The 121896-nt window shown below is 37.4% G+C and overlaps 1 protein-coding gene and 2 pseudogenes across 3 annotated transcripts; 2 read left to right on the forward strand and 1 right to left on the reverse strand.

Moving 5' to 3' along the window:
* Positions 1-23905: 23905 nt before the first annotated feature.
* Positions 23906-108188, forward strand: KLHL8 (kelch like family member 8). 3 transcript variants are annotated; one of them, XM_058295820.2, is made up of 10 exons: positions 23906-24300; positions 53034-53386; positions 72506-73054; positions 75912-76098; positions 79430-79573; positions 80505-80616; positions 85636-85804; positions 86026-86185; positions 105471-105672; positions 105910-108188. In XM_058295820.2, exons 2-10 carry the CDS (start codon positions 53180-53182, stop codon positions 106031-106033), a joined length of 1854 nt encoding a protein of 617 aa, XP_058151803.1. In that variant the 5' UTR covers positions 23906-24300; positions 53034-53179; the 3' UTR covers positions 106034-108188. The 3 variants fall into 3 exon arrangements, with proteins under 3 accessions (XP_058151803.1, XP_058151812.1, XP_071071723.1); XM_071215622.1 differs by having other exon boundaries at positions 24091-24300; positions 72506-72652; XM_058295829.2 differs by lacking the exon at positions 53034-53386 and having other exon boundaries at positions 24070-24300.
* LOC139437173 (eIF5-mimic protein 2 pseudogene) lies at positions 90368-102604 on the forward strand (annotated as a pseudogene).
* On the reverse strand, positions 103399-104390 carry LOC139437261 (SIN3-HDAC complex-associated factor pseudogene; annotated as a pseudogene).
* Positions 108189-121896: the final 13708 nt, after the last annotated feature.

The raw sequence follows: 121896 nt of genomic DNA on the forward strand, positions 1-121896 counted from the left end.
TTAAAACATATTTTTCAAAGAACCAACATTAGGTGTTGTCAATTTCCTCTATTATTTTTCTATTCCCTATTTCATTTATTTCAGCATACTTATTATTTTCTACTTTCTGCTTGTTTTGGGGGGGATTAGTTTGTTTTTCTTTTTCTAGTTTCTTAAGGTGGAAGTTTAGTTATTGATTTGAGATAGTTCTTATTTTTAAATATAGGCATTTAAAGCTATAAATGGTCCTCTTAACATTACTTTAGCTGCATCCCATAATTTTAGTATGTTGTGTCTCAAAGTAATTTCTAATTTACCTTGTGATTTTTCCTTGTGATTTTTTCCTTTGCCCCATTGGTTACTTAAACGTGTGTAGTTTAGTTTCCACATATTTTGTAAATTTCCTAAATTTTCTTATGTTATTTATTTCAAATTTATTTTCACTGTGGTTAGATTTTGATCCTTTTAAATTTATTGAGACTTATTTTATGTCTTCTTTTATGTACCTCTTTTTCCATTCTTTTACTTTCAAGCTATTACTGTTTTTGAATTTAAAGTGTGTCCCTTGTATACAGTATATAATTGGATCATGTTTTGTATTCATTCACCCAATATCTGCTCTTTGATTGGCATGATTAATCCATTTACATTTAGTGTAATTACAGTAAGATAAGATTTATGCCTGTCATTTTGCTATTTCTTTTCTATATGTCTAATATCTTTTTTCCCTCTAGTTCATCATTACTCCCTTCTTTTATGTCAAATTGATATTTTCTAGTGCACCATTTTAATTCTATTTTTGTTTCTTCAACCTTGTGTTATTTTCTTAGTGGTAACCCTGAGGATAACAATTGACATATTAATTCACAATCGGAAAGCGGACTTGGCCTAATGGATAGGGCATCTGTCTACCACATGGGGGGTCCGTGGTTCAAACCCTGGGCCTCCTTGACCCGTGTGGAGCTGGCCCACATGCAGTGCTGATGTGCACAAGGAGTGCTGTGCCACGCAGGGGTGTCCCCCACATAGGGGAGCCCCACACACAAGGAGTGCGCCCTGTAAGGAGAGCCGCCCAGAGCAAAAAAAAGTTCAGCCTGCCCAGGAATGGTGCTGCACACATGGAGAGCTGACACAGCAAGATGATGCAACAAAAAGAGACACAGATTCTCGTGCTGCTGACAACAACAGAAGCGGACAAAAGAACACACAGTGAATGAACACAGAGAACAGACAACTGGGGCGGGGGTGGAGGGAGGGAAAGGGAGAGAAATAAATAAAAATAAATTTAAAAAAAAATTTTCATAACAACCTAGTTCAGACCAATAATTCAATTTCAGTAATATACAAAACTTTGCTCCTAAATAGCTTTGTTCTCTCCCTCTTCCTTGTGCTATTATTGTCATACATATTAATTACATCTTTATACATTACTAGTCTATAGCACAGTTTCATAATTATTGCTTTAACAGTTGTCTTTTAAATAAGATAGAAAAAAGAGTTACCAAAAAAAATATTTATATTTTCTTTTATGTTTATCTATGCTATTATTCTATCTGTGTTCTTTATTTCTTCATGTGGATTCAAATTACTGCCTAGTTCCCTTTTATTTCAGCCTGAAGAACTCCCTTTAGTATTTCTTGTAAGGCAGGTCTGATAGCAATGGCTTCTCTGAGTTTTTGTTTATCCGAGAATGTCTTAATTCTCCTTTGTTTCTGAAGGATAGCTTTGCTGGATATAGAATTCTTGACTGACAGTCTTTTTTCTTTCAGTCCTTTGAATGTGTTATCCCTTTTCCTTCTGGACTCCACAGTTTCTGATAAGAAATCCACTCTTAGTTTTTATTGATGAGCCACTTCTCTTTGGTTGTTTTCAAGATTCTCTCTTTGTCCTTGTCTCTCAATAGATTCATTATCCAGGTGTGTATCTCTTTGAGTTTATCCTACTTTGAATTCACTGAGCTTGAATATGCATGTTAATGTTTTTCATCACATTTGAGGGTCTTTCTGTCATTATTTATTCATATGTTCTCTCAACCCCTTTATTTCTATTCTGTGACCTCCATTATGTGTATGGTTGTGCATCTGATAATGTCACATAGGTCCTTGAGGCTTTCTTCATTTTCCTTCATTCGCTTTTTTTTTTGTCCTCAGATGGTACCATTTCAATTGACCTATCCTCAAGACCACTATTCTTTCTTCTTCCAGATTGAATCTACTGTTGAGCCTCTCCATGATTTTTTCATTTCAGTTATTGTACTTTTCAATTCTGGAATTTTGGTATGATTCTTTTTTTCTCTTTATTTATATTCTTTATTTGGTGAAATATTGTTCTCATATTTTCCTTTAGTTCTTCAGACATGGTTTCCTTTAGTTCTTTGAACATATTTATAATAGCTGATTCAGGGCCTTTATCTAGTAAGTTCAATATCTGGGTTTCCTCAGGTACAATTTCCTGCCTTTTTCCCATGTAAGAGCCATATTTTCCTGTTTCTTGGCATGTCTTGCAATTTTTTTGAAAGCGATATATTTCAAATAATGTAATGTGGCAACTCAGGAAATTGGAACCTCGCCTCCAAGTTTTGTTTGTTGTTGCTCTTTGCTTTTGTCGTTGCTGCTGTTACTGCTTGTTTAGTGACTTTCCTGTAATAATTCTTTATGTTTGTCATTTGTCATGTGGGCCTCTGAAGACTTTGCTCAGTGTACATATTGCACAGCTCATTTCTGGAAGGAGATTTTGTTAATTACTTGGTTAGAATAAGTCTCCCAGTCTTCGCCAAGAGGTTCTGTGAATATATATGGACCATGCTTTCAGTGCTTGACAGGTAGCTTATAATTCTGCCTTAAGTCTTTTTTTTCTTAAGATTTATTTATTTATTTATCCCCTCCCTCCATTGTTTTTGCACTTGCTCTCTGCTCTCTGTGTCCATTCGCTGTGTGTTTTTCTGTGGCTGCTTGCCTTCTCTTTTTTTTATTTTTTTATTTTTTTTTATTTTTTATTGACTTTGTAATAATATTACATTAAAAATATATATGTGAGGTCCCATTCAACCCCACCCCCCCACCCCCCCTCTCCCCCCCCCCCAACAACACTCGTTCCCATCATCATGACACATCCATTGGATTTGGTAAGTACATCTTTGGGCACCTCTGCACCTCATATACATTGGTTCACATCATGGCCCATACTCTCCTCTATTCCATCATGTAGGCCCTGTGAGGATTTACAATGTCCGGTGATTACCTCTGAAGCACCATCCAGGGCAGCTCCATGTCCCGAAGATGCCTCCACCTCTCATCTCTTCCTGCCTTTCCCCATACCCTTTGTCCATTATGTCCACTTTTCCCAATCCAATGCCACCTCTTCTATGTGGACACTGGATTGGTTGTGTCCATTGCACCTTTATGTCAAGAGGAGGCTCAGATTCCACCTGGATGCTGGATGCAATCCTCCCATTTTCAGTTGTAATCACTCTAGGCTCCATGGTGTGGTGGTTGTCCTTCTTCACCTCCATCTTAGCTGAGTGTGGTAAGTCCAATAAATCAGATTGTAGGTGCTGGAGTCTGTTGAGGCTCAGGATCTGGCTATCACATTGTCAGTCCTGTGAACAACTTATTTGCCAGATTTTCCTTTTAAGTTTTTGGTCAGCTTCCTGTTTGTTCCACCTTTTATCATCACCCCAGGCAGCCATGACATTAAACAATTGCTGATGGTTGTTTTACCAATTGTCTCAGGGAAAAGGATGTTCACACAAACCTTTGTGTGAACTGAGTGACCTCTTAATCAGGTCATTTAAAGACAAGCCTTGCAAGTGGAGTATCCAAAGAACTGTCAAACAGGTTATATCGTTTTAATTCTCTGGGGATGGGGCTCTTGGGAGCTTCAAATATATTCTGCCCCCTCCAGTGGCTGTTAGACTGCTGATTTCCGTGGTGACTGCAATTGAAATGCTGTTAGTTTTCAAGGTTACCAGGATGATGATAAGAGGGGATTGGGGAATATGGCAAGCTAAAAAGCATTCAAACTTGCTGTTCTTAAATAGAGTCAGTTTCTTTTTTTTCTTTGAACAAACATTCCTTAGATTATTATAAGCCTTTGGTTAATTTCCAGAATTCAGAATAAGTTGATTTTGACAATTTTGCCATGTTTTCACTGCTTTTATGGAGGAGATTTTGGGGGGTCCTTACTCCACCATGCTGGAAGTCTCTAACATGATTCATTTATTGATCAGTAATTATTGAGTGTCTCAGAAGTATAAGGCCTATATCTTGGGAAAGAGTCACACAAATTCACCTCAAAATTTATTGCTACTATATATGTTGGCTGCTGGTAGGGATAGGGGGAAAATGTGCAGCTGTAATGAAGAAGTTGATATCCTATTACTAATTTAATTAACGATTCAAAGACATTTCTGGAAAACATTTTTAAAAGAGTGGCTAATTTAAAACAAGAAAGAGTTTTTGTATTCTGGACAATGATGATTCATATTTATGTATCTTAAATAAGACTTCTGGCTATGGGCTATTTCAAGCAATAAACTGAATTCAGAATATGAAAAGAATAATATAAGAAAATAATGGGTATAAATTTTTACTGTTAAATAACTTTTTATTTGATTTCTCAGAGAGCCTTATAAACCTTTAAATAATGTAGTTTTAAAGCACCCTTAAGAAGCAGAAGATATTTTTGTCAGGGACACATAATCCAGGGTATGGATTTCCTGGGTGATTTGGTTTCAGCTCATTTATCCCCAGCAGAGAAGAAAGGAAAGTAAACAGAAAGAGAACGCATCCTGTAATCAAGACCTTGTGAATTGAAAGAGCCAAGATTACTAAAGAGTTTAGCAGTTTGGCAATAAATAAAAAAATATAAGAACTGAAAGAGTGACAGATGGAAAAGGTACTTTATAAGAACAAAGGGGTGTTTTGGGAGACAGTGCTGTCACTATTTTCCTGGTGATTCCCCTGTGGATGCTCTTTTTTTTTTTTTTTTAAGATTTACTTTTATTTATTTAATTCCCCTCCCCTCCCCCGGTTGTCTGTTTTCTGTGTCTTTTTGCTGCGTCTTGTTTCTCTGTCCGCTTCTGTTGTCGTCAGCGGCACGGGAAGGGTGGGCGGCGCCATTCCTGGGCAGGCTGCTCCCTCCTTCGCGCTGGGCGGCTCTCCTTACGGGGTGCACTCCTTGCTCGTGGGGCTCCCCTATGCGGGGGACACCCCTGTGTAGCAGGGCACCCCTTGCGCGCATCAGCTCTGCGCATGGGCCAGCTCCACACGGGTCAAGGAGGCCCGGGGCTTGAACCGCGGACCTCCCATGTGGTAGACGGTCGCCCTAACCACTGGGCCAATGTCCGTTTCCCACCGCTGTGGATGCTCTTGCTTTGATGAGAACTAAGTGGATAAGTCTATAACCTAAAATGCACATCAGCTATACTGTCTTGGTTAGGTTATCTAAGAATTCCTTAATCTGGCATTGAAATAAGGCTATCTTCGGAGTAGAAGATGGAATCTTTGCTTGTTTGTTTATGGAATAAGAAGATAGAACAGAGTTCCTAGGTACTCTCCTTCTTTTACAGAAAAAAAAAAAAGAATCTTTTCCTCTCCAAGCTGGCTGGAGGTTTTCTCAAAGTGATATTAGGTAAAATAAGTAATTGCAATTACTTATATGAAAGATAAGATAGTAAATTATTAAGACTTAAAATAATGTTAAAAATTCCATCTGAACGCCTCTGAGAGGAGAATGTTTAAATCATATAAACCCTAAGATTTGCTCTAGTATAAAATACTATGAAAAACACGAATATAAAGGAGAGGAGAAAATCTGAAGGCTAATGATTAAGACCTAGCACTAGGGAAGCGGATTTTCTCAACTGATCGAGCGTCCGACTACCACGTGGAAGGTCCAGGGTTCAAACTCTGGGCCTCCTTACCCGTATGGTGAGCTGGCCCATGCACAGTGCTGATGCACACAAGTAGTGCCATGCCATGCAGGGGTGTCCCCCACGTAGGGGAGCCCCACATGCAAGGAGTGCATCCCGTAAGGAGAGCCACCCTGCATGAAAAAAGCACAGCCTGCCCAGGAGTGGCACTGCACCCACAGAGAGCTGACACAGCAAGATCACAACAAAAAGAGGCTCACAAAAATGCAAGCGAACACAGAAGAACATACAGTGAAGCAACTCAAAGAGCAGACTGGGTGGGGGGAGAAAGAAACAAAAAAATAAATCTTAAAAAAAAAAGACCTAGCGCTAAATCTGGTGAGATTGTTTTTCTTTTTCTTTAATTACTGAGAAAATGATCAAATAATCTGTGCAAGGAGGTTTTATGAATAGTGTGCTTGAATCAATCTTGTCAAGATGGTAGAAGCCATATGGATAATTTTAGCCTGTATTCTGCTGGGAGAACAAAAAAAAGAAACTCCTTATCATTATCTTTGTAAAATTTGTATTATTCTCTTCAACATACCAACTAAAAGTATCAAGCCTAACATTTTCAGAAGTAGGATATAAATTATAAAATATACTTTATAATCTATCACTCCATTAATTTCTCCCTGCAGATCAGTCAATTTTTTCCTTATGCCCACTGATATTTCTAATTCAGTCTAATGGTTTGTGTATTTAATCAGTGGCTGTGTCAGTATATTGTTTGTTTAGCCTTCTAATGAAATTAAGTAGAACTAGGCTAACTTTCTGTTCTCCTAATAACTAAATTAAAAAAAAAAAAAATTTTTGGAGGAAGAGAGTTCCTACTGACAACAGCTAAATAAAGAGTTTTAGGAAAACAGTATGTTCTATCAAGCAGCTCATCCTTCAAGACCCAGCCTAAATGCAGCTTTTCTTTGAAACCTGTCCTGATGATGCAGAAAATGCTGTGGGTCCCCTTAGCCTTCTGGTAATTCTTCTCTTACAGGACTTGTCATGTTCTATGTTATGAACTGTGTTGTTGTGAGGCTGTGCATTCTGGAGGCAGCACGTCTTATCCCTCCTGCCGTTAGCAGGACCTTCCAGCACCGCTGGGCTTGCTCAGGAACAGAGACGCCTACGGCCAGGCCCTGCGCTGTTGCCGACAGAGGGATACGGCGCTTTGGAAGTTTGTTTCACGTCTGTTTTCTTCCCATTTACATTCTCAATGTCAAAGAATTTGGGGTTATCATCATTCTCACTTTAAAGTTGGAGGAACACAGAACAGAGAAGTTAAGTAATTTTCCACATGTTCCGCACGGAATAAAAGTCATAGCTGTGAATAAACCTTCAGCCATCAAGGGTCCTAAAGAGTTTCTACCTTTTACCCGAGTCTACCTTAAAAGGCCTCTTAGGCCAAATTCATGCTTTTTCCTCGTATAAGGCAGAAATTATTAAAGCAGAAGGATAAATGACAACTTTCACACAAAAATCCTAGAAGAAAGACAAATGTTTTTTTTTTATATAAAATTTTATTAAAGTATGTCATGAATACATGAACATATATAAACAATAAGTGTATAGTAAAAGTTGTGAACTTACAAAACACACATGCACTCATCATGCAGGGTTCCCACCGTGAACACCTTGCTTTGCTGTAAAGAATTTGTTACAAACTATGGAAGAACATCGTCAAAATATTACTACTGACTTTAGCCCATATCTTACATTTGATTTATTTCCCCCAATATTTCCAGTTAGTAACACCCCTTATTAGTATTACGCATTTGTTTTAACTCATGAGAGAACGTTCTCACATTTGTCCTGTTAACCACAGTCCATCTTTCACCACTGGATTCCCTGTGTTACACAACCCCGTGTTTTGTACTATCCATTTAAAGTGTTCACCCAGGGGCTCTCATCTTCAGCACAGCTGTGCGGTCATCACTGCAGTAAACTTTAAGTTTTCATTACTCCCAAAGGAAAAGTCCCACACCCCCTAATACCGCCCTATCGTTATGAAAGACAAATGTTTTTAAACTTTCTCTTAAAACAAATGTTTTAAACTAAACTTTAGTGCTAAAGCTAAATTTTAGAGAGAGTTTTTTGTTTCCTTTTGTTTCTGTTCCTTTCAACTTGGAATTAGAGTAGGCAGTGACCTTCACGATTGCGCCTTTAATAATACATCCAGCAGAGGGCGCGCCAAGCGTTTTACATCTATTACTATGACGCCTTCACTCTTGGTCTCTCCTATCCCAAAGGTAAAGATTTGGCCTAATTCTTCTAGCGCCAAGAAAGAGTGGCTTTCTTCAGGTGCACATTAGGAGATGGGAGGGTTTTTGCTAACCTGAAGAGAGACTGCACATTGTTTCACACATCTCCATACTCAATTAAGTATAGGTAATAATTAAATGTACACTATGAAACGTTGAAGTATAATGTTCAAAGCCTGATTTGCTATAGAGATCATGATATGTTATGAATAAATTATAGCTACCATGCTTTTTACCCCCCAAAGGGGTTTATCCAATTCATCTCAAATAACGACACAGGGATATTTTTATACTTCCTTTATTCTGTGTTCAAAATCCTTAGAAATATATTTACATTTGCAGTATGGACCTGGACCTCATCCCACTCTAAATCTAGCGAGTCACTCAAGAATTGAGTGCTGATTGTAGCAGATTGTTGGCTTACCTGTGTTTTTGGTAGTTTATACAGGGTCTAAACAATGACAAAGAATGCATTGTGGAGTGCTTCTAAAAGATACATTTAGCTTGAAATAAGCATTTTTAAAAATATTTATTTAAAATAATGAGTGAAAAAAAGGAGGCAGAAGGAATATTTAAATCTTCTATGGGCTAGCTATCATAAAGGCATTAAAGTCAATATGATAAAAAATTCATTTACAAAAATCAATTCCAGGCAGATTGAAGTCTTAAATATAAAGTGTAAAACTCAAAAATTTTAGAAGAAAAATCTTTATGTTCCAAGGATAGAAGAATGCTTCTTAAACAAGATATAAATAGCTCAGCCAATTAAGTAAAGATTGATAAACTTGACTATATCTTAAGATTTCTAATTATTAAAAGATACGATTACAAAATAAGAAGACAAGGTACAAACTGGAAGAGGATATTTACTATTCACATAATCTGCAAAGGATTACTATCCAGAATACAAAAATAACTCCTAAAAAACTAGAGGGAACAGATGTGGCTCAAGCAGTTGGGCACCTGCCTTCCACATGGGTTCAGCTCCTGGTGCCTTTTAAAAGACGAGCAGACACAGTGAGCAGACAACGAGCACAAAGAGGGCAGACAACAAGTGGAAACAATGAGCAGACAGGTGAGGGAGCCATCTTAAGGGGAAGGGTGAGCAGAACTAATCAGAAAAAAACAAAAACCCAATAGAAAAATGGTCAAAAATATTAAAAAGGGATTTTGCAGCAAAGGAAATCTGAGTGGGCAATAAACATATTAGGTATATTAAAAACTCATTCATAATTAGATAAATACAAATTAGAACCCCAAGATACAATTTTACATGTACCAGGCTGGCAAATATAAGTAGCCCTGCAAAACCAAATGTTGACTAGAATGTGGTACAACTGGAATCCTCAGACACTTTTCTTAGATATATAAATTAATATAATTATCTTGGAAAACAATTTGGCACTTGGTATTATCTAATGGCATCAAAGACTTGCATACTGTGAAACCAGCAATTCAACTACTAGAAAAAAGCTCTTGCAGTTGCACCAGGAGGCATTTACACAAATGTTCATAGCAGCATTGTTTGTAATAGTAAAAACTAGAAACAACTCAAATATCCATCAACAGGATAGATGAGTAAATTATGGTATATTCATCCAAAACTATCCTATACAACAGTAAAAAAGTAATAGACCTCAGTTGCGTACATCAAACAATGCCAAATCTCACAAATAAAATTCTGAGCAAAAAAACCAAGTTGCAGAAAAATACCTATATTTTTGAAGTTCAAACACTTGCAAACTAAATGCAAATGGGGTAAAAGTATGAAGAAATATATGGCACAATGATAATGATTATATTCAGATGCCTATATACACATGTGAGAGCAAAAGAGGCATGTGTTTAGAGAGGAGCCCATAGAAGTAAGAACGTAAGTTTTATTTTATTATTATTTCTACCTATAAATACATAATATATACTGTTGAATGCAGGATAAATTTAATTATTTTGAAATATTAAACATTGTATACTTAAAGCTCTATTTGCTTTGTATAGGGAGAAGTTACCCTGATAGAATATGTTAGACTAAGTAAAGTTGAGAAATAAATTGGTTAAGAATAAACATGGTTGAGAAGTAAAGTGTTAGGAGAAAATACATGACTACTGTGAACGAAGACTGCATACTTATTTTTTATCAATTTTATTGAAATGTATTCATAAACCATACACTCCATCTAAAGAATACAATCAATGGCAATTGATATAATCACAGAGTTGTACATTCATCAATCAATATTGGAATTTTTTCATTACTTAAAAAAAAAAAGAAAAAAAGCAACAACAATAAAAAGAAATGAAAACCAAAACCCTACCCCTTAGTAGTCACTGCTCAATCTCACTATCCTTCTTTTGCCATACAAAACTGCTAATCTATTTCCATCTCTATAGTTTATTTGCATTTACATTTTGTATAAATGGGGTTAAATGATATATAGTAATTTTTGTCTAGTTTCTTTCACTTAGCATACTTCTTTTTTTCAGCCACTGATGGAAGGTTATTAATATATTAATATATTAAATTTTAGAGACGAAAAGAATTCTGGTAGCACTGAAGAAGTTAGGAAGAGTGGCCATTTGGAAGTCAGGAATAAGTTCAGTTCTCAACATTCATAATTTCAATATTGCTAGGATAGTTAATGGAGAGACACAGTAGGTAACTGGAAAAACTGACTTGAGCTGTCACTGGTACAGGGGTCAAGGTTAACTTAAGTGTAAATTTTTTTAGATACCTTAGACATTCCTGGAGGAAGAAAACCCAGCAAAGTAACAAAAATGATAGCAGAGTGACCCTCAGCTAGTAATACAGCAGTATAATCTTTGTCCCTATGTACTGGGAAAAAAGTTCACAAAAGAAAAACAATCAGTCGGAATATTTTAAAAGTTCATCCTTGTTGTTAATCAAAGAAATAAAATTAAATACTGGCAGAGTCTTAAAAATGAAAATAGAGTTGAGAAGATTGTAGGGAGTATCAATTTCATCCATATCTGGTAAGAGCATAAGCATTCTAAAAACTTGATTAAAGGAATAGTAGTGAAATACTCCTCAATCATTTTTTTAGATATCTTAGTTTTTTATTGTCTTTTTTTTTTAAAGATACACAAAATGTTACATTGAAAAATATAAGAAGAGGACTTGGCTCAATGGATAGAGCGCCCGCCTACCACATGGGAGGTCCAGGGTTCAAACCCAGGACCTCCCTGATCCGTGTGGAGCTGACCCATGCACAGCGCTGATGCGCGCAAGGAGTGCTGTGCCATGCAGGGGTATCCCTGGCATAGGGGAGCCCCACACGCAAGGAGTGCACCCCATAAGAAGAGCTGCCCAGCATGAAAGAAAATCCAGCATGCCCAGGAGTGGTGCCACACACACACAGAGCTGATGCAGCAAGATGACGCAACAAAAAAGAGACACAGATTCCAGGTCTGCTGACAAGAATAGAAGTGGACACAGAAGAACACAGAGCAGACAACTGTGGGGGGGTGGGGAGGAAGGGGAGATAAATAAATAAATAAAATAAATAAATAAATAAATCTTTTTAAAAAATGATTAGAATTCTTTTAAATATATATATATGAGAGGGTAATCATTTTTAAATGTTGTGAAATGGAAATTTTTTTTTTGACTTGTCATCTTACAGCATATAATGTTGGGTGAAATAAAAAAAGAAATTTTTAAAAAGTTTTTAAAGAAACATTAATATAAATGTAAATATGTTCGAGAAGTTTGTACACCAAGGTATTAACAGTTGCTATTTGAGAGTAGTGGCCTTATTTTTTTCTTCTTCTTTTGTTCTTATGGTTTTTTTCTGATTTTTCAACAGTAAGCACATGTTGCTTTTATAATGAGAAAGAACAAAATTAACATTTATTCTGAGTTTTTGCAAATGTCTTTGTACCATCCCCCAGGGGAATAAAAAACGTATATATATCATGGGATCAAAGAAAGAGGATTATATTGTCACGGAGAAGTTAGATCAAGCAAAGCACAACTTTACCTTCCTTCCACACACAAGTTGAATATTACTATCACACTTCTGTAATAGGCACTTCGAGAAAAAATCCTGGCTCACAGCAACTGTCTTAGATTGGGGTCTCAAGCCAACATAAACCCAAATATAAGGATTTAAGTCAGAGAACTGCATTTAGGATATGATCTCCAGAAGCACTGGTTGGGGGTAAGGGGAGTGAGAAAGAAAGGGAAGGAAGCCCATAAAGCATATGTAATCATGCAAAATAGCTCTGGCTCAAACTCCTGAGGAACTCTGGGAAACAGTGTAGAATGCAGAATGCATCTCAGAGTTGTCCGAGGGGTTGCTATGATCTTTAGTCATCAAGTCCCTTCAGTTGAGAGCTGCTTGGGGAGCAGTGGGGGAGCAGAACGGGTCTAGAGGGAGCGGGAGGCCATTGAACTTCCCATGGCTTGTGCCCTCCCCTGCTCCTGAGCTAGGCGGGCAGATAGAGAAAACCCGCAGGGAAAGTGTTACAGGCTCCTGCAGAGGGAAAGCTAGGGTCTGCATTCAGGTCTGCCGTTCCAGCTTCAGGAACACCCCTGCTGATAAAACTGTGTAAACATCCTGACAAATGGCCTTCTTGTTCTTTCTAATACTGATTTTAATGATCTTCCCCTCTTGAATGATGTGACCGTTTGAATTTGGTGAATCCCAAGAAAAGGTTATGTTCTTGAATTAATCCTTCCTGTAGGTGTGGGGACCTTTACATTGGACTACGTCAGTGAGGCATGACTCGGGTTAGGTCTCTGCCCTTTACCGGAGCTTCGTATAAATGGAGACACAGAGAGAAGGACACGCCAAGTGAGAGAGGAATCAAGGGTTGTTAGCAACCAGAGTTTAAGCCTGAGGCTGTCAAGGCGCTAGGCCTCAGGACTGAAGAGATGATCCATATGCCCGTTAATCCACAGCTGAATTTGGGAAGAAAGCAGAGCAGCCGGTACTGAGAGAGGAGGTCTGGAAAGAGGTGAGCCCAATGCCAGGTTGTCCACAGCTGAGTTCCGGGAGCAGTAGATTCTGGAGGGAAAGGCAGGCACCTCTGCAGAGATTGATTGGCCACCATCTTTGCCACATGGCAGGACATCAGGATCACCAGTAGCTGACTTTAGTGGGAAAGCACCTCTGATGGTGCTTTGATTTGGACATGTCACGGCCTTGGAACTATAACCTTTTATTCTAAAAAAAATCCCCATTATAAAAGCCAACCCATTTCTGGTACTTTGCATTATTAGCGCTGTAGCAAACTAAGAGACATGCCTGTATAATAATATGAGCCTATAAGCCTCCCTTGGTGCAGATGGGACTTGGGGATAAAAAGAGGGAGGATCGTATGGAGCTGGCCCATGCGCAGTGTTGCAGTGAGCAAGGAGTGCCCTGCCATGCAGGGGTGCCCCCGCATAGGGGAGCCCCACGCTCAAGGAGTGTGCCCTGTAAGGAGAGCCGCCCAGTGGGAAAGAAAGTGCAGCCTGCCCAGGAATGGCACCACACACACGGAGAGCTGACACAGCAAGATGACGTAACAAAAAGAGACACAGATTCCCATGCAGCTGATAATGACAGAAGCGGACAAAGAAGAAGACACAGCAAATAAACACAAGAGAACAGACAACTGGGGTGGGGGGTGGGGGGTAATAAATAAATAAATCTTTAAAAAAAAAAAAAGAGGGAGGAAATTAAGATTACAACTCAGTTTAGTTGGTCTGTCTTAACACTGTTTAAGTGCTATGGAAATAGAAGTGTAATTCATAATTTGTGGTCCCAGAGGTTAGAGTAATATGGAATACTTACATATACACAAAACAAATAGCGATAATGGATTAACATCGATACTGAGGATAGAGGTGTTTTTGTGTTTAAAAGTAGGTCATAACTGAATTCTAGACCAGAGCAAAGAATTATGTGATAGAAGGAAATGAGGCCTTCTAGGTGACAAACCCAATATGAGCAAAAATTAACAGTGGTTAGGTATGCTGAATATCTTCTGCTTGTCTCTCCAGATCCACTCTCTGTGCTTCCCAATCCTGCTCTGCAGCAGAAAAGCTGTTCTATGTGGAGGAAATCAACAGACTTCCTTCTTCTGTGGCTTCCATTTGGTCATAGGGGAAAAAAAGAGGAGTACTGGGGTATTTTTAACCTAGCTTCCTTCTTTCAGGTCAACTCAGGTTGGTTGTTTTCCTTTACCAAGGCCATAGCTCCAGTCAGGAGCTCCTCCACCCAGCCCTCCCTCCTTTCCAAGTTTCAGTAACTTCTCTCTTAACAACTCAGGGCTACTGTACCATCCTTGTGGTTTTCATAGAACCTGGCCACACCTTTACTGAACTCTCCTCAAATTGCTTTTGTACATCACGAGTTTTCTGTCATCACCATGATTGAGAGTGTGAGAAAGGGCTCCATGAAAGGAAAGCAGAGCTGAAGGAAAAGGCTTTTGTTGAGAAGAACTGGGAATAAAAAATGGAAATTTCTGTTTAATTTTTCTAAAGGAAAAAAAAGGTATTCAAAGGTATTCCAGATTTGAGGACAATAATCTGAGTGAAGTTTAAAATTCCTGACTGACATACATGTATGTCCTGAGCTCTCTTTGGCTCTGTTTTCCACTCAGCAATTATGAGCATAAAGGAAGAGTCATGTGTGGTACCTCCACAAGGCAGGCACATATCCAAGTACCCTCTGGTCAGCTGATGATAAAAGTAGCAACCGAAAGCTCTAGAATAGGCTGAACAATAGCCTATTCTGTTCTATTAATACAGTTTTGCTTTTGAGGAAGTAAGCTGAGAGCCTTTCTTCTGGTTCCGCTTCTTTGAGAAAGAAATGTAATTTCTCTTTTTCAAGGTTAGCTTATAAACTCCCAAAGAGAATCCCTTAGAGGAACTGATAATTCGAGCCTCTTTCTGCCCCATCTGTGCACAAATTTTGGGTGCATAAATTCTAGATTGTGGCTATATGGCAGCTAGCAACAGTTTAGGGGAAGGAATTACATCATTTTAAAAAGGTTGCAAGGGGTTAACTTTAAAACATTGTCCTGAAGTTTCTTTGCAATATGGTCAAGACCTAGTGAAGTAAATCTACACACCTTGTCTGATTATTCAACCTGGATTTATCTCTTTCAATAACTGATTTTTATCTTTTGATCTTTTCAGGGTTCCTGACCATTGTACCTTCTATCTCAACCCAATAAAGTCTTGAAAGAGCAATCATAAATTGCTAATTAATAAGGAAAGATCCAAAAGAATTAAAAACAGGGACTCAAACAAATATTTGTATGCAAATGTTCATAGCAACATTATTCACAGTAGCCAAAAGCAGGTACTCAAACAGATATTTGCACACCAATGTTCATTATCCAATGAATGGATGAATAAAATGTGGTGTATACATACAATGGAATATTATTCAGCCATGAAAAGGAATGAAGTCCTGATACATGCAACAACATGGATGAACCTTGAAGATACCATGTTGAGTGAAATAAGCCAGACACAAAAGGAAAATATTGTATGATCTCATTTTGAAATAATTTGAAACAATTAGAAAAAGCAAATTCACAGAGTCAGAATGTAGAATTAGTTTATTGGGGAATAGGGCAGGGATGAGGAAGGGGAAGTTGAGACTTAACATATATAGGGATCCTATTTGGAATGATGGAAGTGTTTTGGTAATGGATGGTAGTGATTGTAGTACAACATTGTGAACACAATTAAACAACACTGAAATATACATCTGAATATGATTAAAAGGGATAAGTCAAATTGTATATATGGTTACAGAATAAAAATTTGAAAAAAATCCATGGGAATACACTACACAAACAGTGATCCCTGAACTAAACTATGGACTTTAATAATACAACTATAATAATGTACTATCATCAGCTGTAACAAGTGTTCCACACCCATGCAAGTTGTTGTTTGTGGGGTGGTATACAGGAATTTTATGCATAATTATTCTGTATACCCACAACTTCTCTAATAAAGGGGGAAAAAAGGAATGAAGTGCAAAAAATACGTGCTGCATAACATGGATTAACCTTGAAAACGTTATACTAAGTGAAATAAGCCAAACAATAGATGACAAATATTGTATGTGAAATACTTAGAACAGGGAAATTCATAGAGACAGAAAGTAGATTAGAGGTTACCAGGGGGTGGGGAGAAGAGGGCATGGAGAAATATTACCTAAGGGTACAGAGTTTCTGATTGGAGTGATAAAAAAATTTTGGGTATAGATAGTGGTTATAGTTGTCCAGCATTGTGAATGAAATTAATGTCACTGAATTATACACTTAAAGACAGTTAAAATGGGAAATTTTATGTCATATATATTTTACCACAATTTTTAAAAAAAGCAAAGAAAGCCTGCAAGCCTGGGCAGGCTCACTGGCAATCTAGAAGCAGCCCTATTTTGTGTATCCAATGCAAATATTATCCTCTTAGCAACCCAAACTCCCAGCCCCTCAAGGACTTTAGTGAGACTGTTTTGGCTGAAGCCACCACTGAGGTTATCCCCTTCAGGGAGATTGAGTGATGGTGGAAAATTGAATCCTGAAGAGCAAGGGAGAAGTTAGAATCTGCATCTTTATAGACTTCAGACAAGAAGCTGTTCTGCTGGGAGGCATTCCTGAGAAGTATGAATGGTTTGCTACATCCATTTTAATTCGTGGTCTCTTAAGTTTTGAATCTTCTTTTTTTTTTTTTTTAATTTATTTCTCTCCCCATCCCCGCCGCCCCAGTTGTCTGCTCTCTGTCCATTCGCTGTGTTCTTCTGTGACCACTTCTATCCTTATCAGCGGCACCAGGAATCTGTGTTTCTTTTTGTTGCGTCATCTTGTGTCAGCTCTCCGTGTGTGTGGCGTCATTCCTAGGCAGGCTGCACTTTCTTTCGCACTGGGCGGCTCTCCGCAGGGGTCGCACTCCTATGCGGGGGAACCCCTATGCGGGGGAACCCCTGCATGGCAGGGCACTCCTTGCGCGCATCAGCACTGCGCATGGGCCAGCTGCACACGGGTCAAGGAGACCCGGGGTTTGAACCGCGGACCTCCCATGTGGTAGGCGGACACCCTATCCATTGGGCCAAGTCTGCTTCCCTGATTTCTTATTAAAAATGCCATGATAAGCAAAGAACCAGAAGGGAAACAATGGAAACCTCCACATCAAAAATACAACTTGGAAACACTTGTTTTATGTATGCAAATCTTCCCCACAATAGCTATTTAGCAATAGCTTTCTTTTTTTATATACAATTAGTCTGAATGATCTTGGGGAATCATTCTGGTCTTGTGCCTATCGATATGACCAAGACTTTCTCTTGCCCAAGCTGCTAGGCTTACTCCTCTACAATTCCCTGTCAAAGTGATCCTAATTACAACTGCAATAAATCCCTCACCCCTCCCAGTGATTAACCCCCTTTACCATAGTTTAATACTTTCTTCCAACCCGCACCCTGCCCTGAAAAAGCTTGTTGCCCTTTGTTTTGAAGGTGTTGAGTCCTACTGTCTCTGAATAAAGTCATTCTTGCCTGTTTAACATTGTCGGGTACCATTACTTCTTTGACAAACATGTGCATCAAAAAGGGCAGAGAATATAAGGGATTGCATAATTAGCCATAACTTTAATAGTCAATGGATGTTCCCCATTCATCCCCATACAAACCTCTGTATGCTCTTAAATCTGAGTTAGGTTTGACTGCTTAGAACAAAAAAAAACCTGAACCACAGTGACTTAAACAAGACAAAAGTTTATATTTGTCACCCACAGGTGGGCAATCTGGGCTGAAAGGATGGTTCAGTGGTCATCAGGGACTTCCGCTCCTATCTTCCTTCCACTGCCAACTACATGACTTCCACCTTCAAGTAACTTCATATTTTAACATGGCTGGACAACTCAAGCCAGGGCTTCTAGGAAGAAAGAATGAGAAAAATAAGAGGGGTACCTCCCACCTGAATCAGTTTCTTTTAAGCAGCCACCCCCAATTTCCATGTAACGCATGGAACACATTACAGTCTAACTGTAAGGGCTACTGAAAAATATCTTTTATCTAGGCACAGACATTACTCAGAAACAAAACAAAACAAAACAGGTTCTCTTACTAAGGAAGATACTGTTTAAGCAGTTAACACTATGTTGCATTTATTTGTTTTTTTAAAAGATTTATTTATTTATTTATCCCCCCTTCCCGCCCCCCCCCCCCCCGGCCCCAGTTGTCTGTTCTCTGTGCCTATTTGCTGTGTCTTCTTTGTCCGCTTCTGTTGTTGTCAGCGGCACAGGAATCTGTGTTTCTTTTTGTTGCGTCATCTTGCTGTGTCAGCTCTCCGTGTGTGCGGCGCCATTCCTGGGCAGGCTGCACTTTCTTTCGCGCTGGGCGGCTCTCCTTACGGGGCGCACTCCTTGAGCATGAGGCTCCCCTACACGGGGGACACCCCTGCGTGGCACGGCACTCCTTGCACGCATCAGGATTGCGCCTAGGCTAGCTCCACACGGGTCAAGGAGGCCCGGGGTTTGAACCGCGGACCTCCCATGTGGTAGACAGATGCCCTAACCACTAGGCCAAGTCTATTTACCCATTTATTTTTATTTTTAAAAATAATACAGAAAATAAATTTTTCAGAGATACAAGAATGAGATGATACCAGACAGCTAATGTAACATAGATGGTTATTAAAGCTGAGATTTATATCTTAATGAAAGAATATCTGAAGTACTTTTCATAAAGATAATACATTTAAATACATACTAGAGTTGAAACACAATTACATGTTTCACTATACCAAGTTCCTATCAAACATATGGCTACCATTTTGCTCAGGTGTATATTGAACATATTTCAAACATAGATATTAGAAAACATAGTTCTCTAAATGTGTTTTTCTAGACACAACAATTCTGGAGCATGGTAGGAGGAGGCAAATTGTTCTCATCCTGTCATTTCTGTAGACAGAATTCCATAGTTCTACACATATAGCAGCCTGAGGACTCAACAAAGTCAAAGCAGGTTTGTGGGAAATGGAAAATGATTTGACCTGGTCAGGTAGAGTAGAAAAAGTGAAATGTTAAAAGTGAAAAAGAAAAAGAGAGAGAAAGAGAGAGATGTGATTAGTAAGTTTTAAAAACTCACCAACACAAGTAATTTTCAAAAGAAATAATCAGTGCACTTTGGCAGTGGTCTTATCAGGGATGCTTTCTGTTTCAGTTCCATACACAGATCCGCCCCCAAATTACCCAAAATAAATGTTCATTCTAAATAAGAGCAGAGTGCCTGCTATGTAGATGAAGTTTCAAGTAATGCCCCTAGGACAGAATTACATCCCACCCCTTCCATTCAAGTTTTTAACCCAAACCCTGTCTTCTATAGATGCTCTGGAGCCACGGGTTAGAGCTAGCTATTTCCATGAAGTAGGAGAGTCGAGTAGTTGCAACAGAGAGTGACCAAATGGCCCACAAACCTAAAAATTTGCTATTTTTGGTGCTTTTCAGAAATGTGTGCTGAACACAGCTTTATTGCACAAAGTTTATATATAGTCATTTATTGCCCAAGAATTTACTAAGAACATAGTATATATGAAATACTATCTACCTACTGGGGACACAGGCTCCAATAAGACATGATCCTATTGATTAAGAAGCTCTCAGACAAATGATAGAGACAGACAATTCATTAAAACACACACTGATAAGGGCTACCTTAGGGGCAAAACTAGGTTGCAACGTGAGTGTATACAGAAAGCATTGACCATGAATTAGGTAGGGGCTTGTGACCAGGAAAGTCTTCCCTGACAATGATGTCTAAGTTGACACTGGATGGTGAGTAGGAGCTGGCCAAGCAAAAACCAGAGGAAGGAACAGCAGTTAACAGAGGCCCAGAGATAAAGAGGGAACCGAAAATATTTCAGAGTGAAAAAAAGGTCAGCCAACGTTTAGAGATACCTATGTCAGTTTGACTTTGTGGGTGGGATGCAAGAAGCTTAACCACTAAATAAAATAGCCTAAAATGGGCCACTGGCCCAAAGCCAGAAAATGTAGCCACGAAGTGTGTCCTGGGGGCATGGGCAGGAAGTGATAGCTATTAAGGGAAGATGAAAGGCCACAGTAAAGGTTGGCTGTGGTGGAGGGTGAAAAGACAGGCATTAAAGGGCATGGGTAAAATTTAACTGCAAACCAGTGACCCTGACCTGGACAGGGAGGCAATTGTCTGGTGAGGGATGTTCAGGCTTTTTAAAGGATGTTTCATAGACCAAGACTTTTCCTCTCCTGGGGAAGCTCTTCTTTTTTTTTTTTTAGATTTATTTTTATTTATTTCTCTCCCCTTCCCCCACCCCCCGCCCCAGTTGTCTGTTCTACATTTGCTGTGTGTTCTTCTTTTTGTCTGCTTCTGTTGTAGTCAGCAGCACAGGAATCTGTGTTTCTTTTTGTTGTGTCATCTTGCTGTGTCAGCTCTCCGTGTGTGTGGTGCCATTCCTGGGCAGGCTGCACTTTCTTTCGCGCTGGGCGGCTCTCCTTACGGGGCACATTCCTTGCACATGGGGCTCCCCTACAGGGGGGACACCCTTGCGTGGCATGGCACTCCTTGCATGCATCAGCACTGCGCATGGGCCAGCTGCACATGGGTCAAGGAGGCCCGGGGTTTGAACCGTGGACCTCCCATGTGGTAGATGGACACCCTATCCACTGGGCCAAGTCTGCTTCCCTGAGGAAGCTCTTTTGGGTGAACAATTTGCCTCCATTAATATAACCTGTGCATGAATTCAAAATTATCTAATTCTGTATCCAAGTGTGCCTAGTTTCTAGAAAGCCAATTAAGTGATATAGGCTCTATAGGCTTTGGATAATCAGGGAGGATGCAGACTGAATATGTATTCAAACTTAAATCAAGACGGAATGTGGGGGGATATGTTAATTCAAGCTTACCTGGAACATGGAGGATATGTTAATTCAAAACCTATCTGGTACTCAGACAAACACTTGAAACTGTAAGAAACTAACAAAGAACGTCCTTTTTGCATAAAAGCACTGTTTGACTCCCCACTCCTCCAACCTCTGTATAAAAGGGACCCAAAATTCCTATTTCAGGCTCAGCTTTTTGGACAGGAGTCCCCGAGCCCAGCCGGCCATAATAAATTTTTCCTTCTCAACAATATTCCTGAGTCCTGGCCTTCAATACATGATCATTGAATCTCTCTGCTACCGCAACACCATCACAAATGCAGGTAAGATAGCCCTCTCCATTAATCTTTCCAAATCTCTTTGCTGGCCACATCTGAAATTCTTCTGGAGTTATAAAGCCTTTTATCCCAGGATTAGAGATAAAGATTTAAAATGCTAATGTTGATTGAGATGAAAACATTGCCATTTATTCTAGCCAAAGTACAATCAGACATTGAGTCAACAGATATCATCAGACCCGTTCCCATTTTAATTTATGAGACATTGGGGAAAGGAAGGAGTCTCTAGAGAAAGAGCCTTACTTTATTAAAGGTCGATCCAGCTATTCTCAAATGTGACTAGAAAAGAATGAATAAAAGCTAAGAAGATAATTTTTGTCAGATTTAGGTTATGTGTGCTCTTTTGTTTTGAGGTATATTTACCCTTTTATAAAATACATATTTTTAAAAATAATTATTTTAAGAGGTAGTTATGGATATATTCCTTTTTGGAGAAGGATTTTTTGCTTGTTTGTTTATTGTCATTTGGTTCAAGCATTTCATTTATTTTCCAGACCTTTCTCCTCCCTACAAAAAGCTCTTGGTTGGCTGTACCTTATATGCTCCTCATTCCTCTTGTCATAACTTTTCTTTACTTACATGGTATTTTAATTGTCTGTTTAGTTCTGTGACTCCTTCACTAGATATTAAGTCTACATGAGGGTAGGAATCATTCAGTTTTGCTCACTTTGTTTTTCCAGTTCCTAGCCCTACCCCTGGCTGCCCTCTGTGCACCGCTCTTGCTGTTTTTCCCCTGCCATGGTCGCCTTGCAAGTAAAACCTGGGGATTTATAATCTATAATGGGAAAATTATAGTCTGTAAATCAGCCCGCTTCATCACTTTTCAGCCCCTTCTTCTCTACCTGAGACCCCTGATCTGTTATTTTCCCCTATTTCTCCCTACCTGAATAAATTATTGGCCTAACTCACCAGACATGCTCTTGAAATTCACTTCTGCATCATAGCCAAGAACCTAGACAAAATCTGATAACACTTCTTATACATATCTACTAGCAGAGGAAAAAGAGCAGCTCCTGACAGCCAGAAAATGTGCTTATTTTTTTCTTAAACAGCTCTGAAAAATTCAAATACCTTACCCAGATCTAGTTGAATTGGTTTTCAATTACTAACCTAATCTTAGCAGTTTACTAGATTCTTAGTTCCTAGAAGGACAACAACCAGACTTTCCCAGTTGTACTCCCAGGAAAGTCAGGAATAAGATAACATCTCAGCAAAACCACAGAATGGATCAGGAGCACCTCATAGCGCAGGAAAATCTGTATCTTCTCTGGGATAAAAGTCTATGAACCCGAACATCAGACAGTAGTTTTGCATACAAGAGATAACACAGGATTAAAAAATTTGCCCACATCCCTCTCAAGAGACCCTCTAAAAAATTCCAGAGTCATCAACCCACATGGCAGGCATCACTTGATCCTCAACCCCATTTATCCCTATAAAAACCCTACCTACCCTTCTCACTTTGAACTGCTTTGGAGAAGATTTACCCAGTTCCTTGCTTGTGCACTTGCAATAAATCACCTTCTCCCTGAGAGACTTGATCTCCTTTGTAGTGCCAGATCGGGTGTGCCTTTCAATTGGAAATATGGTGCCTCCAGTAACACTCCTAAGCACTGTTAGATAATGAACACTTGATTAAAAAGAAAAATAAGACTGTAAAAAACAAAATTTCTATTAGAACATGGTCATATTAAATATATACTGTATTAAATCATACTTTCAAATTTTACAACGACTTTTCTTTAGTGCACACTTCAAAACTTATCTTGCTTTATTTTTCTAAGGTCATTGGAATTAAATTTGTAAATTACTAATGCTGTGAAGAGTAATATTTTGAAATATCAAGAATTATTTCTATTTCTGCTATATAAAATAAAGAAACTTGATTTTTTTTCCTAGAAATTTCAAATTCAAATAATCAATCAATCTGGGGTTTTTATATGTTAATTTTTAAAAAGCTTTCTAGGAAAATCATTACAAACCTATGTGTTAGTATTCATAAATGTCCTAGAGTTAAATTTGTTCTGAAATATTCTGAAATATATTACCCGGATTAAGAAAGTTTAAAGTTTTGTCCTCAAAAGACACAGGGAAATATCTTTCTTTAAAAAATGTTTCTTTGCTCTCTCCTGACCATCTCCCAGTCACATTCCACTTACTTTATTGAAAAACAGGTTTATTTCAACATCATTTTTAGTTGCTTCGGTTTTTAGCTGCAAGTGCTTGGGTCAATCAATTGCTTCCTTAGGTTTATAAAGTGTGAGTATGTATTTATAAACACAGGCTGTTTTGTATATCCTTTGTATAGCATGGCGTGAAAGTGCCATACGAAAAAAACCAAAAGGCCTTTTTTATTTTTAGTTTTTCCTTTTCTTAAAATACGAGGAGTGGTCTTGCTGGATATACAAAAAAAGAAACTAAATTTTGTACTGCCGCGGGAGTGAAGCAGTGGATAACTTCAGAGGTATTGATGGGGCGTCCTATCCAAAATTCTGCTTGGAAACGTGCACTAGGCCCGGGTCTGCCATCACCGAGCAGTACTGCTGAGTTCCCTGAGGACTCCGGCCGCCGAAGAGTGAGCGGGGTCACTAAGAGTGAAATCAGGGGTGGAGAGTGTGTGGGGGGCGGTGAACCCAGGGAAGAAGGACGCAAAACTACATTTCCCAGAATGCTCTGCGCGGGCCTCGGCGCGCGCCCCTCGTCCCGCCCCCGGAGACCGTCGCTTTGAAGCTGAGGCAGGAGGACGCCTAGGGCTAGCCCGGGCGCGGCGGGGCTCCGCTGGCGGCGCGCGTCAGTCCCCGCTTCACTAGGCGCTGGTACGCTGCGGCTCTTAAGCGGCCGGAGGCGCTGGGGCTCCCGGAGCTGGGGAGCGCGGCTGGAGCCTTGGAGAGGCCGGGAGGAACCGAGCGGAGGGACGAGCCGTGGATTGAGGTAACTGGATCCTCGTCCGCCCCCATTGTCCCTTTTCCCTTTGTGCGTTGAATCCCAGACGCCGTGCGCTCCTGCAGAGCCCTCCTTTCTCTCCAGCTGCAAATCGTAACTCCGCTCGGGTTTGCCTCCGGCGCGAGGAAACTCGAGCCACCCGAGCAGCAGCCCTAACTAGCAGCAGCCACAGCTAAGAGGGTTTGGGGCCCGGACAGCGAGAGACCCCGCCCCTGGGGCACTTCTGCCGGGTCTCTGTCGCTTCCGTTGGCTGGAGGAACGGGGTCACGTTCCCCGAGGGGAACCCCAGCCTCTGGCTCTGTCCACCTTCGCTGGCGGCCCCCTGGCTCACTCCTCTCCGTCTTTCAAAGAAGAGAGGCAGGCTGGTGCTTGGTGAGGTCGGGGGAGAGAGCGGGCACCGTGTGGCGAGCGCAGGTGCGGGCGCGGGGGCGGGACAGGTGGGGGCGCACTGTCTGCGCCGGGGCCGGGGACTTGATGCCCCCGTGCGAGTCCGGGACTTCCCACCGGGGAAACTCGCTGCCGGCGCCGGGGATACCTTCTTTCGTGCCGCAGTGAACACCGTATCGAAGAATGCTTCTTACGTGACGACAGTTACTGTAGTCTCTGAAAATGCAGCTGCTCCACGGAGTAGTTTTACTGCCGAGGCTGACAGCCCTTATCATCTCCTGCTGGTTTCCGGGCGTGTCTAGCCTGCTGGGCTTCTCAAAGCGAGGAAGATTTTGTTTACAGTTTGAGTTTTCTACCCCGGGGCTCGTCCCGAACAGAATTCACTCAGTCCTAGCCTTTGGATGCTCTGGTTTGAAAAGCCTTTTATTTTTTTCCTCTCTGGGCAGTGTTTAATCAGATCTCTATTAATAGAAAATTTAACTTCTTTTCTCAGTATTCCTGTTCATCTGTTTTAATTGCACAATTTTATTTTTGGCCATTTCCCCTGCGGTAGTGTTACTATTTTGGGAAGATACTTTGGTAAATGTCATAGAAAGAACCTATGTTGATAAAAATATTTTATCTAGTGGTTGCAGGTTTTTTTTTTTTTCTTTTTTTTTTCCCTCTCCAATATAAGTTGATAATTCTTCCACTCTTGGAGTTCTTTATTTCCTCTCTACGCGGAAATCTTTCTCCATCTTCCTCGCTTGCTGGCCCGGTTAGAGGCTACGCTTGGTTAAGCAGAGGACAGCTGCTAATATTACTGGCTCCTGGAAAGCTGCTTAGCTGCAGCTTTGGCCTTGGCTTCTTTCTCCCTTTTCCTCTTACTCCTTCCTGACATCCCCCTTTAGTTTGTCAGTCAATTCATGACCCACTACATTGCACATTTAAGATACCATTAAAATACCAACTAGTATAAGAATAAATATAAAAAGAAATGTTCGGGATACTGTACTCAATTATATGCACTTAACTTCATGATCATTAAATATAAAACTTAATTCTTTTAGCATTTGATAAGGTGACTTTTTTTTTTTTTTTTTTGAGGTACAGGGGCAGGGAATTGAACCCCAGATCTTGGATGTGAGAAGCTGATGCTCCACCACTGAGCCACATCTTTGCCCTGAGTTGGTTTTTTCGTTTGTTTGCTTGTTTGTTTTTTTGTTTTTATGAGGCACTGGGAACTGAACCTGGGACCTCCCATGTGGAAAGCAGGCACTGAACTGCCTAAGCCACATCTGCTCCCCTACTATTGTTTTTTAAGCTAATATGTTCTGTATCCTGACAATAAGATTAAGTCAGAGTAAATGTAATTTTTTAACAAATATGTTTTCATTTATTGAAACTAAATACATTTTGACCCTTTTGTTATATAAAGAACTTATAGACTTGTACAGAACTGAAATGGGATTTGTCTTTTTAAAAAGATTAAAGAGTATATTTTGAACATCTTAAAAGTCAAATTTCAAACAGCTTTTGTGTTAAAAAATTGGTTGTTTAAATTTTTGGTTTCTTACATTAACAGAGAGTCATTAATTTTTGTATTTTGAGAACTGGAGATGAGTGGGAGGAATATGTTTTATAGAATAACAAAGTGTCATGTTTTTCTACCCTAAAGCTCATTAGCTTGAACATGTATTCTCTTTTAACTCTTTTAAGTTTTTAAAAAACCTGTTTGTTTTCTTTGTTGAGAGAGAGCTTTGTGAAAGCATCAGGGTGTAAAAATCTACTGAGTTTAGTTCTGGAACTAGACAATCCAGGATAAGTATCCTAGCTCCCCACTCATTATCTTTCTGACCATGGGCGCATTATTTTCTGAATCTGTTTACTTAGCCATAAAAAGGAGGTTAAAATGCATGCTTCTGTCCTCCCAGCGTTGTTGTGGGGTTTGTTATTATATGTGAAAGCATTTGATAAACTGGAATGCGCATATCACTAGTAACATGATGTATTTTTAAATGCTGCGTGTTCAGTTTATTCTCTGGTGAATACTGCCTATGTAAACAGTATCACTTTTTTTTTTTAAAGGGCTGGTTGTACTGGAGAGTACATTGTGTGGTTATGAATGATGTATTTGTTTTTTTCTGATTCTTAAGTTGGATCTCTGGGAGTGCCCATATATAGTCTTCAAGGAGGCTGTAAACACTGTAAATCTGTACTTTTCTGAGGGGAAGGTTTCAACACATGTTCAAAGAAATTTATGCCTCCTCACCCCTTCCTACCACCAAAGGTACTAAGAACCACTAGATTCCATTGTCTCAGCAGATTTCTTTACTAGAAATTTTTATTTGTCTTTTTTTTTAAAAGATATATAGATCATAAAAAATGTTAAATTAAAAAATATAAGAGGCTACCTTATACCCCACACCCCATACCCCCACCCCCACTCCTCCCACATCAACCTCTTTCATCATCGTGGCACATTCATTGCATTTGGTGAATACATTTTGAAGCACTGCTGTACCGCGTGGATTATAGTTTACATTGTAGTTTACACTCTCGCCCAGTCCATTCAGTGGGTTATGGCAGGATATATAATGTCTTGCATCTGTCCCTGCAGTATCATTCAGGACAACTCCCAGTCCTGAAAATGCCTCTACATCACACCTCTTCTTCCCTCTCCCTGCCCTCAGCAGCTCCCGTGGCCACTGTCTCTACATCAGTGATACAATTTCTTACATTGCTAGAGTCACAATAGTTCTATAGTAGAATACCAGTAAGTCCACTCTAATCAATATTTTATTCCACCGTTCTGTGGACTCTGGGATGGTGATGTCCACTTCACCTCTAAATCGAGAGGGGCTTAGATCCCACATGGTTGATGGATGCGATTCTGCTGCTTGCAGTTGTAGACACTTTCAGTTCCCTGATATGGTGGTTGACCATCTTCACCTCCATGTCAGCTAACCTGGGTAAGTCCAATGAACCGGAGAGTAGGTGTTGTGACTCTGCTGAGGCTCAGGGCCCAGCTGTCACATGACCAGTCCAGAGATTCAAGTCTCCTGAGTATATACCAACCCCAACCAAAGGTTCCATAAAAGTGACAGAAGAAGCATGTGTAGAAAGGTCACATCTGAATCCAACTCCATCATACTCAGGAGCCCAAATTCCAAAGTAGAGCCCACTGACAAGGCTCTGAACCTCAGAGCCATCTGCCATGACCACAGAACCTGTGTGTCTCTGTAGCACTCAGGAGCACCAGTATCTGGGGTTGTACATACTTCGAGTGTCTCTGGGATCCTGCTGAGATGTGTGTAAGCACAACCCCTCTGATGACCTCCCAACTCATTTTGAAGTCTCTCAGCCATATAAACTCATTTGTCTTTACCATTTCCTCCTTTTATTCAAGGTCTTTTTCTAGTTGCATCACCAGCTGATGATTGGTAATAATCCCTTGGCACCAGGGTGGCTTATCTCTGGAAGTCATGTCCCACGCTGGGGGACGGTAATGCATTTATAAGCTGAGTTTGGCTTAGAGAGTGGCCACATTTGAGCAACATGGAGGCTCTTGGGAGGTAACTCTTAGGTACCCTGCAGCTCTAGGTCTAGCACACAGGCTCATAAGCATAGTCATCAGTATCAAGGGCCCATCATTGGACCATCCTTCTTCACAGGTCTTTCCCCTTGCACTTGGGGGATTGTTGCTGTTTCACTGGGGAATGTGTCAGAGCTCCCCTGGCTTTAGTTACATTATGGTTTACATTTTAGACTATACACTTTAATAAATTTTTGGTGAAATTTAACATGACCTGTATCTATCATTGCATGATCTTGTGGAACATTTCCATTGCCCCCTAGTTACTCCCTCTTTCATCTATTCTATTCCTCTCTCCTCCTCATCCTCTTTGGGCCCACAGTGACAACCAAGCTTCACTGCTTGAAGGACCAGCTTCCTAGATACTTGCAACTATGCTGAGGGCTTGACACACTAGACTGTCCTCCACAATTGGGAGCCACCAATGCTTTCAAGAGACACCCTTCCCTCTGTTTGAGGACATCAGGCCTCCACAAGATGGGGGATATAACACTTCCTACTCATTGTATGGGTCTCCACCCAGTGATGTAACACACCATGACAAGATGAGCACTCATACACTTCCTAGAAAACCTGCCCCAGGTGCACCCTGTGCCAGATGCCCCCCATCAAATACTTTAAACAAGTAACCCTTCATTTTTATATTTTCTAAAGAGTTTTCTCAACATTACAGTGTCAACCACATACCAGATAATCTCCCATGTTCACCTTTTTGCCCCAAAACCTCCCCCCAATTCCGTGGACCATCTTACCCATCCTCCCAACTCTAGCCCCCCTCAAACCTGCAAAGCCCCACCCAGTAGTACCCCTATGCCCCTGTCTTATCCCTTCCCTGCACAACTTACCTACACTTTGTCATAAATTTCGCCCAGGCATCAGTTCACAACTTTCCTTTCTCCTCCAATTTCCTATAAGCCTATCATCCAGTCTCTAGCTCTCTGAGACAGCTTGATTTGCTTAATTCATATCAGAGAGGTCATATAGTATTTGTCCTTCAATGCCTGGCTTGCTTCAATATAAGGTCTTCAAGATTCATCCATGTTATCCCATGTGTTAGCACTGTATTCCCTCTTACAGCTGAGTAGTATTCCATTGTATGTATGTACCACATTTTGTTTATCCATTCATCTGTTGATGGACATTTGGGTTGATTCCAACTTTTGGCAATAGTGAATAATACCGCTGTGAACACTGGTGTGCATATATTGGTTTGTGTCCTTGTTTTCAGTTCTTTTTAGTATATAACCAGCAGTGGAATTGCTGGGTCATATAGCAAATCTATAGGTAGTTTTTTGAGGAACCGCTAAACTGTCCTCTAGAATGGGTGGATCCTTCTGCATTCCCACCAGCAGTGGATGAGGGTTCCTATTCCTCCACATCCTCCCCAACATTTGTAGTCGTCTGGTTTTTTAATAGCCCCCAGGCTAATGGGTGTAAGATGATATCTCATTGTAGTTTTGATTTGCATTTCCCTAATAGCTAGTGATGTTGAACATTTTTTCATGTGCTTTTTAGCATTTTTTCATGTGCTTCTTTGGAGAAGCTTCTGTTCAAATCTCTTGCCCATTTTTAAAATGAATTGTCTTTTTATTTCTGAGATATAGGATTTCTTTATATATGCTGGATATTATTTTCCTATCTGATATATAGTTACCAAATATTTTCTCCCATTAGGTATGCTGTCTTTTTCACTTTCTTGATAAACTCCTTTGAGGTGCAAAAGGGTTTAGTTTTGAGAAGGTCCCATTTATCTACTTTTTCTTGCTGCTACTAGAAATTTTTCAGATAATTTTTAAAATCAGTCTTCTGGAAAAGGAAAAAGAACCGGTAATTTTTGAAGAGTACCTACATTTCTTCCAGAACTACAAGTTGATATTTATGAAATAATACCTTCATGCTAGTAATAGATCAGCTGCTTCTACTTGGAGTTGATACCACTGATTGATCCGTTATCATTAAGCAGATACTTTCCACTCCTTTCCACCACCAACCTTAATGACCAAGAGAATGTGTGGTAAACAATGGTACCCTAATACAATCCAGAATATTAGAATATTATGTTGAAAAGCTAAAAGATCATTTGTTTTTCTTATTTTAAAAATTAGACATTCTTTTTTTTTTCCTCAGCACAACACCAAATGTTAAAGAAAATATCTTCCAAACTAGATGGTCATATTTATGTAGTAAGTCAGTTATTATGTAATATTTCTGCTTGTGTACAACAGGGTATAAAGTTAAATACTAATTGATGATCACTTTGTCAGTATTGTTGGTTTGGAAAGAATTTGGAATGTATGTTTCTAATAGATATACAGTTTGCTTATGTAGATTAGATTATAATTTGTGATTTTAATTTATAACATTTAAAATTAATCTTAGTTGCATTTTGGGAATTTTCAGAATTAGGTTAGAATTCTAAGTTTGGGTTCATTCTTGTAATAGAGTTTGGAAGCAAGCTTTGTCAGACTGCCCTATTTTCCTTGTGTGGTGACAGGTGACTGGGCTTTAAGGCTTTACAGTATGAAACCAGCTTCTTTTTCTGGAACTGTTACCAGCAGCATTCACAAGGCCTGGAGAGTTTGAGGTGGATCAAGTGAGGCCATACAAACTTATGAATGACTTTGACCAGCGAATAATATTGTTTTTTTCCTTGCAATCTTGTTTCCTTTGACTTTTGTCAGTATATTCACTTGAAATATGAGTGCTTTCGAAGTATTCTAAATCAGAACTGTTTGGCTCTTTAGACTTTGTTTTTATAAAATTACTCAGAGATCTGTATAGAGCTCAAAGATCAATTATAGATGAATGCCAAAGGTCAATTAGAGATTAATTGCTTAGCACTTTATATATAAAGATAAATCCCTGTGCTGCATCTTTAATTATTTTAATTTGAGTATTTCTTAAATAATATTAATGAGTTAAATTAATTGGGTATAGAAAGCATAAAGGGGAATCATTTCAGCAAAAATCTTACCTACAGGAAGATTATTTTAAGAGGATTGGTGATTTTATGTGTATTCTCTTACTCATGAACTTTTAAAAATTCAAAAACATTCCCTACATAGGAAGGATATTATTAGTACCCCTATTTCAGTTCTTATTAAGTCACTTAAGCATAGTTAACCCCCATACAGAGATACAGTAGTTATTGCCATCTTTGTTTCCTTCAATAGCTGTGTGGCTTTGGGTAGATGTATTAGTCAGAAATCATTTGGCTTTTATAAAGGGTATTTGTTTGGGGTAGAAGCTTACAGTTACCAGCCATAAAGCATAGGTTACTTCCCTCACCAAAGTCTCTTGCCACGTCACGTGTTGGAGCAAGGTGCCTGCCAACAGCCAGCCTTCTCTTCCTCTTAAGGCTCTGTGGTCCCAGCTTCTTCCAGTATCAGCTGTAGGCTGGGATAAGTCTCATCTCTCTCCTGGGGGCTTGTTTCTTTCTGGGCTCAGCTGTTCTGCTCTTTCCTGAAGATTTACTTCCTGGGCTCCAGCTTAAAAACTCTAAACTCTGTTCTCTGCTATGTCTTTTCTCTGTGAGTTCCTGCCCACCAAGGGGTCGGGGACTAACATCCTGCTGATGTGGCCCAGTCAAAGCCTAAATCATAATTTTAACTAAGTAAAAGTGAAACCTCTGAATCCAATACAATCTAATATATCCAGAGGAACAGACCAATTTACAAACATAATCCAGTATCTATTTTTGGAATTCATAAATACCAAATTGCTGCAGTAGGCTTCATAACTTTTCTAACCTATTTGGGTTGTCCTGAGGATTGAAATTAATAAATGTAAAGTATTTAACTGAAATAATAGCAGTTGCTTATATAGGATTCACTGTGTGCCAGACAGTTGATTAATTCATTTAATCCTTGTAATAATCTTATGAAGTTGGTGCTGTTATTTTTCTGATTTTTTTTAGTTGAAGAAACAGGCACAAGAAAGATTAATCAAGGTTATATAGCCAGTAAGTAGATAATAAGCACCCAATTAATGTTGCTATTATCATTTAAAGAAAAAAGAAACAATAGGAAGACAAGGTAAATAGGCAGTCCTTATTGTTTGCTATAGTGGGTACCTGAAATATGTATACTAATGCAGATCACGGTAATGCATTATTTTATTACTTTGTTTGAAAAATCCTTGATTGGAGGATTGTGTTCTGACCAAAGACTCAGGATCACATCATTTATAAAGATAATGATGTCTATTTATTGAATGTTTACCGTGTACTAGTTATAGTGCTAAGTACTTTATGTATGTTAACTACATTTTATCTTAACACCAACCTTAAAAGAAAGCTGAGGTTCATAGTGATTTTAGTGCTTTGGCCAAGGTTTCACAGCTTTTTCTAGACTAGAGAATCTCAAAACTGTCTCACTCTCTAATCTCTGCTATTACATACTACTTTAAGTCCCTTGTGTTAGATATGGCCACAAAGTCTAAAATATCTGACTGTATTCAGGAAAAGTTTGATGACCTCTGACCTTGGCCAGCACTGTTCTTTTATAAATGAAGAAACTGAGACTCAGAGAGATTAGGTAACTTCCCAGTTAAAATCTGATTTTCCTGGATTTTCACTGTCAATTGTGGTATAATGTCATTGCTGTTATTTCTGCTATACCATGTTACTCTCACTTTTATCAGAGTTCTGTAGTAATCACTCAGTAAATTTTTAAATGTTTTCCTTCGTCCAAAACAAAAAATTTCATACTCCTGTATTATTGATCCTTAGCATTGATATAGTGCCTTCTTTGACACTGATGTAAGAATATTACAATATTGTTGTTAACGATAGTCCATAAATTATGTTAATTGTATTTTTCCCATGCATCAGAATATTTTTACCACCTGGTATTAGTGATACACATTTGTTCTGGTTCATAGAAGAACATTCTTTTACTTGTCCTGCTAACCACAATCCTCATCCACCACCAGGTTTGCTATGTTATTCAGTCCCTAGATTATTCTCTAGCTTTCTTTCAATTGACATTTACATCCCTAGACTACCCCTCTCAGCCACAATCCCATTTATAAATCAGCCATGTTAGTTATATTCACTGTAATGTGTTACCATAAACTCTATCTACTTCCACGCTTTTACAGTCAAGTTGGTTGAAAATTCTACATACATAAGCACCAGTACTCCTTCTCATCACTCACCCTATCTACTAGTAATGTGTACTCTAGGTTTTAACTGTGTGTGTATGCTTCTTATTTAGTTCATATTAGTGAGACCATATAGTATTTGTCCTTTTATGTCTGTCTTATTTCACTTAGCATGTCTTCAAGGTTCATCAATCTTATCATATATGTCACAATGTCATTCTTGCAGCAGCATAGTATTCCATTGGGTGTATGTATCACATTTTGTTTACTCATTACTTGATGGACACTTGGGGTGTTTCCACCTTTTGGCAACAATAAATGTGAATAATGCTGCTATGAACATTGGTGTGCAAATGTCTGTTCACATCCCTGTTTTCAGTTCTTCTGGATATATTCCTAGTAGAGGGATTGCTGGATCATACAGCAGTTTTTTATTTAGCTTCCTAAGGAGCTGCCGAACTGTTTTCCACAGAGGCTGCACCATTCTATATTCCCAGTAACAGTGAAGAAGTGTTCATATTTCTTACATCCTCTCCAGCACTTACAGTTTTTGTTCTTTTAATGATGACATTCTGTGAGTTATGAGATGGTATTTCATTGTATCTTTGATTTGCATTTCCCTAATAACTATATTGGACATTTTTTCATGTACTTTTTTGCCATTTGTGTTTCTTCCTTGGAGAAATGTCTAAGTCTTTTGACCATTTTAAATTGGATTGCTTGCTCTTCTATTGTTGAGTTGTATGATCTCTTTTTATAGCATGGAGATCAAACCCTTATCAGATATGTGGTTTCTAAATATTTTCTTCCATTGAGTGGGCTGCCTTTATACCTTCGTGACAAAATCCTTTGAATCACAAAAGTGTTTAAGTTTGAAGAAGTCCCTTTAATCCATTTTTTCTTTTGTTGCCCGTGCTTTCAGTGTAAGGTTAAGAATCTACCATCTACACCAGTTCTTTTTTTTTTTTTTTTTTTACCACCAGGTCTTGAAAATGTTTCCCTACATTTTCTTCTAGGATCTTTATGGTTCTAGCTTTTATATTTAGGTCTTTGATCCATTTTGATTTAATTTTTGTGTAGATGTGAGATAGGGGTCCTCTTTCTTTTGGATATGGATATCCAGTTCTCCCTGCACCATTTGTTGAATAGATTCTTCTGACTCAACTGGGTGGGCTTGACAGCCTTGTCAAAAACCAAATGACCATAGATGTGAGGGTCTGTTACTGAACCTTCAATTCAGTTCCATTGATTTATATGTCTGTCTTTATGCCGGTACCATGCTGTTCTTACCTCTGTAGCTATAATTTAAAGTCTGGATGTGAGAGTCCTCCAATTTTGTTCTTTCTTTTTAAATGTTTCTGGCCATTTGGGGCCCTTTACCCTTCCAAGTAAATTTGATAATTGTGTTTTCAATTTCTTTTAAAAAGGTTGGTGGAATTTTTATTGGGATTGCATTGAATCTGTATACCAATTTGGGGTAGAATTGACATTATAACTGTATTTAGCCTTCCAATCCATGAACACAGAATGTTCTTCCATTTATTTCAGTCTTCTTTGATTCTTTTAGCAATGCATTATAGTTTTCTGAATATAAATGCACTACATCCTTGGTTTATTTTATTCCTAAATATTTGATTCTTTTAGTTGCTATTGTAAATGGAATTTTTTTCCTGACTTCCTCCTTTAGATTGCTCATTACTAGTGTATAGAAACTCTGTAGATTTTTGTATATTAATTTTGTATCCTGCCACTCTTCTGAATTCCCTTATTAACTCTAGTAGCTTTGTTGTAGATTTTTCAGGGCGTTATAGGTATAGGATCATATCATCTGCAAATAGTGAAATTTTACTTCTCCCTTTCCAATTAGGACATCTTTTATTTCTTTTTCTTACCTTGTTTCTCTGCCTAGAACCTCTAGCACTACATTGAACAACAGTGGTGACAGTCAGCATCCTTGTCTTGTTCCCAATCTCAGTGGAAAAGCTTTCAGTCTTTAACCACTGAGTGCAATATATAGCTGTGGGTTTTTCATATATGCCCTTTATGATATTGAGGAAGTTTCCTTCTATTCCTATCTTTTGGAGCATTTTTATTAAGAAGGGATGCTGTATTTTGTCAAATGCATTTTCTGCATCAATCAAGATGATCTATGATTTTTCTTCTTTGATTTATTAGTGTGATGTATTACACTGATTGATTTTCTAGTGTTGAACCACCCTTGCACGCCTGTTGTAAAACTCACTTGATAATGATGAATAATTCTTTTAATATGTTGTGGGATTCGATTAACAAGTAGCTTGGTGAGGATTTTTGCATCTGTAAAATGGGCCTGTAATTTTCTTTTTTTGTAATATCTTTACTTGGCTTTGATATTAGGGTGATATTGACTTCATAGACTGTGGTTGGTAGCATTCCTTCTTGTTCAATTTTTTTGGAAGAGTTTGAGTTAGATTTGTATTCAATCTTCTTTTCCTGCTTGGTAGAATTTATCTGTGAAGTCATCTGATCCTGGGCTTTTCATTTTGAGAAGTTGTTTGATGCCTATTTCAATCTCCTTACTTGTGATTGGTTTGTTGAGGTGTTCTATCTCTTCTAGGGTCAGTGTAGGTTGTTCATATGTTCCTAGGAATTTTTCCATGTCATCTACCCTGTCTAGTTTGTTGACGTATAGTTTTTCATAATATCCTCTTATGATCTCTTTATTTCTGTGGGGTCTATAGTAATGTCCTAGTTTTCATTTCTTTTTGTTTGTTTATTTGCGTCTTTTCTCTTTTTTACTTTGTCAGTCTAGCTAAGAGTTTGTCAATTTTGTAATCTTCTCAAAGAACCAACTTTTGATTTTGTTAATTCTATTTTTTTGTTCTTAATTTCATTTATTTCTGCTCTGATCTTTGTTATTTTATTCATTCTGCTTGCTTAGGGAATAGTTTGCTGAGTTTTTTTTCCCTAGTTCCTCCACTTGTATAGTTAGGTTATTGAATTTAGCTCTTTATTCTTTTTTAATGTGAAAACTAAGACTCAGTGTTGCCTTCGCTGCGTCCCATATGTTGTGTTTTCATTTTCATTCATCTGAAGACATTTACTGATTTCTCTGCAGTTTCTTCCTTGACCCATTGATTATTTAAGAATGTGTGGTTTAATCTCCATATATTTGTGAATTTATCTTTTCTGTCTGTTGCTGATTTCTAGCTTCGTTAATTATATTCAGAGAAAGTGACTTTTATAATTCTATCTTGTTAAATTTCTTGAGATCTGTTTTGTGACCCAACATACGGTCTATCCTGGAGAAAAATCCACGAGCGCTTGAGAAAAATGTATATCCTGCTGTTTTGGGGTGCAGTGTTCAGTGTATGTCTGTTAGGTCTAGTTCATTTATCATTTTATTCAAGCTTTCTGTTTTTTTAATGATCCTCTGCCCAAATGGTCTGTCCAATGATGAGAGTGGTGTATTGAAGTCTCCAACTGTTATCATAGAGACCTCTATTTCTCCCTTCAGTTTTGCCAGTGTTCACCTCATGTAATTTGGAGCATCCTGGTTAGGTGCATTTACATTTATGGTTGTTATTTCTTCCTGGTGAAGTCCCCATTTTATTAATATATAATGTTCTTCCTTGTCTCTAATAACAGCTTTGGTTTTAAAGTCTATTTCATCTGATATAAGTATAGCAACTCCAGCTTTTTTTTTTTTTTGGTTATTGCATGCATGGAATACCTGTTTCCAGCCTTTCACTTTTAGTCTGTTAGCTTCCTTGGTCTAAGGTAAGTCTCTTGTAGACAGCATATAGATGACTCACATTTTCTTATTGATTCTGACAGTAATGTGTCTTTTATTATTAATTGGGCAGTTTAATCTGTTTAACATTCAATGTCATTACTGTAAAGGCAGTTCTTACCTAACCTTTTTTTTTTTTTTTTTTTTTTTGGTACTGGGGCTGGGAATCGAACCCCAGCCCTCATGTGGGGAAAGCTAACACTCAACCACATCAGCTCCCCTGAGTTGTTTTTCCATTTGTTTGCTTGTTGTTTATATTTTTGCTTTTAGGAGGCACTGGGGACTGAACCCAGGACCTCCCATATGGAGGTGCTCAACTGCTTGAGCCACATCTGCTTCCACTTCACCCATTTTGAGCTTTGGGTTTTATCTGTCATATCTTATTTTCACCACTTTTTTTTTAATATACTTTTACTTATTTTTACTTGTGTAATTTTCATTTCTAGATACTCTTTCAAGCCTCTCTCTCCTTTCTTTTCTTTTCAGACTGTAGCACTCCATTTAGTATATCCTGCAAAGCTAGTCTCTCAGACTATACTTATCTGTGAATATTCTAAATCATCCTCATATTTGAAAGATAATCTTGCAGATATGAGATTCTTGGCTGGCAGTTTTTCTCTTTTAGTATCTTAAATATATCATACCACTGCCTTCTTGCCTCTATGATTTCTGATGTGAAATCAGCACTTAATTTTATTGGGTATCACTTGTATGTGATGCATCGCTTTTCTCAATTTCTTTTTTTTTTTTTTTTTTTTTAAGATTTATTTATTTAATTTCCCCCCCCTCCCCTGGTTGTCTGTTCTTGGTGTCTATTTGCTGCGTCTTGTTTCTTTGTCCGCTTCTGTTGTCGTCAGCGGCATGGGAAGTGTGGGTGGCGCCATTCCTGGGCAGGCTGCTCTTTCTTTTTCACGCTGGGCAGCTTTTCCTCACGGGCGCACTCCTTGCGCGTGGGGCTCCCCCACGCGGGGGACACCCTTGCGTGGCACGGCACTCCTTGCGCGCATCAGCACTGCGCATGGCCAGCTCCACACGGGTCAAGGAGGCCCGGGGTTTGAACCGCGGACCTCCCATATGGTAGACGGACGCCCTAACCACTGGGCCAAAGTCCGTTTCCCTCAATTTCTTTATGTCATCTGCAGGCTTAGTTTAATCCTTTGACTGGGCCATATCTTCCTGTTTCTTCTTATGGCATATACTTTTTTGTTGGTGTCTTGGCATCTGATTTACTTGATGTATTTATTCTGGGCTTAGTTTCTCCCTTTTGTCTAGGGCTTTCTTTTTTTTCTTTTTTTTTTTTTAAAGATTTATTTTTTATTTATTTCTCTCCCATTTCCCCTCCCCCCCAGTTGTCTGCTTTCTGTGTCCATTCACTGCATGTTCTTCTGTGACCACTTCTATCCTTATCAGCGGCACCGGGAATCTGTATTTCTTTTTGTTGCGTCATCTTGTTGTGTCAGCTCTCCGTGTGTGTGGTGCCATTCTTGGGCAGGCTGAATTTCTTTCGCGCTGGGCAGCTCTCCCTACGGAGTGCACTCCTTGCGCGTGGGGCTCCCCTACTTGGGGGACACCCCTGCATGGCACAGCACTCCTTGCGCGCATCAGCACTGTGCCTGGGCCAGCTAGTCTAGGGCTTTCTTGATTGGCTTTGTGCTACAGCCCCTCTTTGATACTTGGTTCAACTTATTTTGAAACTTTATAATGGCTTGTGTTTAACCATTCTGAGTTTTTTGAGCTCTTTTTCTTTTCTTTTTTTGTCTTTATTTTTTAATGTTACATTAAAAAAATATGAGGTCCCCATACACCCCCCAACCCTCTCACCCCACTCCTCCCCGCATAACAACAACCTCCTCCCTCATCATGAGACATTCATTGCATTTGGTGAATACATCTCTGAGCACTGCTGCACCTCATGGTCAATGGTCCTGTTACTTGTCCTTTGTCCCTTGCTGGGTGTAGATTAGGATCTGAAGATGCGGTTGGTACTGTTAGCTATGGAGGCTGAAGCTGCCCCCATTACTCCAGGAACCAGTGAAGCCTCTACTTTTCTCCCCTGCCAGGGGTAGGAACAGAGCTGCAGTAATCCAGGCCATGCCAGCCAAGACCATCTGTGGTTGCCTGGAGAGACTGATGAAGCTTCATGCCCCCTTCCTCCCCTACCTGGGGCAGGAATGGAGCTGCAGGTATGGGCAGCAGACTATGCCATGTGAATCAAAACTGACATTTGCTCCTTCTTTTTCAAGTCATACAAAATCAATAAGTATACCATATAATCATTATATAATCATCATCAAACTACTAAAAATGTCTTCAATATATAAGAATATTTAACCTGGCTAAACATGCATGCTAGCTAGAATTTGAAGTTTCAAGAATAAAATTTGTATGGCCCATGCCTTCAAATTCCTGTGGCCCATTTTGAACTTAAGTTTTCTTATTTTCCTTCACAAATCTCCCCATAATCTTGGCTTTCGGAATCATTCCATTAACTGATTCCAAAACAGTAATTGTACCATCTTATACTTGAAAACCTATGACATACACATATTTACAAAGTAGGGATCATACAGTTTGTGTCTAATTTTTTCTGTTTATCATTACATTATCATTGGAGGTTTTTAAACAGTGAAGTCATGTAATCAGATTTGAGTTTGGTGAAAATAGCAGACAGCAGTAAGAAGAACATATTGGTGAGAGACAAGGATGTTAGGAAGTCTAAAAATAGTTGTGAGATAAATGAGAGCTGTGACTAAAGTGGTATGGCCTAGAGAGTCAAGGCCAGACTAAATGAGAGAAATTTAGGAAGAATATGTAAGACTTGATTATTATACTTGTATAGAGTGGAATGGGAAATTTGAGTATCTGTGAGCTGAGATTTCACATTCCATGGGGAGCCTTCTTAAGCATCCAGGCTAGTGTAGATTCTCACATATTACCCTGTGTGTTTGTGTTTATGTATGTATATATATATATATATATATATATCTTATTGCCTTTACCATATTATTATCTGTTTGTGTTTCCTGTTAGATGATTCAGTTTCCTTAATGACAGAGAATATTATGTCATGTCTTATTAATCTTATTATTCTTTTGGACTTGTTTTACACATAGATTTTTAAAAATAAGATTACTCTTGTATATACACAAAAAAGGAAAATTCAAGTACCAGAAAAGCTCAAGTATTCATAAAACTTCTTCACATTCAGAAGACTTCAACACAGTCATGTTGTTGTTTTTCCATACAGTATAATCTTTCAGTACATTAAGAGCACTGATGATGCAGCCTTTCTTAAGAGTGCCCTATCATCTTCTGAGGAATTTTCTTTTTTGTTTTTATATATATATTTTTAATTAATTTATTGAAGTATATCACTCATACATAATCATGCATAAATAATAAGTGTATAATAATAGCTGTGAACTTACAAAACAAACATATAGAACATCATACAGGACTCTCATAACTCACCCTACCACCAATAACTTGCATTGTTATTAAATATTTCTAACTAAAGAGCATTGTCAAAATATTACTTCTAACCAAAGTATTTTCCCCCAACCTATCCTATTATTATTATCTTTATATCATTTATATATGAACATATATAAACAAGTATATAGTAAAAGTTATGAACTTAAAAAGCAAACATGCATAACATCATACAGGGGTCCCATCCATCCATCAACCCTCCACCAACACCTTGCATTGTCGTATAATATTTGTTACAAATTATGAAAGAATGTTGTCAAAATCTTACTACTTATCATAATCCTTATCTTACATTTGGTGTGTTTTTCCCCCAACCCACCCTATTATTATTTTTTAAAATATATTTTTTTATGACAGAAGTTGTAAACTTATAAAACAATCACGCACATGTGGAGAATTCCCAAACAACACCCCTCCATCAACATACCACACTGTGGTGGAATATTTGCTACAGATAGATAATATCGTCTTATTGTATGTCCATAGTGTACATTTGGCTCACATTTTCTATGCTGCCTCATTATCAACACAGTACATCTTTCATATAGATGCAAGAATATTATATTATGGCTGCTAACTACGGTCTATAGGTCACTCCAGCTGTATTTTTCCCATGCTTCTCCACATTCCCAACACCCTGCAGTAGTGATGTACATTTGCTCTTGCTCAAAAAGGACACTCTTGCATCTGTACCATCAACCACAGTTTTCATCCACCTCTTGGTTTACTGTGCTGTTCAGTTCTTATATTATTCTCTAGCATTCCATCAGTTGGCATTTACATACCTAGACTACCATTTTCAGCCACATCCCCATTTATAAACTAGCTGCTGTTACTCACTGTATGTTACCATCCACTCTATACATTTCCACAATTTTACAGTAAAGCTAATTAAAACTTCTACATACATTAAACATCAGTAATCCATCTCAGTCTTCCTCTTAGCTCCTTTAAGAATCCATACCTACCACCACGTCTTGAAGCTATTTTCCTACATTTTCTTCTAGAAGTTTTATGGTTCTTGCTCTTATTTTAGGTTTTTGATCCATTTTGAGTTAATTTTTGGTTAAGGTGTGAAATTGGGGTCCTCTTTCCTTCTTTCGGCTATGGATATCCAATTCTTTCTGCACCATTTGTTGAATGAACTGTTCTGCCTGAGCTGTGTGGGTTTGACAGGCTAGTCAAAAATCACTTGACTGTACATGTGAGGGTCTGTTTCTGAACCATCAATGTAGTTCCATTGGTCTATGTGTTTGTCTTTATGGCAGTACCATGCTGTTTTTACTACTATAGCTTGGTATAATGATTTAAAGTCTGGAGATGAGGGTTTGCTTTTCCTTTTTATGATGTTTCTGGCTATTCAAGACCCTTTACCCTTCCAAGTAAATTTGATGATAGTGCTTTCAAATTTTTTTTAATGCCGGTGGACTTTTTATCAGGATTGCATTGAATCTGTGTATCAATTTGAATAGAATTGACATCTTAATGATATTTAGTCTTCCAATCCATGAGCAGGGAATGTTCTTCCAGTTATTTAGGCTTTTTAAAATTTCTTTTAACATTGAGTTGCAGTTTTTGAATACAGGTGCTTTACATCGTTGGTTAAGTTTATTCCTGACTATTTGAGTTTTATCTGTCATGTTTTACTTTTACCTCTCTTTTGACACTTTTAGTTACTTTTATTGATATAATCTTCATTTCTAGACTTTGTTCCAGGCCTCTCTCTCCTGTCTTTTCTTTTCAGGCTCCAGCACCCCCTTTAGTATTTCCTGGAAATCTGGTCTCTGGCTTAGAAATTCTCTCAGTTTCTGTTTATCTATGAATATTCTAATCTCACCCTCATTTTTGAAAGACAGTCTTCCTGGATATAAGATTCTTGGCTGGAAGTTTTTCTCTTGTAATATCTTAAATATATCAGACCACTGTCTTCTTGCCTCCATGGTTTCTCGTGAGAAAACAGCACTTAATTTATTGGGTATCCCTTGTATGTTATGCATTGCTTTTCTCTTGCTGCTCTCAGACATTCTGACGAGTATGTGTCTTGGAGTTGGTCCGTTTGGATTTTTTCGGATGGGAGTATGTTGTGCTTCTTGGACTTGGATATCTATGTCCTTCAATAGGGTTGGAAAATTTTCTACTATTATTTCTTCAAATATTCCTTCTGCCTCTTTTACCTTCTCTTCTCCTTCTGGGACACCCATGGCACACATGTTTGCATGTCTTTTGCTGTCATTTAGTTCCCTGAGACCTTGTTCAATTTTTTCATTCTTTTTTTCATCTCTTCTTTCGTATGTTCATTTTCAGAGGCCATTTCTTCAAGTTCACCAATCTTTCTGCCTCCTCAAATATGCTACTATATGATTCCAGTGTTTTTAAATTTCATTTGTTGCACCTTTCAGTCCCATAAGATCTGCTATTTTTCTATGTATGCTTTCAAAGTGTCTTCTTTGAGGGATTTTCTTCTAAGCCACCAGCATCACCACCTTTCAAGTTTTGATGCTGGTGCTTACTTGCTTGTTGTGTTATGTGCAGTCCTTGCGTGTATCTTAGTAGTAAAATACAGATATATAAAGTCTCTTTTATGGGTATCTGCCTTTCTCATAAAGTTGTGCTTCTGAAACTGGTGAAAAACCAGTTTGTCGACCATTACTTTTGTAAAAGACAACAAAAATGAATTACTAGAAAGATGAAATGAAAAAAAATACAAACTTCCGTTTTTTTATTAGACTCCATATGTAAAATTACTCTGTCAAATATAACTTTGCTGTAAAAGTTTCTGAACACTTCATTTATGTTTTATCTTGCTTATTTTGTGAAAATAAGAAGTTCCTGGGGAGCAGATGTAGCTCAAGTGATTGCGTGCCTGCTTCCTGTGTACAAGGTCCTAGGTTCAATCCCCAATACCTCCTAAAAAAAACAAACAAAAAAAGGAGTTCCCAAACTCTTAGCACGATTGATCCTTGTGTAGCTATGGTAACAACAAGTCACCAGAACTGGTTTTAAGCCTAATTAATCAATAAATGACAATTCTTTGAAGTTGGTTTAAACTAGTTTAATCAGTCAAGGACAGTTTGCCTCAGTAAACACGATTTTGACAGCCCTTCGAGTAATCATGCTTCTAAGCCTCTGAAAGTTCATCAATTCCTGAACTCCACACTTCCCCTCAAACTAGATACAAGATCAGCAGTGTGCCCTGCTTATAGAGACTATGCCTGACTGGCAAGCGCTCCCTTAAGTACGTCATAAATTCAGCTTTGTGTTTTTCGTTTTGTTTTATATGTTGAATGGGAAATACCTGATCCTTTGGAACTTGGAAGCATTAGCAAATTTATTAACTGGTATGCTTTATATTTTTATTCAGAGAATTATCGTTTATTATCTTAAGTGTAACCCTGTACCCTGTACCTTCTGTGACATTCTCAAATGAAAATATTGAGTAATGCAGAACCCCTTCTAAAAGGGGGTTTACACAAGTAGTCCACATATATAGATAAAACTCAGGTGCTTTTATTACTATTTTATAGTAGACTTTCAGACCATTATGACTATAATAAACTAAGTGGTCCAGTTCAAACAAAGAAATAATTACTGTGACATGTCAATGGAATGCCTCCCCTCCTGCCCAGGTGCAAACAGCGCCCTCTTCTGTCTGTTTGCTTGTGGTTTTTGCTTGTTGCTTATGCTTATTATCTGCTCATTGTTTTTTGCTCTTTGTCTGCCTGTTGTTTTTTACTCTTTGTCTGCTCATTGTTTGTCTTCTTTAAGAGGTACCAAGAACCAAACCTGGGACCTCCCATGTGGAAGGTGGGCACTCAACTGCTTGAACCACATCTGCTCCCCAATGGAATGCCTTTTTCATGAAACAGGCTCACAAATAGAAACATCTTACAAAGTATTCAGTGTAGTGAAAATGTTTGTAGACCCTAGAAATGATATTAGCCCTTAACAATAGCAGACTTTGATAGCAGTGATATCTAATACATGCTAATAATAAGAGAAACATTTAAGTCATGGTAAATAAATGGAAGTCATGGTGTATTTTGACTTAGTAGAAACTATTGACATTATCATCCAGTTAAGGCAGCAGATTCTCTGCATAATATATTTTCTTTCAGACTATTTGATGTAATATTTAAAATCGCTTACATTTTGCTTTTGTAAATGAGAGGAAATAATCAGAATAACCTAGTTTTTTTCTGACTTAAAAGTAAAAGAAGAAATTTTAAGAAAAAATTCACATTTGAAATAAAATGATTGAAAAATTTTGATGTGTCTGTTAAAATATGTATCTGATTATGATTAAAAGACTATATCCTGAATGTAATCTTAGTTTAGCTAAAATAATTTAAGTATACATTGATTTGCATAGTAGAAAAATAACCTCTAGTGCCTGTAATTAATCTATACATTCATTGCAAAAATATCTGTGTGTATTATGGATTGATGTGTATTGTGCTCAACATTGGATCTGTATGTAGCGGTTTATATAGTGTTACAATGAAGACCAACCGTGAGTAGACAGTTATTACAAGTATTATAAATTTGACCAGAAGTTATGTATGGTGTACTTTATGATAAGTTCAATGAAAAAGATATTATCAGATCGTTGTGGGAGAACAGAGGAAGTATACCCAACTTCAGTGAGGGATAAAGGAGATTTTCAGGGATGGCTTTCTTAAGTAGTTGAATCTTAAATTATAAGTGAGTCAACTGAAAAGAAGGAGGCGGTAGTGAAAGGCATTTTGAAAAGATAGGTTGTCCTGAGCAGAGGCAGAGAAGTAAAATAGCAGAATTACAGTCAGGTTTTGCTTTTTATAGCATGAGGTAGGATTTACCATACTTTTTCACAAAAATACTTGTGTTAATTTTGATAAGTGCACATACATGATCAACCAGCTTTCTAATATAGCTCTAAACGTAATCAGATACTGCTATAAAATGTAGTATTTTGTATTATCTAAACTCTTCATCTAACTGAAGTTCGTTTTAAGAAGAATGCACATAATAACACTTGCTGCCTGTAATTGGTCTGTGCAGCTACTGTATTATAGCATTGAGTTTTTCAGAGGTTCTTTCAAAATGCCATTGGGAGTCTCTATTTCGTCTTAGTACTCTTCTGGTTAATGTGTTGTATAAATGAGTCACTCTCTGCCTGCAAAAGTGCTTAGCTATGAGTATAATCCAATACATATAATATAATATGGTATAGTACAATATTCTGCATACTATTATTATGCATTGATATTATACCCTAAAATGTGATATAGTCAATAAGTGCAAGAAAGTTAGAGAAAAAGAGACATTATTAAAGTAGACTGGCTTAGCATAGTAGTATCTTTCTATTTTTGCTGTCAGTCCTGTTTTCTGTAATTCACTGTAAATTGTGTTTACATGTAAAAACACATCACTTTTGTTATATATTTTCTCCAGTGAAGAAGTAAAATCTGTCTGCCTCTGTTTGAAGTACTTTTGCTTCAGTACTTCCTCTTTTGTTAATATGACTTCACTGGCACTTAAGGGAGTTAAAAAATTGCTTCAACTTCTTATATGCTTCAGAGTCATGACATGCCAGGGTATAAAAGAAATAAACTTCTATGGACCATCTCTCTTTTTTCTGGTGTTTTTAGTCTCTTAATATATTTGGAGGAGAGAGAATACCATATTTTTTTTTCTCCCTGAAAGTCTGAAACTTAGTTATATCTTTAAAGAATTCTAAATTGGAATTTAGACTGAGCTATACTTTCCATTGATACTAATATACAGTCTTTATAAGTACCAAAGTTTGCTAAACTCCATAGCAGAGTAAACTGTCTGAAAGTAGATATTCTTTACGTACTCCTGTCTTTCTGTTCTATTACATATAATAGAATTTTTAAATTCTGAGAAGATTGCATTCTTTGAATACACCATTTTAAGAGCATTTGGTATAGAAAGTTTTTGAATTGTTATCTTTTGAAAATTACAAAAATGACTACTTATTATGCCCTTTTTATAGAAGCAGTCCTCTGACAAAGGAAATAATTTTGTTGCAACTATAATAAGTAAAACTTCTCACTGGACAGAAACTAGAATAGTTTGTTATAGGAAATATGTATGTATTTAAACTGAGTAAAGATTAAAAATAAAGTACTAGTGATGCCTGTCATAATACTCTTGATACTTATGGCACAAAATATGGTATGAAAATTCTAGGTGAAAGAAGGTGCACAAGACTAATTAGTAATGAATACTTGATCCAGTTTTTTTTTAATTAAAAATGAAACAAAACCCAATGCAGCCCACAAAAATCACGGTAATTCATTCGTTCACAAACCACGTTCTCTGCTAATTATGGGCAAGATACATAGATGTTTTTAAAATAGTTTTCTCAAAGAGCTTACACTATATTAAGCAGATAACTCTAAAACACGAATAGAATGAAGAAAATGAGTCAGAAGTACAGAGTACTATGGGAGTTCAAAGGATGGAGAGATCACATCCCATTGGGAGAATTAGAAAATGGTTCTTGAAACAAACATCACTTTTTTTTTAAACAAATCAATTTTATTGATACATTTTAATAAAGCCCACAATTATCCAAAGTACAATCAATGATATTTGGTATAATCACATAGTTGTGTGTTCATCACTTTTAATCATTAAACAAACAGCTGGGCCTTGACAGCATTCCCTCACAGAATAGCTTGAATAATTGTGTATATATATATATATATGAGGAAAACTGAATAGTCATGTCTGTGATGTTCTAGAGAAAGAATGAACTTAATTAGACCCGGATTGAAACCCTAGCTATGTAACTTTGGGCAAGTCAGTGATGGTTAGGCCCTCTGAATGTAAGTTATAATTAAAGGAGAGTGTATGTAAAATTTCTAGCACAGTATGTGGCCCATACTTGTTTAATAAACAAGCTTGTTTCCCTCCCTCTACCCTGCCTTATGTCAAAACTTAAGGAGAGACTGGTAGGTAGCCTGGAATGAGAGCATGGATGACCTTCAGTGGCACCATACACTAAACAAACAGTAAGCAATTTGGAAGTGGCAATTAAAACTAGAGACATCTGGCAGTATTGCCCTTGATGTTTAAGGATGGGGTGAAGGGAGTGTGGTGAATGGTTAACAGGGACTATTATAATCCAGATAAGATATGATGTGGGTCTGAACTAGAGTAGTCTTGATAAGAACAGAAAGAAAAGTATGAATTAGAGAGAAATATTCTCAAGTAGAATCCGGGGAAATTAAAACTGATAGTTGTGACAGTTGAGAGGATTCAAAGTGGCCATGGTTTTGAACTAGGGTAATGGAAAAAATGGTATTGCTACTTGGAGGAGTAGGAGAATCAGAAAGCATAACTGATTCTAGAGGGGAGAATTTAGGAAACTTGTTTTTTCACGTATTTTTTTCTGTAATTCAATTTCATTTGCAAAATACTCTTAACAGCATAGACCACGTACCATTTTGCGTTCTGATCAGCAGTGTATGAGTGTTTCAGTTGCTCCATATCTGATATCCCTTTATTTTGTTGCTCAAGGCATGTACCACTCTATCTTGACTACTGTAGCTTTATTCAGTTTTAGAATCATGTATAGTGATTTCTAAAACCTTACTGTTTCAAAATTGTTCTATGTATTTTATTTCCTTGGCCTTTCATTATACATTTTAGATTTAGCTTGACTTGATCTTCAAATAATCTTGTTGCAATTTTTATTGGAATTGCTTTAAACCTCGAGGTCATTTTGTAGAGAATCAACATGTTTACCATGTTGGCTTTTTGGGTCTATGGACCTGTTATATATCTTCATTTATTTAGTTTTTAAATTTCTTTCATCAGTGTTTTGTGACTTTTACCATATAGCTCCTGTGCATATTTTGTTAGATTTATACCTACTAAGCACATTATTTTTCTTGAGCCATTGTTGTAATTGGTATTGCTTTTTAAATTTCCATTTCCAATTGTACATTGCTAATATATAGAAATTTGATTCTTATTTGTTAACTTCTAGGTATTGATTTTTTAATATATAGACAACAGTGTCTGTGAATAGAGGAAGTTTTCTTCAAAAATGTGTGTGTCTTTTATTTCTTTTTCTTGCCTCACTATACTACAGAGTCTTTCAGTATGATGTGGAATAAGAATGATGAGAGTGGATATCCTTGCCATGTTTCTGATATTGGTGAGAGAGCACTCAATCTTGTACCATTGAGTATGATGCTAGCTGTAGGTTTTTTGTTGATGCTCTTTATAAGGTTGAAGAAGTTCCCTTTATTCCAAGTGAGAATTTTTCTCTTAAATGGAATTTGAGTTTTGTTAAATGCCTTTTCTGCATCAATAAATAGATATTTCATTTAAGTGGTATCCTACAATATTTGTCTTCTTGTACCTGGCTTATTTCACTTGGCACAGTGTTTTCAAGTTTAATCCATGCTATAGCATGTATCAGAGCTTCATTCCATTTTATGGTTTAATATTATTCTATTGTATGGATATACCACATTTTGTTTATCCATTCATCTGTTAATGAACTCGGGTTGTTTCCACCTTTTGGCTATTGTGAATAGTGCTTCAGTGACCATTGGTGTATAAATATTTGAGTACCTACTTACAGTTATTTTGAGTGTGCATCTAGATGTGGGATTTCTGGGTCATATGGTAATTCTATGTTTAACTTTTTGAGAAAACACCAAACTGTTTTCCATAGTGACTGCATCATTTTACATTTCTGCCAGTAATATGCAAGGGTTCCAAAATCTCTGCATCCTTGCCAACACATGTTATTTTCTGGGGTTTTTTGTTTGTTTGTTTGTTTTTAATAATAGTCATCTAGTTGATGTGAAGTGGTGTCTGATGGTGGTTTTGATTTCCATTTACTTAATGGCTAATGATGTTGAGCCTCTTTTCATGTGCTTGTTGACTATTTGTTTTTATCTTCTTTGGAGAAATTTCTGTTCAAGTCCTTTGCGCTTTTTTTAAAAAATTGAGTTGTCTTTTTCTTGGTGAGTTGTAGGAGTTCTTTATATATTCTGGTGTATCCCCTGCATTTTGATATGTTGCATTTTCATTTTGTTCAGTTCAAAATGTTTTCTAATTTCTCTTGATACATCCCATTTGCTCCATAGATTATCTAAAAGTATTTTACATTGTTTAATTTCCAAGTGTTTGGAGATTTTCCTGTTTGTTACTTATTTCGAGTTTAATTGCATTATGGTCAGAAGCAATATTTTATACAAAGTAATTTATTTTAAAATTTAAGGGTTGTTTATTGACCCATATATGGTCTCTCTTGGGGAATGTGCACTTGAAAAGAGTATGTGTTTGCTGTTGTTGGAAGGAGTGTTCTATAAATGTCAATTAGATACAGTTGGTTGATAGTCTACTGTACTTTTACATCATTGATGATTCTGTCAACTAGTTCTATTACTGAGAGAGGAATGTTGAAGTCTCTTAACTATAATTATGAGTTTATCTATTTCTCCTTTTTGTTCTATCAGTTTTTGCTTCCTGTAATTTAAAGCTCTTTTGTTAAATGCATATACATATAGGACTATTATCTTCTTGGTGAATTGACCTATTTGTTATTATATAATGTCCTTTTATCTTTGGTAATTTTCTTTGTTCTGAAGTCTGTGTGGTCTGATATTAATATAGCCACTTCAGTTCTCTTTTGGTTATTGTTAGCATGGTATATCTTTTTCCTCTTTTTACTTTTAACTTTTTGTGTCTTTATACTTAAAGTGGGTTTTTACTTGTAGGCAACTTACAATTGGGTCTTTTTAAAAAATTATTCCACTCTGACAGTCTCTGCCTTTCTTTTTTTTTGAGGTAGTTGTAGATTCCTTTGCTGTTGTAAGAAATAATAGAGAGCTCTTGTATATCCTTCACCCATTTCCCCCAATGGTAACATCTTGCATAACTATAGTATAATAATACCACAGTCAGGAAATTGATATTGATACAATTCATTGCCCTTACTTAGATTTCACCTGTTTCACATGTACTCATTTGTGTGTGTGTGTTTATTTAATTCTTGGCAATTTTGTCACACGTGTAGATTCATGTGATCAGCACAACATCCAAATACCATCACTAGATTCTCTCATACTACCCTTTTATAGCCACATCTGCTCCCCTCCCCTTATCTTTCCCCAGCCTCTGTCAACCACTAGTCTGTTCTCCATTTCTAAAATTTTGTCATTTCAAGAATGTTATACAAATGTAATCATACAGTATATAATCTTTTGAAATTACTTTTTTCCTTTCAGCATAATTTCTTTGAGCTGTCCAGGTTGTTGCATATGTCAATAGCCCATTCCTTTGGTTGCTGAGTAGTATTCCAGAGTTTTTGCCTAAAATTTTTATTGGGGTACTTACCAATTATCTTGTTATAAATAAATGATCTATAGATGGGTTTAAATCTCCCAACTTGCTTGGAGTCTACATCTTGCTCAGGGTGCTAAATTCCACTCAACAACTGTTTTTGTAAATAATGGTTTATTGGAACACAGTTGCACCCACAACTATGTCTTGCAGTGACTGAAGTCACAAAAAGCAGTGACTGCTTTTGCCCGGCAGTGACAAAATTGAATAGTGATCAAGACTGTAAAACCCACAAGCCTAAATTATTTGTTATCTGGCTCTTTACAGAAAAAGTTATTTGGCCCCTGAATTTGCTTTCTTTTCTATTTCTGCCTTCTGTTTTGATTTTGCAGCAGGAATGTGAGCTTAAAAAAGATGTTAGAGTAGTTGGTCCCTAAACCATAGATGTTTTGCTCAAATAAAAATTGGGACCTGGCAAAAGGTGTCTATAGTAGTTACCTATTGCTGTGTAACATATTACCACAAATTTAGGTTTTAAAACAACACACATTTATTATTTCAGTTTCTGGTGGTCAGGAGTCTGGGCACAGCTTAGTGGGGTCTTCTGCTCTCAAGGTCTTGCAGTCCGTAATCAGGTTGTTGGCCAGGCTATAATCTCATATGGAGTCTCGACTAGGGAAGAATCTTATCCAGACTATGGCAAAATTTATTTACTTGCAGCTATGACTGAGGACCCTAGGTTTTTACTGTGTGTCAGGTAGAATCCTCTCTTAAGTCTTAGGGATTGGTCACAGTTCCCTGCCATGTAGTCCTCTCAATGGCAGTTTTCCTCTTCAGGGTCAGCAGGGGAGCCTCTCACTCCAGTCTGCTTACACAAACTCTAATGCAGTATTTCAGAATCAAGGGAGTGACATTTCATAACCTTTATTATAGTCTTTTGGTTAGAAGCAAGTCACAGGTTCTTGTCACACTCAAGTGGAAGGGATTATATGAAGGCATGACTCATTGGGGGTCACTTCAGTGTGTGTTTCCCTCAGTATCTTTAAAAATACATTAATAATTATAATCTGTAATTGTACATTCACCATTTCGGTTCTTATCAAAAGCTGGGACCTGTTGATAAGGTTGACAAGAAAGAACTCAGTATTTAAATGCAACTAATGTTCTAGGTAAGCTATTTATCATTTCCTAAAGCTGTATAATAAGCAAACTATTCCACTCTAATAATTCCCAACATGTTTTATAGTTCCATAGGCATGTGTAAACCCACTGTTGCATTTGATATAATTCTCAGGATAGTCCATAGAGATAGATAGAGATCCTGTTTATACATGAAGAAACTGAGGCTTAGCAAAGCCTTAAAAAAAAAAAAAAACCACACAGCCAGTAAGTGATGGAATCAGGTGTTTTAACAGCTGTCAAACTAGAATTATAGCACAGAACTATTGGTGGTGTGGATAGTCACCAGATATACTTTGCTTATGAAGTAAGTTTGACATTGTATGTGAATGCTAATCCTATGTGAAAATAAAATGAGATCTTTTATAACAATACAGCAATATTTATCTCTAATCCTCAAAAATATTCCTGTAAGATAAATGTTGTCTCCATTTTGTAGAAGATTGGGGTTTACTGAGGTTTAAGGAGGTTGTCATTTGCCCAGGATCATACAATTGGTAAGTGGAAGACCCATGATCTAACTTCAAATCTAGGATAAGCTTAATTTAATCAAAATAACCTTCTATTTTTGCCTTGCATCACTGGAAAAAGTCTCTAAACTTAAATTTTGAGTTCATAACCTTTCTCTCTGTCTAGGTGCATTCTACATTTGAAAAGTCATGTGCTGTTGAATTGCTGTCAAATTATTTTAAAAGTGTTCCTTCGTGGATATAAAATAATTAGCAGAGGTGAATTGTGTGATATTTAGCATAATCACTGCAAGGTTACTTGATTCTTTTCCTTTTATTTCAGTGATGGTTGATGTGGTAGTTTTACCTACATAGTACTAGTAAACTATAATTACAAATGTTTTTTTCTTTTAGTTTGTTTTTATGTGTTTTTGTGGTTTCATTTTTATCTCAGCGAACTGGACAATACCAATTGAATGGATTTTGAAAAGTGCCTGAAATTTGGTGGGTTGCATCTACCGTCTGGCTTCTCTCCACCATTAAAAAAAAAAAAACTGGGATGTTTGTGAAGAGAGCTGTATTAAAAGAAGAGTATTGCAAATGGCTTCAGAATCTCTGAGTGCAAAACAAGCCAGGAATCACTTGACAAAGGGGAAAAGGCACCAGCAAATAAAGAATAGATCTTCAATTAGTGAAGGTGATGGAGAAGACTTTTTTATCTTTGAAGCACATGAAGCTTGGAAAGATTTTCATGGTTCTCTCCTTCGATTTTATGAAAACAGAGAACTCTGTGATGTCACACTAAAGGTGAGACTGCTTTTGTTCTTACTTTCTCAACCTCGTCAGTGTATTATGCGAAAATAAGAGTTTCTAAAACCATAGTAGGGACATTTTTGGTGCTATGCTTACTAGTTATAGTTAGAATTATTTTAGTCTGGACCTTTTTTTTTAGTGAAGGTGAAGGGACATAAAGGGACAGTAAATGAGGAGAGAATAGTATAAGAGAAAAGTATTGTTGTACTAATAAAATGTTAATATTCATTATTTCTTAGGTCATTTAACCCCTGGGAATTCTGGACCCCTAGAACAATAAACAGTCCTTTTTAGTGAAATTAATAAATTAGAGTTGAAACTGCCAAAAGAAAACAAAGAAGACCTAAATAAATGGAAGATATTCTGTGTTCATGGATTGGAAAATTAAATATCATTAAGATGCCATTCCTACCTAAAGCAATTTTTAGATTCAACCCAATCCCAATCAAAATTCCAACAACTTCCTTAGCAGAAATAGAAAACCAATTATCAAGTTTTTATGCAAAGGAAAGGAGCCCTGAATAGCCAAAGCCATTCTGAAAAAGAAGAATGAAGTTGGAGAACTCACACTTCCTGATTTTAAGGCTTATTACAAAGCCAAAAAAATTAAAACAGCATGATACTGGCACAAGGACAGACTTATAGACCAGTGGAATTGAGTTGAGAGCTCAGAAATCAGCTCTCACATTTATGACTAACTGATATATATATATTTTTAATTAAAAAAATATTTTTTTAGGTCCGTAGGGCTGGGGAATGAACCTGATACTTCATAAGTGGGAAGCTGGCACTTAGCCACTGAGCCACATTGGCTTACCTGAGTTCATTTTTTCATCTCTTTTGTTTGTTGTTTGTTTGTTTTTTTAGGAGGCACAGGAAACTGGACCCAGGACCTCCCATGTGGGAGGTGGGAGCTCAACCACTTGAGCCACAACTGCTCTCAATGGCCAACTGATTTTTGACAAGGGGGAAAAGACCACTCAATTGGGAAAGAATAGTACTTTCAACCAATAGTGTTGGGAAAACTGAATCTTTATTTGCAAAAAAAGGATGACCTTCACCTCATAACTTATATAAAAATCAATTCAAAATGGCTCAAACACCTAAATATAAGACCAAAACTGTCAATCCCCTAGAAGAAAACATAAGGAAGCATCTTCAGGACCTTTTGTTAGGCAATGGTTTCTTAGACTTACACCCAAAGAACAAGGAACAAAAGAAGAAAATAGATAAAAACGGGACCTTGTCAAAATTAAAGATTTTTGTGCCTCAAAAGACTTTATCATGAAAGTAAAATGACAACCTATACAATGGGAAAAATATGCAGAAACCCCATATCTGATAAAGGTTTAATATCCAGAATATATATAAAGAAATCCTTCAACATAACAACAAAAAAGACAAACCATGTAATTTAAAAAATGGCCCAAAGAGAATAACAGATATTTCTCCAAAGAAGATACACAAATGGCCAGAAAACACACGAAAAGGTGTTTAACCGTCAGGGAAATACAGATCAACACCAGAATGAGATACCATTTCACACCCATTAGAATGACTGCTATTAAAAAAAAAAAAAGTGTTGTAGAGGATGCAGAAAAATAGGAACACTGCGGGTGGCAATGTAAAATGGTGCAGCTGCTGTGAAAGACAGTTTGGCAGTTCCTCAGAAAGCTAAGAAGAGGACTATCATATGACCCAACAATCCCATTACTAGGTATTTACCCCCCAAAATTGAAAGTAGGGGCTCTAACAGGTTTTTACACACTGATGCTCCTAGCGGCATTATTCACAATTGCCAAAAGATGGAAGCAATTCGTGTCCATTATCCAATGAAAGGATAAATAAAATGTGGCATATACATGCAATAGAATATTCTTCAGCTGTAAAAAGGAATGAAGTCCTGGTACATGCGACAACATGGATGAACTTTTGAAGACATCATGTTAAGTGAAAGACTCCACACTCAAAAGGAAAAATATTGTATGATCTCACTGATTGGAAATAATTAGAATAAGTAAACTTACAGAATCAGAATATAGAATACAGGGTATCAGGGGATGGGGTGAGGATAGGGAATGGGAAGTTAAGGCTTAAAATGTTCAGAGCTCCTATTTGGAACGATGGAAGTATTTTGGTAATGGATGGTGTGATTTTAGCACAACCTTGTGAACCCATTTAACAACACTGAAATGTATATCTGAAGGTAATTAAAAGGGGAAATGTTAGATTGTATACATGGTGTGGCAGTTTGATTTTATTTATGAATTCCCAAAAAGAAAAGATTATGTTTGTAAACTGGTCTTTTCCTCTGGGTGTGATACCCTTTGAATGCCTTAGATTTAGCTGACATGTCTTGATTAAATTACCTGTTAAGAGTAAGGCTTTGATTCAACCACATTAGTAGGGTGTGACTCAGGGTTGAGTCCTTGCCTCCTTGGTGGGCTGATGTAAATGGGCACTCACACAAGAAGACACACAGAAGAGGAGATAGCTCTGTCATGCTTGATCCTGGGGCCCTGGTAAGAGATGAGCCATTTGCCTGATAGTTTGCAGCTGAAGAGAATAGTGCAGCTGAGCAGCTGATAAAGCCTGGAAAGAAATGAGCCCTGTGCCAGCCTACAGCTGAGGTTGGAAGAAGATGGAACCAAGGAACCTAAAGAGGAAGAAGGAAAGTGAGACCAGGCAGAGATTGCCTGCCATCTTGCTTCAACACATGGCAACAGACTTTGGTGAGAAAGCAACTTGAGTTGGACTCTTTAGGGCCTTGTAACTGTAAGCTTTTTACCCCCAAATAAATACCCTTTAAAAAAACAACAGATTTCTGGTATTTTGCATCAGCACCCCTTTGGCTGACTAACACATGGTAAAAGAATAAATATTGTTAAAACTCCATGGAAATATACTACGTAAATAGTGAACCCTAAGTTAAACCAAGGACTATATTCAATAGTACAATTATTAAAATGTGCTATTATCTGAAAGAAAAAAATTACTGTTGAGCAGATATGCTTTTGATTTGTGAGTTTAAAAATCTTGACATATTTGCTCCTTCATACAAGCAAGAAGTCAGCAATTCTTGTTTGTTTACTCAACTGCACTAGTCTTTTTTTTTTTAATTGGAAAAATTGTAGGTTTTGCTTAAAAGACAGGGTCCCCATATACCACCCTTTTAATAACACTTTGCATTACTGTGGTACATTTGTACAAATAATGAAACCACATTTTTATAACTGTACTATGGTTTAACTTAGGGTTTGCTATGTTGTGCAGTTCCATCAATTTTTTAAAAAGTTTTTAATCTAGTAACATATATATAACCTAAAATTACCTTTTTAACCACATTCAAATATATAATTCAGTGCTGTTAATTATGTTCACAGTATTGTGAATTATATTCATAGTGTTGTGCTACCATCACCACTTATCCATTACCAAACTTTTCCATTATAACAATAGAAACTCTATACATTTTAAGCCTAAACTCCCTATTCCCTACCCCCATCCCATGTCCTGGTAAACTATATTCTATTATAGATTCTGACTCTATAAGTTTTCTTATTCTAATTATTTCATTTCAGTGAGATCATACAATATTTGTCCTTTAGTGTCTAATTTATTTCATTTAACATGATGTCAGCAGTACTGGTCTTGGCTGCAGTTTACCAGCCTCTTCCTCCTGCTCTTCCCTGGATGCTGTACAGTTTTCTACTAGACTCCAGAGTTTTAAAATGATGATTCAGATAGTTCCTGCCTATTTAATAGTTGTTCTGGGGGAGGGACTAATTCTTGGAGCTTCCTACTCTGCCATCTTCCCACAATTCCTACACTGTGTTCCTATTCTGGTAATTTAACCTCTACTTCATTTCTGTCATGGTAAATGAGATTATTTATCTATACCTGATAATGAAGTAGGGTTTATTTAGACTTGGAGTATTTATGTCTTTAGTGAACTTAAATCTCTGGTCTTACAGTATCATATTGTTTTGCTAAAAATTACAGTTTTAATAAAATTAGAAAAAAATATAAAGCAGTGTGGAAGAGCCTGTTTTAGAATTTTTTCCCATTACATATTTAAAGTGCTTTTGTATTCTTATCTCTAAGTGTAATATTAATTCTTTCTTTGGTGATCCATGAGCATCCATCAGCATTTTCCACAGGGAATTTGCCTCTTTGGAATCTCTTAAAATTTGCATTTTGCTCCTGGTCAGACAGGTTGTTAGACCTCACAGAGGTGTGGGGATCAAGGGCATACTGGAGAATCAAATTGGGGGGCACCAGCAAAAGTCCATAAATGGAATAACTTGTCTAGAATGTCTAGGAGTATAATGTTACACTGTAGATAACTGAGCTATGTTTTCTTTCTTTAAACTTTTAGTGTCTTTCACTATTTCTAGGTATTAAGATATTGGGAAGAAAATCATTATATAATTTTATTAACTCCATTTGAAATTTAGCCATGTATGTATTTTAAAGAAGGAACACTAAAGCTCTTTGATCCGTATGGTATATGGTTAATCCCATGTCATTGTTCTAATTTTCAACCCTAGTGTGAAATTCAGTGGCCCACATTTGCTTTGGTAAAAATAAAAGAAATGTAAAATAGATTTTCTTTTAAGTTGTTGAATTATCAGATCAGCATGTCAGTGTATGTATGGAAAATAATTGAGTGTTATTGATCTCTAAATTTTATGATTAGATTTCAAATAATTTTTACAAGCTACTGCCATAAACTTTCTTAAGTGAAAAATAAGAATCTAGCCATTTTAGGGGAAGTAATAACTAGACTCTTATACAACTTTTCTTTGTTGGGTATTTTCAACAGTTTCAACGTCAGAAGAATATGTGGTGGAAAATTAAAATACTGTGTTTAAAGCAGTGAGAAACTGCTTGAGGAGTGAGAAACACTTCACTGAGGCTTTCTAGGGCAAACGTTTCAGAAAGACAACCCAAAAATTGTTTTTATTCATGTAACAACAAAACATTTTTATATTCCACAGAGCACACCTATTTTTAAAAGAACAAGTAAATTAATTTATCCTGTGTTTACTGAGGTATATGAAGAATACAAATAAATTTGAATAATGTATTCTACTTGCCTTGAGGAAATTTGGAGTTTAGTCAGAAATTGGCACATGTCCAGCTAACTATGATGCAGTTTAGCAGTTGCCAATTTTGTGGTAGTTTTGTGGAAGCACAGGAGAGGATATATAATTATGTCTGAGAGGTGATAGGAAAGGTTTCACAAGGGATTACATATTATTTGGAAGTCATTTCAGACAGAAGTAACATTTGTCTTTACGGGCATACCTCTTTTTATTGCACTTTGCTTTATTGTGCTTTGCAGATAGTTTTTTTTTTTTAACAAATTGAAGGTTTGTGGCATCCCTGCATCGAACAAGTCTCTCAGCACCATTTTTCCAACAGTATGTGTTCATGTTTGTATGTCACATTTTGATAATTCTCAAATATATAAAACTTTTTCACTATTATTATATCTGTTATAATGATGTATGATCAATGATCTTTGCTATTACTGTAGTAATTGTTTTGAGACACCATGAAATGTGCCCATATAAGATGGCAAACTTAATCGATAAATGTGTGTGTTCTTATTGCTCCACCAATGACTGTCCCCCCATTTCTCTCCCTCTCCTAAGGCCTCTCTATTCCCTAAGACACAACAGTATTGAAATTAGGCCAGTTAATAACCTTACAAACGCCTCTAAGTGTTCAAGTGAAAGGAGGAATTGCACATCTCTTACTTTAAATCAAAAGCTAGAAATGATTAAGCTTAGTGAGGAAGGCATGTTGAAAGCTGAGAGGCCTCTTATGCCAAACATCTAGCTAATTTGTGAATGCAGAGGAAAAGTTCTTGAAGGAAATTAAGTGTTACTCCAGTGAACACACAAATGATAAGAAAGTGAAACAGCCTTATTGCTGATATGGGCAGAGTTTTAGAGGTCTAGATAGATCAAAACAGCTACAATATTGCCTTAAGCCGAAACATAATCCTAGAGCAAGACCTGAACTTTCTTCATTTCTCTGAAGGCTGAGAGAGGTAAGGAAGCTGCAGAAGAAAAGTTTAAAAAGAAAAAAAGAAGCCAGCCTCATGACATAAAAGTGCAAGGTGAAGTATTATTAAGTGCTGATGTAGAAGCTGCAGCAAGTTATCCAGAAGACCTCACTAAGATAATTGATGAAGGTGGCTACAACAAACAGATTTTCAATGTAGAAGAAACAGCCTTGTAAGGTATTGGAAGAGAGCCATTTAGGACTTTCAAAGCTAGAGAAGAGAAGTCAGTGCCTAGCTAATGAGCTTCAAAGGACAGGCTAACTCTCTTGTTAGGGGCTAGTGCAGCTGGTTACTTTAAGATGAAACCAATACTCATTTACCATTCTGAAAATCCAGGGTCCCTTGAGAATCATGCTAAATCTACTCTGTGCTCTATAATGGAGCAACAAAAGCCTGGATGACAGCACATCTCTTTACAATTTGATTTACCAACTATTTTAAGTCCACTGTTGAAACCTACTGTGCACAAAAAGATTACTTTCAAAATATTACTGCTCATTGACAGTGCACCTAGTCACCCAAGTGCTCTAATGGAGATGTACAAGAGTAATGTTATCATGCCTGCTAACACAACATCCACCCTGCAGCCCATGAAACTTGATGTCATTTTGACTTTCAAGTCTTATTAGTTAACAAATACATTTCATAAAGACTATAGTTGCCATGGATAGTGATTCCTTTGATGGATTTGGGCAAAGGAAATTGAAAACATTCTGGAAAGGATCCACCATTCCAAATATTTTTAAGAACATTCATAAATCATGGGAGGAGGTAAAAATACTATCAATATTAACAGGAGTTTGGAGCCAAGAAGTTGATCCCAACCCTCAGGGGTAACTTTGAGGAGTTTAAGACTTCAGTGGAGGAAATAACTGCAGATGTGGTGGAAATAGCAAGAATTAGAAGTAAAAACTAAAGATGTGACTGAATTCCTGTAATCTCTTGATAAAACTGGAAAGAATGAAGAGTTGATTCTTATGGGTAAGCAAAGAAGAGTGGTTTCTTGGGATGGAATCTATTCCTGGTGAAGATGATATGAACATTGTTGAAATGACAACAAAGAATTTAGAATATTCGATAAACTTAGTTGATAAAGCATCAGCAGAGTTTGAGAGAATTGACTCCAATTCTGAAAAAAGTTCTGTGGATAAATGCTATAAATAACATTCCATGCTACAGAGAAATCTTTCATGAAAGGAAGAGTCCATTGCTGTGGCAAATTCCATTACTTTATTTTAAGAAATTGTCATAGCCACCCCGGCCTTCAGCAACCACCACCCTGATCAGTCAACAACCATCAGTAATGAAGCAAGACCCTCCACCAGCACACACATTTCAGCTTCTGAAGATTCAGTGGATGTTTAGCATTTTTTAGCAATAATGTATTTTTTTAAAGTCTTTGGGATTTTTTTAAAAGATTTATTTTTTATTTATTTCTCTCCCCTTCCCCCCCCCCCCACAGTTGTCTGATCTCTGTGTCCATTTGCTGTGTATTCTTCTGTGTCCACTTGTATTCTTGTCAGTGGCACCTGGAATCTGTGTCTCATTTTGTTGCGTCATCTTGCTGCATCAGCTCTCTGTGTGTGTGGTGCCATTCTTGGGCAGGCTGCACTTTTCTTGTGCTGGGCGGCTCTCCTTTTGGGGCACACTCCTTGTGCGTGGGGCTCCCCTACGCGAGGGACACCCCTGCATGGCAGGGCACTTCTTGTGCGCATTAGCACTGCGCATGGGCCAGCTCATCACACTGGTCAGGAGGCCCTGGGTTTGAACCTTGGACCTCCCATGTGGTAGGCAGACGCCCTATCCATTGGGCCAAATCAGCTTCCCGCAATAATGTATTTTTAAATGAAGGTATATACACTTTTTTCAGACATAATGCTATTGCACACTTAATAGACATAACTTTTTATATGCAAATATAAAATTATAAGCATAACTTTTTAAAAATGTATAGACAGTATCTTCATGGTTTATTTCTCACAATTCTCCTGACAAATGAACATTATTCAAGAACAGGTGTATCATTCTCAACACACCCATGGTCCATGCCTTGGACCATGTGTTTTTCTTATTTTCCTATTTCTTAATTAACTCTTTACTCCCTTGCCTGCCCTATAGCATGTCCTTAAATTCATTTATGCAACATAAGTCAAGTACCTAAAAAGCCCAGAAACCAGAGCCACCGGTAATGTTATTTGATGAGCCAAGCCAGGAGACAGAGAGGCAAGTGGTGCTCCCCAACCGCTGCTGGATCCTGGCTTACCCTAATCCAGGCTCCACATCAGTAGGAACCTGGCCCCAAGCTGCCTCACCATGCAGTCCCCCTACACGGGGGACACCCCTGCGTGGCACGGTACTCCTGGCACAAATCAGTGCTGCGCATGGGCCAGCTCTGGGGTCAAGAAGGCCTGGGGTTTGAACCGCGGACTCCCATGTGGTAGGCGGATGCCCTATCCATTGGGCCAAGTCCACTTCCCTGACCATTGCCATTTAGCACCCTCTTAAGGATAAGGGTGTAAACTCTCTGAGGGGGGAGTTGAGGCAGGTTAGTTTAGGGAGAGGGAAGATGTGGGTTGCAGCTAAAGACCCAACAGACATCATGGCCATGAGACCCTGCCTGGAAAACTCCTGAGGGATCTTGTGAGGTCCCAGCCACGAGAATCTCATTTAGAATGAGAATCCCATTCAGAGTTAAGAGAAAGCCCTGGACCTCAAAAGGCCTCACCATTGGCCTCCTGAGAGTTGACAGGTGGGGCCCCACCCCAACATTATGAAGGGAGAGGAGGAAAAACTTTAGAAAGGCCTGACCTGGGACCCAAACGTGTCTCATTCTGCCGCACACCGGTGGTCCATGTCTCGGACCATTGACTTTTCTCATTTTCCTGTTTCTTAATAAACTCTTTACTCCCTTGTCTACCCTAAAAAACAAAAACAAAACATACCATAACACAGATAAGAACGATACACAACAAAATCCAGCAGTATAAAAGAATGCATGTGAACTCTTGTTCACTGTGCAGATTAAATTTAATCACTTGTTTAAATAGTAATTAAAATACATTCTTTTTGGATCTTGTGTAGACTACAAAAGGGGGAATTACCATATATGTAATTTTTTTTATTAGACAGTTTTCTCTGATGAGTTGTACTGACAACTCCAAATACAGAGGCAGAAGACTGTGTATTTTAAAGGAATTATTGTTATGAATTAGAGGCTTTTACACAGTTATTACTACTGGCACTTTTCACCATAGTTTGTACAAATCACATAATCTTATATAACATTACATTTAAAAAATATATCTGAGGGACTCTTCTATAACATTCACACACACTGAGCTGGTTGAGGAAGCAATGCCACAGTTGCCTCCTGCAGTGCTCCGCTATTGGTAATATGGACAGTTCATTGTGGTTAAAAGGAATTAGACATCAATATGGTTAAACAACTCCAATTTACTAAAGGCCATCAATGGCCACTACTGGAACAGTGGGTTCTTTTAAAGTGTATATCCTAGAAGCAAACACCATCATTTATTAAAACTTTGTCTAAAGAAATCAGTTTCTCTGCTGAAAACTATTTTCACAACAAAACTGAAAGCTACTATACATTTTATATAAATACTTTGAGTTCTCATAATTGTGTAATGTAAACATAACTTATATGCAAGAAAAATTGTGACTCATTGCAATATTTGCCTTATTGCTATGGTCTAAAAGTGAACCTGAAATATCTTTGATGTATGCTTATATGTTATCATGTTTGTTTATTAGTAAAAATATTTTTTAAAAAATATATCCATTAGCAGCCCCAAAATTATCTATAGGCATAGTTCTTAAGGGCAGCTATTTGGTAGGGGAAAGAGCAGGAAGAATTTATGTTGACGCGATGTTGCACAATACAAATTTTGTTAGATTATATGTTACACATCATGAAAGTCCTTATTAAAGATCAAGATCATTAATTTTACTTGAAGAGGTTGGTAGAGATTACAAGAAGGGGACAGTCCCCCTTTACTGTCTTTTGATGTCGCCATTGAATGCATCTTATTTTTATTATCTGGCTTCTCTTTTTCGAAAGTGCACGTTTGTGTGATCTTTTTAAACAAATATTCATAGGATTCTAATAAACATTTCCATGACTCTCAGTTGTATAATTATTTGCTATAAAAACTTCCAACTGACCAGGTAAGAATAAGCAACCTGAAAGACTGCAGGGAAAGAAAATATACGGATTACATTATAATAGTGTATTTCCATTAGATAAAAATGATAAAATTACTAGCCTTATAAGTGTAATACCTGACACCTGATTTTTGAAAGTAGGCATACTGTAATGGAACAGAAATTATAAGGGAGAAAATAATCCTATATTTAACACTTAAGTACTTTGAGTTGAGATAACCACTTTTACTGTCATGCATTTAACTATTAAATCATTATTTTGTTCTTTTTCATGTTGCTCAGAAGGAAGTATTTAAAGGTTTATATATCTATATCCTTGTTTATTTGACCCCCAAATCCTATCTAAATTACTGTCTTCATTAGGTGGGTTTTATAAATGAATGTAGTAAGATTAGTTAAGATTGTGGAAAGTGAGTGTGACTAGATTCTGCAATGGGATAATTCACCACAAGCCAAGACATTTATCTTCAGTTTTGTACATCTAATCCCTTCTTCTCTTTAAGCCTTGGCAGTAAATAGGCTTTTTGAATGCACTAAAACTGGTGGATTACTGATAATTGAGTTAAAAGGGTCAAATTACAAGAGCTTTAAAGGTATACAAAGACTTAGGTACAGTTTTTCTTTTTTCCCTTAGTCTTTTTATCTGTTTCATTATGTATCTTTCTGTACTTTTTTTCAATGCGGTTCTCAAATACTTTGCTTTATTTACTTTACTGTTAAGGGGCATAGTTAAAGATATTTCAACCGTATATACTTTAATTTTTGTTTAGTATATTCTTAAATGATTTTTAATAGTCTGTGTTACTGAATTATAAAATTAATACTTAGGAATGAAGTGAACCTATGTAAGAACAAATTTTTCACCAGATATTTCCAAAAATGGCCAAATTTTGGAGATGCTAAAAATAGCTAAGAAATAAAAATTAAATCATAAATTTTTTCACTTACCACAAAGTGAAGATTTAGAAGATACATTTAGTGCTTTCACACATTGTTGGTGTGCAAATTGGTTGAGGGTGTTGGTAGGCATTTTGGCCTCAAGAGCTATTAAAAAGTTGATATCTTTTTTGATTAATTTTCCTTTTAAGATTTTATCTCAAGGAGGTATTCAGAAATGCTGAAAAAAACCATTCTCCTCTAAGATATTGTTTGTTCTATTTACAACATGGAAAAATTAAAAACAATCTAAACGGTTAAGTAAACTGTTAGATCCATTGTATAGAATAGCCTGCAGTCAGTGAGTATGAAGGTCAGAAGAGTTTTATCATTTTTAGAGACTTGGAAAAAGATGAGAAATTTTAGGATAATTTCAGTTATGTTTCAAAATACATAGAAAAAGTTGGAAGGAAATATACCAAAAGGTTATTAGTAGTCAATGTTGAATCTAGGTAAATTTTTTCCTTTATACTTTTCTGTGCTTTCTCAATTTTCTACGTTGAACAGGTATTTCAGTCAGGAAAAAACAAACTTGAAAAGTAAACAAAACTTAATGTAGAACAGTGAGTTCATTTGTAAGTCAGACCTGATAGTTAATGTAATTTTTAGTGTTCTTTGTTTAAAGCTCTTTTAAGGTCATTTTTAGTTTAATTTACCTCATAATTCTGTGGAGGATCATTTACTATTTTGAAACAGAGGTCTCTTCAGTTGTCATATATTTTTTTTGGTGAGACCTAAATGTTGAATCAGCAATAAAAATGAAATATGATTGATTGCCCTGTGCCCCCAACCCTACAACATTCCCATGTTGACTCTAATTTCAAAGCCTTTGTCTCATTGTATTTTGATTCATATTGGCTAATCTATGGAAAATTACTCAAGGGTTTGATTAGTGGTTTGTATTTCATACTTTAAAAAAAATCTAGTAATCATTTTATTAATGTTAATATTCTACATTTTTCACTACTTCAGTTTAAGCTTGACATGTTTTTTCTATCAAGCATCTTGAATTGTTTATATAGTCACTGATCTCATTGAAAAGAATCTAGATTAGGAGGATCACTTTTATCAAGGATGTACAGTAGTATCGATTCTTATATAATTTAAAACTGCATAAAATCTAATATTTTGTAGTTTGTATAATTTTCACACAATTTTAAACACCAACTCTTCAGAAATTAATTCCTTTCATTTCTAAATATGTGATGAAATGTTTTTGGTAATTGATAATTACTTTATATACTAGAGAAGAAAAATGCTGAAGTAAACTTTAGAGGATGTAATGAGACTATATTGCACCAAAAGAGTTAATGCTAAAAAGTCAGATTTTTAAAACTTTAGATTTCATGCATATGGCTCAAAGATCTTTGAGAAATTAAGATGGGTATTTATTCTGAAAGGATATATAGAGGTGTTTGTGTGTGTGTACTAACCATGTACACTAAACCATGTAACTAAAACCATGTTTTAGTTTGTTGGAACTAAGGGATTAGAATAGCATTGTAGGAGGGTAGAACCTTATGAAAAACAACTAAAAATAATTTACTAGCCCATTGATTTGTACAGTTTCTATGGGAATGCAGTGTTAAAATAATGCCTATAAGGAAATTGTAGAACCCATATAGTACTATTGTGTGACAGTGTTGGCAATTTAACTCAGATACATATCATGTGAGATTTACAAATATTTACATAGAAACTAAATCTGAATGGTGGTAGGTGCAGATAATTCATAAAGGAATATTTTTAGAATTCTTTTAAAATTTTTATTTTTTAAAAGATACTTAGATTACATAAATGTTAGATAAAAAATATAGGGGATTCCCACATGCCCCACTCCCCACATCTCCCACACTTTCCCACATTAACAACGTCCCTCATTAGTGTGGTACATTCGTTGCAATTGATAAACACATTTTGGAGCATTGTCACTAAGCATGGATTACAGTTTACATTGTAGTTTATGATCTCTCTTCTTTTGGCTATAGCAAGATACATAATGGCCTTTACCTGTCATTGCAGTGTCATTCAGGACAATTCCCAAGTCCTGAAAATGCCCCTATATTACACCTGTTTTTCCCTCTTCCTGCCCTCAGAACCTCCAGCGGCCACTGCCTCCACATAATGATATAATTTCTTCCATTGCTAGAATCATAATAAGTCTATAGTAAATACCAGTAAGTCTATTTTAGTCCATAGTTCATTCCCTAATCCTGAGGATTCTGGCATGGAGATGTCCACTCCACCTCTAATTGAGAGGGGGCTTTGATCCAAAGGGCTGATTGATGGTACTCTCTTGTTTGCAGTTGTAGACTTTCTTCCTTCCTTGGTATGGTGGTTGTCCATCATCACCTCCTTGTTAGTTGTCCTGGATGAGAGCAATGAACTAAAGAGTAGGTGTTGCAATTCTGTTGAGGTTCAGGGCCCAGCTGGCACATGGAGAGCCCAAAGATTTAACTCTCTAATAAGTACCAACTCTGATACTAATTATAGGTTCAAATAGAAGGACAGAAGAGCCATGTGTAGGGAAACCACAACTGAGTCCAGCTCTGTCACACTGGGGAGCATAAACTCCAAAGTAGGGCCCACTGGCAAAGCACCTAACTTCTGAGCTATTTGCCCTTACTAGTGTTTGGATGTTTCCAGAGCCCTCAGGAGCCCCACTACTTGGGATAGTATCTACTTTGGCAGTCAGTAAGATCCTGCAGAAGTGTGCGTAAGTGTAACCTCTGGAATGACCTCCTGATTCACTTTGAATTCTCTTAGCCATATAAACTCATTTGTCTTTACCTTTCCCCCGCTTTTGGTCAAAGTCTTTTTCCAGTTGCTTTGCTAGTTGATTCTTGGTAGTAATCCCTCAGTACGAGGGAAGCTTATCCCCAGGAGTCATGTCCCATGCTTGGGGGAAGATATTGTATTTATATGCTGAGCTCGGCTTAGAGAGAGGCCACATTTGAGCAATAAGTAGGCTCTCAGATAACTCTTAGTTACCCTATAAATACTAGGCTAAGTTTCAATTTAAAGATTAAGTACAGTCATCAATATCAAGGGCCCATGCCCATCAATGGACCATCCTCCATCACTAGTTATTGCCCCTGTACTCAGGGGATTCTTGCTGTTCCATTAGAGAATGTGGCAGAGCTCCCCAGGTTGGGAAATCGATATTTTTTCAGTTATTAAATGAATCTCCACCCACCGTGGCAATGCTCCGTGAACATTTGAACACATTTATATGCCTTTTATGTATGCCCAGATGAGCTTCATCCCATGTATTCCCCATCACTGTCACCCCAAACCAATGATTCTTCCTTGCCACAGTTGTAACCCTTTTGTGATCCAAAACCTCTTCAAAAATGAAGCCAATAAAATCGCCAAATACAATTAATAGGGAAGTGAAATATTAATGATAGTTTAAAAAAATAAAGTATCAGAGAAGCGGCTGTGGCTCAATCAATTGGGCTCCCATCTACCATATGGGAGGCCCTGGGTTTGCATCCCAGGGCCTCCTTGTGAAGGCAAGCTGGCCTGCACCAGTGGAAAGCTAACGGCCCATGCCCTCAGAGAGCTGGTGCAACAAGACGACGCAACAAAGGGAGACAAGCGGATACAGAAGAACACGCAGCAAATGGACACAGAGAGCAGACAGCAAGCAAGCTGCAGAGGGGCGGGGGGTGATAATAAAAATAATGAGGTATCAAAAAATTTTAAAAAATTAATTTTGGGGATAATAAAAAAATAATGAATATTTTAAAAATGTTTAATGTCAGAAACCATTTTCAGATTCCATTTAGGCTTAAGTGAATTTGTATTCTTTGTCAGGGGTCTAGAGGCCTTGGGTTTGAACCCTGGACCTCCCATGTGGTAGGTGGATGCTCTATCTGTTGAGCCAAATCCGCTTCCCTAGGCTTAAGTGAATTTGAAAACATGCCAAACTTGTGCTGTAGTCTAGATTCCAATTAGTGTCTCAATAGAATCTAAACTTTGTGAATTCTGTTAAGAAATTAAATATTGTATAACAGAGAGGTGTCCATCTTGAATAACTGAAATAAGTAATATTCTTTTTTCTTCCATATTAGTGGGAAAAATTTGGAAGTGGATTTATAAGCAAGATAATTTATATATTGCAACATTTCTCAGACCTCTTTCTTTAGAGGTTCTTATTTTTAAATTAGTTCTCAAATAAAAGGACACAACTCTAAGTTTATTATATAATAAAATCTGTCCATGACATTTATAAAAATGTTCTTTCATCAACTACAACAAATGTATCACACTAATGCAAGGTTTTAATAATAGGATAGTATATGGGAGCTCTGTATTTTATGCATGATTTTTCTGTAAATCTACAATTTCACGAGTAAAAAACAGGAAAATTATTAAAACACTGCTAGAGCTATTACTTGTACTTAGTGATTGTTTTAATAAAAAGTGTTGGGAAAGCTGTATAGGTACTATATTAAAAGGAATAAAATTAGATATGTCTTAGTACAAAAAAATCCAAATGGAAATAAAGATTTAAGTGCACAACATAAAACTATAAAGGAACTAGAGAAAATAAGTGAATATGAAATATTAGATTGAGGATGATTTTTGGAATTATTTTTAAAGAAGCTTTAGATTACATAAATGTTGCATCAACAATATAGGGTATTCCCATATACCTCACCCTCATTCCCCTGCCATAGGTAGGGAAATTATAAATAAGCCCATTTCTGATACATTGGGTAGATAGGTTATCATATATTCCAAGGTAAGGCCCACTAATAGGGTGCCAAATTCCGGAGTTTGTCTGCCCTGTCTATACTACCTAGATGTCTCTAGAGCCCTCAGTAGACCCCTGCTTGAGGCCCTGTTTACTGCGGGAGTTAGTGAGATCCACCTATTGATATGCATAAGTGTAACCTCTGGAATGACTTTCTGACTCTAAAATCTCTTAGCCTTAAAAACTCATTTTTATTTACTCTTTCCCCCTTTGGGTCAAAGTCATTTTCCAAATGCATTGCTCACTGTCACTTGGTAATAATCTCTTGGTGCTGGAGAGGCTTATCCCTGGGAGTCATGTCCCATAATGGGGAGAAGATAATGAGTTTATATGCTGAGTTTGGCTTAGAGAGAGGCCACATTAGAGCAACAAGGAGGCTTTCAGGAGGTAATACTAGGCTAAGTTTCAATTTCACAAGAACAAGGTTCATAAGCACAATCATCAGTATCAAGGGCCTGGCATATTGGTCTGTCTGCCTTCCTTAGGCACTCCTCATGTACTCTAGGGATTCTTGACACTCTGTTAGAGAATGTAGCAGGGCTCCCCAGGATGGAAATTCAATATTGTGAATTATTGTGTGGGTGTCCACTGAGACAGCACCCCATGGTCACTTAAACAAATTCATATTCCACAGAGACAAGACCCAGGTCTACCCTTCCCTACATATCCCTCCACCACCATCACCCTGCACCAGTGAGCCTCTCAGTCACAGTTGCAACTCTTATGCAATCCTAAACCTCCTCAAAAACAAAGCAAAAAACAAAACAAAACAAAAACCTTTTAAACATGGCACCTGCAGCAGAAATCATAAAGAAAAATATTAACTGATTTGATTATATAAAAGTCTATAGGGGAAATGGATTTGACTCAACTGATAGAGCATCCACCTACCATATGGGAGGTCCAGGGTTCAAGCCCAGGGCCTGCTGACCTGTGTGGTGAGCTGGCCCACACCTAGTGCTGATGCATGCAAGGAGTACCATGCCACGCAGGGGTGTCTCCTGTGTAGGGGAGCCCCACATGCAAGTAGTGCACCTGCAAGGAAAGCCGCCCTGTGTGAGAAAAGCACAGCCTGTCCAGGAGTGGCGCCATGCATATGGAGAGCTTACGCAGCAAGATGATGTAACAAAAGGAGACGGATTCCCAGTGCCACTGACAAGAATGCAAGTGGACACAAAAAAATACACAGCAAATGGACAGAGAGCAGACAATGGGGGTGGGGGTGGGGGTGGGGGGAAATTTTTTTTTAAAGTCTATGGGGAAGGGCAACAGATGTGACTTAAGCAGTTGAGCTCCCACATGGGGAGGGGAAGCAGGGAGCTTATATCTTGAGTTTGGCTTACACAGAGGTCACATTTCATGAACAAAGGGGTTTTTATGCAGAAACTATTAGGCAATGTATATAACTAGGCTAATTTCCAATTTTACAAGAATAAGGTTCAAAAGCACAAGCATTAATATCAAGGATCTGTTGTACTGGTCTGTCCTTTTGCTAGAATTGAAGTTCAAACATTGGAATATCCTGAATGAAAATTGGAATATCCTTGAATGAAAAAATCATTGACAGGAAGTGAAGGAGGCTCAACCAGATGGGCACTCACCTGCCAAATGGGAGGTCCCAGTGCCTCCTAAAGATGAGGGCAGATGCCTGCACCCACCACAACAAACTAGAGACACACACTTGCCACGACAAGCTCGATGCTGCACCCACTGCAACAAGCAGATACTTAAACATGCAAATGCCACAAGACAGCAGATGCTGCAGCCTGTCAGGAACAGTTGTGGCTCAGGCCATTGGGCACCCCCTTACCATATGGGAGGTCCTGGTTTTGGTTCCTGGTGCTTCCTGGAGAAGGTGAACAAATGACTGACAGAACCATCCGGGGTGTGGGGACGTGGTGGGGATAAATAAAAATAAAGTAAATGAATCTTTCTAAAAAATATGTTAAAAACAAGTCATTGCTCAGGGGAGCAGATGTGGCTCAAGCAGTTGAGCACCTGCGTCCCACATGGGAGGTACTGTTTTGGTTCCCAGTGCCTCCTGAAAAAAACAAAAGCAAAACGAAAAACAAGCAAAACAAATGAAAAAACCAGCTCAAGGAAACTGATGTGGCTCAGTGGTTGAGCACTGGCTTCTCACATGTGAGGTCCCAAATTCAATCCCCAGGTGTCTGGTACCTCAAGCAAACAAACAAACAAAAAACTGTGGGGAAGGGGGGGCAGATAAAATTTAAAAGCAAACTGTAAAGGAGAAAAGTTTGAAATATGTATGAAAAATGTCATCCTCTTAAATGTATAAATACATAAGAAAAAAATCCATGGTTCATAAAAGAAATGCAAATAGTCCAAAATTTATGAATGGTACAATCTTACTGGTAAAAGAAAGATAAACTAAAACAATGATTAATAGTTTCATCAGCCTGAATTGACAAATGTTTCTTAAAGTTAACGTCTAGAATATGGCACAAATACTGCAGGTGGATCAGAAATGGACAGTTCGGAAGTTATGTGTCCAAATTGTATCTATCCTTTGAATCACAACATTTCTATTTATAGTAATTTATTCCTAGAATATAGGAGAATGGGAACCAAGTTTGAGTTATAAGGAAATTCACAGTTCTTTCATTTTAATAGAATGCTATGGGAAGCAACAATCAAGTATTCTTATTACTTTTTGTACAGTATATCATTCCCAGATAATTTAAACAGAAAATGGAAAAAATCTCAGTTCAGCTCATAGCACTAAACACTGATTTATTCACTCTCTTCTTAGTTTTCCCATCTATAACTTGTGGATAATCATAGCAACCACTCGGGTGTTGGGACAATGGAGCTAGTATTTGAACAGCACTTAAAATAGTGTTTGGTGTCTAGTACGTGTGACATGACGTTTGCTTTTTTAATTCATAAAATGCTCTTGAAGTATGAGATAATATGAAAAATCATAGTTCATGTTATATACAATATAGATACATGTATCAAAGACAGGTGGCTAATTTGGAAAAAGAAAATTGTGTAAGAAACTGGCATAGGTTGAAAGTAAGAGACCAAATGATTACAATAGTTGGGATTTCTGTCCCTGCTATAACACATGATCTATGCTGATCTAAAGTTAATTTTGATCTTATACTAAGTCTGATTCTTTTGTCTTGAACAGGTTGGCTCAAAGCTTATCTCTTGTCATAAGCTGGTATTGGCTTGTGTTATTCCTTACTTCAGAGCCATGTTTCTCTCTGAAATGGCTGAAGCCAAGCAAACACTTATTGAGATCAGAGATTTTGATGGTGATGCAATAGAAGACTTGGTAAAGTTTGTCTATTCTTCCCGGCTCACTTTGACTGTTGACAATGTCCAGCCTCTCTTATATGCAGCATGTATTCTGCAGGTTGAACTGGTAGCTAGAGCTTGTTGTGAATACATGAAATTACATTTTCATCCCTCCAATTGCCTGGCTGTAAGGGCCTTTGCAGAAAGTCACAATCGAATAGACTTAATGGATATGGCGGATCAGTATGCCTGTGAGCATTTTACTGAAGTCGTGGAATGTGAAGACTTTGTAAGTGTGTCACCCCAGCACCTCCATAAGCTTTTATCCTCCAGTGATTTAAATATAGAGAACGAAAAGCAGGTCTATAGTGCTGCCATCAAGTGGCTTCTTGCCAATCCTCAGCATCATTCCAAATGGTTGGATGAAACACTTGCACAGGTAGGGGCTGAAAAAAGATTTGTATATATAATTGAAATGATATTGAAGCAAATCACCAAGTGTCACTTATTAGAAAAGTAGATTATCAGAGGGAATGTACAAACCATTGATGTAATAATGAAAATGGCTTTGGCTCTTAATTTGCTCTTCATTCACTATGTAATAAGTCTGAATTTATCATATTTGAATTAGAAATACTTTCTGCTTTCTGGTCTATTTAAAATATCCTTTTGAGAAATTTCCATTGAATTCAGCAATGCAGAGGTCATTGTTAATAATTTTAAAATGGGAATGGGAGCCCAATTAGAATATGGAATTTGAGAGATAAGGTATATCAAGAAAAAGCAGAAGATCTATCCAAGGGGCTTTGCCCTTAAGAGGAGTAGGGAAAATTGGAGTAGAGGTACATGCGGTAAAGTGAGGACATTTCTTATTTATTTTCAAGGCAAGATATATTTCAGCATGTTTCTATATTGATGGGAAAGTTCCATTCCAATGGAGGTAGATATTATGCTACAACATCAGTACATGAGACATGTATTTTCATCTTTGGTGTTCACATGAAAAATAATAATTTTTTAATTGGTGGAAAAGGGTATGTTGAAACTATTACTTGACAATAATTCCTTTTTGGTGAGATTGAGTATATGTTGGTTTATTAGCATTTACTTTCTCCATTGCTAGTTGTTTCTGTTTTTGTATACTTGTGTCTGAATGTTTTTGTTCTTTTTTTCTTTATTACATTTCTTCAAAAAAAGAATTACAGGTTTTCCACCAATGTTGGTGTTCCCAATTTAGTTGTTTTATGTCTGTGTAGATGCAATTTGTGAGGAATGTTTGAAAGTTAATAAAAACTTTTTAAAAATTTTTCTCCCCATCCCCACCCTCTCCCCCAGTTGTCTGCGCTCTGTGTCCATTTGCTGTGTGTTCTTCTGTGTCCACTTGTATTCTTGTCAGTGGCACCAGAAATCTGTGTCTCTTTTTTGTTGGGTCATCTTGCTGTGTCTGCTCCCCGTGTGTGCAGCACCATTCCTGGGCAGGCTGCACTTTTTGTCGTGCTGGGCGGCTCTCCTTACAGGGCGCACTCCTTGTGCGTGGGGCTCCCCTATGCGAGGGACACCCCTGCCTGGCATGCACTCCTTGCGCGCATCAGCACTGCACATGTGCCAGCTCCACACGGGTCAAGGAGGCCCGGGGTTTGAACCTTGGACCTCCCATGTGGTAGGCAAATGTCCTGGCTGTTGGGCCAAATCCGCTTCCCTGAAACTTAATAAATTTTATTTAGTCCATTCTAAAAAAAATACATATATATCCTTTTGAGATAGCTCAACATACCTTGTGGTAACTAAATCACCATTTTGATTTTTTCTGTCTCTTAGAAAAATGAAACTTTTATATAGTAATGAGTATTTTATGATAATTGAAAATGATTCTGAGGAAAAATTCTAAATTAGTACAATTTTATTTAGTGTTTTATAGTGAACTTTCTAAATTTTACTGAATTTTGTTCATCTAAGTACATTTATTCCTAATATATATAAATTTATTCTGGAAAAATTACATGACGTAGAAGTAGTTGCTTCTGAGGAGAAAGACAAAAAATGGGGAAATGAGACTTGTGCTTTCCAATTTCTTCCCCTTTACAATTTTACTTTTCTAACCTCGGAAATGTGTTTCATTATTATTTATTATTATTATTTTTTACATCAACAGGGGTTACCTAAATAGGGAGGTAATAAATAGGCCCTTTGGGGCTTGTCTTTACCTTTCCATCATCTCTTCCCTCCTCTTTTCCTCTTTCATTCTCTCCTTTCTCTGATCATTTATCCTGAGAAGTAAAATGATGCTATATAAAGATGATCATTCTCTAATTTGTGTTTTTTTCAACATTAAGTGCTTTTTAAAACTTTGTACTTAACAGAAGCACTTGGTAATAATGATTATATAAAATATTTTAGAATATAAAAGTTCTCTGTAATGTTATCAAAAATTTTAACAAATATTAAGGAGAACAAAATTGCTTATAATTACCAGTGTTCTTATTTTAGATATTTCTAGGCAGATGACATAAACCTATTCAAAACATGATTGTAATGAGACTGACATTTTTTATAGGTGCATGTAGCAATATTTATTCATTCAGTGAGTATTGACCTTCAGAACACATTTAGGCCTTCTGTCAGAATTACTTTGAAATAGTTTGTCAACAAAACCAAAAAAAGTCTTGCAGCTCTGTCTTATTTGTGTGTATGTATGTATGTGTAGTTTCAACTGAGAGTATTACCTGGTTTGACCATTGCTCTAATCTTGAAAATCAGTGGTTCTTTAAGAGAAGAATGATGAGTATCTCTACTGAAAAAGGGGATGTGCATTGCTGAGTTAGGGTATAGGCTTCCAAGGTAATTGATTTGAAGAATATAACAATTTATTTCAGATATGAATGTTTGTGTGTTTAATAAATAAATCGTATTTCCATATATTCACTCTTAGACTAAAAAGGCAAAAAAACAAAGCATAGCAATTTTGTTTTTATTATGCCTTTAGCAATTAAGGGGACTTCTGATTATGTCAGTACCATTTTTGAAAGTGAGTAACTTGAATGAATTTATTATTTTATCCAGCCTCAACTACTTAATTCTGAATTTAAAAGGGGAGAATATATATATATAGTCTCACTTAATTAGTGCAGACTAATACTGGAAATTGCTTCAGAACTAGGCATATTGGATTTCATTCATATGTTAGAAAGGCTTTATGAAGTAAATGAGTTTTAAAACAAACATAACTGCAATGAAAGTGGAGAATGAGCTATCCAATTATAACTTAAATTTATATCCACTACTGTTCATGTTCTTAGGTTCGTCTGCCGTTGTTGCCAGTTGATTTTCTTATGGGTGTTGTAGCAAAAGAACAGATTGTCAAGCAAAATCTAAAATGTAGAGATTTATTGGATGAAGCAAGAAATTACCACCTTCATTTGAGTAGCAGAGCAGTACCTGATTTTGAATACTCCATTCGGACTACTCCAAGGAAGCATACTGCTGGTAATTAAATTACTCATTTTATCTTCTTGGTTATATATGCCCAAAATTAATAGTAAGATGATTGGTATCTGATTGCCTTGAAGTAATAATTAATAAGTAAGGTCATATATATTTATAATTAATTATTACTATACATGATTTAGTTTTAGCAATAAACCAATTTTTTTTTTTTAAAGATTTATTTATTTTTAATTACCCCCCTCCCCCGGTTGTCTGTTCTCTGTGTTTATTTGCTGCGTCTTGTTTCTTTGTCCGCTTCTGTTGTCGTTAGCGGCACGGGAAGTGTGGGCGGCGCCATTCCTGGGCAGGCTGCACTTTCTTTCGCGCTGGGCGGCTCTCCTTACCGGGCTCACTCCTTGCGCGTGGGGCTCCCCTACGCGGGGGACACCCCTGCGTGGCATAGCACTCCTTGCGTGCATCAGCACTACGCATGGGCCAGCTCCACACGGTCAAGGAGGCCTGGGGTTTGAACCACGGACCTCCCATGTGGTAGACGGACGCCCTAACCACTGGGCCAAGTCCGTTTCCCTAAACCAATTTTTAAAAAGCAATAACAAGTCCTATACACTCTGAAGAGCCTACTAAAATATTTCTCCTTTGATATTTTCCCTGATTCCTCTAGATAGAATTAGCTCCTCTATTATTTATGCACTTTGAGCATTTTGCACTTCTTTTCCCATGTTTTGACCATTATATTATATTGTAATTTATATATTTAACATATTCTGAGCCCTTAAAAGCCAGATAAATAGCTTATTTAGGTTTGTGTCTCTAGTGCCAAGCATGAAGCTTGACACATATTACTTACTTAAATTTGTTTTTGCATTGTTTGAAATCAAAAGAAAGACTCTCAGTATATCCAATATTTGTATAGCAGATGATACTAGGCTCTGAATCTAAAGCTCCTATATTTTAGGAGGCATGTAGTTTCACATCTACATCCCACAATTTTCAAATTTTATGTTTTCCCAAGAAGATAGTACATGTTTACTTATATTTTTTATATTTATAAAAAGTAAATCACACTGATTCTAAAATACAGTGTCATGTTGCCCTGTTTTAGGATTAGCAATTTGATATGCAAAAGATATCCCATCTTCTATAAATCCTGCTTATTTATTTACTTGGCCTAAAGTCAGAAAGAAAATTATTAGGGTATGTATAGGAATCAAAAGGAATTGAAGATAACCAGAGAATGCTTGGGGAATGAGAGAAAGTAAGTGAGGTTCAAGAATTCAGGAAGAGGTATTTTGAATAAAGACCTCCTCTATATTTGCTACTACCTAATACAGAGTTATCAAATAAAGAGTCTATAGAATAGCCTAAAAACAACAGCAACAAGAAGCAGTACTTGGTTATGATTAGAATGAGATTTTGTCTAGGTGGTATAGGTAAAGAAAGTTTGAAAGTCATGGACCTTTCTTTGAAGTAGTAGTTCTTCTAAATAATTAGTTTAATAAAAAAAGGACTATTATTTAATTCTCCTTTTTAATAGGGTGATGTAAATAATTATTTTTTGAAATGTAGATGTTTCTTAGTTGTGAATACTATTTCAAGAAGTAAAGGAATTTGATGAAATTCATCTTCAAATTCAGAATTGAATTCAAACAATTTTTAGCCCTGCTTATATGTCAGACATATACTAGATACTCATATACATGATCTCTTACATGATTGCAAGAACTTTATGAAGTAGGTTTTAGTCAAGGAACGACAGTATAAGCAGTTCTGGTTATTCATTTAAGCAGTCATTCAGCTAACATATTACTAAGTTCCTACCATGTACCTGGCTGTGGGGTAGTCACTAGAAATGCAAACATGAATAAAATATAGCCAGACCTAATTTGGGAGGACTTGTAGTCTGTCTAGGAAAATAGACATGTGAATAAACAAATAATTACAGGTGTTTTGATATAATCCCAAGGTATGGTGGGAGGCACAAAGAAAACAAGTGGTTATTTTCACCTTGAAGTGTCAGAAAAGGTTTTGTAAATAAGGTGAACTTCATGCTTAATTTTGGGTAATGAATAGGTATTCTTCTGGGTGATGGTTAGGGAAAGGGATGTTCAGTTAATTTTACTTTTATTGAATGCCTCATACATGCCAGGCACTAGGCTAATCCTTGTTAGGGCATAGATGTTAACTCAGTCTTAACCTCGGTTAGATTCAGAATCAATACAGAGTTAAGTGAAATAATAGTTACAAAAAGGTGCTGTTGGAACAAGTGATGAGCACTATTTGCAGGCTGCAGAAGCGTGAAGCTTGACGCAGAGAAAGAGAGAAGATTGGGGTAGATCCTAGAAAACCTTTTTGCTGTGCTGAGGCTTTATCCTATAGGGCAGTGGTTCTCAAAGTATGACCCCTGGCCTGCATCAGCATTTGCTTGAGAACTTGTTAAAAATGTAGATTCTCAGGCCCTATCCCAACTACTGAATCAGGAACTAGCTTTTCCTTTGTGAGCATGAAGTATGTGAAAGGATGGAACAAAGGGCAAAGGATGGAACATGGTAAACATTAGGAAAAAGAAGGGAAATTATTGGAGACAAAGGACACTTTGATATTAAGGAAATGAATAGAGTAAAGAGTTTCCCCAAAAAACAGGATGATCAACATATTAAATGTTACATTTGTGTTAAATAAGAAATTAATTTAGGTGTTCATTGGATTTTATGACCTTAGCAAGAACTATTTTACAGAGTGCATGAGGGCATAAACTATATTGTAATGGGATGTTAGCAAGCAGAGATACCCTATTCTTTGATAAATTTAATTGGGAGTGGGTAAAAAATTAGAATTCTATTAACATAACCACACTGAATACTATCTAAGTAACTAATCTTTTTTCTTTGTTTTAAATCAATTTTTGACCTAAATATTTTTCCATATTAGTTTAAAAACAGAGTCATCTGTGATTTTTTTTTTTTTTAAAGATTTATTTATTTAATTCCCCCCTCCCCCGGTTGTCTGTTTTCTGTGTCTTTTTGCTGCGTCTTGTTTCTTGTTTCTTTGTCCACTTCTGTTGTCGTCAGCGGCACGGGAAGTGTGGGCGGTGCCATTCCTGGGCAGGCTGCTCTTCCTTTTCAGGCTGGGCGGCTTTCCTCACGGGCGCACTCCTTGCGTGTGGGGCTCCCCCACGCGGGGGACACCCTTGCGTGGCACGGCACTCCTTGCGCGCATCAGCACTGCGCATGGCCAGCTCCACACGGGTCAAGGAGGCCCGGGGCTTGAACCGCGGACCTCCCATGTGGTATACAGACGCCCTAACCACTGGGCCAAAGTCCGTTTCCCCATCTGTGATTTTAATCTCTATTTTTTGTGGCTTTACCTTCAGGTGTGCTGTTTTGTGTAGGTGGTCGAGGTGGATCTGGCGACCCCTTTCGTAGCATTGAGTGCTATTCAATCAAGAAAAATAGTTGGTTTTTTGGACCAGAAATGAATAGCCGACGTCGACATGTAGGTGTAATCTCTGTGGAAGGTTAGTACACTATTGTTTTAAATCATACCATGTAACCATATCTTCTTTTTAGTACTTGAATTTGAGATTTTCTTTTTTTATACAAGAAAGTTGGTAAATTATAAAGTATTTTTCAATATATCAGTAAAATATTTGGATAGTGATTATTTCCTTGTATGAAAATTTGTTGTGCTTTGTGTCCACAGATGCTCAATGCATAATCTATTGTTTATAGTTGAATATTGTGGAGATATGGGTATAAGGAAAAAAGGAGGTAAAGAGTTAAACTACTCTGGTATTTATAGAAGTATAAGTGCTCATTTTAGAAAATTTAAAGCATTTTAATAGATACTTAAAAATCATCTGTAGCTCAAATACCCCTAAATAGCCACAGTTAATATTTGGGTATATAATATTTCCAGTCTTTCTGCATGTTTTGTATATTGTTGTTTTAGTTTGAAAAAGTTTGAAACTATGTTGTTTTATATTTTTTATGTACTATATTAAGATAATTTTTAAAATTTTGTTAGACATTCTTTAAAGCATGATTAGTGGTTTCATATAATAAGTAATAAAAAGTGGGGAAATCTAAGGGATAATGTTTGAGCCTTTAAATAGCTTCATGTAGAACAGCATGTGCCAGGCATTTTATTAAGTGGATGCTTACATTTTTGTATGATGTATGTATTTATTAATTTATCTTTTAGGAGGAATCAGGGATTGAACCCGGGACCTCATGCATGGGAGGGAGGCGCTCAACCACTGAGCGACATCCACTCCTTTACATTTATTTTTCATTTGACTGCTGAAGTAACACTGATCACAATGGGGAACAAAACAGTTATTGAAAAGTAATTTTTCTTAATACCATATTTATTAAATATATATGTAAATGATCATAATATGAATTTATTAATGTGAATCAAATGGAAGTACTTCTGTATTTGAACAGGTAAAGTGTATGCAGTGGGTGGACATGATGGAAATGAACATTTAGGTAGCATGGAGGTGTTTGATCCTTTCACTAATAAGTGGATGATGAAGGCATCAATGAACACAAAGAGGTAAATCAGCATGGAAATTCCTTTTTATTTGATGGTGGAAAATAAAAGAAACTTTTTAAAATTGACAGGCCTCCTTTTTTGACTTATTACATTTTTAGAAACTTTAGCACATTTTGTTAAAGCATCCAAGATGAATGCTTTGTTATAACTTTTTATATTTTTTTAAGAATTAGAAATGGGATTATGTTTTAGTGTACCATAATGGTAATCATATTTTTCATTTATATCTGAGCATTAGATATTTTTTTATTTTGATAAGATTTTAGTTTCAGAATAATTGCAAAGTAAGAGAATTGCTGGGTACCTGTGGTTCTCAACCAAAAATGATTTTGTACCTTGGGAGTGGATGTGGCTCAAGCAGTTGAGCACCCGCCTCCCACACGGGAGGTCCAAGGTTCAGTTCCTGGTGCCTCCTAGGAAAAACAAAAACAAAACAACAAGCAAACAAATGAAAAAGCCAACTCAAGGGAGCTCATGTGGCTCAGTGGTTGAGTACCAGCTTCCCAGATATGAAGTCCTGGGTTCAATACCCAGTCCCAGTACCTAAAAAAAAAACCAGTTTGCCCCCTTTGTGGGACATTTGGCAATACCTGAAGACATTTTTGGTTGTCACAACTGGAAGTTGGTGGGGGTGGCTGGGGGAGTGGCTTCTGGCATCTAGTGATGAGAGGCCAGTTATGCTACTAAAGGTCCTACAATTCCCAGGACAACCTTCTCACAGCAAAGAATTTGCTGACCCAAAACGTCATTAGTGCCAAGGCAGAGAAACCCTGCTATGCCCTTCACCTCGCTTCCCATAATGTTAATGTCTTATGTAACCATATTGTAAATAAAAACAGGAACTTAGTACTGATACAATGCTATTAATTAATCTAGAGACCTTATTCAACTTTTGCCAGTTTTCCCACACATTTTCAGGCTTCTAATTGATTTTTTTTGTCTAATTGTATTGGTTAAAATCTAATACAGGGTAGCAAAGGTATAGAATTCTTGCCCTGTTTCTGCTCTTAGAGAAAATGTCTTTAGTGTTACTCTATTAAATAAATTACCGACATTAGGACTAATGCATGTGCAACATATTTTGTCATGTTAAGAAAACTCTCAATTTCTCTTTCCTTCAGTGTTCTTATGATAAACATTAATATTTCAAATTTTCATCTACAATAAATTGAAATAAATGTAGATTAATGGATTGGTCTAAAAGGGAAGATAATTTTTAGTAGCATGACTTGTGCTGTAGCCTGTTTAAGATTCTTATTAATGACTTGAATATCAAATTTTCAGATATCTCAAGATGTGCAGAATAGCAAATATGGATTCAAAAGAATAAACAGTAGATTAAACACATTCCAGATCTATAGGCAAACCTAAAAAATTGAAATTAGAAGAATTATATATTAAAACCTTTTGTAGATATTTTTAAAAAATCAATTAACACCAGTACAACATGGTGGAAAATCTGGCTTGATTATGTTTCATATGGAAGAGAGTAACTGAACCAATAGGAAACACAGCTCTTGAGGAAAAAAAGAGTTAGAAAGAAAGTAATATAGTTGGCTTTAGTAAAACAAGTGAAGCCTTTAGATCAAGGGAGATTATAGTTGTACTGTTCTCTGTGCTAGTCCTTCCGTATTTATAGCTGTGATCTTGAAGTGGGAAATGCAAGATGGTTAGGGTGTGGGAATAAAATATTAGACTTTTTTTATACTTTTTTAAAAATCTGATTTATTTTGGGTGAACATTTTTATATGATCTGTTAGTATAGTGATATATGTTTATAATTTGAAAATAAGTGTGCTTTATGAGGGATGCACAAAAATTGATCATTGTGATTGTGACAATGAAAACCTAAAATGCATCTAAAGAAGGATTAACAGGTAGTAAGATCTGAAAAACCATGTCATAAAAAATGAGTTTTGTAGAGGACATAAAGAAATGCCTATTTTAAGAGATGTGTGTTGCTTTAGTAATGAGGTTGACTATATACATCTACTATTTATAGTTCAATATAATAGCAATGAGGCATACTGTAATTTTACCCTATGATTGGAATTTTATATATATGTATATGTAAAAGAAATATAATCAGATCACATAATGTGCACCTGGATGGGGGATTAAATTAGATTACCTATTCTTTCCTTTTACAGCTTTAAGATTTAGTAAATGGGATGAGGATGTCAACATCAGAATTAATAATTCACCTAAATCTAGATACTAGAATAATTCTGCTTTTTTTCAGAGTGAAAATTTAATGGATGAAAGAGAAAAAAAAGGGGATATGAGTAAATATTGAAAATTCTACTTGAAGTAGTTTTGTATAGAAAATAAAAATCCAAAATATTTCAACTGTCGTTTATTTAAAAAATAAAAAGTTAACAAAGGCCCCCTTCTTAGACATTGTTACTTTTATGTTTTGCAAGCTGTAGCAACATTCTGTAAAAGATAAAAAAAGACTTGTTATCAGATGAGCAATAACTGAACTGTACATTTGGACACATTGCCATCTATTTTTCTATTCTTAACTAATTTAACATAAAGTGTTTTTCACGGAATTTCCTTCTGAAAGATTTAGATGGAAATATGAAGAGAGTACTGCTGAGAAGAAATTTTTAGCTTTTATCTACCTTGTGAGGAGAAAGAAGCCTAGGAAAACAAAACAATCCAGTCTTAAAATATGCTGTTACTTCCAATTTGTCGACAAATGACATTTTAATACTTTAATGGGCTTGATCTATGCTACATGTTGACTACAAATAAATAGTTTAAATTCTAACACAGGGATTAAAAGGGGGGAAAGTCCCAAAGTACATTTTTAATCTTTACACCTTTGCCTTTTTCATAAATTTCTTAACTGGATAAGTTTTGGTTTACAGGAAAAAATCACACAGAAAATACAGTTTCCATATGTATAAGCAGCCAAAGTGCTGCTGATGCAGAGTACCAGAAATCTGTTTGCTTTTGTAAAGGGCATTTATTTGGGGTAAAAGCTTACAGTTTTAAGTCCTTAAAGAGTCCAGCTCAAGGTTTCTTTCTCACCAAAGTCAGTTGCCACATGTTAAAAGCGAAATGGTCGCTGATCTCTGCCTGGTCTCCTTTCCTTCCAGGTTTCCAGTCCTCTCACTCCTGTTTAGGGCTTGTCTGGCAGGACCTATATCAGTTTAGGCTCTTTTCCCAAAGTCATCTGTAAACTATCAAACAAATGGCTCCCTAGGGCCCCAGGATCAAAAATGACAGAGCTCGCGCTCTTACTGTGTGTCCCATTGAGTGTCTGTTTATATTGGCTCACCAAGGGGGTGGGAGTTCAACCTGAGTCATGCTTTACTGACATCATCAAATCAAAGTCCTAATCTTAAAGGTAATGTAATCAAAGACATCTCAGCTGAATCTAATGAAATCAAAAGGGATCACACCCAGATGAATAGATTAGTTTACAAACATAATCTTTCTGTTTTGGGGACTCATAAGTAATCTCAAACTGCCATACCATATATCCCTCTTCCCCTTTATTAACACTTTTTGTTAGTGTGTTACCTTTGTTAGCAGTTGATGAAAGAATATTTTAAGTGCACCATTAGCTGTAGTACATTGCATACATTAGGGTTTGTGTTGTACAGGCCTATGGGGATATTTTTATTTTATTCTAGTAACATACATACGATCCCAAATTTCCCCTTGTAATTACATTCAAGTATATGATTCAGTAGTGCTCATTACATCCACAATGCTGTGTTACCATCACCACCATCCATTACCAAACCTTTCCATTACCACAAACAGAAATTCTTTACCAATGAAGCTTTAACTTCCCATTCCCTACATCTACCCCATGCCCTAATGACTTGTATTCTAGCACCTTACTCTCTGAATTTGTTTCTTCTAATTCTTTCAAATCAGTGAGATTATACAATATTTGTTCGTATGTATTTGACTTATTTCACTCAACATGATATCTTCAAGGTTCACCCAGTTGTCACATGTGTCAGAACTTCATTCCTTTTCATGGCTGAGTAATATTCCAGTTGTGTGTTATACTACAGTTTGTTTATCCGTTTATCTGTTGAAGAATACTTGGGTTGCTTCCATCTTTTGGCTATTGTGAATAATGCTACTATTTGAACATCGCTATACAAATATCTGTCAAGTCCCTGCTTTCAATTCTTTGGGGTATATGTCTAATAGAGGCAATTGCCAGGTCATATGGTAATTCTATACTTATTTTTCTAAGGAACTGCCAAACTGCTTTACTTTCCCACAAACAACGAATGTGGGTTCTTTCTTTTCCACATCCTCTCCAACACTTGTTCTTTTCTGTTTTTTTTTTCAATAGCCATTCTAGTGGGTGTGAAATGGTATCTCATAGTTTTTTTAAAAAAGAAATGTCCTGGATCTACATTCTGTTTTTTAAAAATTTATCTATTTTATTTATTTTTAAGTTTATCTCACCTCTTTACAGTGAATTTGCTCTTAATGTGGTATACATCTGTTCCTTTCCAAGAAATGAAATAAATGTCCTTTAGAAGTAAAGCAATGTCGTATAAAGCTTGTATAGAAAAATTAATGTTCTTTGATGTGGTACAAATGAAACCCTGTAACAAAATGTGTTCCGTATAACATGAATTCAGAATTAATGAGATTGGCATCTTGCCGTCCCTCGACAGCAAACTCACTGCTGTCAGTTCATTAACTTCTCAGTTATGCAACTGTGTGTTTTAGCAGTTGAATGTTTTGAACTCCATTTATAGTATTTAATTGGGCTTCACTTTATTTCATCCGAGTTTAAACTAACCATCCAGAGAATATACAGGTAATGTACTGTACAACTCTGGAGTTGTATAAAACTGCAGGCAACCCTGTAACCATTTACTGAGAAGCTTTGATAAATATAAAAATTATGGGAAAAAACCACACTATTTGAAGGTTAACATCATTAATGATTTTCATTAGTACAGACTTTTTTTTGCTCCTTCTTTTCTGGAAACACACCCAGATGCTAAAGTGTATTTATTGTCTTTGTAGGCGAGGAATTGCCTTAGCCTCTTTAGGAGGCCCAATTTATGCAATTGGAGGGTTAGATGACAACACTTGCTTCAATGATGTGGAAAGATATGACATAGAATCTGATCAGTGGAGTCCAGTGGCACCAATGAATACTCCCCGTGGAGGAGTTGGCTCTGTGGCTCTAATGGTAAGTTATATGGCAGCTTGTCCATTGAATTGCACTGCATCATATCCATAACCAAAGAAAGATATGATATTTATTTGTTTATATCACCAATGTATAGGTATTAATTACACACCATATCGTTTCATGTAATACTGCTTTCTTGTATATTCTAGCCCACCAATAGGACAACATGTAAGTCAATTCAGTCTTTAACATCATTGTTTTATTTGTTCTTTATTTAGAACCATGTCTACGCAGTAGGTGGCAATGATGGAGTGGCTTCTTTATCTAGTGTGGAGAGGTATGATCCACATCTGGATAAGTGGATAGAAGTTAAAGAAATGGGTCAACGAAGAGCAGGCAATGGAGTTAGTGAGCTTCATGGTTGCTTATATGTTGTTGGTGAGTGGACAGTTTTTCTTACAATTTTTATTTTAGTTGATTATGGGATATACAACGACAGTGTCATAATACAACACAGTTATAAAAATTAAATTGCATTTAGGCTTAAGTGGAATAATTCCTGAGATAGCCTTTAAACGTCTTAAGGTTCACATACACGCTTTTTTGTTTAAATCCTCACATTTCATGTTTAAAGCTACTATTTCCATACTAGGAATAGCAAATATATCTAAGTAGGGGATTACATGTAAATAAGAGTTTTTTTGTTTTTTTTAAATGTAAGGACATAAATTGAAAGTACTTTGCTAGAGTAAATCTCAAAAGCTCTGTTTTCCTATCTTCATTTCAAGGAAAATTATGTTGAATACTTTAAACAAGCCAGTAGAAATTTCGTAAACAAAAAGTCTGTTGGCTTCTTGGATTGCTTTTTGATTCACTGAATTGCAGAGTTGGAAGGAACCTTAGAGCAGTGTTTTCTGAAACTTTAATATACATATGAATAACCTGGGGATTTTGTTAAAGTGAAAGAGAAGGACCTAAGATTTTGCATTTCTAACAGCTCCCATGTTATATCCATGTGGCTTCTGGTCCATTCAATGCATTTCCAGTAAGAAGGCTTAAAGGACTATGGGATGGGAGTAATAATGCCTGTATTTCAGAATTGTTTTAAGGATTAGAGATAATACACTTTAAGTATCTCAAACAGCATCTAGCACATTGTAGTAACCCAGTAAAAGGGTAATTGTAATCCTTTCCTTTCCAGAGAAGGAAATAAATTCAAATATTGTCACTGGTATGTGTCATGCTTATTTAAGAATGTTGGTGAAAGTTGTTGGTGTTATATAACTTAAAGGTCTTGATGAAAGAATGTGATAGTGTGTGTTAGCTTTTAAATATCTGCAAGTCATAGGAATAATGTAGCAGAAATCTCTCAGTGCGCTTACGTATTAAAGAAGAGAAATAACATAGTTTACCTCTAGATCTCACTTAATCGTTATAGCAGCTCTGAGAGGTAGTCAGACTCAGAGAGACTGAATAATTTATTTATAGTCACATGCCTAAACAAGCGACAGATCTGGAATTTGAATTCAGGTCTTTGTGAAGCCAAAGTTCCTATAGTGCAGTTACCTCTCACAACCCACTATCTAGTATAGGCAGTGACAGGTGTTACATATCAATAGGAGTATTGTTATTGCTGTTACTTGTTAAATTATTGGGGCCTTTAGATTTAGAACAGACATGGTAAAAATGAGAATGACTCAGATTGAACATTAAAATGCCCTCTTGGTCATTTAAGTGCTACTAAAAACGGAAACAACAGATTTGAGTAAGAAAACTGAAGATAACTAATTCTATGCCTGTGTCTAACAACCTAATTATTTCATACTTTTTCTGTTCCTCTGCTTTTAATTGTTTTTTTATTGTTAATTTATATGAATTACCTAGAGAAATGCTAGAGAGCTACTGAAAAATAAGGCTGTGAAAAATAAAACTATTAAAAACTTTGAAGGGTTTTAATGGAAGTAGACAACATGCAAGGATAATGTTAGCAGAAAGATGGAAACTCTAAGAAAGAATCAAAAGGAAATGCTAGAAATAAATAGTGTGATGGAAATGAAGAATATCTTTGATGACTCATCAATAGACTTGGCATACAAGGAGAGAATTAGTGAATCTGAAGATACGTCAATTGAAACTTCCCACCCTGAAATGAAAAGAGGAAAAAAACATGGGGTGGAAATAAAACAAAACAAAACAGAAAAGAATATCTAGGAACTATGGGATTATTTCAAAACTTCATCATGATGAACATAACTGGAATACCAGAAAGAAAAGAAAAGGAGCAAAAGAAATATTTGAATAATGGCTGAGAATTGCCCAAAAATAATGACAAACACCAAACCACAGATTCCAGGAAGCTCAGAAAATACCGAACAGGATAAATACAAAAAAACCCACAAAAAACAAAAACAAAAAACCCCCAATACCTAGGCATATCAATATATATTCAAATTGTAGCACCAAAAACAAAGAGAAAATATTGAAAGAAGCCTGAAGAAAAAAGTACACCTTACCTATAGAGGAATAAGAATTACCTATAGAGGAATAAGAATTATTTCAGACTTCTCATCAGAAACCAAGCAAGCAAGAGAGTGAAGTGAAATATTTAAAGTATTAAAAGAAAAAAATCACTAAACTAGAATTCTACATCCAGCAAAATTATCCTTGGAAAGTGAAAGAGAAATGTACTTTCTCAGACAAACAAAAAATGAGAGAATTCATCACTACCAGACTTCCCCTACAAGATATGCTAAAAAGAAGTTCTTCAGAGAGAAGGAAAATGATACCAGAAACTCACATCTACACAATATGAAAATTCCTGCTTTTTGCTTAAAGCTCTTTGAGAGCATGGGTTTGTCTTATTCACCACAGTATCCACAAGACTTAGCATAATGCCAGGCATACAATAATAGGTCCTCTATTCTATAATAGAGGCCTCTGTAAGAATAGGTCCCAGTAACAAATGAGTTAATAGTTGGAATTAGATGAGTTAAAAGTGCCTGCAGGGAAGCAGATGTGGCTCAACCCCTTGGGCATGCACCTACCACATGGGAGTTGCCAGGTTTGGGTCCTGGTGCCTCCTTAAAGAAGATGAGCAAATGCCATCCTGCCCCAACAAGCTAGACTCTACCCCTACCACAACAAGCAGCACACGGGAAGCGGATGTGGCTTAGGCTGTTGGGCACTCACCTCTCATGAGGTCAGTTCCAGGTGCCTCCTGGAGAAAGTGAGCAAGCAGTGAGCAGACAGATGAGAGAACCATCTAGGGGAGAGGGGGATAAATAAAGAAAAATAAAGTAAATAAAGTAAATCTTAAAAAAAAAAAAAGTACCTGCAAAACTTTTTAGGAGTATTGTTTCCATAATGTGTCGAGCTGCATTTTTTTTTTTGAATTTGAAATAAAGTTACTTAGAAAAAAAATTTTTTTTTTAAACTTTATCCATAGTGTCAGAAACTAGAACATAGGGGTAGAAATGGGAAATGAGGAGTTAATGCTTAAATTGTACAGTTTTTATTTGCGTGATGGAAAAGTTTTGGTAATGGATGGTGGTGGTGTAACAACATTGTGAATGTAATTTATAGCACTGAATTTTATATTTGAAAGTGGTTAAAAGGAGAAAATTCAGGGGAGATGGCATAGGTCAGTAGCGCCTGCTTCCCACGTACAAGATCCTGGGTTCAATCCCCGGTACCTCCTTTTTTTTTTTAAATTTATTTTTATTTATTTCTCTCTGCTTCCCCTCCACCAAATGTCTGCTCTCTGTGTCTGTTCACTGTGTGTTCTTCTTTGCCCACTTGCATTCTTTGTCAATGGCACCAGGAATCTGTGTCTCCTTTTGTAGTGTCATCTTGCTGTGCCAGCTCTCCACATGTGCAGTGCCACTCCTGGGCAGGCTGCACTTTTTTCATTCAGGGTGCGCTCCTTTTGCGTGGAGCTCCCCTACGTGGGGGACACCCCTGCGTGGCAGGGCACTCCTTTCTCACATCAGCACTGTGCATGGGCCAGCTCACCACATGGGTCAGGAGGCCTTGGGTTTGAACCCTGGACCTCCCATATGGTAGGCGGATGCTCTATCAGTTGAGCCAAATCTGCTTCCCCCAGTACCTCCTAGAAACAAATAAACAAAACCAACTCTGACTGTGGAGTGGACGTGGCTCAGTGGTTGAGCACATGCTTCCCATGTACAAGGTCCTGGGTTCAATTTCCAGTACCTCCTAAAAAAAAGAAAGGAAATTCAAGTTGATAGATGTTACTAGAATAAAAAAATTTTTGAACTATTTAAAAAACCAGAACTATAAGACTTTACAATACCAATAGTGAACCCTAATGTAAACCATGAACAAAAGTTAATAATACTGTTATAATAATATTCTTTCATCAGTTGTAACAAATATACCACACTAATGCAAGTTGTTAATAATAGGTAGTAAATGGGAACTCCGTATTTTTTATTTTCTGTAAACTTACAACTTCTCTTTATTAAAAAGGAAAAGAAGAATAAACTTTATCCTAGTCAGTTCCAAACAGATGGCAGAAGAGAGTACGAAGGGCAGAAGGGGCCTGCCCACCTCTTCTACCCTGGACCTGGAGGGTGATATGGCTGGGGCTTTGCCAGCCTCATGGTGTTTGCCATTTTCAGTTTTCAGAAACTGTTGGCGCTAGTCTTGCTGCTTATGTGCACCTGTGGTTATATCCAGTCCTTGGTACCCAGCCTCCTGGACAGGAATAAAACTGATGGTCGGGTATATTTTGGAAGTGTGACATAACTGTTGAATGGAAGAGTCCTTCTGTTGCAATATGCTGTATAGTGATGGCCTTTGGTATCCTCTTCATACAGTAGCTTGGGAAAATGCCAGATTTTAGTTGCCATCAGATTCCAATAGGAAAAAGGATTTATCTGTAGAAAATAACAGAAAGAATTTTGTTTTAAATGAGGTACAGGAGATTGAACCCAGGGCCTCATACAAGAAGGCACTCAAACACTGAGCTATACCCATTCCGCTGGTTAACCCTTTTATCTCTGAACATTAAATGAGAAATTTCCAGCTGCTGTTCTCTACTTTTATGTTATTGGACTAGTGTCTATACATAAATAATTAAGATGTAATCAAACCTGAAGAGTTTAATATGGTGGTAACAATCAACATCAGTACTGTCACTGCAATATTACATTCTGCAAGTGTCTTTCTGTTTTGTCAGACACCAATTTTTAGTGAGGTATATCTAAGGCATATAATAGAAAATAAAATTGGCACATTACTCAGGTTCCTTTCATTTGATTTGGAAACAATGAATCTTAATAATATGAGACCTTTTTTTCCGACTAGCTTTTCACTGGAAAAAGGATCCATTTATATTTGTAAGAATTGCATTCATATTTAATAATAACACTTGCTTTTCTTCTGGCCACACCATTTGAATATTGACCATGGTACCTCTACTCTTTTTTTAAAAATTTCTAATAAGACTTAATTTATTCAATACCATATTGTATGTTTTGACTATAAATATGCAACCATATAAAAAGCACGAAACAGATTTGTAGATTTCTAATATATTAGAAATTTACATACTGACTACATGGAGTATATTCTACAGGCAAAGAAAGGCAGAAGGGGAAAAAGAAAACTGTGGTTGAGGTATAGTAAGAAATAAATAAATACAGAAGTAGAGATGATCCATATTATATATTCTACCACCAATACGGCAGTCAAAATGTACCAAAAAAAGCCATTTCAAATATAACTCAAGAGGAAGATGGCTATGACTAGGACACTTGTAATACACTTCAATGGATGTGGGAGAGCTGACCTAACTCACTGTGTAGTCTGTGCATTTGGTGGCATGTAGCATGAAGGTTTTTCCTAAAGGAAAGGAAAAAATATAGAATCTTAAGTTTAGATTTAGAACTATAAAACTATAAGGTGCTGTGACAGTTTAAAGCTTTTGTGAATCCCAAAAGGATCTTGTTCTTGGAATTGATCCATTTCTGTGGGTAGGGCACCCTTTGACTGGATTGAATTCAGTTGAGGGCTTTAATTGGAATACTTCAGTGAGACATGGCCCAGAGTATGTCTTGGCCCACTTGCTGGAGTCCTATATAAATGGGAGAAACATGAAGAAGACACACAGAGAAAAAGAGCACACCATTTTACCTGCCATGTGAGAGAAGGCCCCAGGATCGCCTGCAGCCCTAGAAAGACAGAGAAACCCTGAGAGGCTGAAAGTAGGACTGGAGGCTGGACTCAGTGGAGCAACCAAAACCGAAGCAACAAATCCTGGAGGAGAGAGGAGAAACTTGCCATATGCCTGATTGCCCACAGCTGAGCTTGGGGAGAAAGTGAGCCTGGAGAAAGCAGAGATCAGCCACTGTTTTGCCTTGCCATGTGGCAGGAATCCAGGACCACCAGCAGCTGACCTTTGGTGAGACAGCATCTCTGATGATGCCTTGATTTGGATATTTTCATAGCTTCAGAACTTTAAGTTTCTACCTTAATAAATTCCCATTATAAAAGCCAACCCATTTCTAGTATTTTGCATTGGCAACCTTTGGAAACTAAAAAGGTACCTATAAAAAGTGGCTTATTCCTGGAAACACTTATTCACCATTGGTTGAAATGTCACATGTTGCAGCTACTGTGGAAGTCTGTTTGGCAGTTCCTAAGGAAGTTAGAATTAGATCTTCCACATGACTGGGCAATACCACTACTACCATATATACCCAGAAGAACTGAGAGCAGGGACACAAACAGACATCTGCACACTGATGCTCACAGTGGCATTATTCACAGTTTAAAGAAGTCATAAAGCATGTGACAACTTGGATGAACCTGGTTGACTGAAGCAAGCCAAACACAAAAGGACAAATATTGTATGATTTCACTGTTATGAACTGAATAAATTGAGCAATAGCTAGAATAAAAGTCATCAGAAAATAAAATGTTAGAGAATAGAAAACTGGGGTTTAATCTAGGCAAAATTGTTAAAAAGGTTGTTTGTAAATGTATGGAAATGAATAGAAGTGCTGAAAGCACATTGTACTGTTTGTAATTAGCAGCACTAATATATGGGTATGGTAGTGATTGAAAAGGAAAGTCTAAGTTCATGTTTATCTCCAGAAGGAAAGCTAAAAAATAAAACATGGGACCGTAATAGCATAGCAAATCTTCTTGTGAAAAATAAGTATAGTTTATAGTGCATACATAAGAATATTTTTTTTCTGAAACAGAACAAATGTACATTAATGTTAATAAATGTTAATATCAGGGTGATATTTGGGCAAGAAATACAGCCAAAGCAAACTATGGATAGTAATGTATATTAATATATTCATAACCTTCCAATAATGGTAAAAATGGAAGTATGCAAAGTGAAAGAAACTAGACAAAACTACTGCATATTGTTTGTCTCCATGTATACAAGATGTAAATACAAATAAATTATAGAGACAGAAATAGATAAGCAGTTATGCAGGAGAAGGATAGATTGAGTTGTGACTACTAAGGGGTAGGGTTTTTGTTTAGTTTGATTTTGGGGTGTGGAGTTTTTTTCCTTTCTTAGTTTTTCTTTTTTTGTGTGGAGTAGTGAAAATGCTCTAACACTGATTGAAGAGATGAAAGCACAGCTCTGTGACTATACCAAATGCCATCACCTGCATACTTTAGATGGATGTATGAATTATGAATGTTTCAATAAATTGATTTTTAAAGCTGCTCACTCCTTATAGTTATTAATACTACCTAATTTTTTAAAATCCAGTTTTAAAAATAAGCACCGAGTCATGTTTTTAAAAGGTAGGCAAAAATGCTCCTCCCTCATGAAAAGTCTAACCCAGTCATTGTTTTTCCTGAAATTTTAGAAATGAAGTAGTGAGAATACTTTGGTTTGGATTCAATTGAAAGCTTTGAATGGAGATTTGAGAACTGAAATCTCCATTTCATCGTTTATCACCTAACATGTTAATATTCAGAAACCCTGACAAAAAGAAACCAAACCAGAAACCAGCCCACTCAGCATTAACACATACCTCTGTACTCCTCGTAGAATTTTACTTTAAATATAGTAAAAAGGAAAACAAAAAAAAAATCTATTGTTTTAAACAAGTCAAACACCCACTCTACACAGATAAAACCTTCACAAAGGTCAACTGAAGTAATCCAGAGCTAAAACTGAATTGTGCATATTTTCAGCGAATTCACCAAACAGTTATATAGCACAAACAAAAGTCAATTCTATACACACTCTGTCAGCCTCTAAAAACTGTGCCCCAAGAAGCGTTAACCTTTGTTGTCTGCCATCTTGAGGACTTGCTCTCTTTATATATCAGACAGTTAAGATTTTTAATAGTGTGTATTCTCTACCATGTGGTGATAATGCTTTGGTACTATTCATATAGAATCACTCATTCTAAAGCCTTTCCATTTCCCAGGAGGAGCTTTGATTCTGTTTTAGCCATTTCATGTAATTACAATCTATATCAAATATTAATATGGAGGGAGGTGACACAATGCAACATATACAATCAAGTTACCTCTCTGTATATTTAATTACTTTCACTTTCAAGATATTTGCACCAGAAACCTTAGTCTATCCCACTTAATATTTCAGTACTATAGATTTGAATCATCAGAATTTGGCAGGTCCTTAATATTTCGAAATTATTAACAAATACCTCTAGGGGCAAGTCCATGTTACTGAGTTATGGCAAATTTACCATCATGAGGGAAAACAAGTATAGCCAGCTATCTTTAAAAATGCCCCAACCACTGCTTCTCAAAATAGAAAAGACTAAAACTACATATGGTTTATCATATAGCAAATCACATCTCTGTCCCCTGAAATTCCCCTAGTTTCTTTCATGAGAAGGGGATTTTTAAAAAAGACTTAAAGAGCACTTTACAGTAGCATTAATATTAATGTTAAGTACACTTTTCTTTTTCTTTTAGTATGCTAGGCACTAGCTTCTAGATCACACAAAAGGTTACATTAAAAATTACAGGAGAGGGAAGCAGCTGTGGCTCAATCAGTTGGGCTCCCGTCTACCATATGGGAGGCCCTGGGTTCACATCCCAGGGCCTCCATCCCAGGGCCTCCTTGTGAAGGTAAGCTGGCCTGCGCACCACCGAGAGCTGACAGCCCATGCAGCACAGAGAGCTGGTGCCGCAAGATGACGCGACAAAGGGAGACAAGCAGATGCAGAAAAATGGGTAGAAAATGGATACAGAGAAGAAACAGCAAAGAATGGAACAAGTTGCAAGGGAGGAATAAATAAATAAATCTTTAAAAAAAAAATATATATATATATATATATAGGAGAGAACCAGCAGGATGGCAATGCAGTAAGGAGCTTCTAGAGTCAGTTCCTGCTACAGGGCAGTTAGTTTAAACCCAGAGCTATCTGGAGCTAGCTGAAGCAGCTATTTGGGCTCTAAGAGGTCAGAAGAGCATCCTGCAACATCCTTGAAGGAATGGAAGAGGAGGCTGCCCATCTGCAGAGAAGACTCGTAAGTAGAGTGCTCCAAGCCATGGAGGCCGGTGCCCATCCTCCACTGGAGGCACAAGGTGCCTCGGGAGCTGTTCTGTGGCTGGAATTGAAAGCTCCACTTCCCAAAAGCGGGGGAGGAAGAGACGGTTGGGCACCAGTTTGAACTACTGATGAGTAAATTGAGGGGGCTAAAGTATAATCCTAAGATCAGCTAAAGATTGAACTTGTTCAAGTCAGAAAGAGGCTGGTGGCTGCCACCTGAACTCCATGCCTGGCATGAGGGGAAACAGGGCAGACTGGAAGATCACAGTGCTGGTGGGGACTGGCTTCTTTCCATCCAGATCAGATTGCAGCTCTAGCCTAAGCCCCAGCCCCACCTCCAGGAGGGAGGAAGCTGCGGGGACCTGTGCCAGCCTCTCTGGGAAATTACCAGTCAAACCAGAGGCTGGTGATTGTCCTACTTTGGCAGCACAATCCACCTAAGGAGCTGTTCTGTGGCTGGAATTGGAAGTTCCATTTCACAATAACTAGAGGAGGAGACAGCTGGCCACTGATTTTGGCTACTGATTAGTAGACTCAGCTGGCTAAGGAATAACCGTAGGAACAGCTGGGGTATGAATCTGTCCAAGTTGGAAAGAGGCCAGCGGTCGCCATTTTGACTCTGCCTCCAGCATGAGGGAAAGCCCTTCTAACAGAAAATCACAGTGACAGTAGGAACTAGATTCTTTCACACAGATCAGCCGGTAGCCCTAGCCTAGGCTTCAGCCTCACTACTGGTAGGGAGGAGGCTGCTGGACCTTGCACCAGCATATCCAGGTAACTGCAGGTAATTTGACTGGCACAGACTGAATAATTGGAAGTCTACTGGGGCAACTGCAGTCATCTTGGACTCGCACTGCATAGATTGCTGCCCACACCTGCAGCTCCATCCTCAGGCAGGGGAGGAAGGGACATGAAGCTTCATCAGTCTCTCTGGGCAACTACAGACTAGGCCTGCACAACGTGGATTATTCCACATAGCTGTGACTGTCCCTACTCCTGGCAAAGGAGAACTGGGAGAAGCTTCATCAGTCCTTGGCACAATGAGGGCAGCTTGAGCCCCCACCATTTATAACACCAGCTACATCCTTGGCTCCTACTGCACAACCAGCAAGGGAGAAAGGGCAGAAAGCCCTAAACTAAAGAGAAAAACTGCACCCAGAATAAATACATCTAGTAAGCCATATGCCAAGACACCAAAAAAAATTACAATCCAAGCCAAGAAACAGGAAGATGTGGCCCAATTAACGGAACAAGATAAGCCTCCAGATGACATAAAGGAGTTGAGACAACTAATCATAGATGTTCAAACAAATCTCCTTAATAAATTCAATGAGATGGCTAAAGAGATTAATTAAGGATATTAAGACTTTGGATGGGGAAGCAGACTTGGCCCAGTGGTTAGGGCATCTGTCTACCACATGGGAGGTCGGCGGTTCAAACCCCAGGCCTCCTTGACCCATGTGGAGCTGGCCCACGCGCAGTGCTGATGCGCGCAAGGAGTGCCGTGCCACGCAGGGGTGTCCCCGCGTGGGGGAGCCAAACACGCAAGGAGTGCGCCCTGTAAGGAGAGCCACCCAGTGTGAAAGAGAGTTCAGCCTGCCCAGGAATGGTGCCACACACATGGAGAGTTGACACAGCAAGATGACGCAACAAAAAGAAACACAGATTCCCGTAGCGCTGACAACAACAGAGGTGGACAAGGAAGAACACACAGCGAATGGACACAGAGAACAGACAACTGCAGGGGCGGGGGGAGGGGGGAAGGGGAGAGAAATAAATAAAATAAATCTTTTTTTAAAAAAAGACTTTGGATGAGCACAAAGAATTTGGAAGCATGCATGGAAAAATAGCAGATCTTATGGGAATGAAAGGTGCAATAAAGGAAATTTAAAAAACATTGGAATCATATGATAGCAGATTTTAGGAAGCAGAAGAAAGGATTGGTGACCTTGAAGAAATGGCCTCTGAAAGTGAACATACAAAAAGAAGATGAAGAAAAGAATGGAAAAACTTGAACAAGGTCTCGGGGAACTAAATGACAGCAAAAGACATGCAAACATACATGCCATGCGTGTCCCAGAAAGAGAAGTAAAAAGGGGCAGAAAGAATATTTGAAGAAATAATAGTAGAAAATTTCTCAACCCTATTGAAGGACATAGATACTCCCATCTCCCATCTGAAAAAATCCAAATAGACCAGCTCTGAGACACATACTAGTCAGAATGTCAAATGCCGAAAACAGAGAATTCTGAGAACAGCAAGAGAAAAGCAATGCATAACATATAAGGGATACCCACTAAGCTTAAGTGCTGATTTCTCACCAGAAACCATGGAGGCAAGAATACAGTGGTGTGATATATTTAAGATACTACAAGAGTAAAACTTCCAGCCAAGAATCCTATATCCAGCAAGATTGTCTTTCAAAAATGAGGGCAAGATTAGAATATTCACAGATAAACAAAAACTGAGAGAATTTATAAGCAAGAGACTGGATTTTCAGGAAACACTATATGGTATACTAGACCCTGAAGATTATATCAATAAAAGTAACAAAGTGTCAAAAGAGTGGTGAAAATAAAATATGACAGATAAAAGTTAGGAATAAACTTAACCAACAATGTAAAGCATTTACATTCAGAACACTGCAACTCAATCTCAGCAGAAATTTTAAAAGGCCCAAATAACTGGAAGAACATTCCGTGATTATGGATTAGAAGACTAAATATTATTAAGATGTCAGTTCTACTCAATTTGATATACAGATTCAAATCAATCCTAATAAAAAGTCCACCAGCATTTTTTTTAATTGAAAAGATGATTATCAAATTTATTTGAAAAGGTCAGGGGTTCTGAATAGCTAGAAACATTTAAAAAAGAAAAGCGAACTCTCATCTCCAGACTTTAAATCATATTTTCTAGCTAGAGTGGTAAAAGCAGCATGGTACCGACATAAAGACAGACATATAGACCAATGGAACCAAACTGATGGTTCAGAAACAGACCCTCACATTGTATGGTCAAGTGATTTTTGACTAGCTGTTAAATCCACACAGCTGGGGCAGAACTGTCCACTCAACAAATGGTGCTGAAATAACGTCTTCTATCCATACCCAAAAGAAGGAAAGAGGACCCTTATCTTCTACCTTATCCAAAAATTAACTCAAAATGTATAAGAAACCTAAAAATAAAAGCAAAAACCATAAAGCCTCTAGAAGAAATTATAGGAAACTATCTTCAAACCTTGGTGATAGGTGGTGGATTCTTAAAGGAGATAAAAGGAGAACTGAGATGGACCACTAATGTTTAATGTATGTAAAAGTTTTAAATAGCTTTACTGTAAAAGTGTGGAAATGTATAGAGTGGATGGTAACACATAGTGAGTAACAGCTAGTTTATAAATGGGTATGTGGCTGAAAATGATAGTCTAGGAATGTAAATGCCAGTTGACAGAATGCTAGGGAATAATCTAGGAATTGAATAACACAGTAAACCCAGAGGTGGATGAGAATTGTGGTTGGTGGTACAGATGCAAGAATGTCTTTTGTTAGCTAGAGCAAATGTACATCACTATTGTAGGGTGGTGGGAATGTGGAGGAGCATGGGAAAAATACAACTGAAGTGACCTATGGACTGTGGTTAGCAGTAATAATGTAATATTCTTTTATGCCAAAAATGTACTGTGTTGATAATGGGGCAGTATGGAGAATGTGTGCCAAATGTACACTATGGACGTGGTAACAATTGGGTGATTATTTTATAATCTGTAACAAATGTTCCACAGTGTCTTGTGTTGATAGAGTGGTTTTGTTTGGGAATTCTGCACCTGTGCATGATTGTTTTGTAAGTTTACAACTTCTATCATGAAAATATATTTTAAACATCGTAATAGGGTGGGTGGGTGGGGAAAAACACCAAATATAAGAGCTACAATTAGTAGTAAGATTTTGACAATATTCTTTCATAATTTGTAACAAATGTCTCATGACAATACAAGGTGTTGGGACCCTTGAATGATGTTATGCATGTTTGCTTTGCAAGTTCACAACTTTTACTATACACTTATTGTTTATGTATGTTCATATATAAATGATATAAATATAGTAATAGGGTGGGTTGGGGGAAAATATTTTGGTTAGTAGTAATACTTTGGCAATGCTCTTTAATCATTAATTAAAAATGCTTAACAATAATGCAAGATATTGATGTTAGGGTGAGATACAGGAGTCGTGTATGATGTTATATATTTTTGTATTGTAAGTTCACAACTATTACTATACACTTATTTATGTATATTTATGTATGAGTGATATACTTCAATAAATTAAAAATATTGATTGGTTCCTATATAATAGGAGACTCCCATATGCCCCGCTCTCCACACCCCCCACTTCTTCCAGATCAACAACTTCTTTCATTAGTGTGGTACATTCATTGCATTTGATGAATGTATTTTGGAGCACTGCATGTATTATAATTTACATTGTAATTTACTCTCCCAGTTCATTCAGTGGGTTATGGCAGGATATGATGTCCTGCATCTGTACCTGCAATACTGCTATACTGAATGACAGTTGTCATTCAGGACAACTCCAAGTCCCAAAAATGTCCCCATAGCACACCTCCTTTTCCCTCTCCCTGCCTTCAGCAATTCCAGTGGCTCCACATCAATGATATAATTTTTTCCATTGCTAGAGATAACAATAAGTCTATAGTAGAATACCAGAAAGTCCACTCTAGTCCATGTTTATTCCCCAATCCTGAGGACCCATGGATGACAATGCCCACTTCACCTTTCAATTGAGAGAGGACTTCAATCCCAAATGACTGATGGATGGGACTCCCCTGCCCACAGCTGTAGACTCTCTCAGTTCCTTGGTGTGGTGGCTTACCATCCTCACCTCCCTGTCAGCTGACCTGGGTAAGTCCAACAAACTGGAGAGTAGGTGCTGCAACTCTACTGAGGCTCAGGGCCCAGTTGGCATGTGGACAGCCCATAGATTCAAGTCTTCTGGGCATACACCAACCCCAGCACCAACCACAGGTTCAATAAATGGGACAGAAGAGGCATGTGTAGAGAAGTCATATATGAGCCCAACTCCGTCACACTCGGGCACAAATTCCTAAGTAGGGCCCATGGGCAAGGCACCAAACTTCAGAGCCATCTGCCATGACCATACAACCTGGGTGTCTCTGTAACCCTCAGGAGCACCACTACCTGGGGTAGTATCTACTTTTCTTTGCCTTAAATTTGGTGTCTTTTATGAATAATCAAAAGCAGCAAAAGCCAACATATCAGGCCAGCATTATAAAACTAGGAAAAGAAATGAAAAAGAGAGGTTTGACCCTACTCCGTTTTAGGACTGTGTTATTCAAGGCCTAACTGAAACTGGTCCTGATTTGGAAGCAGTAGCAAAGTTTCTTGGTGCTTCTGGAGCAACACTTGATTACCATCAATTTTCAGAAATACTCTTTGACGACCCAGTAGCTGGTGGAATGCTGACTGTTGGTGGTACACTGGCAGATGACATGATGCTTTACAGAAGTCTGTGTGTTTACAGCACAAGAAGACCGAGAGACCATGCAAGCATTTGCTCAGGTTAATCAGGCACTACAAATACCTGGAGAAAGGTTTTGAAGATGAAGTTTAAAAAGCTACTGATACTGTAGTAGTGATGTGGAGAGGGTGGCCACAGTGGCTGCTGATGGTCGGGAGAGGGAAGAAGAGATATGGGTTGGGGCATTTTCAGGATTTGGAGTTGTCCTAGGTGGTGCTGCAGGGATGGATGCTGGACTTTGTGTGTCCTGTCATGGCCCACTGTGGGGAGAGTGTGGACTACAATGTGGACCACTGTCCATGTGCTGCAGCAGTTCTCCAGAATGTATTTGCCGGTGCAGTGGATGTGCCACAATGATGGAAGAGTTTGTTGATGTGGGAGGGGTGGCATGAGTGGGGTAGGGAGTATATGGGGGACCTCATATTTTTTTAATGTAACATTTAAAAGAAAATACAGAAGAGGGGAAAAAAAGCTACTCATGTTCTTAGAGTTTTTCAGAGTAGGAAGGGAACAAGCTGGCTATGTTGACTCCTGTTCTTCTGGCTAATGGGACACTTAATGCATCCATTCTTAATAGTCTTTATAATGAAAATTTGGTTAAAGAAAGGGTTTCAGCAGCTTTTGCTGTAAAGCTTTTTAAATCATGGATAAAAGAAGATATCGGGAAACGGACTTTGGCCCAGTGGTTAGGGCATCCGTCTACCACATGGGAGGTCCGCGGTTCAAACCCCGGGCCTCCCTGACCCGTGTGGAGCTGGCCCATGCGCAGCGCTGATGCGCGCAAGGAGTGCTGTGCCACGCAAGGGTGTCCCCCGCGTGGGGGAGCCCCACGCGCAAGGAGTGCGCCCATAAGGAGAGCCGCCCTGCGTGAAAAGAAAGAGCAGCCTGCCCAAGGAATGGCGCCGCCCACACTTCCCGTGCCGCTGACGACAACAGAAGCGGACAAAGAAACAAGACGCAGCAAATAGACACCGAGAACAGACAACCAGGGGAGGGGGGGAAATTAAATAAATAAATAAATCTTTAAAAAAAAAAAAAAAAAGAAGATATCAATGCAGTAGTACACATCTTTGGAAAGTCAGAATGGATAATAGACTAGAATTTTTCCTGCCAAAAAGCAAAGCTTCGATCACTTCACAAAGTATTTTACAGAGGCAGGCTTGAATGAACCTTTATAGTATGTTTGGAATCAGCAAACCATAAGGAGCTCCCAAAAGAACTTCAAGAACAGATGTTTCATGGTGATTCGTTTAAGAATATTATTTCATATGTCAAGGAGGAGATGAAAAAAGAAAAACAGTGTCCCAGAACCAGTTGTCATTGGAATAGTCCGGTCAATTGTAATGAACACTGTGGAATGAAACGAAAGAGCGGAGTTTGTAGCAGAGCAAGCCATCAAGCACTTGGAGCAATACAGCCCTTTACTTGCTGCCTTTACTACTCAAGGTCAGTCTGAACTGACTGTTACTGAAGATTCAGGAGTATTATTATGACAACATTCATTTCATGAAAGTCTTCCAGAAAATGGTGTTTTTTCTAAAGCTGAAGTCCTGAGTCAATAACCCATTCTGAAGTGGTATAAAGAGGCACTTGTTGCAAGGGGGTGAAATTGTCTTCCTTGAACAAATGAAAAAGCTTGTAGAGTGGCTGAAAAATGCTGAAGAAGAATCTGAGTCTGAAGTTGAAGAAAGTGACTGAATTTTGAAATTACAACCTCAGTAAAGCAAACAGGAGTTGTAGATAAAATGTCATGTCTCTTATGTCCTGGTTCTTATATCTTCCTTCCTCCCTATATCAAGCATGATACAAGGACTTTAATGGCAAAGTTTATTTTAACTGTTTCTATGGTTACTGCAAATGTTGTGTTTAGTTTCTAAAACCATTTTTTAAATAGCTACGGAAGCTATAGATTTGAATCTAATGTTGCATCTGTCTTTTCAGTTATCTTCTTTTTTTTTTTTAAAAGATTTATTTATTTATTTAAATCCCCCCCTCCCTTGGTTGTCTGTTCTCTGTGTCTGTTTGCTGCGTCTTGTTTCTTTGTCCGCTTCTGTTGTCGTTAGCGGCACGGGAAGTGTGGGCGGTGCCGTTCCTGGGCAGGCTGCACTTTCTTTCGTGACGGGCGGCTCTCCTTACGGGGTGCACTCCTTGCGCGTGGGGCTCCCCTATGCGGGGGACACCCCTGCGTGGCAGGGCACTCCTTGAGCGCATCAGCACTGCTCATGGGCCAGCTCCACACGGGTCAAGGAGGCTCGGGGTTTGAACCGCAGACCTCCCATGTGGTAGACGGACGCCCTAACTACTAGGCCAAGTCCGTTTCCCTCATTATCTTCTATCTCCTGTATTTTCTACTGTAATAATGCAATTTAAGGTGTTCCACAGTGAACCATTTACTTTATTCTCTGTTTTCTATATAAACAGTTTTCAAGATATGATTTGGTTAAAAATTTGTTATAAAAATTCTGTTTTCAAATTAAACTGTAAAAAAAAATAGGGACACTGTTAGCTTTGTTGTATTTCCAAAATTATTATTATTTTTTTTGTTTCCCCTCTACTTAAACCTCAGTCATCACTTCTGAGCGGAGATGGGTAGAGGTTCTGGCCCCTGCTCCTCTGGCTTCTCAGCAGCAGTTAGTTTATCCAGCAGCAAGGATTGAATAGATGTGTGTCACTGAGGACTTCCCCCAAACTGCCTTTGTAGAGAATTCCACAGCATATTTTCTGTCTTTTCCAGTATGTGAGAACAGACTGGTGTTCTGTTAGAGCCAGAAGCCATCTCTGTATTGGAGCCATCATCTGACTGGTTACTGTAACACGGAGATTGGGCTGGGGATGCACTTGAGCTGTTACTGTGATCATCAGAATTGTAATGTTTAAAATGCAGTTTACCATCTGGTTGCTTTTTGTCCTGTTTCCAATAGAGTTTTCACTTTCTTTGGTTTCATTGTAGTCTTTAGAGTACAGTCATCTACCACATGATTCCAGGTTTTTTGTTGTTTTTTGTTTTTAAACACTGCTAGCAGCTTCTTTCATCTTTTCACAAGCAGGACACAGGCATTGCAGATATCTCCTGAACGAGTCTCATGCAATCCAAAACAGCTCTGGGAGTCCTTTTCATAGCTTTTACTGTCAGTGAATTGAGAACTGGAAGACTTAGCCTTGCAAATACAGCAGCGCTCTGTACTTTGGTACATCTTTGGCTTGTGAAAACTAAACAGCTTTTCTTCTGGGCCGTAGCCTTCCAAAAGTACCCATTCCACATGCAGTTTTCCTGAGGTCCAGAGTGCATGCCAGACCAGCCCCTATCCCCGCCCCGGTGCTCCCTCCTCAACTGCCTTGTCTAGCCAGAGTCCTCTACTCTTAACAAGCTATAGTAGTTTGTTACAGGTTTTTAAGCTATTTAAAATAAACCTATGCAGTTCTTAAGGGAGGGAAATAAAAGATGTGACTTTGAGTGTTACTGGAAAAATGTTGATATTTAACATAAAAGAGTTTAGATTAGCCAACCGGTATAGTAGGCTTTGAAATTTCTAGTTACGTACAGGTAATTGTTTTAAGCATAGTTTTGACCAGCTAGCTGTCTGTCTCTGAAAAAGACTACATTTTTAGGATGAAAAGAGCAAAATAGAACAATTACCAAATAGAATGATTACTCATTTAGGCTGAGATGGAGCATAAAAAGAGACACTTTTTTTTTCTGAGGTACTGGGTCCAGGGATTGAACCCTGGACCGTGTAGGCAGGAGACTGGCGCTCAACCACTGAGTCACTAGGCTTCCCTAAGTTGGCTCCCCATCTTTTTGCTCCTTGTTTTTGCTCCTTGTTTGCACATTGTTTTGCTCCTTGTTTGTTTGCTTGTTGTTTTTTGTTTGTTTTCTTTAGGAGGCATCAAAACTGAACCCAGGACCCCCCCGTGGGAGGCAAGCACTCAACTGCTTGAGGCACATTCCTCTTCCGAGACACATCTGTTTTTAATGTTAAAATAGCAGTCTCTATATTTAACTATCACAAATATACTAACTACATTATTAGAATGAGCAATAGAAAGGACTCATCATCCAAAATATGTAGCATAAAGATAAAATTTTGGCAAAAGTTGGTGAGAATTCAGTAGTGGTCTACCTACCATCCCTGTAGTTATACTGGCAATTATAGTATTAAGGGGAAAAATAGAAAATTTAACTAACATATCCTAGATGTGTCGTATGATTTAGTGTGTTTTATTCTTTTATCAAGTCCTCTTACTGTTCAAAAAATATATATACACATACATGTATACAGAGAAGAAATCCCAGTACTGTCTTGCTTGCCCCTAGGAGCAAATTATTAGGAATCTTTTTTATTTCTTTCTTTTTTCCAAATTTTATCTGCTTAGATACATGGACTCCAATTTTTCCCACTTTAAGATTTTTAATCCTAATAGCTGAAATACCACTTAAATTATCTTCAGTTGAATTGTAGAAAATCTGTAAGAGTTGTTATTGGTGGCAGTAGATAGGTGCTGAGATGAGTATTTTTTTTCTAATTTTCCCTCTTTTCTAAAATGATTTTTAAAAATTGGATTGTAGAAGCTCTTGAATTGAGTTTTAATAGTTAATATCCATGAAATGTAATGCTGCTTTTCAAATATTTATTTACATAGGTGGTTTTGATGATAATTCTCCTCTGAGTTCAGTTGAGCGGTATGACCCTCGAAGCAACAAGTGGGATTATGTAGCAGCACTTACCACTCCCAGGGGTGGAGTGGGGATCGCAACTGTGATGGGCAAAATCTTCGCAGTGGGTGGTCATAATGGCAATGCATACCTAAATACAGTGGAAGCATTTGATCCAGTGTTGAACAGGTAATTTACATACTTTCTCTATGCTTTAATGGGTCTTCCAGTAATAGGTTATTCCAGAGTGCTAAAATGCTGCTGAGTGTACTTTGTTAATATAAAACCCTTAGGATATCTTACCTACCTCTAATAGCTTGCTGTCTTTCAAAACCAGTCTTACAATAGGGAGATTTTTATGTTTGGTGTTTTGAGTAAAGCATGCTTTTGTTTTAAGATAACATTTTTTTCCCTCTATCTTTTCAGGTGGGAGCTTGTTGGATCTGTTTCTCACTGTAGAGCTGGAGCAGGCGTAGCTGTGTGTGCCTGTTTAACTAGCCAAATTCGAGATGTAGGTCATGGATCCAGTAATGTGGTTGACTGTATGTGATTTGAATTCCAACCACCTACAGTTTAGTCATATCTGAGGCAAGAAAGAAAACCCGGATTGTGATATTACCATCTTTGACCAATTTTGACTACAGCTAGAGTTTTATTCAAAAGTTGACTGTTGTAGTGACTAAATACACCTTTTTTAATAGTAGCTGATGAATTATTCGTAATAAAATTAAATTTGATAATTCTTGCTTTAGTAAAAATGCAGTAGTGAGGTAAGACTGTTTAATCCAAAACTGTACCTCCTTTGAAAAATGTTTAAAATAGTGCCAAAACCTTGAAATCCACCACCACCCTTTTTAAAAACTATAAATTTGTATGATGAATCAAATGTAAAAATGAGTCATTCGGTGAGTTTTACTTTTGGGGTCTAAGGGTATTAACTTCAGGCAGTGGATCTTTCCTAGAGGGGGATTAGAACCTCTTCAACACAGGGATATCCAGGTACATAAGAGACCTGTTCCTTCTGAAGAACATTTCTACTTGGTGCTGATGAATATATGCCTTGCTTTTTCCTAGGTGGTTGATTTTCCATTTATTGGATATTGAGAGAAGTAGAAAAAAATGGTTCATCTTCTTGAGTACCACTTGGCTGTATTTTCAGAAGCTTATGACAGTGTTACATGAAGGCCTTAGTTTATGTTTGAATTGTTAGGACACCAAAAGACCTAGTTGAACTAATTCCATCTAAATGAGTCTACAACTTTCCTTTTTCCTTTTTTCCTGTGAAAGGATTTGTTTCATAATATGCAAAAATTGAGCCAGAGGGAGCATTAGAGGAGAAGGCTTTTGATTTGATGATATTCTAGTGCCCAATTGAGAGACCTTGAGAAGCAAGGGTGGGGGTTGTGTGACACCTTAAAGAGGGAGATCTGAAAATATCTGTAATTCTCTCCTCTTTGATTTAATCATTTGATTTTGAATTGGAGGTTTATTATCTATTTTGTTTTTTGCCACCATCTGGTTTTTACTAACTGTATAAAATCTAGATTTATTTATAATAAAAAAGGATGCATTTTTACCAAATCTTTATATATTATAGTTTCCAAATTAGTTGAAGTCCATTCTTAACCAATAAATGATATTGTTGATAAAAATAGAGAAAGATTGAAATTATTATGTTTCTAGTTGTGTATAGTATCTTCTGGGTTTATTTATTGAGCTTTAATTGAAATTGCTTCTGCACATTAATTTGAAGCCAGGGTATTGACACATATACTGACTTAACAGCGCTTCATAGTTTTAAAATGGCCCATTAGTTATATGTATTTATTTTTATAAATATTTAAGAATATTAAAATATTCTATTTTCTATTTGCAGTGCAGTTTGGCACCTCTCTTCGGGGACTTCCTCAATTTTCCTTTAGTCATGCCTTAGAATTTAGTGTACGTTCCTGCTCGTCAGCCATCTGGTTCATAAGGAGCCTGGGGCAGTGCAGAACACTTTACCTGCTCAGCCCTGGAGTTCACTGAGTGTTAGCTCTGGCAGTCCGTATTATATGGGAGCCTCAGCTTGTCAGTACTGCAGGACAAAGCCACATTACAAGAGCCAGTGCCTCTGGGTTTATCAAACCAAAAGAATCGTAAGAGAGCCCAGGCTGGCAGATAAATTTCCCCAAGTATGCTAGTTTTTGCTATCAGCCAAGTTCTCTGGTATAACTATAACCATATTTCAGTCAGTCTCCAAAGTATTTACCTCTATTGCACTTAATGGAGTGGCTTCAACTGGTTTGATATTGAGAATAATATCAAGACTTGGCTTTAGCAGTTTATTTCTTATACCTAATGGAGTACTTGTACAATAATGCTTGTCTAGTTGTGGTTAACAGTATGTTGTATTTATTTTCATGAGAGGGAATCTTGATCTTATTGTTTCCTAGAATTATTTAAAATGTTTTTGCTCCTTAATGTATTTCTGCTTTTGTTATGTACATACAGTTTTGGGGCATAAGGGTATTATATTTTTATTTCTGGTTTATACTATATAGTGGCCAAACATACTAAGTTGATACCATAGTCACCCATAAAATGCAAAATACTTATAAGATCTGAACTAAAGGGAACATATGGTTGCCTGTTACATTATGTATGGCAGTCAGAAGCATAACCTTCGTGGACCTGACAACAATAAAAAAAGCTAAATACCACAATCAATATTCACAGTTTTCTTTATTGAACAAAAATCATTCTTTAAGATATGAGATGGGAATCAGGCGGGAGAAACCACGGAGTTGAAAGATGATTATATTCATAGGGATGAGAAGATGAAATATTAAAAAACGATGATTACTTTATTGTGAGCCCAATCACTTTAACCTCAGATGTTAACAGCACCTACCAAAAAGTGATAAAATAGAGCTAAAACACTGGAACTGTTAATGGAAAAAAAAGAATGAAAATGTATATATTATTTCCTCAAGAAGTATTTCTAGGTGATTTTGTGTGATTCTCTCATATAGTTGTTAAAAGCTCTGCTTTATATTGCACTGCTACTTTAAAAACAATCATGGGTACAAAAAAAAATACACACACACACACAAAAACAAATTACTTGAGGTAGCGGATATGACTCAAGCAGTTCAGTGCCTGTTTCCCACATTGGAGGTCCTGGGCATTGGTTGATCCCCAGTGCCCCTTAAAAACAAAACAACAAAACAACAAACAAACAAATGAAAAACAAAAACCAACTCAGGGGAGCCAATGTGGCTCAGTGGTTAAGCGCCCCACATATGAGGTCCTGGGTTCAATCCCCAGGCCCTGGATACCTCAAAAAAAAAAAAAAAAAAAAAAAAAACTTGCTACCATCTTTGACTAATTTCTCTGTATTCTTATTTAACTAGTTGATTATTTTTTAACTGTTTGAATAGAGGTTATACTTCCTGTAAGGAGTATTATTCATTCTCTTAATTCCCAAATGCATTCTGAATTTACACGGCTGTTAAATGGCTATATAAGGGTTTGCTGAAATGGCATAAACTTGAAAATTTTCTTTGACCCTTTCCCACCATCTCTTGATGATAAAGGAGTGCATTTAGAATCTAATTCACGTTCTATCAGTTAAAAATGTTTTCTGTGATTTCTCAGACCAGCCTTTTAAAGAAATTATTACTGGAATGTTATTAACTCTGTCTCTCTGTTTACAAGTGTCAATAAACTTCTCTATAATATCTTCTTAAAACCATTTATACATTTTCATAATTCTGTAGCAAAGCAAAACAATAAATTATAATATATACTACCTAAGTAGTGAGATCAAAGAATTAGGTTCATACCAGTGCTATTTATTCAAATTGTATTGAGTGTATCTGTTATAAACAGGAACTTCTTTCTACAAGTTCTAACATTGCCTCTCAGTATTTGATTGCTATTTTGAATCGATGCAAAACTATGTAATTGTCTTTTCTGTTTATTTACCATCCCTCAAATACAAAATTAATTTAGTACATTGAAATATTTTCCTCATGTAAAAGAAAGATTTTTGTTACCCTTATCAAAAAGTAGGTTAAAAGCAACAGATACAAGTAATTTCATTAATCTTAATGACTGGTTAAGCAATTGCCTCTTCAGTAACTGTACATTTATACTCTATAAAAATAAGATTATTTATGCAGTAAGATGAATGTTGTCCTTCTGAGTAGTAATCTTGTGAAGCTGTGGCTTTTTTTTTAAGCATTTTCACTGTGATGGTTAAATTCATGTGTCAACTTGGCTGGGTTATAGTGTCCATTTGTTCAGTTGTTTGGTCAAGCAGGCACTACCCTAATTGTTACTGTGAGGACATTTTGTGGATTTAAGTCATTCAGTTGATTGCATTTATGACTGATTACATCTGCAATCAATGGAGATTGGCGTCAAAAATGAGAGAAGTCTCATCCAATTATTTAAAGGCCTTAAATGGAGAACTGATGATTTCAGCAGTTAGAAAGAATCTCTATTTCTACTTGAGCCAGGCAGCTTCTCCTGGGGAATTCATTGAAATCTTCACCAGAGTTCCCAACTTGCAGCTTGCTGTAAAGAATTCAGACTTGCCAGTCCCCCATGGTCACATGAGCCAATTTCTATAATAAATCTCATAATATATATGTTTGTGTGTGCATGTGTATCCTGTCAGTTCTATATCTTTGGAGAACCCTGACTAATACAAATTTGGTTCCAAGAGTGGGGTGCTCCTATAAATACCTAAAAATGTAGAAATAACTTTGGAACTGGGTAATGGGCCGAGGTTGGAAGACAGAAGTGGCTCTAACAGGGATCCTCCCCAGCTTTCAGGAAGTGAATTCCCAGGGGCCAGGGCTCCATGCTAAGGTTTAACTGAACAACCCTTTGCAAAAGAGGGTATGGCTGAATATAGATATTAGGACTGGAAATCTTATCTAGGAAAGAACTGTGGAAAGTCCTATTGCCTGATGGTTCGGACCCACTTGCGTTGCACGCCAAGCTGATAAGGCTTTGCAAAATTTGTGTGCGTAAAACGGTTGCCAACTTGGACTGAAAGGAACAGAGAAGGGACAAATTAAAGGAAGAATGATTTTAAGGGCAGAATCATGGAAGTAAAGGTGTCTGAACAGACAAGATCTCGGATCAAGAGGGCAGGTCTACGCATGTGTGTGGAAAGGGTGGGTCTGTCCCTGCGCTTAGCAGAAGGCCACCTGCTCTGGTGCTTGGACGGGTTGGTTTGTGCACTCTGTTGTTCAGGGAGTGTGCTGTTACCTCAGTTCTTGGAGACGGTAGGGCCTGTCTCTTCCAGATAACCTGGCCACCATCCCCTTGGTTACAGAGTGGGGCCTTGGCCCCAGTGTTCTGAGAAGCATGGCTGCAGAGTAAGCACTTAGAAAAGGTACGGCTGCTGCTTCAGCGGGCCCAGAGGACAAAGATCGACAGACTCGTACTTTGAAATCTCATAATAATCTGCCTGCTGGGTTTTGGACTTGGACCTCTGACCCTGTTTTCCTGCCAGTTTCTCTCTTCTGGAATGGGCATGTTTATCCTATGCCTGTCCCACCATTGATATTAGGAGCAGTAACTATGCCTGTCCCACCATTGTTATTAGGAGCAGTAACTTGTTTTCAAGGTTTTATAGGTCCATAGATGGAGAGGAATTCTGACCCAGGATAGACCACAGTCTTAACGGATTTTGTTGAGACTTTGCACTTAAATTATTACTGAACTGGCTTAAGGCTTTTAGGATGTTGTGATGGAATGAATGTATTTTCCATGTGAGAAAACCATGTCTTCTTGGAGTCCAGAGGGCAGACTGTTGGGGATTGAATCATGCCCCCCACAAAAGGAATGTTCAGGTCCCAACTCCTGGTCCTGTGGGTGTAAACCCATTGCAAACAGGATCTCTTTAAGACGTTACCTCAGTTAAGGTATGACCTAACTGAATCAAGTTGAGATTTAATCCGGATTCCTGGAGTCTTTATAAAGAGAGTGAAAGTCAAACATAGAAGCCACAGTGAGCAAGCCAGAAGCTGGAAGTCAACAGAACTTGGAGGAAAAGGGAAAACATTACCACGAGCATTGCCATGTGACAGAAAAGCCAAGGGACCCCAAAGATTGCCAGCCCACCGGAAGATACCAACTACATGAGGAAGCAAACCTCTAGCCTCTGAACTGTGATCCAGTACATTCCTATTGTTAAGCCAACCACTGTATGGTATTTGTTGTTATTTGTTGTAGCAGCCAGCAAACTAAAATATTGCCATTGCTAAAAACATCTGAAAACTTGTTTTTGAAATAGCTTTACAAGTCCATTTATTAGTTACCCAAAAAATTAATTTCATCATAGTCATACCGTACTTTTGACCTGAATCTTAATTTGATTTTGAACTTGTGAACTTTATTCATCAGACTCGATTCAACATATTTTATGACTATTTCCACAGGTGAAATCTACCCTCAAAGAATTAAGGTTTTCCTTAATTGGTAAAACATTTCTCAAATAGTGAAAACTTCTTGGGCAGCTAGCATAGCTCAGTGATTGAGTGCTGGCTTCCCACATACAAGGTCCCGGGTTCAATCAAATCCCTGACCCCAGTAACTTGAAAAAAAAAAGTGAACAGTTCCAAAGAAGATTTCTAAAATCACCAAAGCAGTAGTAACATCAGTAAAGTAAGTGTATAGCCTCTTGAAGGAACAAGCTTATTTAAATGTTAAAAAAAAAAATTAAGTCACTTATTATCTTGATAATAAATTCAGTCTATCTGAACACTGTAAAATATAAGGGGTTTCTTAAATTTGGTTGATAGTAGGGGGAGTGTTAATAGTGGTGGGGAGTGAGATGTATAGTCTGTACCAATCACTTTATAATATTTTAACCTTTACAATAATTCTGCATTTTACAGTTTTAAAAAATTGGTTCAAAGACATTAGTTAACTTATCCAAGATCTTCAATTAATCAGTGGTGAACCAGTATTCTTTGTGAATCAAAAAACTCAACCATTCCACCAATACCAGCTATACTTCTGATTTCACAAGGTAGTATACCTACATTTAAGAAAAATGATTTGTCTTATAGTCTAATTTTAGAGAGTAGTACAAAAATATTTCTGGTCACTATATTTCTGGATGTATTCTTTGATACATATATAAAATATTTGTAACTATGGAAGTTATGCAGCACAGTAATAAAACAAACACTATGTACCCATCCCCCAAGTAAGTACTAGAGCATTTCTGGTGATATTGAGTCTACCTTTGTGTTCCCTCTCATTTCCTATGCTTAGCCTCTCTCTTCTCCTGAGGTAACCATTGCCCTTAATCTATCATTCCCTTGCTTTTCATTCCCTTGCTTTTTTCCTTTTGTTTTTGCCACATATATTCCTAAGGCATAGCTTATTTTTGCTTATGAGTTCTATTTTTAAAATAACATGGCAACAGTGCATGTATTATTATGTAATTTGATCTCATTCAACAGGTCCATTTTTACAATTTCTGTTGGGTGTAGTTTACTTTTTTGTTTTACAAAAAATTCTGAAATGAACATTCTCATATAATTTCTTGGTGCATTTGAGCAAGAGTTTCTTTAGAGCAGGGGTTCTTAAACTTTTTTGTTCCACGGACCCTTTTGCCAGTCAGATGAAAACCACAGACCTTTTATTAAGTCCACATTATACTGTGTATTATTTAATAAATATATCACACCTGCACCACCACATCCCCACAAGAATAATGTTTTTTTGAATTCCAGTTCAAGCTCATAGACTCCTTGTTAAGAACCCCTGCTTTAGAATATATATCTAGAAGCAGAGTTGTTACTTTGTAGACTTTGTGGCCGATCAGCTTATAACAGTTTTATAAGGTCATGCCAAGTCATTTTCCTAAATAGTTCTGCCAGTTTATAATATGGTTTTTTGTTCGCTGCTATTTATTGTGAGATTTAACTCTTGCTAATCTGATAGGTGTAAAATGATATTTTATTCTGACTTTAATTTGCATTGTTCTGATTGAGTTGAACATGTTTTCATGTTTACTAGTCATTTTTATTCTGAGAAATAAGAATTTTATGTCTTTTGTTCATTTTTCTATTTGTTTTCTTATTTACTCAGGAGTTCTTTATATATTCAGAATACTAGTCTTTTGTTGTTTATGTTGCACATATCTTCTCTCAGTGTGTGACTTGTGACTTTCTTAGTTTTTTTTCCATAAATAAAACTTAATGTTAATATATTCAAATGAGTCCTTTTTTTGTCTTAAGAAATTTATCTATTGCAAGGTCATACTTTCTATATTCTCTTCTAAAAGTCAAAGTCTCACATTTAAGTCTTTAGTTCACGTGGAATTAATGTGTACATATGTGAGATGGATCAAAAATTCATGTTTTACTATTTACTATGTAGATAACCATTTTTCTCAGCACAGTTTATTGACTAATCCATCCTCTCCTCAGAGACATCAGCTAAATGCAAGTTTCCATGTAAGTGACTATCTATGTTGGGGCTTTCTGTTCTATTACATTGGTCAAGTTGTCTATCCAAGGCCAAGTGGCAAGTTATTTTATTTACTATAACTTGATTATGGGTGTTGATACCTAGTGGGGCAAGTCTCCCCTCCCTTAGTTTTTCTTATGGAGTATTCTTGACCTTTCACTCTTTCGTTAAAGATTGGAATCAGTATGTCCAAAAATCAAGTTCAGGATATTTTCTCCTTTTAAATTAGAACCACATTTCACAGTTTATTAGTCTCATAGAATAAGTTATGTAGTATTCTCTCTTCTATTCTCAGATGTATTTAGCATAGAAACAAACTGTTATTGGAACATTTGATAGATATCACTTGGAAAACCACGCAGACTTACAGTTTTCTTTTGTGGGAAACTTTCAGACTACCAATTAAATTTCTTTTTGGTTATAGGATCATTTAGGATTTCTCCTTCAATTTGAGTCTACTTTGCTAACTTTCAGTTTTTAAGGAATTCATCCATTTGGTCTTAGTTTTAAAATTTTTGTATGTGTAAAATTGAGCATTTATGTTTTAATTTCTGCTGAATCTATGATCATGTTACTGTTTTCATTCTTAATATTGTTTATTTGTGCTTTTTTTTCTTGGTCAGTTTTTTCAGAGGATTTCTCTTGAAATACCATTATTTCTGGATACCACAAGTTTTCTGCCATATTTTCATTAATGTTTATTTCTAAATATTTTTAAATGTTCACTATGAGCTTTTCCTTTGAGTTTAGAAGTATTCCTATGAATTTAGAAGTATATTTTTAAATTACAAAATATATTTTTTATTATTGATCAGAGATCATGATGTATATGATTCCACTTCTTGGAAATGTATTGGGTTTGTTTTGTAGTCTAGTTAAATTTTGTAACTTTTTAAATGTATTCTTAAAAAGCTTTACTCTCTGTTTCAGTGCAATTTTTGTATTTGTACATTATATCAAACTAGCAAAAGCTTGTTCAAATCTTCTATAGTTAGCCATTATTTCTTTCAGCTTCATATTATCAACTGGATGGAGGGCATTTAAAATCCCGTATTATGATTCGTTTTCATGGTGTTCGCATCGGTGTGTTGTTGAGGCTATTTTTTTTTTAATCAGTTATATACGAATTTAAAATAGTTGAGCATTTTATTTTTAAGTTAACGTGTTTTGAGAGGGAGTGTGTGTGTTTTAGATTTGCTCCCCAGAGACCTTATCCTGGGAGAGTTCATGTGGCCCAAAATGCTCCTGACCTCGTAGACCTTGCCTCAGACCCTTTGCTCTCCACTTGCTACTGGAGAAGGCAAATCCCATTCAGTCTTTCTAACTTCTCAGCGAGTGCCTTTGACTCTTTTGGGGAAAACCCAGTTGGTTTTCCCTGCTCATTTGCTGATACCATAGTGGTCTTATATCACAGGTCAATGTTTGTTGCCTCCTACTCAAATTTTGGGGTTCCTGGGATACTCTTTATAACACCTAGTTTGGTTAGGATATTATGGTGGTTTAGAGTTGTATGTACCCCCAGAAAAACAGGACTTAAACTTAATCCATTCCTGTGGCATGAACCCATTGTTAGTAGGATTTTTTTTTCTTGTACTATCTTTGCAACTTCTTTTTTTTTTTAAGATTTATTATTTATTTAACACCCCCCCCCCATTGTCTGTTCTCTGTGTCCATTTGCTGCGTCTTGTTTCTTTGTCTGCTTCTGTTGTCGTCAGCGGCACGGGAAGTGTGGGTGGCGCCATTCCTCAGCAGGCTGCACTTTCTTTCGTGCTGGGCAGCTCTCCTTACGGGGCGCACTCCTTGCGCGTGGGGCTTCCCTACGCGGGGGACACCCCTGCGTGGCAGGGCACTCCTTGCGCGCATCAGTGTTAGTAGGAATTTTTGATGCAGTTCCTTTAGTTAAGGTGAGTCCTACCTCAATCAGGAAGGTCTTAATCCTATTACTGGAGTCCTTTATAAATGGAATGAAATTCTGACAGAATTTGGGAGCAGCCAAAAGCTGCAATTCACTGGAACCCAGAAGAGAATGGAGAGGCCAGGAGAGGCTGCCATGTGCACTGCCTTGTGACAGAGGAGCCCAGGACCAAGGATCACCAGCAGCCAGCTCTCAAATGCCAGTCTTTGGGGAGAAAGCATTGCATTGATGATCCAATTTGAATGTTTTTCTGGCCTCAAAACCATGACCCATTAAATTCCCATTGTTTAAACTATCCCTTTGCATGGTAAGAAAGCTGTTTAAAACAGATATTGTGAATGGGTTTTTAATTTTATCTTGTGTTAGACTTTTTGGGGTGATTTGTGGTGATCCAGAAATTTTACCGGCACCACCATTTCTTCCCAGAACCCATGTCTTGTCTTTTAATGAAGGTTTTTATGAGTTTTCCTTTTACCCCTTTCTGTTCTTTTAGTGGTTAACTTTGGAAATTTCAATATTTTTTTATTTAATATAACAATCTAAAGTTAATCAGTATGCTACATGCCTCCCTCAAAAACTAAAAAAACTTTAGGACACTAACTTTAATCACCTTTTTCCAACTGTTGTTGTCTAGTATTTTAGCTGTTTTTAAACCCACAATTTAAACATTATTTTTACCTTACCTATGTTTGGGTTTACTTTTTTGTGTATTTCATTCATTCCTTCTGAGGTTATTTTCTTTCCAAAGGATGTGTTTCTGGAAGTTACTTAAGGGAAATTCAGCTCAAGGTAATCTCTTTTTTTTTTTATCTTAAAATGTCTATTTTACTGTTATTTTTGTTAGTTTTACTGGGTATAGCTCTACTTTATTAGAATTATTCCCAGTATATATCAAATTTTCTCCCAATATTTTGGAGTTTTTATTCCACTGTCGTCTGGTTTTCTTGGTATTTTAACTCAGCTGCTGTTTAATAGTCTTTTTAAAAAATGGAATATCTTTTTGTTGCTGCTTAAAATTTTTAAAAATCTATTCTGATATGTAGGTTCACAACAATGTGTTTAGATACAGCTTCCTTTTTATTATTCCTAGGTAGCATACATTGGATTTTTTATGCTTGTGGATACATCTTTCTCTGAAAATTCAACTGTAGGATCTTTGGATATTGCTTTCCTGTCTTCTTTCTGGGACTTTTGAACTATCTACTAATTCTCACTTTGGCTCTGAGTAATCTGCTTTAAATTTCTCCATTGAATTTTTTATTTCCATTTTTATTTTATTTTTCATTTCCATAAATACACAAGTCCCTTAGAACCTTGATGTGTTATAATAATTTCATAAATTACTCTAAAGTCCTGATATAGATTCAGAAAATAACTGCATTCTGCCTGAAACTTTATAACCTTTCTTTGAAAAAAATTCTTAAGAAAAAATAAAAACAAAAATTTTCTTACAATGGTGATTGGCCAAAGTAATTAAATTCTTACCTGACCATAAATTCCCCAGTTTCCCTCATCCATTTGCAAGCGATCCTTTTTCCTGCCTGGAAACCAGTGTTCAGGACTGGAAGAGCTGTTATTTGTGTTCCTTTTTAACAAAGTGTTCTTAATTTTCTTTCTCCCACTTGTTTCATTCTCAGTACCTATTCTTGTGGGTTAACGTAGTATGGAATCAATGTAGTTTTTTGGGGGGTGGGGGGATTGCTGTTTTGGGGTCAGCTTTTATTGACATGTACTTTACATACTTTGAAATTCACCCACAATTCACTGCTGTAATAAATGTATAGAGTTGTGCCAACATTCCCATAATCCAGACTTAGAACATTCCTATCACTTCCCACGGCCCTTTGGCAGTCAGTGCCCACTCCTCCCCTTCCCACCTCTCACCCCAGCAAACACAGATCTGCCTTCTGTCCCTATAAATTGGCCTTTCTGGATATTTCATATAAGTGAAATCATACTACACATAGTCTTTTGCATCTGATTTCTTATCATGATTTTGAGGTTCACCTCATCTATATTGTAGCATTTTCATTGCTAAATAGAATTCTCATATATGCATGCATGTTACATTTATTCACCAGGGACGTTTGGATTGTGCCATCTTTTGGCTATTAGGCATAATGCTGTCATGAATGTTCATGAACATGTCTGTCTTTGTGTGATCACATGTTTTCATTTCCCTTGGTTACTTTTTTTAAAAAAAGATTTGTTTATTTATCTCCCCTGCCCCCCCCCACCCCGGTTGTCTGTTTTCTGTGTCTATTTGCTGCGTGTTCTTTGTCCGCGGCACGGGAATCTGTGTTTCTTTTTGTTGCATCATCTTGTTGTGTCAGCTCTCCGTGTGTGCAGCGCCATTCCTGGGCAGGCTGTGCTTTCTTTAGCGCTAGGCGGCTCTCCTTACAGGGCACGCTCCTTGCGCGTGGGGCTCCCCTACGCGGGGGACACCCCTGTGTGGCAGGGCACTCCTTGCGCACATCAGCACTACGCATGGGCCAGCTCCACACGGGTCAAGGAGGCCTGGGGTTTGAACCGCGGACCTCCCATGTGGTAGACGGACACCCTACCCACTGGGCCAAGTCCGCCGCCTTCCCTTGGTTACTTGATACAGGTAGAATTGCTGGGTTGAATGGTTAACTTGATTTTTAACTTTCTGGAAACTGCAAACTGTCATCTAAAGTGGCTTCATGATACTATGTTCCACTAGCAAACTACAAGGTTTCTAGTTTCCCTATATCCTCTCCAACACTTGGTATTTTTCTTTGATTGTAGCCATTCTATTGGGTGTGAAGTGATACCTCTTTGTGGTACCTCAGTGTACCTGCCTCAGCTTTTTTTCCTAAAGGAAATGGTTGCCCTCTAGTGGCAGAATCTGCACATTACTCTTGGGAAAAGCACACTAATGAGAAGCTTAAATTTGGCTTGTTAAAATTTACATTCATGTCAAGGGCTCCCTATACCTGCAAAAATGGACAATTTAACTGAGATTCAAAATGTTTTCCTCTTTACTACAATTAATAATCTTCAGGAGCTAGGCCGGGTTGGCTGTGGTTTTACTTAATCCCAAGAGGTGCATTACAGTCAAAACTAGTCTTTTATGCTTCAGATCTTGTCTGTTTTATGTACTGAGATCTTTTGGCGTAAGGATTTATTTACACTGACAGATTGGGGATGCCTGTGAAGGGGAGAAAAAGTTGGGCCAGAGATGGATTTGCTCTACTCAAACCGAATGTGTCCTTTCAAACCAGAGCTAGCAAAGTATTATTACTAGCGGAATGAATGTAAATTCTTTATAATGAATAGCATAGAAATGGAGTGTGGTGGTGCTTTGGTATTTTCACTTAACACTTTGTAAATATGCCTGTGGAAAGTTGTAACATTTTAGGAGACTGGGTCTGGGCTGTCCCCACGCTCTTCGGCCCTGCCGAAAGGACAGAGCAATATGCACACCAGAAATAGTGAAGACATCGAGTTAAGAAACCTGGCCAGAGATTTACTTACTTAAGGAATGTGTCTTAGGTAAGTAAAGTAAGATGTGGCTTCAGGGAATTAGGGTAGTAGAACCATACATTAAATGGTTTAAAGGAGGAACCTAGGTGTTTTGCCTTAACGCAACAGGGATATCACATGGATTAGGCTGCACTTTTTTTAGAAGGGAAGAGAATATACATCCATGAAATTTCCTAACCTTTTGTGATTTAGATGTCTGACTCACCTACTAAATGTGTTTTAGTGCTCTGACATGTTTATAAAATGATCATGTATACTTATTTGTGTATGTGTGTATATATATATATATGTGTGTTTAAAAATGCCTGAACACATAGTAGTAGAGTTTGATGAATGGGCCTTCCCATGGTTGATTAACTATTCCAGGCCAAACCATCTGTGTGTGACATTTTGGTACAAATCTACTCCATAGTAAATACAGTACAGCCCACTTATTTTATCAATCAAGGAGTGGAGAAAAGGATATTAGGGAAAATTTACCAACTTCAGGGTAAGCATCAGATGAGGGAGGAAGAGTTAAAATATTCTGGAGTTAAAATACTAGTTTTTAAACAGGTATCAGAACCTATAAAGTAAGTTGTGCGTATGTTTGTCTAGTTTTAAAGACAGTGTTCTAAATTGGTTTTTAACAGTGGTAGCAAATGTGTAAAAAAAAAAAAAAAACAACCCAAGATGACTTTTGAAGAACAACGGTCCTTTTTTTTTTTTAAGATTTTATTTCTCCCCACCCTCTTGCTGTGTCTGTTCGGCTTCCTTGTTTCTTTAGGAAGCACTGGGAACTGCAGCCAGGACCTCTAATGTGGAAGGGAGGTGCCCAATCACTTGAACTACCTCTGCTCCCTGTTTTGTTGTATCTCTCATATTTTTCTTCTGTCTCTTGTTGCATCATCTTGTTGTGTCAGCCTGCCACGCCTGTTGCGTCAGCTTGCTGTTTCGCTCATCCTTTTTAGGAAGCACTGGGACCGTCCACTCAACTGCTTTGTTGTGAATCTCATTGCTTTTCTTCTTGTGTCTTGTTGTGTCATCTTGTTGTGCCAGCTCTTCTTTAGGACTCACTGGAAACTGAGCAGGGACCTCTCATGTGGTAGGTAGGAGCTCAATCGCTTGAGCCACATCCACTTCCCAACAGTGGTTTTAATAAGTCTGCTTTTAACACATGATAGTTAAACATGGAAATTACTAATATTCCATAGATTTTTGAATATCATGTATTTCAACTTCTTTCTTCTTTGTTACAGATATTCATGTACTTTGCACAAGGTAGAGGATGATTATCCATTGCCATATGTTTTGCCTGGATATTGAACTATGAGTGTAACATGCATTTAGCCTTCAAAGCCATCACCTTCCGAGCTAAACTTTTATTCTGCCTCTCTACTCCCTTTGGCTTGGCAGATCCTGGGAGCACTTATGCTATTGTCTGTTTCAATTACCATTTCCTGTTCGGTGGGATTTTAACCTTAAAGCTTACTCTTTTATATTATTCATGATTTTCAAAAATGTATTTATGCCAATTTCTGTAAAGGTTATCACATTAAATTATATTTTAATTTTTAAAAAGTTTAACAGAATGTAAAACAATACACTCCTCATAAAGAGAATACAAACAAGAAAAACCAAAAACCTGTCAATTGCTGCAACCAGTAGAGGTACATCAGGTCTTGACTACTGGTAAATAGAGAAAATCTATGGGGCAACATGTCAGTTAACATGGGACAGGGAAAATCCCTCATGCTAGTCATTAGAAGAGTTTCCAGTGACTGCAGATTCTCAGGTCTTCCTTCTCAAGCTCCAGTTCACAATTCCTATTCACACTCCAGTCTTATTAACCTCAGTCTTATTGTCTCTAATATAATCCCAAAACAGGTAGATGCTAACAGTGTTAAGATACTGGCTGATGGTGACATTAAAACAGCTTATAAAACCCCTAACACTTCTTCCAATTCATTCTCACAAGCAAAACCCCCATCATAACTTGTAGTCAGACAAATCTGTGTCATAATCTGAGCTTCACTACTGCTTGACAATGGACAAATTACTTATCTTTGGTTTAGCTCTATTTTATCATCTGTAAAGCATGACGATGACTAATCTGAAATGTTGTTTGAGAGATGCAAACTATGGAAATTATACAGTACATGTAGCATAACACGTTTTCCCCTTTTCCACGCTTCCTTTTTCGGTCATTGTTTTAGGAATGGAAATGAATCATGAATGTAGTAAATGATTACTACATTGTTTAGTGAGGAATTCAGTTTAAAACTATAGAAGGCAAGTTGTCCTTTGGCTAACAGATAAGCTGGACTGTCAAGCTTGAGATAACCCAATATGGGGTGTTACGTTTAAAATAGTAACATCCTTTTTTTTTTAAGATTTATTTATTTCTCTCTCTCTCTCCCTCCCCTCCTACCCCCCCCCCAGTTGTCTGTTCTCTGTGTCTATTTTGTTGCGTGTTCTTTGTCCGCTTCTGCTGTTGTCAGCAGCACAGGAATCTGTTTCTTTTTGTT

The sequence above is a fragment of the Dasypus novemcinctus genome, chromosome 1, assembly GCF_030445035.2.
Source record: "Dasypus novemcinctus isolate mDasNov1 chromosome 1, mDasNov1.1.hap2, whole genome shotgun sequence".
In the NCBI taxonomy this organism is placed as follows: Eukaryota; Metazoa; Chordata; class Mammalia; order Cingulata; family Dasypodidae; genus Dasypus; species Dasypus novemcinctus.

Excerpts from the sequence above, each read along its gene's own strand:
- KLHL8 (XM_058295820.2), top strand. The coding sequence starts at position 53,180 with ATGGCTTCAGAATCTCTGAGTGCAAAACAAGCCAGGAATCACTTGACA. Across the intron at positions 53,387-72,505 it reads TCTGTGATGTCACACTAAAG|GTTGGCTCAAAGCTTATCTC; the intron begins GTGAGACTGCTT and ends TGTCTTGAACAG. Across the intron at positions 80,617-85,635 it reads GCATCAATGAACACAAAGAG|GCGAGGAATTGCCTTAGCCT; the intron begins GTAAATCAGCAT and ends TTGTCTTTGTAG.